The sequence below is a fragment of the Onychostruthus taczanowskii genome, unplaced genomic scaffold (genome assembly GCF_017590055.1).
Source record: "Onychostruthus taczanowskii isolate IOZ18803 unplaced genomic scaffold, ASM1759005v1 scaffold8, whole genome shotgun sequence".
Classification (NCBI taxonomy): domain Eukaryota; kingdom Metazoa; phylum Chordata; class Aves; order Passeriformes; family Passeridae; genus Onychostruthus; species Onychostruthus taczanowskii.
The window spans coordinates 13,977,116-14,121,294 of NW_024505892.1; the positions used below are offsets into that span (position 1 = coordinate 13,977,116).

Below are 144,179 nucleotides of genomic sequence, written 5' to 3' on the forward strand. Positions count from 1 at the left end.
GTGGTAGGTTAATTCCTACATGTGAAGACCAGTTAAAGGAAAAAATTGCCTAGTGTTTTTTAAAGAACCCTTAAATGAACACTGTAAATGTATATAATCATTTTCTTTGATAATAATCCGAAGCATTGGCTCAGTTATGCATGCCTTTCTTTTTTTTTTTTCCTGGGCAGCATGCAATGGGATGTTGGGGTGGCTAACCATGGAATGATACTAATGGCTTTCTTTTTTTCTCTTCACATCCCATTCTTTTCCATACCTTTTTATCCATATTGTCCCTTTTTTTTTCTCTGTTTTATTTTTATATGATTTTGACACCCTTCCATTCTACAGTGTGACCAAGATCAGTGCATTCAGAGCACTAAATTCGTTTTGCAGGCTGCTGCCACCCCCCTCCTACAGAGCGAGCCAAGCATAACTAGTGAAGAGCTCCCTTTACCGGGAAAGACTTCTCTCAGTGGGCCTTGTGCAACTCTGACTCTAGGGCAACCAACACCACCATCTTCTATGCCTAATCTCACATCAGATTCAGGTTTGACAGACATCATACCATTAAAAGAGGAGCACGAAGGCCATCAGTTCCTCACTCCTGAAGAAGCTCCGTCGCCCCCCGGGATGCTGCCGAGCGGGAGCCCTATTGCACACAGCCGCACCATGCACGTCCTGAGCCTAGCCAGCCAGGACTCCTTGCATGAAGACTCGGTGCGCGGCCTCGTGAAGCTTAGCTCGGTTTGAACAGCTGTTCTGAACATCACACCACGCCCTGGTGTCTATACAGATCTGTGCTCGGCAGGAATGACGCTGCAGTACCACTGTAAGGCTTTGTAACATGCCTGTAATGGAAACTTTATCACTTAATGGAGTCTACTAAAAGGACAAGTTATTTTTTTCAATGGAGCTATGGCAGTTTTTTGACCAGGTTGTTAACGGTTGTGCTTTGATGGTGACTGCATTTTATTTTTAAATAAAACCAGAAAAGGTCAATAATCTCATTTCCTGAAGCTGGGGTACAGCAAGTTGGAAGCCAGCCTGTACCAAACACCATGTACAGTACAAAAGAGAGAGATTCTTGGATGTAAGTGTCATGCTCTGTGTTCTATGCTCTTGTAATACACACTTGTTACGGCTTACCACACCTGTGGCCAGAATGATCTGCACTTACGTGTTATGCTACCAATATTTGAGATAGAAAATTGCCATTCCATTTGTTAATACAAAACAAAACAAAAGACTGCAGATGTGGATTTGCATGCCACGCTACAGTATGTGTTACAGTGGTGTTGGTATTAAGAGAAAGTGCTGCTTTTTTATTTGTGACTTTCAAAGTGCTGTTTCGTTTAAAGACAGTACAGCAAACAAATTAATGGACTATATTTTTTGAATTTATTAAATTTTATTTTAAATTAATCAGTGGTGCCTAGAAGATGATGAATTACTGATTTGATCATGTTGCATATCATTTAACCTTATGTTTAAGTGTTTAAGTGAGGTATTGTGTTGTGCCATACCACAAGATCCTTCCACTCCCTAATGTGATACAATTACCTGTGGACCTCCAATAAAATGACATCCTCTATTCCATTGATGTGTACAGTTATCCTTGCTCAGTTTTCATGGGGCAAAGTGGGGAAAATCATGACTTGTTGAGATAATTTGTAAAGATTTTACTGGAATATGTGTACATGATAAAACTAGAGCTATGGAGGAATAGCTGGTTACAATTAGAATTGCTTCACCATTTTTTATGGTTTTGTTTGAGCTGTGTATTTGTTCCCATAGGAGGTCTTCATTTGGAACCATTAGAATTAACCTCTGCTTGCACTGTAATTCAGTGTGGCTGAAAGGTGAGGAGCTTAAGATTCAAGACTAAGAGCTTCGTGAAGTAATCTTAAATCAATAATAATCTGTTGCTCTTTCCCAGCCGTTGTTCATCATTTGTATTTGTCCTTTGAATGGAAATTTTGATTTCATGGAATTCTTCTCTGCTTTTTGTTTGCTTGTTTCAGTAAAGCACAACTAAAAGATTAAAGAGAATTTTATAAGTATTTTTTGTGACAGCTGAAGAGAACCTTAGTTAAACTGAAAAACTGTAATAGTTTTAATACTGTATTTACCTGCTTTTCAGGGTGTGGAGCCTGGATTCTTCTTTTCCTAGGACAAATTGCATACAGAATGGGCTTTATCTGATGTTTCTATGGCGTGGAAGGATTTACCAGTTAAGAAGTGTAACAGTTCTGTGTTGTTGACCGTGGTCATTCACTGACTCCCAGCTAAAAAATCTTTGTTCTTTTAACTTTTGTTGTTGAAATTGAGAACAATCAGTCTGCAGAAAAGCATACACCCATGCTATTGAAGATTCAGACAAAATACTGACAAAATCCCTATTCCTGTAGCTTTCATGAGCAGTGTGTTTCTAAAACTGACAATTGTTACCTTGGGCCTAATTCAGTGTGTAGAACATAGCAGTACTTTCTGTCTGTAAGTGCCACAATGGGTCCACCAAAGAACCTCAGGCAGACAAATCTGTCCTAGTTATTTGAGCCATTGAAGAAGCTCTGGCAAACAAGTCTGTCCCAGCTATTGTCAACCACCTTCCCCATATTTTCCAGAAGCTGGGACAGTCTGGAGTTCTTTCTACCAGCCAGAGTGTAGTGACAGACATGTCCCAGTTGGCTGGTCTTCCAGTAAGCCATGAGTTTCAGCACTTCTGTGTCTGCTCTTGAAGGAGTCAGTCATGCTCATCTTGATTTCACCTTTCCCTGGCATGGCTTCTTGGGTGTGAAGCCATGAACATCTGCATTAAAGCAAACAGCGGATTGAGGGCTGGAGATGCTGGTCTGGTAGACCTGGGTAAAGAATCCCAGCTTTGAGTTCGTAGACTAGTACTTGATGAATCATTCTCTTTTCTAATAGGTGTCTGTGGGTAGTTAACTGTGGATGCATTACTCATTACTTAGAAGGGCAAGTCAAATATTTTTAATGTGGTATCAAAACTTTCCATTTGTACAAGTCATGATGAGGATGATTATTTTAAGGAAATTGTTCTTTTTATGTTTCCCTGAAATAGCAAATGGATTTTATATTTCCAAGAATACCAGCTTCGTGACAACATTTGTATGTCACTGCCACTAGGGAGTAGTGAAGAAGGCTCTGTGCACAATGAAATTAGTGTCAGTTTTAACATGAAAGAGAAGGGAGGGGGAGAGGATCAGAGCCTTTATGCTGTTTGTCTTGTGCTCGTGCTTTTCACCATCATTTTTTGAACCTTCTGTTTTGTTTACACGGGAAGTGTAAGAATTACGAAACATGGTGGAAACAGATGTGCTGCTTCAAACGTACTTGTTCAGGTGGTTTCTTTTAGTTTTTAAGATGACACTCCTTTTTTCTAAACATGCTGCCTATGTTTTTAAATTTGGCTTTTGAGAATATACTGAATACTTTGAATTCCTTTATACACTTATGCCAGCCCTATTTTAAGTCTTTTCCTCCCTGTCTGTTTTAACTGGGGACATCTTGAACCTCCCAGACATGCCTGCCTTGCGAGGACATCTGCTGGAAGGCTTCGGAACTAAGTGCTAACCCATCCGGATCGGTAATTGCAGCCTTTGACTGACAGCAGTCGGTGGTTCAGCAGCAGGTTGATCACAAAGGTACCTCTGACAGGGCTTCTAGATGCTTCCCCTCACCTCCATCACACCTTTCTTCAGTTCTGGGCACTCCCTTCGTTGGAACTTGTGTCTGTATCTGGAATGAGTCAGCAAAGTAAACTATTCATCAGCTTCTCTACAGATTTGATTGTTGATATTTTATTTTGAAGTATGATTACAGAGCATGCACACTGAGGATCCAAAATTATAATCCTTGTGAGTACTGCACAGGGTTTTTTCTATTTTTATTTTCTCTGACAGTATACTACTATTAAATAGCTCTTTCCATGTTGATTTATAAATCTAGAATAAAACTTGGTATTTTCAGAAGAGTACATTTTTTTTTCTTAAAAGCCTGAAATCTTTGAATGTGTAAAAACTGGTTAGTCTATCTGATTTTAAATATTTATTCTGCTTTGGTTTTTTAATAATATTTTCCCCTTCTAGTTGTCTGTAAAATCTTCGTTGTAGAATGAAATACAGTGCTTCATTAATTTTTTTAAGGTTCTTTATTTTTTATGATTTCTCAAAGATATTTCTATCTTAAAGTGAGTTTTGTATTCATAGCAGTTAAAGAGTAACGTAATAAATGTCCAAGTGTTGCTGTATTTTCCTCTTATAGTACATCTTTGGTAACTTTTCATCCCTTCCTGTGAACTCGTGGTACAGGTAGATGTATTTCTGCATTCCTTAAAAACAATCTTATAGATGGAAGATTAGCTGTTTTGCAGTTTTGTGCATCCTAGACCATGTTCCCAGGAGATCTCATAAACCCAAAGATATAAGACACGGGTGAGACAAATTAATGAGACATGTCTTAGAAATGTGATGACCAACTTGTGGTAGTGGAGATTTTTTCCCTCTTTTTCAGTCTATTCAGTGATTATAACAGTTCACAGTAACTAAATGGTTGCTAACATTCAAAATCCTAAACAAAGGGGCTTCACTGGAGAGCCAACAAAACTGAGTTTCTATTTGTCTTTTAGATCCCAAATTCAATACAATTTGAAAAACAACTCAGCAGTGTTGTAGAGAGATGTAGTCCTTACTTTAGTTATATTCTGGTTTCTATGTGGGAACTGTCATGTATTTGTTTACTTATTCCTTCTCTCCCTTCCCCTCCTTATCAGCAGTGGTACTCTGAAGCTGCACATGCTGTGTTTGACCACGGGCCATTCTGAGTCTTGGTATTAAAAGCCAGTTGCTGCCCAAATGATCCTGTTTTAGGGACTGACATGAGATGAATTAGTATACTTCAACACAATTTCAAATACTCCTAGGCCCAAAATATGAATGAAATGTGTTTTAGACAGTTGTGTGTGGATTTAGCTCACTTAAATTAGAGCTGTCCTAGTTTTCAGGATTCATCTGGCTCAGGGCTCCCTGATTTTGGTTGCCTGCCTGAAAGACGTTGCAGTTTGACATCTGAGTGCACTGCCTGGGCTACCAAAAGGCTCATGAGATTAAGTGAGCTATTTAAACCTGTGGATATCTAGATTAATGATGAGTCATTGCAGCAATTCAGTCCTATCACCAGAAGGCAGCTGGCTGTTGATATTCAGCTCTACAATTTGAAAGTTCACCACAAACAGGACAAGTTGGGGAGAACAAGTTTTGGATGTTCTAAGGAGATTAGATAGGAGTTTGTTTCTAAGGTAGGTCAGAGAGGACAGGAATAAGAAGATGAAAGGGAGAAAGAGTGAAAGCAGAACAGAGATTATCAGGTGACATGGAGGAAAAGAAGAATTACCTGTAAGCTGTGGAGGGCAAGGCAGGGGGTAGAAACAAAAAAGCCTCATGGGAAAGGAAATGAGGACAGCTGTCAGTATTGATCAAACAATATTTTTTAAAATCCAAAACAACAATTACTCACTGGTATTCTTTTTTTTGAGAAATTTCTTAAAAGTCAATTCTAGAAAAAAAATAAGGTCAGATTTTGAGAGAAAGTGATTGCAGGAAGATGGTAAGGAAAATGTGAGAAGTTAGTTTGCCCTCAAGCTCTTCTCCCTTAACATCTTTTTCTATTTCTGTTTTGAAAACACATCTGTAAATATAAAAACAGGCGAAGTCTTGCCTCCTTAGGGGTTGACAGGAATATGAGGACATCAACTATGATAAAAATGGGAATTGCTTTAGCATTTTGAATTTCCATACTGTTAATCATTTGAGCATTCTGTATTTCCACACCACAAGTGCCATTGCCTTGGAAAAATGAATGTTGTAGTATGGTTTAGTGTTTCTTGGTGATGCCTTAATTAAATTTGCCCATCCTTTAGTGAAGTGTTTTCCTCAGCAGTAGTCTCACCAATTTAACATGGAGCCTGGAATTCAGTCAGAGTTTCTGTGACTATTGTGCAAATTTGAATTAAGACTACAGGCTAGGTAAAGTTTGTGGTTTGAAAACTGGAAATATCTGTCCCACAGAGATGTATTTACTTTGCAATATATAACAAAGTCAGTTCCACTGGCAACAGAATGTTAATGACAGTTATCTTTATGTTCTTTCCAGCTTTAGCTACGTTGCCACTTCTGAAAACCTGGAAAATCAGAACCAAGTTTAATCCAATTATAATTAAAACCTCAAACCCAAAGCTGATAAAGCTGCTGGAACTTATCTGTGTGTGTTTAGGTGTAGTTACAGAACAGACATGAGGGGACCACCTTAAACAAACTTGGCTGAATGATCTGTGATGGAGGAGAACTCTTGTAGTAGAGTTCTACAAGAACAAGAGTTCTTGTAGAACTCTTTCTTTAGCTCCTCTTAAAAGCACCATCTGCAACTGAGAAAAGCAGGCTCTAAAGTGTCTCACTTTGGGTTTGTGCTCTGTAGTCTGTCCATGACAATCTGCAGGGATCCAAGTGCCCTGGGCACTGCAACTCCGAGGTGGAAATGAGCTGGACTCCGTAAAGGCTGTACTTGCTCGGGAATGAGCTTTGGAGAGCAGGGAGAGCTTTAGCCAAGGCGGTGGCACTGCGGTTGCAGCCGAAATATGTGAGCCATTCCTGTCATGTGCTGTCAGTAGGCATGAGGGCTTTGGTAGCAAAGGTGTTAAAAGTTCTGCCACCTGCTTCCTGAGTCTTCTGTCAGGAGAGAGAGTGCTGGTGCAGATGGGTTCACCCAGGAAAGTTAATTTCTCTATTTCATGTTCTTCATAGTAGCTAGTTTGAGGCTATGCTTTGGATTTGTGCTGGAAGCAGTTGATAAATCAAGGATGTCATGGTTTTGCAGGCAAACTACAACTTCATTGCAATAAACAGAAAAATGATTACAGGATTTCTGATGTGTCTGCCCTGCTACCTGCTTTGTGGTAGTGGAGCCGTTGATGGTGGCTATTGGCTGGAATGGGAAGGACACAGCTAGATAAACTTCCTTTTTTTACTGAAATGTTAAGTTTCCTTCTATGTAGGTCACAGAAAATTAAAAGCATGCTCTGTAGTGCTGACCAGTTAATTTTCTAGCATGCAGAAGATACCTAATATTTTTATGTACCTTAGTTTTCTTCCTAAATGGAAAGGAAAAATAGAGTTCAAAAAAGTTTTCCACAGGTTCTGGAGACTAGAATTGAAGACTCTTTTGGAACACAAATGGTGTTTGATTTTTAAATAAAGTCTTTAGTGTTTATTTTATTACATATATGAAATGGAAATAGTAACAAATCATCTCAAAGTTCTTCTGTTGTTTTTGTATTCACAGTGTCATAAAATGGTTTGGAAGGGATGTTAAAGATCATCCAGTTCCAGCCCCTCTGCCGTGAGCAGGTACACGCTTTTGCCACAGTTAGACATGAAGAAGAAAACAAAGTTAAATGCATTATTCCATAATTACATGTGTAGCAGCTGTTTCTAATACTCTTGTCTTCCTCTTGAATATTTTTTCTCTCATATGAAAGATTTAAAATCTTCTTTCATCTGTAAATGAATGTTCTGTAACACATTGTACCTTGTTTTTTTAATTATTTAATAAACTTCTGATAGGATAAGTCAGGACTACTAAAACAGTTTACACAAATTGGGGGGGGAAATCAAAATGCTATTTTTTATTACTTCTGTCTCAAGACTTCACAATAGCAATGGATTAATGCAGTTGATATGACATGACTTGGTCTGGATTCCACATATTGACCCATACACACAGGAAACCATAGTGAAAAAAACCCTAAAAAATTTGCATTGACAGCCTAGAATGTTATGGAAAAGGAATATCTTGCTGAGGAGGGAGCAAGAAGACTTAATCAGAATATTCTGGTTATAAATGTCTGGGACTGAATTTGTTCTGGCCTTTGGTTGAGTATGTATCCACATAAGTATTTCAATGTATTTTGGAAATCTGTTTTCTTGTTACCTCTGCTTAGCACTTAAGACTCATTCCATGGAGCAGTCTTGTGAAACAGTCTAGGTTTCTTTTAAATAGAAAATTAACCAGAAGGTAAGTTCCAGCAGCAGACCTAATACAATGCAAATGCTCACAGGACCAGACTGGAGCTGGTCCAGAGTTTCTGTCCTCAAAAGAAGTAGTGTGGACATGAGGTGAACAGCACCAAACGTCTTGCTGCAGAAATCTATGCATATTAAACTCACTGCTTGTGAAAGTACATATAACCATAGATTGGTTTTCCAACTGACTTGTATTGTTTCTCTGGTTCATACTGCTGAAGTTGTGTTTTCTTAGCTAAAAAAAAAAAAAAAAAAAAAAAAACTTAAAGCAAAATTCCAAGGACTTAGTATCTGTCAAAATTAGCTTTTATGAATTCATAGGTTGTTTTTCTTTAAAGTATAAAAAGTAATACTTACATGACCAATGTGCCCAAAACATGCTCCTGGAAATTTGTCAAATGCAAGACTAACACATGCATTTCAAGGATGAGCTTTCAGTAGCACCATATTCCTCTGTAAGGAATATTCCTCTGCCTATTCACTCTGACAACTTGTTGTCTAGAAATCTTGTGGCCTCTTTTCTGGTCCCTATCAGTTGGGTTAGTTGGTGAGCCTTAGCATGAATTTTTATAAGGAGACGGCTTCTGCTTTGTTTTAATTTATGCAAGTCTATTTGAAGTGTTTAAAGTATGAAGTATTTCAACTATTTATGTTGTTGCTGAATTATGGCAAGTTTTTTGTCTCTGCTCAATAGGCAGTTGCTCTGATCTTACATCCTCGACATAGTAATTAGTGATCCTTATGCCTAAGGAATGGATTCATATTTTAAGACTGATGGTTGCATATTTTCTTCCTACATGCCTCTGCTGGCTGTAATGACAGTAGCATCCTACAGAATTTTACTGACACATACGTCAAGGGTAATTAAGGAGCACTGATTAGATTACACACCTAAAAAGTATTTAAGAAATGCATTTCTCCCACTGACTGTAAGGAAGGAATGTTGAGTTGCATTAGAGAAATCAGAAACATGGTGTAGCATGTCGGCTTTTATCTGGTCTCATTCAAGCAGTATCACATTCACACAAACCTGTATTTGTGGTCACTCTACAGTTTGTGGAAAAGCAACATGAGTGTGAAGAGGTCACCTTAAAGTCTTTAATTCAGTGTCTTTCCACCATGGTGCACAGCAACGAGGTGTTAGTAGTACAGTTTAATGACAGATGCATTGCCTTTTCATTAAAGGAAAATGAGTGGGGAATGCTGTGTGCAGCATTCACAGGGACTGTTGCACACAGTCCCTGTGAGTCACAGGGACTGTGTGCAAATCAAGAGCACATACAAGCCTAACATTTTCAACTGGTCAGTACTTTTGTCTTAGTCTAGAAACTAGCTCTTGACCCAGCATGCTGTTGATGTTACCTGTGCTTGAACATCCGCATTGAAGCCGTTTGTTCATACTGAGAGTTCTGTATCAAAGCACTGATTACTGTAAGTCTCAAAATACATCAATTTCTTGATTTTTCTTCAAGCTACCTTTTGCTTATTTCTCAATTTAAAAAAAAAAAAAAAATGGAAAAAAATGCTTTACAAAATGTTCCCCAGGGTTATAATTAGGCAGTTTTATATAACCACAATGATTGAGCTAACGTGAATTAAAGGACATGCAGTGTGACATGATTAGTTATTAAGATTAATTTTAAAATTTGTAAGTAATTTAGAAATATAACCACGTGCGTGTCTTTGTGTGAGATCACAATTTTGGATATTTGTCTTGAGAGAGGTGGTGAGTTTAGGTAAGTGGAATTTCCAAAAAAAAAAAAAATACAGCTCAGAGGCCAAAATTTATGACTTCGTTTGGGCAGTCCCACATTTGTATTTATTTTGGTTTTATCATTTCAGGAGTTACATACATGGCAAATACTGTGTTCATGTAACAATATTCTTGACATGCAGACTCTTGTAATTAAATGAGCCATATTTTATGAGCAAGATAAATTAAAAGACCATTGTACTATTCTTGAGTGTAGAAAGTCTGTTTGATTTTACTTTTTTTTAACCACAGCTTTCTAATACTCTTTTCTATTATATTTGATATCATATAGCCTGTATCAAAAATCAAACAAATATCCAGGTTTGTTGTGTCAGTAAGGTGTTTAGCTGATTTCACAGAGCCTGGTGTTTTCCCAAGACATTATGATCATGTAGATCTGAGGTGCTTTTTCTCTCCTCACAGATTTAGGCAGTGTTCTGCTTTACTTAGTGTTCAATGTTGAAACTTTTTCTAATAGATAATGCAATTGCCTACAGTTCTGCCCCTATCAAGGAGCAGGAAATCTTTCCAGGCTTTTTTTTCTGCTACTTGAGTTTCATACTTACCTGTACACTTTCTCCTGCTCGTCCTTATTCTAGGTTTCTAGATGTTCTTCTGTCCTGCTCTGCTTTTCTGATTTGGTTCTAGAACAAGATGTTTTACTAGGAAATTTAATCTAATGAAACATTTAGCTGTGTTTCTCTTTTGATTTCAAGTTGCACCTCTTTCAAGGAGGGATCAGCTATAAAGAGAGTTTCAAATATTCAGTTCTTAGATTGGAAGCTGGTGAGGTCTGTAGCCTTCCACTGGGTCTCAGGTGTCATGTCTTCTGTTTGAGACAGGACTTCATGTCTGGGTGGAGTCCCCACTTGTGTTGGTCTTTTTTAGTCTCCTCAGTGAATATAGGAATTTACAGGTATAACAAAGATGCAGTTATATTTATGATCAAGTGAGTGGATAAATTGAAACTTGTTCTGGTGATGTATGACCCGAAAAAGTTTTCCTCATGGTTATATGATTTTCAAGGACTAGGGAATAACACAATTGTATTGGGTTTATCAATTAAATATATTTCAAAAGCCAACAAAAAGGCACGTCCAATTAACATGGGAAAAGAGCTCCTCTGCACTCTGCACATGGGATTTTTAAAGGAGGCCTTTTTTTCTGGCCACACTCACCTTTGTTACTTACACTTAACTGTCAGTTGTCATCACTACTCATGTTTGTGTTTGCATTTGCTTTCTAAATTCAGAACACACCAATTTTGATTCTGAGCTAGGTGATGGAAGAATATATTGCCTCACTCTTTCCGTTTTAAGGGTATTGGTTTCCTGCCTAAGACTCATATTTTCTATGATTCTCTTGCCACAGCAGCATGACCATCTCCCACAGCCTTGTAATGTTCATATATGTATAGATATAAATAGATACAGATATAGATGTAGATTATATACACACACACACACACACACACACACGCATGCTGCCTGTATTGCTCCAGGGGTTTGTTGTGCTCTGGCTGCCATGCTCTGTGTTGGCTTTTGCTGAGCTGCGCAGGGATGCTGCCAGTCCTTTGTCCTGCCTCAGGCTCCCTCGGGCAGCCCTCAGCACACTGACAGAAGCCCATCTCCACCCACCACACAACAGCTTGCTGTCATCCTTCTCTGGCAGCTCCAAGGGGTTTAGGAGGATCCACACCCTCAAGCTCAGGCTGAGTGCTTGAGTCTGTTTTTCCTTAGAGAACCCTTCTAAACAGTCTGCTCAGTTTTGCTCTATGCTTTGGCTTTCTTTACAAGCAAGTCCACTGTAGCATGGACTTTTATCCACACACATGTAATGCTGAACCTGATTTTGTTTTCCTGTTCAAAGAATATAAGCCATAGAGTAGAGTTTTTTTCAGTATACTTCTGCAGCTCCCCTGTGTTTCTGAGTTTTATCTAAAGTAATTCTTTGAGCTCATTTGGAAGTCTGCTAAAAGCTTCAAGATAGCAGATTACTTTGTGTAAGTGGCTTGGTGGACAACTCAACCAGTAAATTATTTAGTGCCTATCTTTCCAGAAGGGCTGAAGCTAGGTTATGTGTTCTATAATTCAGAAAATACTTAACACTTGAGTGAACAGGCACATACAAAAACAAACATGACTCACCCAGTATTAAAGTAAATCTGTTGCTTTCAGGTGTAATTTTTTGTCCTTCATCATTGTTCAGTGTTCCTCATTCCACATTAAATAAAGTAAGGGTTGTAGGATTATGGACCCAGATCTAGTTGGTAACAGAAACAGCAACAACCCTGTTTAATTGTAGCATTTCAAACCTACAGGATTATAAAAACTGACATTGTTTGTTCTTTTTTCTTCCAGAATAACTGCTTGTTTTGGTGCAGTTGGGTTCTGTGATGTGCTATTTCAGTCCTCCAGAAAATTTACTACTTCTTTTCCTGTGAAAATGCATGTTGCAGAAGGGATCTGTGCTGTAGACAAATGTGTTATCTGATCATCTTAATATGCATCTCTTCCATTAGTGTACTGAAGTATAATTCATAGCTGCTGTTTTCTTAAAAAGGAAAGTTTCCATACAATAATTGTGCCCACTTAATATGGGAAGATTGTTGTGTAGTTTTTAGTAGTGAAACTGTAGAATTGTAGTGAAACTGAAGAAAAACCATTGTGAAATGTGCCTTCACATACAACACCTGTGCAAAACTGTGGTCTCTATGTCTTTATGTTGTGATGACCTTGTTCTTGAAATGGGAGTTTAATTTGGAATTAATATATTTATCAATCAAAGAAAAATAATTGCTTTTTTCAGGATTTGATGTAGACAAAATTAGCAAAATGGTGTGAATAGGTAAGAGTTTTGTAATAATTCCCATGAGGAAAAAAAGGACCCCGCTTCCCCAATTTTGTCTGCAGTAAGGTCATCTGAAAGTCTTTTCCTACCTACCTGTAATGCTGCAAAATTGGCTAAGCAATTGATGGTTTTACCCATTGCATGAAACAGGAGTTGGAAGGTAACACACATGGTATTGTACAAAACTTCATCATCCAGTGGTTTGATCAGCCAAGATTTAAATAAGATTAACAAGTAGGAAAAAAATCCCTTTTCATTTGATCTCTTTATTGCATTATCCACCAAGCTTTGAGTCACCATTGCCTCAGGCTAATGTTTTAAAAGAACAATTAAGTAAAGAGGTTTGCATCGATGCAGGGCTCAATTTCTAAATTATAGAGTCAGCGGTGCTCTGCAGTGATGAGAGTTAGATGTGTATGTGACCTAGCAAACTGATTACATTTCTGTTATCCTCTCTTGTTTGCTGCTTTAATGTTGCCTTCAGTAAATTCTGGGATTTGGAGTTTTTATTTGTCTCTTATAATTTCCAAGAAAGTAAGAAGCTTTTGTGTCTTTCAGGAAATTAGCTGGGGATTTTTTTCTGCTTGAAGCCTCCCATTCTTAAAATTGGTGTCATTTGTTCTAATTTAACCCATGGTCTAGGCTCTGGGAATGGAAAGTTTAGCTCTACAAGGAAGTGAAATACGGATTTTAAGGGGTTTTTTTGTTCCCTACTCCCGTTTTCACTGTGAGGAAACTAAATTAGAAGTGTGTGGCCCAATCAAATCATTAAACAGATGTTAGTACTGCAGTAGGTTATATCTCCCAGAAAACAAAATCTATGGGTTGAGTGTTAAACCCCAGATTAAATTCAGGAAATAGTTATTGAGAAGGAGTATTGCTGGAAGGGACCCTGAAAGCTTCTAGTCCATCCTTGTGTCCCAAGACATACAAATGTCTCAGTCCTCAGTTTCAAGCCTGAACTGTTTGTGGTTATATCATGTTTAATGAGGGAGGCTCTCCAGGCTCTCACCTTCTGTTGTTTCAGCAGTCTGAATTCATTAGACATGTTTTCTTAAGGTCTCAATTAAATCTTAAATTGTATTTCCTATGAGTTTAGATTCAATCTCCCACAAGGTGGCTGGTTCCTATTATCCCTCATCATGGCTGTTGGGGGCATGTTGGGCAGGCAGCACTTTTCTTGGCACTGGCACCTGAGCTCTCCTTGAGCAAAGGTGCCACTGGTTTGCTCTGGTGAGGTTCCAGCTCTCTGACCATGCTCATTCCCCTTCTCCCACCTCTCACTAGACCAGCAGCAATCCCATGAAAAGCCAAATCTGAGACTCTGAGCCGCAGATCTTTACTGAAGAGCTGCTACCCAGCCAGCTCTACTTGCCTGAGCCATGTCTGCACTGTTTCCATAGGATACTTGGGGCTGTTTTGTAAAAACAAGTAACTGTTTAGGGAGGCTTCATTAATCCTGCTTGTAAAGGTCTTCAATGGACATCTTGCTGGATTTGATTTTATTTTGTTGGGGTTTTTTTCCTAAGATACAATAAAAGTGATGAAAATCTGAGCAAGTACTTAGATCCTATTATCTTACTGAAAGCACAGGGAGGATAATGGAGATTTTAAATAACTTCATTTCAGTGGATGCATTGTGACAGTCTGATGCCATTTCATTCAAAATTCCTCATACAACTGGTATAATTCTTTTGAAAGAAAACTTGTCTTCATAATACCATTCTGATACAGTTTGGGTACAACAGAGATCATTCAGAAATTGAGGTCTGTTGGGAGATGGATGGGGAAGGAAGAGGAGAGAAGGAAAGGGATGAAGTAAAGAGAAAGCATGTAGTTCTACAGGCATGAACTATGGTTTAAGTAAGAAGGTTATCTGTATGTAGTTCTGCACTTTAGGATGTGTTGTGCTGAAATCATTTGGATATATGAAGTCTGTACTTTGCTTTTACATGCAAGTTCTGCTTGCTCAGCACAGAGTAAACAAATTTTATGCTCCAGCAGCTGCCTCCTGATTGCTTTGTGGAAAGGACCTTAAAAGCAGCAAATCCCCTGCTCTCACCCCAGAGAAAATAGTATAAATAGCAAATACCTAACCAAATGGAACATAATGTGTAGTTTCAAGCCACCTACCATTTGCAAGGCATTTGTGGATTTGCAGTGTTCATTTAGTCCCTCAGGCTGCCTTCTCACTCATGGGGAGCACCAGTGCTCCCCAGTAATACTGCAGTAAGTGCTGAGTCCCCTTGTTCTGGTGTGAAATATCCTGGGGCTCAGCTGCCCCAGCAGAAGTCTGAGCATGCAGACTGGTCAGTTCAGGGGTCCTTAGCTCCCTTGTCTCACATGCTTGAAATGCAGCCTGTTTGTATGAGATATTTATTGCTGTATTTATTTATCAGAGAACTTGAACTAAGCAGCATTGCTGATATTCTCTGGTGAGGGGCTGTGTCGGGCCAGAAGGGTGCTACTGTTCACTGGCAGGCAGAATGTGTCTCGTGCTGTGGTTCATGCAGTGCCCTAAGAGTGTTCAGAGGATTTGAAAGGGAGCTCTAAGGAGCAGGTGAGAGGTGTGTAGGCAAGGAACTTTGGGTACATGTACCTCCTGCCCTAAACAGGCAACTACACTTCCAACAGTTCAGCCTTTTCCAAAGCAACTTCAATTATTACTTACAAACAACTTGGTGAGATAGCTGTAGAGGAAGAGAGAAGTATGAAAGACCTGCATTCCTCAAATGCATGTCAGCTTCTGGTTCAGCTCAGCCCTCAGCAGAAAACTTCTGAAAAACTTCAGGCAGAGGTGAAGAACAGTTCTCAGAAATCCTGTAAAAACATCAGTGGCCTGGAAATAGCAGAGCCCTGAACTGGCCACTTTGCTGAAGTTATCACTTCCACAGGGAATCGGAAACAAACAAAAAAAAAAAGTAGGAAACACAAAATTATAGTAGTCATTGCGATGAAAATTTGATGCTTCACAAGCACTCAAACCTCATGATCTTTCCAAGTAGTTCTTTGTTGAGATGAAAACCTTCTTTTGAATACAAGGCACACAGAGGGGTGGCGGGTGGCTTGTAAGACTGGGAACGTTGAAGGCTCATCTGCACAGTAATCACAGGCTAATTAATCTTGGTGTTCAGTCAGCAGAGCCAGTCATCTGGAGCAAGTGTGCCATGCAGATCTACGCTTCATGACTGAGCTGTGGGACTCAGGAAGCTGGATGGCTGACTTGCTTTGTGTGATCTCAAGCAAGTTGTTTATTGTCATCATGTTTGCTGTACCAAATGTTCCACAAACTGGTTGAGTTCATTTTGGGAACTAATGTTGTGTTACAATACAAAGATGCCGTTCCCAGGCAGAAAAGGAATTTCTCATAATCCTCTGTTTCCTCATATGTAAAATGTGGTTTCTTGCTCCCTCCCTCCACTCCAGAGAGAAATTGTATTTACTTAAATTTGCTTACTTCAATGAAATCCTGTACCAGTGATTTTGAACTTGAGAATTCTGGAGTTCAAGTTTATCATATTCTGCAGTCTCCAGGTGCTTCAGGTTGCTGGAGTAATATGTGCTATAGTGTGATGTGCTTTAAGTGTATGTTACAGCACGTTATAGACTTGTCAGGGATCAAATATTTTTCACACAGATCTTTACTACATAAATTTACTACTTGCATAGTGTACCTACACCTAAGCATGTTATAATAGCTGTATTTGTGTGTAGATAAAAATGTTCTGATATTGATAATCATGGCAGGTTACAATCAGCAAAGAGGAAAATCACTCCCCTTCCTGAGTTATCATCAGGCATTAAACTGCCTCCATTCAGGGATGCTTTGTTCTGTAAGGAGAGAAAATGTGACAATGTTGCACTTCAATTGAAGTTTATTATTATATAGTTACTAATAATAAAGTAAGTACTATACTGTTAATAAGTATATAATGCAAAGTGGCATTATATTTCTTAAGTGGAACATGTTTCCTATGTTATGCTGCTGAACTAAAGCTTGTGGTAACTTTGACCATGTGTTAGATGCTCTACAGGGGTCTGAAACGGTGCTTTCCAAAGTCTGATTCTCAGACTACCTGCAATTTTTGAACTTCCTGTTAGTAGTCCATTAAAAAATGAGCAGTTCTTCTTTGCTGCTGCTGTTGCTGCTGTACTAGGCTTAACAGAAGCTGAAATTTATAATTTGGTTTTTAATTTGTTGCCTCAGTAAGAAAGAAATGGTTGTTATTGCCATAAAGATGTTATCAGTCACTAGCAGAAGGAAGAGCAGTCGTTTTCAGTCTAGGAACTGAACTGAGAACCTCTGGCTCTGCCAGACTTTTCCAGACAATGTTTCTGCAATGTCTGCCAAGCCACGTGATTCTGTACTGAGCTGAAACCTTTTCCTGCTCTTCCAGAATCTGTGTGGACAGATTGCAGGCCAGGTTCAGAAGATCTTAGCGCAGCTTTGTTTGCTTCCTTGTAAATCTGTCCTTCAGATTTCCGGGAGTTGCACAGGAGTTCAGATGTGCCAGGGTGTTGAAATGCCAAGTCGTGTCTTTCCTCCCCCAGCTGTCTCTCCAAGGCATCACAGAAGCACTTTCCTGAGGCAGAGTGCTGCCACCTTCCAGATCCTGGAACAGTTTTTTTGGAGTCCTTATTTATGGATCCTACACACTGGTCACAGGTGGGATGGTACAGCTCTGGGGGGAGACTGCACAAAAATTACTTTACTCTTTGTGCTGCCCCAACCAGTGACAGCTGTGAGCTCTCCTGATGCTCTGAGTAGCAGGGTCCTACAAATTGCTGCAGCTCAGGCTTATCTGATAATATCTGAAGGAATCCAGTGCAGCAGAAAAGAGCTGGCAGAGTGTGAGGATCCACACTTCCTCATCCAAGAAAAACACAGTGCAGATGCTGCACAGACATGGTGCCACTGGAGATTTGCTCTCCAGTGTGGAGACCTTGCAATGACATCAGCCTTAGAGGCTTTTAGTGCTGCCAGGGTAGTTCAAAGCAGTGACTGCAAGCCAAAATCTAGGCCAGTCCCTTTTTAAGCATATGGAGTTGGCAGAGAGGAGGAAATATTCTGATTTCTTATATTTGGGCTGTGGCCTGGGTGAGGCTGCCTCATTGTTGGCAGAGATCAAGTGTATCTTGATCAATGTCTGGCAGACGTGTGCTGAGACTTGAGAAGCAGGGATGAAATGGTGGTGTCCAAATTCTAGGGCTGTCCTTACTGGATGCAAAATAGGAAAAGGAAGACAAATTGCAACTTCTTTCTCTTGCAGTCTAGCACTACCCCAACATGGACAGCAAGTTTTCAAGTATCCCATTAACTCTGACCCCTTCCTTACCTTTGTGGTTATCCAGAGCTGAACATGTGCCTGTGCTGTAGCTACCCTTGTTATCAATTAGCCCTCTCAATCCTCATTATTATTTCATAGGAGTGTGTAAGCCAGTATTTTCTGTGATCTGCATTTCGACGCAGTGCATGGGTCTGTATCCATAGCACAATCTTATTTCTACACCTTCTTTTGTCCTGTCAACCCATACTTCAAGATGATTCAGATACAGTCATGTTGGCTAAAATTATACGCCTTTGAAGGGTAAGATATATGTTATTTTCAGCCTATCATTAAATCATACTGGAATTTGAATGGCTATTTTCCACATTGTGGCTGGGTTTGTTTCTTTGTTTCTTTGTTTGTTGGGGTGTGATTTTTTTACTTGGTTGGGGTTTTCTGATTGTTTGGGTTCTTTTGATAAGGCAGTAGATTGCAAGGAGAGGAGAGGGTTTGATTTCAGTCAGCCAAAGGCAGTGATACGTGCCACAGCAGACACAAGGGAATGAGGACCAGCTGTATCTGCTTGGCTTGTGGCTGCTCTCCCAGTGCCCAAATGAACAAGAAAAGATACCAACAGCCCAGTGGATTTTTGTTCATTCTGAAGCATTTGCTCTGTGAAAATTATCTTACTGAAATGAATAGCTTCTTTCTTACTGAAAAGTCTAGAAAACTGTGAAGAACCTATATAAGTTAAATTCACCTCAGCAAACTTTAGGAAAATAATAGTTTTTATTGCTCCTTTTCACTAGCACTAATGTAAAAGTAAAAGCTGTTCTGTAGAAAACTTTTTGGCTAATATCACAGTTTTGTTCCCTAAAAATCCACTAGTAGAGCAAATCTGTTCAACATGAAATTAATTTTAGTATTTTTTTCTTTTTATTTAATTCCCTGGGAGCAGAAGGGGTGGCATCTGTAGTGTCCTAATAAATCCTTTAGATTAATTCAGTCAGGACTGGTTTCACATGAAAAGGTTCCTGGAGCTCGTTGGTTTCTTTATTTCCTTATTATTCGGGATTCTTTTAATCATTTAGAGATGTCTTTGTACAATTAATAGAATAGAAAGTCAGAGCAAGTTTCAGAACTACGTGTTACTTCAAGTTGTAAATTTTAAATTTGCCTCTTCTTTAGGCTTAATTGCACATATAACATAGAACCAGAACAGCTGGCAGGTCACTGGTCTGTTTAGTCCACTCACATTTGATTGCAATGGCCAGAAGGAAGATGCACCATGTCCTGTCATGAGCAGTGAGGAAATAGTCTCTCAGAAGAAGAGCAGGCCCAAGATATGAAACCCGGTGACTTTTAGCCATTTCCTAACATCTAGGATGGTTCTTTTCTTGTTTAAAAAGACAAATATAAAAAGGTGGATTTGTGTATCCCTAGAAATTTTCATTGTTTTTTATTCCCACTAAGATCTTGGAATTTGCGATACAAGTGGTAGTAGCTTTCCCAGCTTAATCATTACATGTTTCCTCCCAAAATTAATTTTTCAAACACTTTTTCTTACTTTTGATCCCCATATTAGATATTATGTTGTTGTTTGGTTTGTTTTCTCCTTTGCCTTCTGAGGCAAAGCAAAGAGTTGCATTGCTTGTCTATGGTACGAGATCATCAGTGAATTTGTGTTTGCTGCGATTTGCTTGCATGTAGAGACAGATGCAGGGCCAGTTCTGGAGAGCAGCACTCCTTGCACTCCTCTTCACAGCAAAGCTCAGGACGCCCTGGGCTGTCTCCAGAAGGTGCTTTCTCCAGAACCTTCCTCCAGTTGAATCACTGGAGCTGAGCTGGGGTGATTCCTTTTGTGCAGCTGCCTGGCAGTACAAGTACTGTGGAGCTTTGACCATCCAGTGTGCACATTTAAAAGTGTACTATATTTAAATGTAGCAATGTACAAAGCCCTCTTCAACAAGGGCTGAGGGCATATACCTTAATGTCTCCATAGGGCACCTTTCAGCTAAACAGGGACAGATGGCTTTCTGCATGGCACTTTCACAGGGCCTGCATGGGAAAGCTGCAGTGTTAATTAGGGTCTACAAACAGTGCAAATGTCATCTTGACTTCTGGCCCTCTGATATTTGTGCCGTGGTGGCAACATCCGGTATCTGTCACCCAAGCCCTGTGCTCAGCCTCTGATGTGTTATTTGCTCTTAGAGTACACTTCTATACATCCACAAGGGTTCTGGTACTGTAGCTCAATTTTAGAGAGCTTGAATTGTGCCCATGCTTTTTCTTTCCTCTCCTCTGATGCCTGTTTTTAGCAAAATAAGACCTTGTGATCAGGAGGGCAGGAAAGGCTGACCGCCAGTGCTGGGAGGCTGTGGGAGAAATCCTCAGGCTTTCCTCCCAGGGCAGCAGAGGCTGGGGCAAGGAGGGTTTGGTTGCCTTGTGCTTGCTTGTGTTGTTGATTTCTCAAAACAATTTTTAAAAATCAAAGAAATTGCCTGAATCATTGTTTTCATAGCCTTTGTGCATGACACTTGCCAGCTTTTTTGCATAACATTTTTTAAAAAGGGGTGCATTCTGCTGCCTGCTGCACAGATATCCAGCTGGAGTAATTCCATCACTATCCAATGAACCAAACAGTTTTGTTTGAACAAGTAATTTTCTTGGTGAATAGAAGCAGAATAAATGAGTGTTCCAAATGTATTCTCAGCAGAGGCCAGTGGTTTAGGTTGTGTACAGCACTAACCATGCAATTCAACAACTTTTTCCCGAGTTAGAGGATTTGAGGTTTCAATTGAGTGTCTGTGGAGGAGGTGTTCCCTTAGCAAAGCTCAAACCCATGTGCTCTGAAACAGCTTTACTTTTCCCAAGACTCATTTGTGACCTTTTTTCCCTACCATTTTGCCAGGTTCAGTAAGGTGTGCCTGAGGAGTTGTTCCAAACTCCCTGTGAGTTCTTATAAAAGACAGTAAAAAAGCCATGCTTATTTATTTAATGGTGAAAGTCTTGGATTCCACCTTCTCTAGGTGACAAGCTGTAGATGCTGAAAAGGGTTGAGTCTTTTCAGGGTGTATTTGCAAGGCACAACTTCAGATTGACAAAGTAGGATCATTAGTATATCCCATTTTCATTTTATTTTTGAGCCTGGAGTTTAATTTTCCTTTCTGCCAAACTTTGTGCTGTTATCTCCTGCTGCAGTTCCTGCCTTCCCAAATGTTAAACTCTATTAAGTAACTAGCACTTCAGAGCCAACCTGAGTCTTAACAGATTGCAAACCCACTGTGTAGCAGAATGTCCTTCCACATGAGGCTGGACAACATTCATATTACAGGTTGCAGGTTCTTTCACATAATTATCCATGTACTTGATATGAGTATATGAATTTATGGGGGAGTATACAGTATAATTTGTCATATAAAATTACTGGGGTTTAATGCACATAACCTATTACTGTGGATGCAGTATTGATTAAATCCCTTTACTGCAGTATAGCCTCTGTGAAGAACAGCTTACCCAAACCCTGCTTCTGAAACAGACAGAGAGTTATCTCTTCATGTGACTTATTAGTCAAAGCAGCACACTTTGGCTTTTCTTCACCAAGGCATGAGATCTGAAACATTACCTGGGTCCAGATCATTCCTTCCGCAACAAGAGGCCTGGGGGAAGCTGAGGGACACAATCTCTGTCAGCAGACTGCACCACAGTCCCTCACTGAGGCAGGAACTGATGTACCATAGGAGCCTCCCCAAGGGGTGGCAAAACCTGGGACCTTACAAGACCTAGTAGAGGATTCTATGCTTCTGTGTAGGAGCATTCCCCCATGGCAACTCCCTGAGCTGCAGCTGCCTTGGGATATTTATCCATCAGTATTGGGCTGTTTCTGTTGCCTGAGGTGCTGCTTCAGGCCCTGTGGCTGTCACATCTGAGCACTTGGCCATGTCCTGCACCTGCCCAGGATATGTGCTCATAGCACCCTGCACCTTAGCCATGCTCCTGCCTGTGGCCTGGGCTGAGGTGAGGGTGGTTGGGCTCTTCCATAACCTCCCTTCAAGTCCTGGACATGGACTGCTTGTGCTTTTGGTTCTACACCAGCACAGCCATACTCAGCTGGTAGAGACCAGGTGTGCAAAGGTAGTGGGCACCTGCTACCTGCTTCAGCAGTCTTTGTAGGAGTGCTGGCACTTAATTAAGACTGGTGCCTAAATTATTTTGAAGACTTGCTGTGAAGCATTTGAGTAGGCTGTGTTGCAGCAGGGAGTTGAAGTGTGCCTTCCAAGGCCAATGGCTTACTCATTCTGACCTCTTCTGGAGAGGAAAAAGGAAGTCAAGTCTTCTGTTCCTGGCACAGTCCAATTGCATTTCCTCCCCAGAGCAAGCCCCCAGCACAGTCCTTGCCTGGTGGATGGAGGCCCATCATTGCACCTGCCTACGGATCATGCCCTGCAAGCGTGGGATCTGTGGGGTGCACACATGCCCAAGTTTCCTCCTTGCTGGGCACTTCAATGCTGCATCCTTGCAAGAGCAGTAGGAATTACAAAGCAGCCAGCCAGCTGGTGCCCTGGCAAGTATTCAAGCTTTGCTGAGAGCAGCTACATTGGCCAGAACTGCACAGCTCCCTCTTCTGCCTTCATCCTGGCTAGATAAATGTAGAAAGACACCTCTCAGTTAAAGAGCATTCCAACATCTTCCCTGGTGCTTTGAAATATTTTCCTATCTCTTTTATCTATTAATATTGGCAAGTGCCTGTGTTGGCAGCTTTCCGGCTTTTGTCAGAAGCCATCGGATTGCTCTGTTAAGCTTCAGCTCCTGAAGCCAAATGGTAAATGACAACCCCTAGCTGGAGGGGTTTTTTATGGCTGAGAAAGAAATGCTTCCATATCAGAATTTTAAAATCTAGAAATTGGGGGGGGGAAGAGAAGTGACTATTCATTGTTGCTAATAATAACAAAAACATGATGTTACGCTGCTAGTCGCACTGTGTGTGAGACATGTGGCAGTGAATAACCCTTACCAAAGGTCACAGAAATTTAAAATTTTGCTAGGAGGAAATTCTCCAGGAAACAATACACTGACACAAATCTTCATGGTGTATTGCTTCAGCCATTTGGGCAGCAGTGCTTGCCTCTCATGCAGTAGGTTTGTTGGTGTAATAGCTGGTATCTACAAGGTTCCTCGCTGTTAGCAAGGACGTGTGGGTACTTTCCAAGGCAGAGCAATTCCCTTCCTTCAAATGCCTCTCTGTGTCCAAGGCTTGGCCTGTTAGTCCTACATTTCTGTGCTCTGTTTCCAAGGGGAATGTGGCAGCCAGCCCTCATCTCTGAGCAGAGGGGATCACGCTGTCGGTAAGCAGAGGTAAGCCATGGTTTCCTTTGTCAGAAGGACAGAGAATAGCTCGTTGTACAACGTTATAGCAGCTGCCGGGATCCGTGCTGGCAGAGCTCAGGAGCATGGCTCTCAGAGGCGAAAGATTAGCAGCCGCACACCTCCAGTCACAGGATGACTCTGCCCCTTGCCCTTTGCCCTGTCCCCGGCTGCGGGCCGGCTGTCCCAGGGAGAGCGCTGGTGCCTCTGCTCTCCGGAACAGCCCCAGTTTGTTTCCTGGGAGAGCCGTCCCGCCCGGGCAAATGCAGCTGCCTCGTCCTTTGCCAGGGAGGGAACTAGGGACAGAGAGGTTAAATGACTAAGCAAGGCCAAACAATGAGTCAATACCAGCAGCCGAGCTGGAGCTCACGAGTCCTTGGCTTGTGCTGCCGTGTTTTCTCTGCCGCTGGAGGAGACGGGAAGCCGGGAGGCGGGCGGCGGGGAGAGAGGCAGCCTGAGGAGGGCAGAATAAATACTCGCTTGTGCGCGGGCGAACACAACTCCTCTGTGTGCTCCTGTGTGCCGAGAAGGAGTCCAGTGTGTGCTCCTGCCATAAACTGGAGAGCCAGATCCTCTCCTGCACTGCAGCTGCTTTGTGCTGCCCGGAGGAGCGTGGCCCCAAGGCTGGCACGGCTGGGCAGGAGGGGACACCTCCGGCTGTGCCATGACAGCTTTCCCTGGGGCTGCCGGAGGGATCCTGCCTTGGAAAGGAGGATTTGTGCGCACCTGCAGGGGGCTGGCAGGGTGCTCCTCTAGCCTCCATAATTTGGGGAATTTTGGGGAACCTACAAAACACCAAGATCCACTTGACATCCAAGTTCTGGGAAGTGTCCTTGGCCACCACTTGTAGCATGGCAAGCAGAGAAAAATGTGTTATAGTGTTGGCTCATTAGATGGAAATAGCTTTTCTGAAAGCATTGCATACTTTTGATCAATATAATTAATGTTATGAATCCAGATGGTTCAAATTATGAATCTGGATGGTTTCATGCTGGATTTCAGTCCTGACTGGAACATTCACAAATGAAATCTATCCTCTCCTTGAGGGAGTTGCTCATGGAAAGAACAATAAACCTTAAAATGCAGTGAGTGGCAATATTAGAAATAGTTTCCTTACAGTGTCGTTTAATGTACATATAAAATTTAAAAACTTAACTGCTTTACAATTTTAATTTAGGCCTTATATAAATCTAGTGAACTTAACAGAGGATATTATGATGCTTGAATTAAATAAAGCTAGATTTGTTGCATTCCTGGTCCTGCCAATATGAGGTGACTAAAAGGTCACCTTCAATGACCTCCTGCCTTTTTATTCCAAGATGCTTTTGACTGTTTCCTGGCTTTGTTTTGCAGAAGCATCCAGCTCTGTCACTGAGCTGACAGTCACTGAGAGTGTCATGCTATATTTATTCTTTATGCAATATTTGTGTCAAAAAGCCTCTGTCTAAACAGACTCAATGTCAGTAAGAGATGACCCTGGAACAAATGGTCTGAAGTCCCAGAAAGCTGATCTTTTCCCAAAAGTGACTAATGTGAGGCAAATGGAAAATATGGTTCTGAAAATGTTGTCTGGTCCAGCTGTGTGCATGTGATTAAAAACATCAATTGCTAGAGTTCTAGTCCAAATAAATTATGACACATTTTGATTAAACAAAACCAGGAAACTTATAATTTTTAGGACACATTTAATTGTGCCAGTATGTATTATCTCATATACTGATACTTTTAGTATCTATTTCAAGGGACTCCAATGTAGAGACAATATATACTCTAACTTTTATCCCAAATTGCTTTTGTTTCCTTGCATCCAAGATGGAAATTCTTGTCCCCCCTGGCAATCCTTCTGAAGATCACATACAGCTGGTTTTCCAGTAAGTCAGCTGCTTTTCTCCAGCTGGCCTCTGTGCAACTGGATAGGTTTTTTCAGGCCTTGTATAGATCTATCTGGAGTGTTTTCACTGCAATCTGTACTCTACCTAATAATGGAAAAAAAATTTAAGTGTGTAACAGAGTATAAAATCTGAGGAAATCTGAGAACTCAAAAGAGAAAAATTCAAGATGAAAAAAGTCATGTCATTTCAAACACAAACCATAATCACCAGAACAGCTTAATCCAAAGAAATTCCCATCAGAATCAGCATGGGGTGTATGACTTTGGAAAGAGCTGAAAAAATGCTTCCTGGCACCATTCTTCTTAGGGCTTAGAATATCTATGAATCTGATTCTAGTATCTTAAATAAACAAACAAACAAAAATGTCATCTCAGTTCAACAGTTGAAAAGGAAATCTAACTCTTAAGGTGTATGGTCCATTTACATATCAATAATAATAATCATCTGCTTCTAATAATGAATTTAGTAATTACAGCCAAACTCTAGTGGACATAGAATTCTGGCAAGAATTACTTCAGAGGAGATATGGCACTTCTTTTAAAAGTAACACAAAGTGGAATGTTGAAAGTACATTTTCAAGATGTTGGACTGCTTTAACTACTCTGATCTGTTGAAATTTGGGCAGGTGGCTTGACAGGGAATTCTGCATGGCATGCAAGAATGCCTTCTAGTTACAATGTAATGTGGCAAGATAAAAATTTGGATTTAAGAACTAGTTTTCAGGAAATTCAGTCTCCAGTGAGCAGCTTGGGACACAGGGCAGAAGGGCACAGGAACTGTGTGAGATGATGCATGTTAATACCCACAGTGTGGGGATTTTAGACAGGAGCAGCAGTGGGACAGCAAAGAGGATTGTTCCTGGATTCAGCATGAAGTGGTTTCACAACGTTCCTAACAAAACAGGAGGAGTGACTTCAGTACAGCAGCCCTTGCTTCTGCACCAATTTGTTTGGGGAAAGGGTGAGCCAGTGCAAGGGAACATCCTCCGCTCTGCCGCGGGATGGCAAAATTCAAACTGCCTCAGACTGAATCCATCTGTCACCACAGCATGTTTTGCCCTCTCTGTAGCAATGTGGTGATAACAGTTCCTGATCCCTCTGGCATGTCGCCCTAAGGCAGACAAGGAGATTAACCTAAATTTAGCATGATATTGTTCAAAAAATAACCCTGTCTCTCAATTCTTTTTCCTTAACTAAGCAGTGCCATTCTGGTGAGTGGAGAAGGTAGGAAAGGGAAATGCCTTTTTTGCAGGATAGAGGATTCTTAATTGCAGGATACCATCCATCTTCTCAGGATGCATCTGACACTGAATTTCCTCCAGAGGCTTGTGAAAAAGAAATATTTTATCAAACATCCTGAATTTCACTGCTGTTTGGGTCTAATTATGCCATTTTCTAGTTGGGAGGATTCTGAGATACTTAAGTATGCTAAGATACTGTGAAGTACTTTGAAGGTCTTTTTGTAAATTATTTTGTAATTATGCATAAATCCAATCTGAAGCAGATGGATACAGATAAACCAGTGAAGGTTGATTAAAGGTATGTAGGTCATTAGAGTGAAATTCAGGATTTGTGTTGGTTTATGTTCTTACTGCCTCTGCAGGATGCAACCTTGATAGCTGCTACATGATCTAACAGAAAAAAAATGTTGCGTCTTGCCCAAGGATATGAGTTAAATCTTTTTTGTTGTAAATCTAGTTACAATCTAAATTATATAAATTCATATTTTATATAATAGTTTCTGCTTCCTCCGAAGTATTTGTGACAGGCATCACAGCAGCTATCAAGGGCTAGCTTTTCCAAGATTTCTATGCTCTGAGTACAAGATTCATCTGAAAAAATTCTCATTTATTGCCTGCATATGAGCTTGTGTTTGTTCAGAGATTTTATGTGCTGTGAAAAGCAGCCAGATATTCCACACAGGCAACTTATACAGAGCCAGTTCTGGGTTTCCTTGTGTTTACTGGGTCATTTTCTTCAGCAGGTCTTTCTGTAGGGGTGAGAGTACAAGGAACTTGGAGAAAAAAATAGTGGACAGCCAACATTGTTTTGAGGATGAAGTTCAGCACTAGCAGGGGTACGGGGCACCAGCCCTGTGCATTTGCCTTGCTCCAGTATAGGCTGCTTCTCAGAGACACCATCGTGTCACTCACTGTGTTTTCAAGCTCTTCCTGAAGCTCTTATCACATGGTCCTTATTTATGGTTATTGCATCAGTACAGCGTGAACAGGCTCTATTTGCTGATGGGTGGAGGACTGGTTTGGCAGAGCAGCGTGATTCACTTTGTGAAGAAATTTGCCCGGCAGGTCATTAAAGCACACACACACAAACAGAGGAGCCGTGTCTGGGGAGGATGTGTAAATAAGGAGTAGCAGAGGGGATTAAACACCTGCTGACCCATCAGGTTTAAAGAGCTGGGAAAAGGAAGTTGCCTATAATCCAGAGCAAAGCACGTGATGAAATAGCAGCAAACTCATGGTTTAGGAATCCCTGAGTGGATAATTCAGTCTTTTCAGGCTGCAGTGATGAATCACTGAGTGTTTCTCTGGGTGTGAGCCCTCAGGTGAGGAGATGCTGGCCACACTGGAAGTGACCTCAACAACAAGCTTGCTGGCACAGATCAGGGGCTGTTCTAAAGCAGAAAGGCAGTGGGCCAGCAACACACAGCATACAGCTGGAGTTTAATTGTTAGGTTAGGATTAAATAATGATTTGTGAAGATTTAAGCGCACAACTTCATTACATGTCTGAGGCCAGATAGGTGCATCTAGCTCAACAAATTATAATTATACATGCTACCTTCAAAAGAAAAGTAATCTGAGCTGCAGTGAAATGAAGTTATAAAGGCAGTAGAGACTGGGAAAAAATGTGAGGTTTTTCTCTCTTCTTTGTCACTGCAAAGCACTGATGGACAGACATTCAGATTCTGGGTTTGGAGATCAAGTGTAATGTTGTTGTAGACCCAACAAAATCAGTTAAAATACCTTAAGCATGGATTCAGTCATATTTCTGTGATCACAGAATGATATATCCATCTTAAAATATAGTATTTGAACAAAATGCTTAAGTAATCTTAATACACTCAAGAGTTTTGAAAGAGCATACGAAGTTTTGGCCAGGTAAGCTTGAGTAGCTGTGTGTACATACTCAATGGCTCACTGTGATATTTCTGGGATATTCTGTAAAATACGTTATCTTGTCATGCTGTAAGTACCTTCAAAAATAAGTTATCAAAAAAGCAAAGAACTAGAGACAAGCTAGCACAGCAAGCAAAACTACCTGTCCCTGCATAAACTGTGCTTCTGTGGTCCAGGAGAACAGACAGACAGACAGACACCGCTGTAATTGTAGTGAGGGCCAGCACCTTGCAGACATCAACACTGCTGGAAATGAGGGTTTGGATGTCACGAGTTACCATGACCTCATTGCTCACAGAAGTTTGCTGTCTGGGCAGACCTGCTGTTGCTGCAGCAAGCCAGCTCTCCCCCCGGAGAGGAGTGGGTGAGGAGGGCAATGAGGGGGAACTGCATTGAAATTTGGCAAGTCAGGAAATATAAGACATTCCTCTTCACCTTCCTGATTGCCATGTAGGAGAATACATGGACAGCAACAACTCAGTTCTGCAGCCTTCTCCAAATCTGGTGAGTTTAAGGAGCAATCAATTTAAATTTCATAAAAGGACAGCTCTGCCTGTTGGCAGGCAACAACTGCCTGCTCATTGTACTGAGTCACGCTCCCTTCCTCGAAAAGAGGTTAATCTGTCTGCCCAGCCACAGCTCTGACTCGTGGCTCAGCATAAGTCTTGATCCGAAGCCTGTCCACGGTCAGTAAAGGGGTGTCTGTCAGCTTTGGTGAGACTAAGACTCTGGGAGGATTCCCAGTATCGAGATAAATCTGTGCAAGGGCTCTTTGGCTACAAAAGGAATGCATAATGTCTAGTTTTAAGAAGGAACACAAAGAGTGTAGACTTGAGCAGTGTAGTGTTTGAGCAGTGTCAGTGCCAGTAGGTTGCTGAATGGAGTTAATTCAGGAACTCCTTTGCTCACCAGGCTGTAAAGTCTCCATTAAAGAACAAAAACAAACAAACCAACTAACAAACACTTCAGCTTTATTTATGCTGTTATGAAAAGCTGAAAAATGAGAGAAAAAAAGAAGCTGTTTACAATTCCCTGAAATTTGAGACAATGCAAAAAGTTTTATTTTGTCTTGATTTGCTATTTAAGTGCTAAAAGAAATTTCCTATAGTCAAAAATACTTCTGTTTTTATATATCCAAATGTACACATTCCATCAGCTGAGGCAAAGCCAACAGGGTTTGGAACATGGCAGAAAGTTTTAATAATGAATGATTAGCATTTATCTCACAAATAATATTACTTTGTTTCAGTCTGGCATAGGACAAAAAAGTATCTGAGTTTCAAAAGCCTCCTCAAGAAATCATTACCATAAACTTAAAAACACCCATTGCACTTGAGAACAGGGAAAATGGAAATTGGCATGCTGTGCTGACTGTGCCCTCCTGTAATTCTCCCCCTTAGAGATGGCTCCAGATAAAAAGCTGCTGCCTCCCATGCCAGCACCTGCCAACAGCATTTCAAGTGTCAAGAGAGGAGCAGATGTGGTCTGGGGGCATCATCTTTTGTGGGGAAAAATTATCTGCCATGATTCCAAAGAACTGGCTGGAAGGGTGGAGCTTATAGAGAGTCCTTAGTGAGATAGCTGCAGCTTGGTGGCTAAACCACTCTCTAACCTGTTAGCAGTTTTAATTTAAATATGGTCACTTTTACAGTATTTTTCTCCCACCTACAAGTTCCACAGTCCCTGAGAATATGAAACTTTTTCTTTGGGAAATACATTAATCCAATATTATAATAAAATATCACATGATTAATACTGTGCATTAGGTTTTGTTTACTTCACAGACTTGGTTAATGAGATCAAAACCAAGAACTTTTATTCAGAGATAGAGTCCATCCACCTACATTTTAATTAATTAAAAAACAGACATCCCATTTCTCTTCACCTGGGCCATTGACCTCTGCTCCTAAATGTCTTGCTCTGGCTATAGGATGGCACAGAACAGTTTGTGGGATCAGCTCCTCCACCAATAAAACCACTAATGTCACTGAAAGGACTTTGTGGACTAGATTTTTTACTCCCTACACAGGGTCTATACTTCTAGGCCACGCTTGTCCACAGCCTTTTTCCTTCTTTTGTATTCATGTGTTATGACTTGCAATTTGATTTTTACTGTAGCAGATAATTTCCTACTTTAATAGCATTGAACTTTTGCCTATTTGATCAGCAGAGGTACTGGAATCAGGAGAATTCTGCCAGCTCTTCCACATACTTCCCATGCAACCTTGTGTACCAGGCACTTGGGCTGGGTAGTGTCATCCTTACTCACATGAGCAGACTGCTCTGGCTACAACACATGAGTGAGCAATCACCAACCTGAGCAAAGGTTACAAAATCTGGTACATAACTTCTCTGCACCTGGGTTAACTACTAGGAAACATTCTTATCTCATTTTCTTAATGAGCAGTGCAAGCTAAAGTACCTTAGCTTGAGAAGAAAGATACTGCAGAAGGGTAGTAGAATGACAGGATCAAACTATTAAGTTCCCCGTCTTATGTTGTGATATTCAGTAGCTTTGATAATACTCTCTCTGAAATCCCAAACAGGAGACTTCCTCCCAGGTGTGAAATATTCTGGGTCAAAGCCCAATTATTGTCTCTGAGCTGTGCTCCCACCTGGCCTCCTGCAGAACATCTCTCTCAGAACAAGCATCATGATCATATTTAAATATTTAATCTTCTTTGAAATATATTACTGAAAAACTTGACCGAAATACATTCAGAAAATATCTGTTTCTGACATAAATTATGAGTTTTCCTGATGGAGGTTTGTTTGTTTGTTGGTTTCCCTTTGACAGAAAAAATGTCCATGTTGTCTCTCCCAGATGAGGAAAACAGGTCATGTTGAAAAAGTGGGTAACATGCTGTTAGCACCCCCACCCCCGAACAAACCAATGACAAATGCTACTTGAAGCAGGTTTAACATATCTAAGAGATTAGGATCAGTCTTTGTCTCTACCCTAGATAGCTTGCTTTTAAATGTGACCTCCTTTCCTTGCCTAGACAGATGCTCTTTGTCTGCTGGGACCTCTCCCTGTAAAGCCATCCTGACAGCTACTTCGCTTCCCAGTGTCTCCCGAAGGGCCAAGGCTCTTCCAAGTGGTTTCCTCCTACTGAAAAGACTATAATTAGCTGCTTCCTCCATTTCCCTCTGTTTAAAATTGGCGTTATCCAGCCTTTCTTCCTATCTTCTGAAGCCTCATCCCCCATCCTGTCCTGCTTTTGGACACATGTAAAAGGAAATGCTATGCTATGGGAGTGTAAGCACATTGTTTAATAAAGACAAAATACAAAATTTTATGGTAAAGAATCAACATTTTCTTCCTTTCCCATTGGACTGTGGCTTATCTGTATCCCAAAATAGATACTACCTCCTTCTTTCTGAGCTATGACTTCCTCCACATTTATGCTAAATATTGTTATTACCCTGTTTATCTCAGTAGCCCAAATATTAAGATTTCCTTTATTGCTCCAGTATATTTTCCCCCTATATAAGTAGCTGCATAATAAGCTTTCCTGTCCATTTCTGTCAGTGGAATAGCTTTTGAAAATGTAAATCCAGCAACAGTACTCAGATTCAAAAACTTCAGCTGAGAATGTATTTTGAAAGAATGTTATGAGGAAATTCTTGGTTTATAAAGAATTTGAAGCTGAGAAGTCTCCAAAATCTTATGAGCAGAGACTTTTCTTACAAAAAAAAAGTCAGATTTCACAGTTCATTTAACAGAATTTAGTGTTGATATTTTTAAACTTCTCCTAAAAAAAATCCCCAAAACAAAGAAAAAAACCGAACCCCCAAAACCTCAGAATCTTAGCATCTTCTAAAAATTGGCTCTGCAAATTTAAGGAACTTGTCTTTTAGTTAAAAAAAAATTATGTGTCAGCTTTTCAGATTTTTCCTACTCAATTATGCAGGTCTCAGATCACCAAAGAAATGACTGAAAAGCTATTTTAAGTTATTTCATGTGCTAGTTTATCCAAGCCAAGCTTTGTAATAAAAATGTGACAATTAGCATTCCTTTGTAATTTAATACAAATTTATTCCTTTTTAATTTATTATAAATTTATTCCTTTTAAATTCATGTCAAAGGAGGATTACTTTACAAAATAGTATTCTAGCTTTTTGCATAGGCTTTGGCAAGTACACTCTTATCTACTGAACTATATGTGTTTGAAAATAGATATACAGTACTTCAAACAGCAGTTCTGAATTATTGTGGAAGCATAGATGTTAGCATGTATTTCTTTTTGGCTTTCTAGCCTAGGACATTTTGTAGGACACATATTCACTTTGCCAATTAAAGTTCTTGTGTCAGTCTCAGTCTTGAGAAGCCCGAAATCCTGTTGTTCATTTCCATACTTTGTTCCTGTCAGTTGTATCCTTCAGTTCATAAATCTAAAGTCTAAGTTGCTGAATCCAGAATCTCCACCCAGTCCAAAAGGCTTCTGCATGTCTTTGCACACCATAACTTTCAAGACAATTACCCTATCAAGACCTATAGAATAAGCACCCAGTTAGGTTTTGTGTTTCAAACTACTCAGACGACATACTAGACAAAACTCACTTATTCCTTCACCACTAAACATAAACTCTGATTCCACCTCTTCAGCTACGGTCTCTATTAGTTAGCATTATCTAGAGGAATTTCTGGTAGTCAGAATGCAGTAGGTTGAACATGGAAACATCTAAAATGTGAGCAATTTCACCCAAACTCTCTCAAAACTCTAACACTACTGAAGAAGTGTATCCTACTCCTTGTCTAAACTCAAGCTTATTGCTGGGTTTTCCTGGTGAGGATCTCTGCTATCATAGGCTGTGTACGCTGGTATAAGCCAGTAAAGTTAAGTGTATGGCCTAGGAAATCCAGTGTGCCTGGGGATGTTCCCAGGCCAAAATAGAGACAGAGAGAAACCTCATGGTTTACCAATGTCAGTGACTGCCTTTAGCCTACCAATACAGTCACAGAAGACTGGAAAACCTCAGGAGTACTGCAGGCACTTGGTTCTGCTGTGCTGGCATTAGCACAGGAATCTTCTGCATGGACAGATGCTCAGAGCAACAGCAGTGTGCCACTTCCAGAGATTTTGTGCCCATGTTTTATCAGAAAGGAGAATCAGTACCTGTCGCTGGGAGCATTTATGCTGAAGTCATATGCTGGAGCCCCACAAGCTGTTCTGCCATGAGGATTACACTGTAAAACAAGGGGCTCTCATCTTGCTTGACAAATAAGATGCTCATTTGATTTAAACAGAAATATGTTGTGACGTCCTTTATCAGTGGAGACAATTTTCTGCTTGAGAAAAAGAATGGCCAAATAATGATACAAAAACAGAAAGCTGTCAGATAAAAGCTATTACACATTCAGCTTTTATTTAAAATTACCTTTGGCCCCTAGAACAGCCAGGGCACTTCCCCACACACTTCTGCCACTGTTGGCAGAGAATGAACCTTAGAGAGAGCAAAGTACAGCAGCAGCAGTGGCAGCATCATCCCTGCCAGGCCCCAGCTCTCTGCTGATTCAGGTTGTCACTGGGCCAAAAGGGACTTTCATTGCACAGCAATTCATCTACCAATGCTTTAAAACAAGACTGCAGCCCCTTTCCTCATTTGACTGCCTCACTGAAAGGCCACAGCAAAATCTGCTGGTTTAACTTCTCCTATGGATTGTAACATTCCAATTATTTTGACATTGTGAAATCTGGACTTTGCTAATCAGGTAGAGAAATAATAAATGCTATGAGGTTACTCTGAACGGTCTGTTGGCATTCATGTCCCAGGAGACAAGTGGTTGGAGTAACAACTATCAGGCTCAGTTATACTGGAGAGACACTTGAAGAAAAAACTGCCAGTTAATGGGGATACCTGAAGGAAGGTTGGTGTCAGAGGAACTCAGCAGAAAACAACCTGAAATGTCCCTTCTCACATGCTCTGTAATTAAACATAAGAGGAATCAAGAATTTCCTTCAGAAAAAAAACACTCCTAAGGGAGACTCAACAACTTACATAAAAACAAATGAGAGAAAATTACTCAGAATACAAAATCCAAGGCTGTAACACAGCCAGAGGCATTTGGCTGAGGACAGCGAGCCAGCAGCAATTGCTGCAGGGGACACCACTGTAGATTTGGCTGCAGAGATGTTTCCAGGCAGTCAGCCCACATGAATGGAATAATGGCATCTACGTGGCTGAGAGATATCCCTGCTGGATCAGATCAGGATATTCTGATGGCTGAGTTAAAGGAACAGTCCTTTTTGTTTGAAAGGAGCATATCTGGCTATCTCATTGGGCATAGGATACTCGAGAATAGGTTTGCCTGTGTCAGGGAACACCTCTTAGCTCCAGGTGAACAGCCTTTTTGCAGAAGTTCCACCTTGCCCGTCCCCATCCTTCCCCAAATCATGTGACTGAGAGGCTGGAGAGTTTAAGTCTCTAAGTCATCTGTCCTTGAGGAGAAGTCTGCAGTTAGAACTGCTTTTGTGCAAGGAAGCTGCTGAGCAGCTGTAGCCTGAAGAAAGAAAAAAAAAAAAACCAAACCAGCCAACAAATTTTTGTTGCCAGTTGGGGTCAAAGCAGAAGCTCAGCAGGGTTTGTTTGGGGATTGCTAGGGAAAACAATGAAGAGGTTAGCAATGAGAGAAGTGGCCTCTTCAAAAGTGAGTTTCTGTGGACTGGGGAAAACTTCTTGGCAGGTCAGGAGCCACCTGTGGGGACCAGGATGAGGTAAGGCCCAGATTTTTCTCTGGGTTGCAACTGCCTCCTTGGTGGTGGTCTGCAGTGCCCAGGGCTCACTTCTCTGCAGAGATGCTGTGGGTCTGAAAAGGTGCTAGCAAACTCTGCAATTTCATTGTCATTCAAAATCCTAGGGAAATCTCTGGATCTGATGTGGAATTCAATCTTTGAATTTGCCATGCAAGACAAAGAAGGAGATGGTTAGGAAACCTGACGGACAGGTCAACTATTTAGAAATGTGGGGAAAATGTTCAGTGTGAGTACAGTCCTTCACAGGGAGGGCCATGATTGTAGACTGGGTGGCCAGAGGTTGCCACCAGTCCTATCTCAACAGATGCAGGGTGAATCCTGCATTGTTTATAGTGGAAAACAAAGCTTGGAAATAGAAGATTCACAAAGGACAACTAAAAATATTTGGTTTTATGACTCACTGCAGTGCTTAAGGGGTTTTATGTTTGTTTGGGTTTTTTTAAATGTCACATTTCCTCTTCCATTTGTTATCATAACTTTAAGGAGTCTCTTTTCACTTTAACTAATTTAATTTTGTGACATTTTCTGTAGCAGCAATTTTTATATTCTTCTAAACACCTTGGACCAATGTAGCAATGACAGGAAACACCATCAACCTCCTGATAAAGAACAACTTTTGGGTAAACACACCACCAGAGACAAACTGAATGATGTGATATGCTGAAAAAACCTGCAGGTTGGGTTCAAGAAAATGAGAAAAGGTACTTCATCATATAGCAGGTCTTGTCCTCAGCATCTCTTAGGTAAGCTCACTGCAGTAATTTCTAAATGTCAGCTGTTACTTTGATAGCATAATGCTTTTTTATTTGTTCAGTGACTGTTTTTGATGTCAAGAGCAGCTGTGTTCAGTCTTCTTTATTTAAGAAAAAAAATAGAGTAGAGGTTAGCATCTGAAAAAATTGGCTTTGTGTGACTAACCACAAACAGGACACATGACTGAGTGGTGCTGCGTTTGCTGTGTCCCCTTCAGTTTGAACAGTTTGAACAAATAAACTTAAAGTGAACAGTTTGAACAAGTAAACTTAAAGGGGAACTCTCCGTTTACAGAATGTGTTTAGAGCTCCTCATCAAAGCAAGCTCCAAATTTTGCCCTCTATCAAAAAAAAAAAAAAAGAAAGAAAGAAAGAAAGAATATCTGTACTCTGGAAAAGGGAGAAGCAGAATTTGCTCCTCTCTGTCTTCTCTCTTTAACCTCAGTGTAAGAGTCAGATTTCCAGAAAAGATTTGTAGGGTTTTTGACATCTGCCTTTCCTGGGTAGCTAGAGCTATCCCTAGGGCTGCTTCTGATAATCTGAAGAAAAGAAGTGGCAGCTAGTATGAACATCTCACATGCAGAAAGAAGTGAAGCACTTAAATCCCTAAGGTATCATTTTAATTTTAACACTGGTAATAAATGCTTGAGTAGACTCATTGGTCTTGCTAGTAATACTGGATTTTTAAAAGAGGTTAGAATACTTAATTCTGTAAAGTATCTTGGAACTTCCAACTGTTTCATACTCCTACTAGTCAATTATGTTGTACCCTGCAACCAAAGAAAAATGCTTTTCTTCAAAACCTGAGGCAGTGTTATAAAAAACCCCATAGATACTTGGAATTTTCTGACCTGCCCACAGTCACATAATTTGCTTAGCAGCAATGCAAGATATGCAGCCTACAAAGACTCTTTTGTAGCCATCATGTAGCCATAGGCTTTTCCTTTTTCTTCTCTTGTGTATTATTATCTCTGTACTGGGATAGCATGGTCTTTATTGGCTACAATGCACAGAAACAAATCATAAGGGTGTAAGGGACCTAAAGAGTCCAAGATCCTCCCTCAAGACAGGATAAACTTATAAAGGTCTACATTTAGTTACAGTACAATGCAATTCATGAAAGCTTCTACTTTCTCCCTTTATTTTATCCCCTCTTGGCCTTGTCTGGGCTAAAAGACAGGTTATGCACTGGAGATCTAACATGGGTTGACACAAGTGAGAAATACATAAGCACTAGAAAGAGGTTTCATAGCTCTTTCTCTAGCTGCAGGACACCCTAACCCTACTAGAGAGAACGGCTAGTGGAAATTAATACTGCTTTGCATTTGCTTTGAAGCATTTCTCATCACCTTGACCTTAAAGTGATCATTAAAGGTGGGTTTATGAATGCAGGGAGACCTGCTGATCAGCAGCTTCTTCCTGTGGAATAATTTCACTGACAATTATTTCTAAAGGGATCAGTGGCTCAAAATATTATTTGAGGGTTAAAGGATGCTAAAACCTGATTTAGTCTTTTGGTGATCTCATAATACAAATGCTACAGTACTGAATTCCTTGTGTATGGAAATAGAGCTAACAAGAGACCCTGAAATTCCCAAAATTTCCATGATGAAAACAGAAAAAATGTGACAGAGTAATAAACTGTTAGAAATGGAAAATTACAAACTATTTGAAAAGTCAGAAATGTATTGCCCCAAAACATCTGTCTGTGTCATGGGGAAAAATTGTGAGTGAGTGCTGTGCACACTGGGGAGCGAAGAGTAAACCAGGGATACAATACATTTGAAATCCGTGCTGGTCAGGTGAAATGCTAATTCTTGTTTTTATAAAGAGAGCGCACAAATTAGTTTATTTACATTTAAAAGCATATACTCATGACAGAACATTTATCCACAAGGTCTGCAACGTTGCTTGCTCACTGTCACAATGCAGAGCAAAGCATGCCTTACAAAGGTTTGATACTGACTGTCCTTTGATTTTAAATATAAATGCCCATAGATATACGCCCATAGATTTGACCCTACTTTCATTAAGCTGCCTCAAAAAACTGCAGCCTGGTGCTGCACTGGCAGACTCATAGTGTGCCACTGCTCCCCTCCAAAGAAACTCAGACCAGCACAGAAGGGCTCTGACCACATTTGTCCTTCTGTAGCCTTCTGTAGCTTTCTTCTCGGTGAGCTACTCAGTGAGAACAAACAGCTGGGCCTCCATCTAAACATGCCAGCAGAGAATAGTCATTTACATCTTCAGCACAATCATCTATCTTGTGTGTTGGAAAACAATTTGTGTGCCACCTTAAGAAGCAAAAGCTTATTAAAGTTAACCTCATCATTTATTTACTTGCACATTGAGGTGAATACATAGTGGATCACTCCTGTTGCTTTGCTTCTTGAAACTGCAGTGCCCTGAGATGTGAGGGACAGCAGCTGGCACAGCCCTTCCACCTCAACAGGAAAAATGGAAATAAGCCACAGGCAGACAGCACTCCAGACGGAACGGGTCAGTAGTGGTAAGAATCAATAGTGCTAATGGTGTGTCACTTTTACTAAAGCTAGCAAGAAGAAAATGGAAACATCCCTTTTAAAATATACTTTTTACTAAACTGTATTCTATTTTTCAGGAAATCTGAGTTCAAAACCTATTGATCCCAGCAGCCCTTGCATTGAAACACAAATGAACATAGAGTATGAACAAAAGATCTAAATGCAAACCTTCTAAAGTGCATGACATATATGCAGGTACAAGTATCCCATCTCAGATGTAAATATCTGTAATACCAAATAGTGTACAGCTCAGAAGGAAATGCAAAAAAGTAAGAATTTTATTAGTGTTAGGTGTTTTAAGAATCACCTTGCACAAGAAAGCATGATTTTTGTATAATTTCTTTCAAAACTTACACTGCTAAAAATTACATACATCTATCACTGATTATTCTGCTGAAAGGTGAGAAAAAGAATACCAGAATTGTTCAAAACATTGGTTATATTTAAGGAAAAAAGGGAGAAAAAACCTGGTCGCCCCACTCTTATTCAAAGAAAGAATAGCTCATCATGACTAAGCAAGCTCCAAACTGTTGCAGCCATGGTGCTCATCCATAAGGATCTGCACTAGGTATTTAATCCATACATCTCCCTCTCCCTTGAGTGTGGTCAAAGCAGCACCAAAACATGACCTTTGCAATCAACTTCAAAAAGAAAAAAAAAAAAAGATAAAAACTGCTTTCAAAATATTGACCATGTCTGAAAGCGCATTGCAACAACATCTTGTCTCTGGAACACCCACCCTTTCTTTCTCTCTCTCTCTCTTCTTTTTCTTTTTCTTTTTCTTTTTCTTTTTCTTTTTCTTTTTCTTTTTCAAGTAGCTGAGTAGCTTTTCCACATCTTCTGTGAACGAAGCTGTTTTTATGGATTTTTAACAGAAAATTTAATCCAGGGAGTCCACCATGACTTCAAACTGTTAGCTTCACAAAGATGTGCTAAAAACACCCCAACACTCTGAGAGCAAAGATTCTGGCATAGCGTGGCATTGCACTTTTCCCACAGTGTTAAGAAAGCAGCATATTCATACACAGCACAAAACCAGTCTTGGCTGCATGTTTATTAGAAATGTAACTATATAAAAATAGAACTTACCTTGAAAACGGACCACATTACATGCCACAGTTCAGATAACAATGTATTGGATTATCAACTCTAAGATAAAATCCTTACTTCACCATCAAATGCATGAAGAACAGTTTTTCTCAGAACTGCTTATTCAGAGAGAAATTCAGAGACTGAAAACTCACAGGAATTTGGGTGCAATTTTGGGTGCAATTTTCTAAAGCAGCTTTTCCAGGAAAGTCTGAAACTAAAATCCAACAGTATTTCAGGACTGGCTGCTTACTGTTTTGATAGTGATCTTCCAGCACCAGGTGCAGAGTAAGATTGGAAAGCATGTCTGTAATCTCTTGAGCATCATTTCAAACTGCCACGCACAGTTCTGGGTAAATGAGAGGTAAAATCGTGCTTTCCTGCAAATGCCATATGATTCAAGATTTCATGTACTTTGTGTCCAAAAGCTCCCAACATAAAACAAAGGGAAACATTAGCATTTTTTCTCCTCAGAATGCATTTTGTTAAATGTATTTTTCAGATACATTTGCAAGTGATGCCACTGGACATTGCTGAACAGAGCAATGCACAAATGGGATTCAGCAGCTGCTCCCTTCCTGCTCTGTGCAGATAACAGTAGGTTTCATGCATGTGGCAGCTTCTATCATTTTCTGTCCAAATCTGGGGGAGGGAAGGATACAGAAGATAGGAGGAAGCAATATTTTATATTGCTATCTGGCAAACTTCTCAAAAACATTGAAGAAATGGTGTTAACACAATTCTGAAAGAGAAACTGCCGCTCAGCTGAGAGGAAATAAGACACCCAAAGAACCTCCTGGGGAGAAGTGGGTGAAGGTGTGTGGATATGACTTCTGAAGATGAGAAATACAGTACTTCTCTTTTTGATTCATAAACCAAATAAATTTTATTTTGAGGCTTTGAAAATGTGAAAAATCTCTACCCCTTCTTAAAACAAGAGGTGTGTATCAGGTGACTAAGATAAACATGATAATTAAAAGGAATAAAAAATAGTTGGAATGTTCTTGTAATTGCTCCCTAGTCTTTGTTAGGCTTTCTGATTAATGAATGTAGTTAGAAACCTTGAGCTAAAAGCATTTAGTGTGGAACTGATGTTATCGTGCACACCACATTGTTAGGCTTTCAACCAAGAAAAACATTAAATCATTTCTTACTTGATAAAACACCTTTGAAAATAAAGACCTAGGACAATATAATCTCTGTATGCCTCCTGCAAAGACTTCCCAAAACCATGTACTTGATGGCCTGCTCCACAATCTTTGCAAAGTTGTTGCCACTAGTGATAGTTGTTGCTGGAAATGCCTCCTGAGCTGAGGTAAACACCTCAGGGCCACCTCAATCACCCCGGTACTGCTAGGGGCACGGGCTCCCAGCAGGGACAAATCCAAGGCGCACCACCTCAAGGAGCTCCAGAGGACAGTAACTTATAAACACAAAACATTGTTCTTTCTCCAGATGGGTTTCAGTGTGAAGGTTATCTGAAGAACACTGTTTCTTTATCATTCCTCACCAAGTTTGCATAAATCAGAACATACAAGGTCACTGCCTTCCGGTGAGCTTGAAGCTGCAGGCAGGCCTTGCTCAGCAGAGAACACATTCAGCACATGTTCTCCATGTCCCTTCTCAGAGTCCATCTTTCATTTTAAAAATCTGCATAGCGCTGTTGGCAGGAGCTTTTCATTTGATGAGGCTCTGCAGAAGATCACTTCTCCATGAACTCTGAGTTCCTGGGAACCACTGCAGACCAGCTAGCTGCAGAAATAAACACCTAGTAGAAATCTGTAGAGAGAAGTTACTTATATGCTGGGTAAGAGATTTTCTTCTGTTACTGATTGTTTTTTTTTTTTCTGAGGTGGAGATATTTATTATAGCATACATTGGGGCTTTAGTACAAAGTGAATAATTAGTCAACTGTGTTTGAAAGCTGATAAGCTCCACACAGAGCACTACACTTCAAAACTACCAAAATGCTCAGATATGTAAACAACCCCACTGAAGCCACTGAGATTTCTTTTATGTCTAATGCTAAGCAAACATCCAGTCCTAATTAACTAGGACACAGCTTGGTAGCAGAAAAGTAACTAATTTCAGAAGTCTGGGAAATTTTAGGTGGTTTCATTAGCAATTTGTTGGTATTTGGCTCTCTGTGTTAAGAAATAATAAAGCTTACTGCTAAGAAGGGATAGGTTTACTTGCAATCCAAAGTGATTCCTGAAAATATGTTCATTGAAATAAGAATTAACAGCAATTAATTGCAAATAGTATTGAAAAAATCCCATTAATTTTTTTTTCCTCAGAATATTCTCTCACACTGAGAGAAATGGTAATATTTCCTTCATCCCTCAAACTTGTCAAGTAAGACATTTTCAGGAGTACCTCACAGTGGAAAACTGTCGAGGCTTTAAACACACAGAGAGGCTGAACAAATCATGACTGTGCTCTTCATTCCCCAGATGGCAAGCAGAGCTCTGCTAAAGCACGCTGGGTAGCAGCTGCACATTAAACTTTTCTGGCACTTGCGCTGACCACAGGTAAAGAATGACACAGACTCAAGGTTATGCTAAAACCACAAGTTTATTATATTTCACATACCAAAGCAGTATCTGGAGAAAGGACAGAGGGTGCTTCACAGTCAGCTGGGGATCCCTAAAGGAGACAGTGCTGGGTCCCTGGGTTTCATACCTCTCCCCTTTTTATAAGATGTTCACTAAAGGGCTGGATCAAAACCTGCCATGTTGGAAAGATTGTTGCTGAGAAAGTGGAAGCGCAGGAATGAAGCCATCTTCAGGAGTTTTGCTTGTAAGATAGATGAGTTGCCAGTATACTGGTGGACCACATGGGAAAACTGATGCTAAATACAATACTTCAGCTTAAAGGTGGTGTCCTACAACATCACTTGTGAGCCACACAGAAAGGTTTCACTTCAGGTACTTCCATAAGGAAGTTGGAAATGCTGTATTTAATGGAATTCTGAAAAAGCTAAAACCAGAACCGAATGAGTTTGGAAATGTCTGAAGTTAATCAGTTCAATCACTCAAAAAGTGGTGGCAAATGAACAGCCAGGCCAGTTTTCTCTTATTTCCTCATCCTCACTTTCCATGGAAACTATTTCACAGGTCCAACTAGGAAATTTTTTTCCAATGTAAAAATTCCAACCCAACCTGTGAACGTATTTTTCTCTTTTAACAAAGCTCTCCTGAGAAACTCTAACAATAGCAGGAAAAAAGCTTGTAATTCTATGGGCAAGGCAATATAGATGTAGAGTTCTATGCAGTTTCCCTACAGCCTACCTGCCTCCTAGGGCTCTCTCTGGCGTCCCTGATGATTACACCGTGTATTTCCTTCTACAGAAAGGAAGTCTCCTGATTCCAGGCCAACCACTATAAATATACCAACAAGAAGCTGCACTTTTTGGATGCTGCAGTACCTTGCACGATCACTGTCACCGTATTTTCCAATTCCCTTTGCTTTAGCCTCCCATCTCATCTCTCCTGCAGGCTGGAAGTCAGGTGGGGTCGCAGGTAGTTTTTGTGAGACGGTCACAGAGTGCCCGGCAGGAACGCTACCGACCTTGAGCAGCTAGCACTTGGTGCCTTTCACTGCTGCTGCTACCTGCTGTGCACCAAGGCCTGGCTGAAACAGGTCAGGGACGACGTACCCCGCCCTGGCAGCCGTGGATGGAGCCTGGCCGAGGAAAAAATTGCTTTCCTTGCTGTATGGTTGCTTTGAAATTTCCGTTCAAAGGCACCCGAGAGGCACATAACGCCTTCCTGCGGGCTATCTCCCCCACGCGAGCGAATCTGAGGCCAAACCCTGGCTACAAAGGAAACCCCCTGAGGGCATGGCGGGTGGGGGAGGGCCGCCCGCCCGCCCCCACTGCCCCCGGGACCGGCCGGGGCGGCTCCCCCGGGGATCGCCGCAGCGCAGCGAGTGCCTCCCTCCCCCGGGCCCTGCCGGAAAGGCCGCGGACAAACAGCCCCGCCAGTGGCCCCGGGTGCTGAGCCGAGCCCAGCCGAGCGGGCGGAAAGGGCGGCCGAAGCGGGGGCATCGCGGCGCGGCCACATCAGCCCCCGCCTGCCCAGCGCCGGCGCTTGGCTGCTGAGCCGCGCAGCAGCCCCCAGGAGGCGGCGGCGGCCGGGGACGCTGAGGAGGAGCCGCCTGCGCGGCCCAGCGGCGGCGGCAGGCGGGCCGGACGCACCGACCGAACGACCCACCGAGCAGCCGCGGCACGGAGAGAGGGAGGGAGGGCAGAGCGGCAGCGCAGCCCGCGCCGGCAGCGCCATGGCCACCAAGGTGAGCAGCGCCCGGGGGTCGGGAGGCGGCGCCGGGGCGCCCTCTGCGCCAGCGGGCCCGGCTGGGCGGGCGGGGGTCCCGGGCGGACGGGCTGCGTGCCGGGGGTCGGCGGAGCCGGTGCCTCCCCGGCCCCTGCCCCCGCCGCGGGAGGGACGGAGGGAGCGCCGCGCTCGGGCCTCGGCGCCACTGCCCGGCCCCTGCTCGGGGCTCGGCGGCTCCGGGGCGGGGGAAAGTTGTTTTTCTGCTGTGCTTGTGCCCCTCCGTTCCCTCTCCTCGGCGGAACGACCGTAGGGCCGAAGAGCCGCCGGAGGCCGAGGGTGCTGCTCCCGCAGCCCGGGCGCCCCTTGTCCCGCTTCCACCGAGCCCGGGAGCGGCGGGGCGCTGGGAGAGGCCTTGGCCACCGGCGGGCCCAGCTGCCCCGGCCCGCTCGCCCCCCGGCGCGTCAGGGCAGCTGATGCTGACCCCCGCCGTGGCATCCGGGGGTGGCTGTGCCGTGTCTCTGGTGGGAGCCCAGAGTCCGCACTGCGCGACCTGCTAATAGTGAGCTGTGATTTCACACGCGAAAAAAAAATAAATTAAAAAAAATCAAACCCAACGACAACAACAAAAAAAGAAAGGAAGTTAAATTGTTTTGTTCAGTTCTTCAACAGTATCTGCTGCTAATGCAACTGTCAAAATTAGCCCATCCTGTCTGAAAGTGGCCTCTTTCTAAATAAACAATATTTGTTTACTATATTGGTTGATGAAAGCATCTCTGCTTGTGTAGGTGTGAGTTAGCATGCACCAGCAACTCATCTGTGACTTGTCTAAGTATCTCAGGAATACTTTTTTGGTATTTGAAGTATTACTTTGAGTCACCTGATTCCATTAGGTTGGCCAGCCAGTTTAAAAAACTTCCTTTTACTGAGGCGGTTCTCTCTCAGCGCTGAAGAAACTCCACATCTTGAATGTGTCAGATGTATAAGTGGCTGTCTCTGTAACCATGTAAGCCGATGGTGGCTCATGTTTGGATAAACTTTTTCCAAAACACCAAAAACTTGATTTTAGGTTTCAAAATCATTCAGGCAGTTTAAAATACAGTGAATATAGTCAATATAGTGAAATTTATGTTTCTGTTGAGCTTTTAGAATATTGTTGATCGACTTGGTTTTTTTACATTGGTGGGTTCCAGTAATTCATGGGATGTGTGCGTGAATATTTTTTACTCAATCTAACGATTGTAGGTAGCAAGAGAATTACTTCTGGTGTGTATATACTACATAATACTCAGTATGTGAGGCAGATACCGTGCTAAACCAGTGTATTATTTCTCAGCTCACTTTGAGGTGCAGTGTCCTCATGGGATCCTGTGTTCTGTACCTAACACACGATCCATTTTATTCATACATTTGGAAACTTTCACGTTGCTGTTCTTTAAATATTTTTTGGAAACATTATGGCCCCAGACGGAAGGGCGTATAATTTCTGACTTCCTAATCCAGACTGGCTTAAAATCAGGTGGTGCAATTTTTTTCATTCTAAACATTGCAAGATATGGTAATGTACTTTGACTTGAAGGCTAAAATTGGTAAGTGGTAGTCAGGAAAGAGTTGGTATTTTATTGCTATTAGTTTGTTATTCTGGTAACTCTGAGCAGCACTGAAGAGAAGCTTACTTTATTTTCTGTGAGCTCTACCCAGGAGATGGGTCCCTCTCTGCAAACCGCCCTGTTTTGGATTTTATTTTGTTCACGTTGTGCAAACGTCAGCTATAGTAAAGGATATATTGTCTTTTTGAGCAGTGTAAGGGAGTAACTGGCTGAAAAAACAGTTTTTAGGAGCTCAGCCAACTAACCAGTCACCATTTCTTTTGGAAAGTAAATTTTGTTTTTTAAATTGTAAACAAATTTCTCACCTTCTGCTTGTGCTCCTTTACAAATTGCCTCTTTTTAAAAGAAATATGCAAGGTGTATTTGTATTTTATGTGAAATGTTACCAAAACTAAACTGTAAGTAGTTGTCTGGAGTATGAATTTTTTTAACTTTAATGGTGTCAAATCCTATATAGATGATAAGGATGACAGTCTGGCCTGGCCTGGCCTGTGCTGCACAGGCTATTCGCACTTCCTGAATGGATTCCTGTTTAAACTAGAATATACTTTCCAAGGAAGGCTGGGGACAAATTCAGTCTTGGTTTGAATGCTTTCAATGATGGAAAATCCAGTCTGTCTTTTCTGTTGTTGTTTTTAAATCATCTCTCTTGCTGTTGATGCTTCTTTCTTTTGAATCTGAACTCGCCCAGCTTCTGTTTTCAGATTTATCATTTTCTCTACAAGATTTACAAATGCTTGAATCAAGGTGTTAGATTTTGTGAGGATGGAGGATGAGATAGGGATTTCTTCCATAGCTAGCTTGTAATCCTTGGCCAGTTTTCTTGCTCCCACTTTGATAAACCACCGCAATTAAATTCCTGGGGTTTTCATGTATGAAGATGTGGTATACATGCTGGCTCTTCTCTGCACCATTCAAAATCAATGCATTTCTTATTGAAGAAATAAAAGCTTTTAGGGGAAAGGACTACTATTTTCATACCAAGAAGCTTTCCTAGCATATTTGTTAGCTGGAAACTTGGTAGGGAGTCTTCTGTTGAAACAGGTGGGCTGGCTGTAGGCCTTAAGCACTCTGGAGGCTGTGTCTGATGTTGTGAGCTAAATTAGCAGTGGCCATTGCTCCTTCTCCTTTCTTGCTCCTCATCCCATGCTGTATGTACATCCCAGGAGCCTACTGCAACACTTGGCAGGCCTGGTTTTAAGATACAGTAAGTTGCTGAAATAGCAAAAATATTCACTGAATGGAAGCAGTGATGTAATTTCTCCAGTTTTAGGGAGTTGCAGTAGTTGAAAGTTTGCTCAGAGCTGATACAGAAGGTTGGGTGGGGTGGTATAGTTGGGAGCAGGAGACTTTCACAGAGAAGGGTGAAAATATAAATGGGAAATAGAGGATCTAAGGCTTCTGGAGGCAGTTCTTCTGTTGCCAAGATTCTTACTGTAGCTTGGCAGTGGATTTTATGGTTTGCTCAAGGTTATGTGCTCTAAAAATGAAACAAATGTTAAACCCTATCAAAATAAGAAAAAAAGAATGTTGTTTAGGAGACTTCTAGAGTTTCACAGTCATTTAACTGAACCTGACTTCAGAGGTAAAGCAATTTCATGTCCACATTTAAGAACAGGTGATTTAAGCTAGATACTCCTATTTTGGATGCTTCCTTCAGAAACAGAATTAACCTTACAAATTCCTTATTTTTAACTGTGTCACAAATGATGTGACACAGAGTGCCTGAGCCTAAAAAATTTTCTAAACTTGGTCACAAGGAAGATGCAGTTTGGTAAATATTTCTGTCATAGTTGCTTACAAAAGCCACAGATGAGATTGTCATTCTGCTATTTGTTCCTTCGTGGTTTCTTTGGCCTTTCCTATTCTTTCCCCAATAGAGTTTGCCAAGTCCCAGCTTTACTCATGTCCTTTCTTTTGTTTTTGAGCTTCATTGAATAGGGAGAGCTAGAAATGTCAGGAAGCAATATGCTGGCTTTTAAACAACATTCTCCCTACCTTAGCCTATTTTAAAACTTATTTATTCTTTTAAAATGTAGGCAAGTCATTTTCTTGAAAAGGCTGGTGTTTTGCCATTTGTTAAGCCCTGATTTCAGAAGGAAGTGAAAGAACAGAATAGGCTATGGGTAAGACAGTTCTTCCAGTTCTTCTGGAACCTGTGCTGATAACATGTGGTGAGTTTTAATTTAGAAGTTGAAACTAGGAGCTGATTTATTGGTGTAACATTGTTGATGTTGGTGACATTGCTTTCCCGAGAGAGGTGTTTCATAAGGCAGTTGCTGACAAGCTTTGTGAAGTTAGGCACCTCTTACTGTCAATACCAACAGGTTTTTTCTTTATAACTTTAGGGTACTTATATCCCACCATTATGTTGTTGATTGTTCAATGGTTTGTGCAGCTTGAGGACTCATTTATCTGGTTCTGTTTTCAGGACTGGGTCCTTTTTTGTGGGAGAAAGTCCTTTGAGATGAAAGCTTAGACTAAATATTCTGTTCTTTAAAGAAGATACAACTTAAGAGTACTTCTAAAACAAGGAAATGCTGTTCAAGGCTTTCTTGTCCATCTAATCATGTTGGATTTTCTCTTTTAATGTCACTGGCTAGGTATAGTTGAATTCAGCATGGTTTTTGTAGTTGTGGTGAAGGAAGGTCATGATTTACATACGAAAATTTCACGTAGGGAAAGGTAACAACACATTAGCCTTAAAGATTATTATCCTTAAGTGTGTATCCTTCCTTTCATCTTTCTTATTCTCTATTACTCTCAGCAGTGTAAGGCTGCCCAAAGAAGTCCCACATTTTCCTTTATACTATCACTTGAGTTGGTTAGAAACAATTCTTTGTTCTGATTTGCATCTGGGAAATGAAGCACCCCTCTGTGCTAAATCCTCCAAAATACCCGGACTTTGTGTTCTGTTAATCTACATTATGCATTGTCCTAACATTGGAAGTAGACTCCTTTAGTAAATCTCATCTTAAGGGAGGATTCTGTTAATAAATCTTAAGACATCTGTGAGTTGGGATGATCCTCTTCTGTGATCATGTCATAATCCATTCAACACGTTCCATTATTTAAATTCAGCAAAAAAAGACATAATACAAAACATGAGATCACAGATGATCTGTGTATGTAGGTTGTGATGGGACAAAATTATTAGGTGAAGTAATGATTTTGATGTTATAGTCTAGTGATGTGAAGTGTTGTTTGGGTCGTTTACGCTAGTATTACGTAGATGTGGGGATACTTCCTAGGGCTTTTTAGATTATTTTGGTTTGGTGGTTTTTTAAGGGGCAACAAGATGACTAGAGAAGGGGAAAATGTTTGGTAGTGCAGATTAACCACAGATTCCTGACCTATTGGAGGGGTGAGATGTTAGCATGAGCATGAACTGATGCAGTTATTTTATGAAGACGCAGGTTTACTGTTCTTTTTTCTTTCTGTCCTGCCTTATGGTCTTTTAAAAGTTCAATGATAAGTGGTTTATGTTACATTGCTGTGCTTACCAGTTCAAGGCTTCTTATTTCTGTGCTGGAAAGCTGGTAAGATTCTGAGTGATGCTGTGCTTGAGTAATGATTCCTCTGACTCAGTTTTTCAAAGTTATTTTGAGCACCTAGGCAGAGTCATCAGAGACTCATTACCAGAGGTCATCATTTAAAAACATGATTACAGCAGCCAAACAGAAGGAAGTCTGATATCAAATGTCATAAGCTACATCTGGTTTATAGATTCAGAGTTTCAGGTTTTCACTCTGGTAGAATTTCTCTGTCTGTTGGTGTTACTTCAGCAATAAGGCTTTACAGTTAACTGTAGTTTCGTAAGAAGGTTTATTTTACTGCATTCTTTCAAGGTTTTCCTCTGAATTATCTTCCTCCTCAGATTTTCAGGTCTGAGTGTGTGAATATGCAGTAAACCTCTCCTTATTTGATTAGGACATCTGGCAAATTTCAGAGTTTACGGAGATCACCAAGGTAAAAATCATTTGAGAATTTTGCCATTTCAAATATGTGGGTTCCCTCCTGTATTAAATTTACAAGCAATTGTAACATTTATGGTGTTGGAAGCAGTCTTGCAAGACATTTTAAAAGCAGGTAATAGAGAAGACTCTGTAAAATAGTGGGAGTGATTTGTTTCAACCAGCCCTGCAGTAGGACAGATGAGCCTTTAGATATTTAGAATTATTTTAAGTAAATAGCTATTGCAGTGTTCAGCATTTAAAGCTAAACCTCTTCTATTTCAAAGTGTGTTTCACGATTACAATTTCTCCGAATTCACTTTACACTTCTTGGAGGGCTGAAAATCAGAGCTTGTGCTTTTATTTTCTTTAGTTGCATTCCTGCTTTCTCAGCAGTTTGTGATTGGAAAGGAGCTTCCCAAGTAACAGAAAGTTCAAACAACGGAGCAATCTTGTAGTAGTCCAATAAGCAAAAGTCAAGTGCTATGGAAGAGAGAGAAAAAAAATCATATTGCTTACAGGAAAATTTAACTTAAATTTGGAGCGTTATCACTTTCTTTCCCAAACCTTCTTTATCTTTGAGCTTTGTATGAATAAGAAACCTCTGTCAACAACACATATATATATATATATATATATATATAAAAGACATTTAAGACCAGAATCATTTAACTTTTGTCCTCTGTAAGACACAGTAAGGGGAGATGGGCACAAGGAACAGCTCTTCCTGTAGGGAGCTGTCATTATGCAGCCTGGTCCAGCTGTTGTATAGTTGTGAGGAGACATTTGGGACATGGCATGGTATGAAGGGCACATGAGCCATCCTGGGACTGCTGGTAACAGGGTATATGCTCAGAGAAGTATACTGGGTAAAGTCAAACCAGCGACTCAGTGTGTGAACATGTTTTTTGTGGGTAAAGCTCTATTTCCTCTTATATTTTAGAGCAGCTCTTCCCCCAGCTCCTGCCCTTTAAAGGAAGACACTGAACAGTAGGGGTTTCCAATGTGCAAAATAGGTGGCTGGAAGGAGGAGGAGGTGGTGAGAAGATGGGTAGTGCAGCCTGTGGGAGGTCTCTGGGGAATCTTAAGCAAAACAGCTGCTTCTGGGGAGAGGCAGCCATGTCTGGCCCGGGGTTTCTGCAAGTGGGACTTGCCCAGGTGAAATTATTGAGTCCCACTCCTGTAAAAAAGTGGAGACTGGTGAAGAACTGGTTGATGGGTCTTGTTTCTTATGACTTGTCGTTGAGTTACTGACTTCTGCTCTGAGTTGCCATCTGCTCCTCCTTGGCATGGGAACTGTTGTGCTTTTATTTTGTGTATTCATATGATATCTCTGTTTAAACACAGTAGGTCTTGGACTTGCTTTGCTTTTCCCAGCCTTCTGAGACTGCAGTTCTCAATGTTGAGAGCAAAAATTAGTTGTCATCTCAATTCAAGCAAAGTGTTTGCTTTCTGGGTTGATAGAACAAAATGGCTAATTTGCAAGAATGGCTATAAAAAATCTCTTAGAATAGCTTTAGACTGTACCTCCCCTCTGTATGATGAGTTTGGTTTTGGTTTTTTTTCCTTCTATGGTGATTATGTAAGTGGTTTCCAGAAGAAAGACAATTGATAAAAAGCTATTACATTTATTGTTTTTTCTAGTTCTTATTTAAATTCTAGTATTGCTTGAAGAGCTTATACAATTAATCTTTCTGCAGCAGTAAGGTGATACTGATGAGTGCTTCACTTCACCTTATAGCTTCATCAGATTTGAGAGTGAAGCTTAAATGTCTTATTTCCTCGTCTGCATTGGTTCTTTTTTGGGGTGGGGTCAAGGTTTAATTCAGTTACTGAATATTGCAATTACATATGATAATATAATGTAATTAGTGCTTACCTAGTGCCAGCACTCTTCTTTCAGCAGTACTGTAATTTCCTTCCTTAATAGCCCTATATTTTCTTCTGAAAATGATTGCTTGTGGAATACAAAATTAAGCGTCTTCCTTGCTGCAAATAACTAGACCACAGTCTTGGATGTTTGTATGAAAGTTGTTGAATTACAATTTTTTTATCAATAGCTGTCACATTCTGTCAAGCTGCCAATTTTTCTAGTAATTCATAAGGAAGCAGAAGTTCTAACTTTCTTTTCAGACTTTGATGCTTTCTGTCACTGTAAAGGTTGCTGGTACAAGAAAAGTTTGTGAGGTGTTCTGTCAAACTTTCAATGTTGCATGACTTAATCCAGTTCTGTCATTCATTACATCTCTTGGTTTGTTTTTTATTATTCAATGCACCTGTCCAGACATTCTTTTTCTTCTTTTTTTTTAACTCTTTGTCTAAAGTGGGATATGCCTACACTGCTAGTGTGCACATTGCATTAAATTGCAGGTCATTAATGTCCAGTTCAGGCGCTGGGTGTTCTCTGGCCAGGTCTAATGACTGAGCTTTGCTTAATTGAGCTGCCATTTATCATGAAATAAAGTTTGTAATCTTGCAGGGTCTTGTACTTTTCTACACTGCCAATAGAAAAGCCTAAAACAGCTGTAGGCTTGGATACTTTAGAACCCAAAAAATGTGAACCTTTCCCATTTCTAGAGTAAGGAAGCTTCATCTGATAAAATGGTAATGCATTTATGTTGGTGTAACAGTTTCCTCACTTGTGTTCATAAAATAAAAGTAAACATAGACTTTTACAAAATAGTGTTTCTAATAAGAACTGAGATATAACAAAACATTAGTATATTGATTAATGTTGGATACTCAAGTAACAGAGAATTTAGCAGAATTCTATGTGGAGAGCTCATCCTGCTGTGTTTCAGATTCCATCCCAGCTGCTTTCAGTGCATGACATGCTATTTCAGTGCAACATGCTATTCAGCACGTGTTTTCCTATTAATATTTACCAGTATTTGGGACTCCAGAGTCATACAGCTGTTCCATTCTGTATTTTACGGATGAAGTTTATTTGAAACAGCATCGTTTTAACATGTACTTAGTTTGCTTTGCCAGGTATTCATTTGCTTCTAGAATGGCCTGTGCATGTGGTACATTGAGATCCACAATGTGTAATAGTGTGCTGAGTCTGAAAGGGCTTGAAGTTTGCTAGAACCTTAGTGAAACTTTGTGCCTCTCCAATTATTAGGATAATTACTAATTTTTTCTAATCTCTGCTCTCATAGAGGCAGCACTATTGTGTGACTACAAGCTGTCTTAATGAGTAGATCACAATGTGGCAATTTTTCTGGTGAATGCTGCTGGCTTTTTCTGAAGCCTTCACATCTTACTGGCTCTGTTGTTTGGGGACAGAATTAAAGTTTCAGGCAAACATCAGGGGACTTGGAACAGCAGGCTTCTGAAACATGCTATTAAATATTGGTTCAGCAAACAGTTGCAAGTTTTGCAGTTTGATTTCAGAGATACAGTAATGATTAATCTAGGCAGAGATTTTAATCACACTTGAGATAAATGCATCCTGCCTGACATCTGTAAATACAAACCCATGCTTCACTTGCTGCATTTATTACTTGCTGTAGTCATGGTGAAACTGGAATTAGTGTTCTCAAATTCAAAATTGTTGAGTACCCAGTTTATCTGAGGATCTGGGAAAGGTTGGTATTCAGAAGGGAAAACAGGGGGTAGGCTGGGCACTTGGAGCAGTGCAGTAAATTAATTCTGAAAAAAGTCTGGTATCACTGGAGTTCCTCACTCATGGTAGGAGTTTTGTAGTACATTTTTAATTGATGACTAGTTTATAAGTAATGTTTTAAACAAGAAAAAAGCTCAGATGTGATTCAGGGGAGTATCTGAGTCAGTATTTGGAAATATATCTAAATCACATGGGCGTCTTGAATGTATTTCTGCAACTGAATTTCCCTTGCTTCAGTATTGCTTGGGTGCATGGAGATCCTGTTGTTGGGTCTGACAATATCCCATAAATAAGTCAGTATGAACATACCAAAATATAACTAAGCACCTCTTTTAGTAGTGCATGATAGTTATTCTGAAAATATGCTGCTTTTTTAAACCACTGACCTGATTATAGATAATTCTTGAACATTTTTAAGCACTACTACAAATCTGGAAAACATCACAGTTTCTTTTTGCTTTTTTCATGCTCTGTGGTATGGTTATCTACCCACCTGGCTTATAACTGCATGGAAAGAAGCTGTAATTTGTTTTAACATCTTACAATTTTAAGATCTGTTTTACTCTAATACTTTTAAGAGATCTTAGTCATATAACCATTTTAGACCTCATTCTGCATCAATGACTTTTAGTCCCAGATGCTTGAGTTGAACAAGAGGCTTTCTGTGTAGGAATTCACTTGAATGCAAGTTCTTAGTGTGCATTCTGCCTGTAATGCTGGCTAGGAGCTCATTTCACTGGGCTTTGGGGGTGTGGTGATGTTTGCTGACAGGTCGACAGCTGTAAAGAAGCTCATGTTCTGTGAATCAAAAATAAAATATGCACAAAAAATTTGTGGGACTAGCCTGAACTGGGTTCAGGTGGTCTTTCATGACCAAAACATTATTTTCAGCAAGACAGTGAAGTCCTGCATGGTAGATCTAAAGAGTTAATCTGTCCTCAATGAGGAAAGCCCAACTTGCTGAAGTGGCTAGTAAACTGTTGTCTTTATTTCTAAGGAAACATTTCCAAGTCTCTTTAACACTTGAAAACTTTCCTAGACCCTTCTTCCTTACTTCCATTCTAATTCTAGAAGTGCCAGTGATTTAAACCACATGCATGTTGGTGGGAATTGAGTCCTGCCTTCCTGTCCCTTACTCTATAAAGGTTTCAGACTTTGTGTTTTGTACTTTTTGAAAACTCTTCATGTTTTGTTGTCAATTCCAATATCAGATAGACCTTTTAATCCAGTATAAATACTTAATTAAATAACTGACTGAAATATTGCAGGCACATGCAGCTTCTGTCTGCAAGCATATTTTACTAGTGGGCAGAAATTATACAAGTCCTTGTTTCTTTAGATTTTTGTCTGTGTTTAATTTACTTCTAATATGCGTATAGTCAGTACTGTTGACTTCAAATGATTAGCTGCAGGCTAGTGAACTTATTTTAGAGTTGAAAAATTGCCCAGAGAAAGTGAGCCAGTGGGTCAAGAGACATTTTTAACGTGAATTTGTAGAGTAATGTGAGGATCCAGCAGTTAGAGCTGGTGAGGGAAATTGGAGTAATGATACCTGAATATTGTGACCTCTCTTCATCCAGAAGTGGAGTTCTTTACTGAACTTAGTTTTACTTTTTGGATGAGTTTGCTTTAATATGACATTGCTAAAAGCAAAACAAAATCATATTGAAAAGAAATGTAATACTAAAAGGAGGTTTTAATTAAACAAGTGAATTTTATTTTTTGCTTATTGTTTAATAAAATTATAGTATAAAATGTTCCAGTTTCTTCAAGCAAATTTTCTAGGCAAATGTTGCTGAGCACATGCACAAGAAGTGATGCCTAGCACAATACAAACAATATATATTTTCTCCAGTTTCTCTATAGTAGTTAAAAATATAAACATTGGTGTCTCCTTCATAATACATCTTTATCACTTTACTGGCAGTTGCTAGTACAATGGATAATCTCTTGAATTTCTAAGGTACTCTTTCTGTAGAAGACAGTGTCCCTTGTGTCCTCTTATTCTTCTGTTGTCAGTTTTTGGTTTGTTTCTTGTCTCTTAGCAAAGCCTGTGAGAGGAACATGTAGACATTTCTTTACCACAGTCAGGACAGAGAGTAGCTGCTTCTCCAGGCTGAGAGTCATAGCACTTGAGGAGACACTTGATATTTCTGCATAGGCTATCCAAATGCACATTTTGCCTTGCAGTCTGATAGGGCTTGATAGAGGGACTAAAATGAAAAGGCATTTTTTTGTCAAATCATAGCCCCAGATGTTTCCTTCATTAGTAGTATAAATGTTTTTTATATTTTCAAGGCCAGGCTGCATGGGGCTGGTGGAAGGTGTCCCTGCCCATAGCAGGGTTGCTGAAACAAGATGATCTTTAATGTCAGTCTGATCCAAACCATTCTATGATTCTGTGATTCAATGCTGCAGATGATGCAGTGAAAATCTCTTCAGACTTGGGGCACTTAACTTGTGAACGAGCTTAGATTTCAGGCTAAAGGGTAGGGAAATTATTAAATCTACCTAAATGTTAGGCACTGCTGGGAGAAAACTGTCCTTAGTCCTCTGAGGTGGGAAAGACATGAGGGGCTCCTGTCTGTATTCCTGTATTCTTACTGTTTTTCTCAGCGTTTTGGACACAAGCCCTTTTAAACTTCTTTCAGAATTCCCTATAATATCCACAGAGGGACTTAGCATGTGTTTTGATCTGTGGAGAAGTTTTTCAAAGATGCATTGATTAAAACATGGCAACTTAAGTAGTCTGTGAATGGTGACACAAAACAATGGCTAAGCTGTCATTTAGATCCATGCCCACCCTGTGTCTTCCCACAAGCTTCACTGGCACAGTGAAGATAGCAAGGGGTTTAAGGCTTCAGCTGATCACTAGTCAGATGGCTTGCACTAATTCTAAGCAATAAAATACCTACAAACCAGTAATTTTTTACAGACAGTAATCACAGGGCAAATTGCTGAGAAAGATTAGTACAGGAAAGAAAATGCAAAAATAGTTTCGTTTTTTGTGTAGAAGAGTATTGTCACTCATTAGATTAAATGCTTCATTTTGAACCATTCTTTGGGAAGCAATCAAAATATACTGCTACTTCCTGAAGTGATGAATTTGCAGATAGGTTTTTGGCTTTATTATTTTCTTTCTGCTTTCTTAATTTCTCCAATCCTGAGATCCCAACCTGTATCCCAGCTATGCTATTCCTGTTTTGTTCTTTTAGAACTGCCCTTTAGAATGAATATTTTATTTCTAAAAACAGTATATGTGGGAAAAAGTAATTCTGAAAAAAACCCACTAATTTTGAAAAAACCCACATTTTTTGTAGCATAAAGAGACGTTACAAAAAATGTACTAAAACCCAAAAACCAAACCCACATCCAAAAAGCTTTTAGAAGATAACTAATAAAATGTTGTCTGGGAAGAAATAAATGCATTTTCCTCTTCAGTGCTTCCAAGTGTGAGCAACATACTGCTTATCAGTATTTCACAAGCAGCGGATTTCAAAGGCTTACTATACCTACTGAAGAATATTTGTACTAACTGAAGCAGTTTTTGTAACAAGCTGTTCTGAAGTTTATTCATACCAGATGTGTTACTGGAGTTACTTGAGGTGACCAAAAGCCCTTTGTTGTTCATCCCAGCTAAAAGCTTAGGCTGCTGTCCTAGAATAAAAGGTTGTCTTCTCACTGACACGGCCATTTAAAATGTGAGGACTTTGACTTGTTTAGAGCCAATGCTAATGATTAACTTTTCTTCATTAAAGAAAAAAAAATATTTTTGGCATTCTGCCAGGCTTCCCGAATTATGGTTTCTGCTCTTCCAGTGGATGCAGGTTTCAGAGAAACCTGCACTTGTCTGTCTCATATACTTCCCAAAAGAGAAATCCAGAATTTGATTCTCTTTCTGTCAATATGGGAACTGCTTCCAGCAGCATGAGATGTCATCTTGGTGCTGTGATATAGCAGTTGTATTTCTGACCATGGCACCAGGCAATTTAAACCTGTGAATCCCTGTCTCTTGACAGGAGCAGCGCAGGGTGGCTGAAGCTCTTGAGCTGCTGAAGTGCCAACTGTGAAGAGAAATGTGTGCAGTTAGGGAATTTCATGCTATGAGACTTCTATGGATATTTCCTTTGTACTATCTGCCACTGCCAGCTGACCAAGAAAAGCAGTTGTGGTACAAGTTTCCTAGACTGTAACACATGGTTGAAACAGATGAATCTATGGTGTAACACTAGATCTCTTCCTAATACAAATGAAGCCCTGTGTGCAGGGAAAGCATTTTCAAAGGTGTGTCCAATTTTTTAGGGGCTTCTCCAATTTTTGTGCTATAAAGCATACTTTGATGCAGAACTGTTGCATTGCAGTCAGGAAGTCCAGCATTACAAAAACATTTTGCTTCAGAAGTGTGAACTTAAAGAAAAACCAGTAGTCATTCTACGTGGGTCATTGATCATTCACCTCAAGGAAGGCTGAGGCAGGGAAGATGTTGTAAAAGCTGCTCTGAGCACAACTGGTGTGCATTAGCTGTTAGCCTGCCTGCTTATGGCTGGTGAGGAATACACAGGGGCTTTCACTGTCGTTCTCCATGACAGGGCTACCCTGCTGCAGCTGAACTGTAGTGCAGGCAAGTGTGGCCCTGTGCACATCAGGATTGTTCAGTTTTGGGGTAAGGTGCTTTTCCGTCTGAGCCTAGCCTTGAGTGAAATATCTTGGAAAAGGCAGAAAGATTCTTCTCATGAGAAATAGGTGTTTCTGTTGCTTTATCACCTCTTTCAAAGTTCTGGGGGGCATCCAGCAGGAGCCAGTGGATCAGGATGTTTGCACAGATTTTGGATATTCATCTAGTAACTTAGTGAAGCAACAGTGTAACCTTTCACTGGAAATTTAGTTTAATGACTTTTACTAGACAACTTCCTTCCCACTTCATTTATGTTGAAGAGCTTTAACACTGACAGGTAGAGTTGTGTAGTGTTACGTTTGCTTTCAGAAATAAGTTGGCAAATGCTCTTGGTTTTTTGTTGGGGTTTTTTTTCCTTTTGGTCTTTAATATTACGGAAAGAAGAGGGAAGCACTGAACTTGGACAAAAGTAGTGGAGGAAAGTGAAATCTGCTCCAGGCCTTCAGAGGAAAAATATTTCACTAATCTAGATACTGCTTTTCAATGTGGGGAATCTTTTGGTGTTTTAATATTCCTAGGCATGATTGTATCATAATTATAAAAAGACAATAATAATTATTGATTACAGTGCTCAGTGTTGGGAGGCTTCACACTGTAGTAAGTCAGTAAATCTGTAAATTGGGAAACTACAGTCCAGTTCTGTAACTACAGCCAGTAGATCTTGGACTTGTAGACAAAACTGCTGGCTTCCTCTCATTCTAGAGAAACTGCAGTATATGCCAGAGGTGCAGAGATGCTGGGGATCAGAGAACCTTTTCCCTCTTGCCATGTGCTGTGACAGGGTTCTGCTTAATCTGTGCCAGGCTTTCCTCACATGAGGGAGCATAAGGTGAATGTCAGGATGTGTTCCAAACTCCTAGTGGAGATGCTCAGTTGCCACCTGAGCAAAGAGAGGCAGTAGCTTACAGTACAAGATCCAGGCCTGGTCTCTGGTCAGTTAAATCAGTTAAAACTTTTTGGATTAGCAGGGTTTTTTTCTCAAAGGAACTGACAAAACTTCAGAATCCAGAACCATTTGTATCTTGGATCAGAGGTGGTGGTGGGAGAGGGGAGATATACATGCAACCAGTAGATGAAATTAATTTTCTTGCAGCTAATAGCTTTGTTAATGGTTCTTTCTTGTTTTGCATGTTTGCAGTATCCTGTAAATGAAGCAGGGGCCTTTATTCCACTAACAAAATATTTCAATTTTTGAAGTTCCTGTAGTTTTTGGACTGTTTGATCCTTTTGTATATCATCAGAAGTAAATATGAAACACAACAGTTACTTTAAGAATTTTTTGTCTAAGCTGTGTTTTGAAGAAGTTCTCTTTGTGGTGTTCATTAATCTGGACTGATCCAGATTAATGATCGGGAATTCGTCAGATATTCCCATTTTGTGAATATTCAAAGTGTCCCTAAGCTTAGCTCTAATATTCAGTGTGTGTATTGCAGTGCCAAGGAGCTAAAATTCTTTTCCTGTTAAATATTTTTTTCCATGCCCATTTGCAATTTTGCATGAGTTGCAAAGGTAGATAGAACTTTTAAGTTCTATCTGCTACTTGGACACAATATTTATGGTCAGTAAGAAGGAAAAAGCTTCTTGGAAAGTCAAACCATTTGCCATTTTACAGTATTCTGGAACTGATTGTCAGAAATTTAAATAGGTTTGGGGCTGATGTATCTGCCCAGGGAAAGCCTAGAGGGTTTTCCATTGTTAACTATACACTTAATAGTTGGGGCAGAAACATTTAGTCACTTAGTTTTACTTTGGAATTGGTTGAGTTTGTAAACTTAACAGTAGGAGCATAGTATGAAAGCTTACTTGCCAGAAGTTCTTAAGGTCTTCATTTCCAGCCTAGGCAAGTGAGCCTAGAAATGCAGGTGAAATGGATAGTACTGGCAGAAAAAGATGAGGAATGTGTTTGAAATGTTAATATACAGACCAGGTTTCTGATGTACCTCAAATTCTTAATGTTCTGTAATAATCCATTTCTGTAGCATTGCAATTATTTTTACTTGTTTTTAAATTTGTTTTTAAATTTCTGGAAGTGTAGTTAGCAAGGTTTGTTTGTAATTTTTTCCATGTTTTCTACTTTTTCTAACTTTTGAAACAGGCATCCAGAGTAGGTCAATAAGTGGACTTCGGCATTATGACTTTATTAAATTCTATATCTCTCTTGTTTTTTCTTTCTCTACAAGCTGAATAGTTCCATTTTTTTTTTCTGAGTAACTTTAATTTCACTGCTGCATCTGGAGAATCTAGTATTTGCATCTGTTCTTTTATTAGACAGAAATATATTTTATCTTTCCAGTCTGGTCATCAGTGGGGATATTTTGCCAGTTTTTCTGAAGGCTGATAAAATTGGTCTGTTGCCTTTTTTTCTGGTAAACTCTCATCATTCCTGTGAATAGAAGCAAGAACTTAATACTATGGTGTATTACTTGAAAAAGGCTAAGAAGACTTCCTGGTTAAGAAGGCTGCTTTTCCCATGATTCAGATGCCCAGCATCTGAGTGCTGTTAAATTGACTTGCAAAAAGTGTATAAATTTTAGCAACATGCTGGAAAAAGGACATTTTCAACACTTCCATCTGCTACTGCTGAGGGAGCAGCTCTGTAGAGTGGTGCTTTTTACACCCCTGCCTAAAATGTTCTTGTATTTCTAAAGGTGTGCTGCTTCTCTTCAGTTCATTTTTCAGGAAAGTAAAGCAGCTTGTTCTTATATTTCCATGAAGGCCAGATGTGCTGCTGGAAAGAAAGCAGCCAGTGTTATTATTGAACACAGTTTTTGCCTCTTCATCTCTGTTTCGCATGGCATAATCTGAAAGTGCTGAAAGCCTCCATTCTAAGGGAAAGGTTTTCATTCAAGGGAGCATTCAGAGTGCTTAGGACACATGGTTTTCTGCAATGTTGTACTGCTCCAGTGGAGAAGACCAAGTGTTCGATTTGTTGTGCACATGGTTTGGGATTAGATTTGTCAGCTGAACAGCTGAAACGTGTTTTTTTTTTCCTCAGCTCTGTTTTTATTTACACTGAAGTAAAGTATCTTTTGACCAGCCAGAAGTATTTCCACATGTTACTCATGAAATTAAAATGTGAAGGTGGGAAGTTCTGTTTTCCTCGGGTTTTCTGTAAGAAGTTGTGTCTGGGTGTGGATTATAACAACCTGCAGTTTTGCAACAGGCAAGACTCGATAGTGAATGTCTGTCTTTCGGTATTTTTTTTCCCTATCATATAGTTTATTTTCAGCAGAAGTTATTTTATTGTCTCCTTTGACAGAAAATATTACTTTTTGTTATTTTCTTTCCCTCACCCTTCAAGTACAAGAAGGAACTCACTGCTGTACACTGAATGATGTTATTAGTAAAACCAAATGCTTCAAACATTTCTTTATGTAGTGTAATAGCAGAGTCAGTGCACGGCAAAGCCTTTGTGTGTCTAAACACTTAAAAATTAGATTTGTTTTGTTTTTCCCTCCCTCCTCATGCCAGATATAACAAGCCTAGTCTCACTGCTTGTTTCTGTATTTGCATAATTCTTCCCATATAGAGTCTCAAAACATAATTTTACATATTACATTTTACGCACAGCAGTGGTTACTTACATCTGCAGTTACTTGCTTTTCTTTTTCTGAATTGCTTGCTCTGTGAACTACTTCCCTTTACTTAAATTGGAGTTGGAATATGTCTTGTATAAAACAAACAAAAAAAAATTGTTTGCTAAAGTTAGGAACCCTTCCTTCTTCCCCTGGAAAACATTGTACGTACAGTTCTGGACATGACAGAGAACAACCAGTCTTAAATCCTTATGGCAGATTATCTCCAACACACTCCACATGAGATTTTTATCTTTTAAAGTTGTTGTTACTGTTGAGTTTGCAGTTCAAATCTAGGAAATGTTAGCTTCCTATGTGCTGAGTTTCTCTTTGTACATTCAGCCTTACCCCACTTACTATTTCTGTAAGTTAAGGATAATTTGTGCTGATGGTTTCTTAATGAAACCTTCTACAGAAGCTGGAAGCCTCACTGTTACGTTCTTTTCGACCTACAGGCTCGTGTTATGTATGATTTTGCTGCTGAGCCTGGAAACAATGAGCTGACGGTCAGTGAAGGGGAGATCATCACAATCACCAACCCGGTAAGAAAACTGAGATGGAATCTGCTTCAGTGCACTTTCCTGACCTACTTCTATCAGCACTTAGAAGGAAAATGGTGCTGGTGACATCTGAAAGGCCTGGCTATCCTTCCCTGAAGAATTAGCAAAAAAACAGAACACAAAGAATTTTCTGATAATCTTGTGGAAACAAATACAATGTTTTGGAGGATGGGAACTTCTCAAACTGTACCCACACACAAAAGAATGTACTCAGCTTTATTTTCTTCTAAACAGAGCTGAGAGACAAGTAAGAGGAAGGAACTGATGGTGGTGATAGCCTGTACATCTGAATGCCTTGTCTATTTTTGTGTGCCTAATATTGCACATTTTGTGTGTATGTAATCTTTCATGTGCTTGCCACTTGCATTTAAATGGGACATCCAGCTCAATTCTAGGTTTTGAGTTTCTTAATCAATTACTTCAGTATTCCATGTTTGGTAAAGAACTCACGACAAAAATTTATTTATTTTTTACTGAAATTTTGTGTCCTTTCATAATTAAAGAAATACGAACAAGGTATAGGGAAGTAGTGGTGACAATACTATCACAATGCCATCAGGGTGTTGTTAAATGAATAGGGCTTTTCAGCACTGACATTTGATTTATGTCTACATTTTGAATTTCAGTGTCCTATATAATTCTTACCCTTGGTAACAAAGTATCAGTTGATTCTGCTTTGAATTTTGTGTAATGATATGGCTTTGTGAACAGGCTTGCCTGTTGAAACAAATACAAACAAAAACTAACTGATCATGAAGCCAAGGTCTTATTTATCCGTTTGTATAAAACACAAGCATTCTGCAGAATAAACTTAATTCTTTAAAGATCCTAGTCATGTGTAATCCTGATAATTTTTAGTTCCACTGATCTTAAATACTTGAAGCAGATATTTAACAGAGCCAGCACCCTCTTGGATAGTGTGCTGTGCTATGGCAGGGGTAACATTTTGAATGAATTCAGGAGCTTAATGCCATTTCACAAAAGTAAGACTAAATATAAATAAATAGATAACCACTTTGAAGCTAGTTCTCACCGACCAAGACATCTGTGGCTTAAAGCAGTACACTCAAAACCAAGTAAAACTTTGTTTTATGCTGTCCATGGTAAATTGCCACAAAGGCTCTTGATCTTTTTTTTATGATAAGTTTTCATGGCAATAGCTGAAGTCATGCAAGTCCACTGATGATTGCTTTCAAGTGTAGCAGTGCAAATATGACTTCTGGCTCAAGATGTCATTGCTCTTGCAGTTCAACCAAACTGAGTAGAATTTATAATCAGAGATGTCTCATTATTTTTGTGTTCTTGAGTATTAAGCTTTTAGGTATGTAAGAGAAAATAAATGCACGCTGTTATTTCACTAACTGCTTGATCTTTACTGCATAGAATCTTGAATACATAACCAGGCTTCTCCTTATTGGAGTGCCTGTAAAGTGCAGAACTATATGAAATTTTCGAAGTGAAAGAACAAAATTGTGAATAAAAAAATACTTCAATTAAAAAGCAAATTAAGAAAACCTAAAATTTAGTAATCGCTGTCTAGTATATGTGTCTCCAATTTTCATCTGTGAGCTAGCTTGACATGTATCTATGTGTTCCCTAAACAAGTTGATTTAAAACAGAGCTGGCTTATTCTTGATAATGTTTCCTGGAATCAACTTAGCTTAACTACAAATGTCTACAGAGCTTTCGTAGTGTACGTAGAATATGTGTTTAAAAAACCCCAAACAATATCGGGATGTCCCACTGAGATGAGAGCTGAACTGTTGGTAGTTCTTTCTAAACTAATAGCATAAGACTGCTTCTGAAAAGAAATGTGAAGTGGAAAGAATGGGTCCAGATCTTACATGGCATGTGGCTCTTTTAATCTTGAAAATAGCCTTAACATTTCTGTGGGTGATAGCTCTCACTCATCACATGTCTCTGCATCTTCAATAAAGGAGGCAGAGATTTTACAGATATCACCAACAGTTTTATTCTTTGAGTCTTGTTTCTTTATAGTCTGTTGATTAAAATTAATCCATTGAAATGGACATACTAATAGTTGTCTTTATATGCAGTCTGTGGCCAGACAGTTGATTGTGGTTTCATAAATGACCAAAAGTGCTGAAAAATCAATTAATTTTCCCGTTCATGCTTGTTAAAGTCTGAAGTCCAGAATAGCTGTGTAAAATCAGCATGATCTGTGTTGTGTTTAAATGAGTATCTGCTGCTTCAGCAGCTTTGAGAGAGTTTGTTCAGTTTCACAGTCATAGCTGTGTTTTGAACATTGAAAGCAAGACAGTGCTTCCTGCTGAGCATTTGACATTTGACAGCAAGACAATGCTTCCTGCTGAGCTATTTGAAGCATGTTGTGAGATCCATCTAGCAAAATTATTTCTATATTACTTCTTTTAGGATGTTGGTGGAGGCTGGTTAGAAGGAAAAAACAGCCAAGGCGAGAGAGGACTTGTTCCAACAGATTATGTTGAGGTAAGTGACTACACTGCTCAGCACTAAAAGCAGAACTGCTGAAAAGGCCATCCTCTGGTTTGCTGACCAAACTGAAATGCTCAAACAGAAGGCTTGGAATATATAATCTCATTGTAGCAACTGTAGCTCGCTTTGGACCCCAGTGCAAACATGCCATCCAAAGCTCCTGAGCTTCTTAGTGGTTTACCAAGAAATGCAACAGGAAGCTCTCTATAGTAAATGCAGCTGATCTGCAGAACATGAGTTGTTTTGAATCTGCTTTAGTTTTGGAGGTCTCATAATCCAATAATTGGCTGTTTTTTCTGTCTGAAGATAGAAATATGGAAGTGAAATTACTAATGCAAGTTCACACTGGTGTTGCTGTGGCAGACTTGCCTCATGCTCATAAATGTGGAATGGAGCCACATTTCTGGGGCTCAGGATGTGGGGTATCAAATCCAGGGACTATTCTGCTTTTTTTCTTCCTGAGACCCTCTGTTGTCCCTTCAGTGTGTTTTGTTCTGATTGTTGTTTAAAAACCAGTGGTATTGTTTTGGGGGTGGAGTGGGATCACAGTGCAAAGACTGCAATCTCATTCACTCTTGAATGGCCCAGTGTCTGCATGTGTGCAGGTTGCTGTTTAGGTGGGTGAAGACCTTGGCTGTAATTCCTGCAGCCTCTGAAGGCATGTGTCTTCTTCCTTCAGCAGTGCCGTGTTTATTAAAAAAAAAAAAAAAAAAGGGGGAGGAGGGGAAGGGAAAGCAGGACCATGCTGGCTCACATGACCTTGTGTTTTTGCTTCAGTTGGTTAGCTCATGGTCTGGTAGCTTTTGGCTTTCTAAGCTTACTGTCCCAAATCCATCCCCTGAGCACTGAGTTCCCAGTCTCCAGGCACTTACATTAACCACCTTTGATCTCTAAGTAATTTATAGATAGGTGTTCACTGCCCCAAGTCTTTTGTGTTGTAGTTGTAAGGAAACCTAGCTCCATCTGGTGTGGAAGTAAATCCTCCAGAGTATCGTGTCAGTTTCTTGTAAAAAATTCAATTTAATTTGAATTTAAAAAGGTTATATGCAAACATCTTAAGGTCTAGTGATATGAGTGTTAGGGTGATTATATATGATAAAGCATAATTTGGTTAATTGGAGCATGAAAAATCTTTCTCAACCTTTTCCATTTCAGATTATAACCGAAGGTGCAAAAGATGGCATTAGCTGCGGTAACTCATTAGCTGATCAGGCATTTTTTGATTCCCTTTCTTCAAATACAGCTCAGACCAACTCTGCTGCCAAAAGCAGTAATCAGGTATGGCTTGTGATTTTTTGGGCACTGTGGGCATGGAAACTTCTATTGACGTAATTGCTTGCTGTACTTTATTTGTGAACCTTCATGAAAGTACTAATTAATTGTGTTTTCATTAGGGAACACTTTTGTTGAATATTAATGATGTGTGTGACTGCTCAGATACTGTCACTGCTGGAAAATTTAGTAGTCTTAACACTTTCAGAAATGGAGCATTTTTATTCTTTCCAGTCTGCAATGATACAAATCTGTGACTACTTCAGTCTCTGTAAGTGTAAGTGCACTCTTAGCAAACTTTTTTATTTTCAAGCTACTTCTTCTAGTATGCTGACCTTATTAAGGAACCAGAGTTTTCTTTTTTGTTGTCTGATACAATTAGGGGATCTATACATCAGCAGCCAGAGTGAATGGCTATATTTCTTTCTCAGAATTTGAGTAAGACTAGTTTCTTGGATTAAAAAAGACGAAGCAATTTCATGCATTATCAGTGGAGAAGAGGCTGACTTTCGGTTTGCTGCAAGAATATTTTTGTTCCTCTATTCATAACTTTTTGCCTGGTGCACCAGTTCATTAAGCAGCAAATATTTAGTTCCAGGTTAGATATCTGAGGGCATATTATGTTAAACACAAGTGGTTTATTATGGTCTACAGACTGGTGCATGTCCCACGTGTAGAAAGTTAAACATTTTGAAGTCCATAGGTCAACAGAAGAACAAAATCTGCGTTTTTTCCAACAGCAGCATGCAAAGATCTTTTGTGTTAGAAAGTAAATGCTTTACTTATGGTAACAGCTGGGGGGACACACCTGGTTTGTAGATCAGTTAAATATCAGTTATTAGTTTTCTTAATTGCACCACAGGACTTTGACATGAAGTGAGATCTTTTGAAAACTCTACATGGGACATTTTTGTATGACAGTGAATGTAGCTGTTCATTGACTATAGAGTGTTTGATTTGGGCTTTCTTGTAGTCAGCTGGACAATGCCAGGATTGTTATTCTGTGATCGTGTGTCCTCACTAGAGGACTCCAGACCTCACTGTGACTGTCTCAATGTTTATTAGTTAATACATAAGGCTAAATGCAGAACTCATGAAATACCTCATGAGTTTTTAACGTCAGACTTAGCCAAAGGTTTTGATTATAGGTTAGTTTTGCCTCAGTAAAAATTGCAGCAGTTTGAGTGCAGAGTGGGGAAATCTCTTTTCTTCCTTGCTGCCTGTTACCCTTGCCATTTTTTTTCCCGCTGTAGTGTTTCTAGTAAAACTTTGCATCTGAGACGGCTTGAGATATTTGCAGCAGCTACTTGCTGCCAAATCAGAGAGTACTGTTTCTCAGAGGAGAAACATAATTTGATCTAGGAAGAATTACTTACTAATCTAACACACAAAATGTTTTGAATGTGAACAGAGGTATCTGTCAGAGCTTGTTCGGTGCTTAACACATGGTGCTTGTGCTTGGAGAAGAGAAGAAAAAAGGTTGTGTCTGTGCAGAGGGAAAGGTAAAAATAAAGGTGTCTGTTATATTCTAAATAATAGAGAATTACTCTGGCTATCTAGTCTTGGAAGTTGCATTTCTAGAGCAGTGAAAACCTTGAAAATGTGGTCACTTTACGCTGTAGTTTACACAAGATAACAGTGTACTGTCCCTGTAATATATACAGATTGCAGGATTTTTAATAGATTTTGGAAAAGAGTAACTTCACGAAAACAGCTTGTCACATTTGCATCAGTGCCCTACTCTTAGAAGTGTCCTGTTCCTCTCAGTTATCCTTCAAATGCTGTATGAGATAGGTGGAAGGACCACTGTACTGTAGTGCTGTATGGTAAAACTATATTACTGACATGGAGAGGAAGAGAGAGGAGGACAGTGTGCACCTGGATGTAGTCAAGGCCATGCAAGATGCAGGGGAAGCAGATTTCATCAGGCTGGTGTGTTTAGGTCTTCAGTTTTCATGGTTTTTTCCATAGGAGGAACCATTCTGTTGTGTGGTCAGGTTTTTATGTCAAAAGTTATCTTCATTTTCTCAAGTCTTTTTTTCTTTAACTGAGTTCAGTAACTGCTATTTGGTTATATGGATTTTGTAGAAATTTGTAGATCTTGATTTGAAGACTGGTTTCCTCAGCTTCTGACATATATCTGGTAGTTTTTTCTAGTGGCTTATTGCTAATGGGATTTTAATTTGTATACTAAGGAGTATGGAAGCAGTTCTGGCTTCCACTTTTGACTTAGGCCTTTCTCCCAGATTAGAGAGCTCTCTAGTGCAGGCATTTTCTCCTTGCAAAAATTCTGTGGCTAATTGTCTTCTTAATTAAGAAATTCTGTCTGTTCATTTTGTCTGTGTGGTGCAAGACCCTATTTTCTCGCTCGCGGGGAGAAAAAGCAAGCGTTCTTGTGCAGTGTCTTTGATCTGGTGTCTGTGAAGCGCATGCACTGTTCCGGTGTGCATTGATCGTGCAGTGTCAGACAGATTTGACATTGCTGCGCCGGTGTAGAAACACCTGATAGAGAGAAGGATTGCATTGGTTCCAGTAGTACTGCACCAGGAGGTCAGGCTGAGTCACTCATCATACTGACGTGTCTCTTTGAGCCACTTTCAATAAGAATGCAATCTCCTGCTTTGTGGGTATGGCTCTTATTCCTAGATGTCTTACTCTGAATTCAGTTGTGATCACATGTTTTTCAACATGAGTTCGCTGAGGCACTTTGACTTGAGTTCAGATGCACAGCCTGTTCAAAGCTTTAATGACCAGCTAGGTCAATATACAAAGCTTTTGATCTTAAACAAAACTCACATTAGGCTATGGAGAGTTAAGAAAAATGACAAATTACATGTCAATGTAAGGGTAATGGATGCTGGAGGTAGCGCTGTAGTGGAAACCAAAATGTTTATAGACAGATTAATCTAGTAGACTGAGTAAGAAGCAATATTCCTAAATGTTGACATTTGATGGTGTCTATTATATTTTGCAGTAACATGGTGGGGTTGCAATTTTATTACAAGAAGTCTTTATAAAAGCAATTCTAAATGAACAGGATGTTTTAGGATTTTTTGTTACTACTATTGTATTGAAGAAATTGCTTTCTATAAACATTGTCACTCTCATATACACATGGTTGCACAACGCCCCCACTCCCCAATTCAGTAAGTCAGAAGATGTTTTGATTCTTAGAATTCCTTCCATTATTCTAACAGTAAGTAAAAAAATGACCCAAACCAGGTTGTTTTGTAGTCTTTCAGAGCCAAGGTTTATTAAAAATAATAGATCTGGCTGAGTTGAAATGTGGGTGTGGTTCTTTTTCCTTTTCTGTTTTTAGGAGCCCAGTTAAACCACAGTGTTGTGGTTTAAGCCTGGTAGGCAGCTCAACTCACTCAGCAGCTTATTACCCCCTTCAAAGGAGTGGGGGAGAGAACCAAAGGGTGATTATGGGTCAACTCTTGGGTGGAGATAAAGGCAGTATAATAGGTAAAGCAAAAGTTTCACATGCAGGCAAAGCAAAATAAGGAATTCATTCACTCCTTTCCATGGGCAGTCAGGTGTTCAGCCATCTCCAGAAAAGCAGAGTCCCCATCATTCATAACTATTACATAGGAAGACAAATGCCCACTCAAACAACTGTTCTCCTTCTTCCCCCATCCCTTTTTGCTTTCCAGACAAACAAGAGACTTTTGGTTTCCTACTCTGGAAACCATAACTTTCTGGTGTTAAGAAAACATCATTGCCTGAAACACTATTCTGCTCCCTGTCTATTTTCCTGAGAAGGTTTTTGTTGTTATTCAGCAAACAATCTCCTGAAAAGTAACTAAAATGCAATAATTCTTTTCCTTCCTTTTCTTCAGTGAGAAAGACTCAGTAACCACAGCAACAAGTTGATATTGTACCCTCTCTGGGTTTGCCACAGATGTAAAGTGACTGTAGAAAAAGGGCACAGAGATACTTCCTAAGGAGAAGAGAAGAATTCCACCTGACCCTTGGCAGTTCACTCTCTGCAGCTCATTCCTTGCATCAGCAGTGTCCCAGCAATGGCTGCCTTGATAAAGTTTGCAGCTGCTCTTTTAAAGAGCTATCTGAGAAGATGCTGGGGACATTGAAGCAGTCAGAGGAGGCAGTGAGGCTAATTAAAAACAAAATGAGGGAAAAATTTGACTCAAGGTGACTATTTACACACTCAGAAGAAGATAAGCAGATAGGAGAATTTAATGTTGCATCTGTCTGTAACATTCGTGCTTTAATGTCTGAAAAGCTTCTAAGAAATTATTAAAGAAAAAACAATTTAATGAAGCCTTAGTTGCCAAGGATAGAGGCTTGGCTTGGCTTTTTGATGAGTCTCATGCTGTTTTGACTTGGTAGCTCTTGGATATAGAGAGCAGAGGGAATGAGTAATCTCTTCTCTGTCAATGCGCTGTTCCTCTGAGCAGCAATGCAAGGTGCTAATTTCAGTCTGTCATTTGCAACAGCCACTGAGTAAGCACATCAGCACTTATGCTATTTCTGTTGGTTAGAGTTGCATATATCTATATGTATTGTAGACTTTGTTGGTATTGGAATAATAATGGCACTGAAATGAATATAAATTTTGTCAGGTTAAGCCAAATGAACCTAACATAAAGTGAACAAAAAGATCATAATTTTTTATGTAAAATGCATCATGTGTTTTTCTCCTGTAGTATTTTTTTGATGCTGAGTTTATTCCAGAGGCTGTAGCAGTAGAGGATATTCTCTTTCACACTTCTAGGTAGTGCTTTTTATTGCAGTTGATGAAGAGGTTATTATCTTGGTGGCATTTGGAGCCTTCATAATTTAAGTATGTATGGAAATACAATCATTAATGTACAATTCATTCTGAGTTGTCTCCTCCAGCTGGGTTGGTTTGGGGTTTTTTCTGGTGGTCAAGATTAGTGCTTCTCTAGTGAAGGATGTATTTGCATTTATTTTGTTTGTGTTTCAGGTTCAGAGACTGTTGTTTGAACAGCAATGATCTCTCTTCCCCTATACTGAACCACAGCTTGTGGTGTTTTTTCATTTATCTAACCTAAAACACTTTAAAAGTTGTGAACAAGCAGCAGCTCTCTTTTAATGATAGTGTTTATCTGAATTATTCGGACTTTGTTACAACTATATTGGCCCAAGCTAGTTCTTTTTGTTGGGAAGTTAAAACACTCTCTGTACAGTAATTTCCTTAGTGGTCTATAAGCAGACTGTATGTACAACTTGCCATAACGTAGTCCAGCTGTTTACCGCCTATGTAACCTGCAGCCTTGAACATAGCATAGAAATGCTATAAATTTTAGTGTCCTGTGTATTTCTAGTTTGTATGGTTTCTCCTCCCTTCCTTCTAGATCTCAGTATAGCCTTTTTTCTTTCTTTTTTTTCCCCATCTCTGCAGAATAGAAAGCTAGTATTAGAAATGTATAAATGAAAATAAATTGGACTGCTGCCTGTCTGTTTCAGGGTGGAAGTGTATCACAGCTTCATTGACGTAAGAGCTGTAGATGTGGCTTCCCTATATTTAAGATACAAATATAGTTCTTGTACCAATCTGTATGTTGCATTTGTAGAGGAGTTTGTTCCCTTTTCTTGACACTGATTCTCTAATCACTGCCAAGTCTAGTTCTTGATGAAGATGACTGTACAGTTCCTAGTTTGGGATAAAATGAGTATCCTAAGAGTTTGCATTGTTGTGAATTACAGATTTTTCCATTGATTTGTGTTGACCCTAGAGAATCCACATATTTTGTGTCTTCAGCAGAGCAGCAAGGCCTCATGGATAGGTACAGGAAGCATTTAACAGAGACCTGTCATGTGTGTATTGCTTTATCCAGTGGTAAGAGTGAAATCAGTTGGGATAGTTTCTCTCATAGAAGAAAAATGAGATAAATGGATTTGTATGTGTGCAAAACCCTTTCCCTTCCGAAAGCTGACTTTCCAAAAGGGACTTATGTATTGACAGGATGAATAAGTAGTTAGTGAAAACACTTAGTTTGATGTCCAGGAGCTGAGGCAACGCAAGTTACCTGGGGTATAGACATAAGGGATATAGGAATATAGACATAAGTTGTTGAACATGTGTAAGGAGAGCACTAAGGAAGCTGTTCCCAAAATTTTACTTCATATCTTTCATGCTTTTTGCAATGAAGTGCTGGAAAGGCAAATTGTCATTGTTAAATTTGCATACCATAACTCCCACTCCCCCTCCCTGAATTGCTGTGAGCAGCAATAAATGCTGATTGAAGAAAATAAATATAGTGCTTCTATTAAGAGTGCCGTATTCTACTTCTGTGGAAATTCTGACATACATGTTATTAAATTCCTGTAACAGCATTTCTGTTCTCTGATGAATCTGTGTGTGTGCTAAAGGAGAAGTATCATCACAGGAATTGTAACTCGCTTGTACTCGACTAGGTCCAGTTTGTCTTGTTAAACCAGTATGCTAAACTATCATATAAAATATGCAGGTAGGTTCAACAAGGGAGTTACAATTACAGTTGTGACTTCGAGTTTCTGTTACAGATAATGACACTGTAAAATCCTCTGTTGCTGCATGTGATTTGAAAGCAACTCTTTCCCTTCCACCATCTCAGTCACAATACTGCATTCAGACTGGTAACAGGAATTTGTGACCAACTCTCATTTAAGCAAAGTACAAGGCAATGACTTCTCTACAGTACTGGAAACAGTGGCTTGCTTGCTTTGAAACAAATCACATTTACTTATTAAAAAGTAACTATCAATGTGTGACAGTGATTTTATCAATTCCAATACAGAGTTGTGTTGAATTTTTTTTGTGGATGACCCAGTGGAATGCAAAGGTTTAGGCAAGAAGTTGTTAAACTGGTGTAATACTATGATCACCCCTTGCCTTCATCTGCACCCATACCCTCAGGCAAAATATTACTGTTGAAAGAGTTTTCCACAATTTACAGTGTTGGTATGCTTTTTTTCCTTGTCCGATTCACAGAATTGCAGAATGGGTCAGGCTGGAAGGGACCACATCTGGTTTGACCTCCCAACTCGAGCAGGGTCATCCTAGAGCACATGGCACAGCATTGTGTCCAGATGGTTGTTGGTTTCTCCAGTGAGGAAAACTCCACAAGCTCTCTGGGCAACCTGTTCCAGTGCACAGTCACTCACACAGTAAAGAAATTCTTCCTGATGCTCAGGTGGACACTCCTGTGCATCAGTTTCTTCTCACTGCCCCTTGTCCTATTGCCTGGCACCACCAAACAGAACCAGGACCCATCCTCTTGGCACCCTCCCTGCAGATACTTAGACATTGATGAGGTCTCCTCAGTCATCTCTTCTCAAGGTTGAACAGGCCCAGCTCCCTCAGCCTTTCCTCATAAGAGAGATGTTCCGGTCCATTAATCAGCTTTGTAGCCTTCCTTTGGATCTGCTCCAAGAGGCTCCCTGTCTCTCTTTTGCTGAGGACCCCAACACTGGACTCAGCTCTCCAGATGAGGCCTCACCAGGACTGAGCAGCAGGGCAGCATCACCTCCCTCAACCTGCTGGCAGTGCTCTTCCTAATGCACCCAGGATGCCATTGGCCTTCTTGGCCACCAGGACCCACTGCTGGCTCATGGACAGCGTGTTGTCCACCAGGGCCCCCAGGTCCTTCTCTGCAGAGCTGCTTCCCAGCAGGTCAGTCCCCAGCCTGTACTGGTGCCTGAGGTTATTAGCATTTCTGTTAACCTGCAAACTTACAGTGCCATGTGGCACACATGTGTTGCACAGTCCCCTGTACCACAGCAGGGGGCTTACTGCAATATATAGTTTCCTTTCTGAGTTTTTTGTTGTTTTTTTGGGGTTTTTTTGTTTGTTTGTTTTTTTGTTTGTTTGTTTGTTGTTTTTTTGTTCACCAAGCACTTCTTTTAAAGTGGAATCACAGGCATTTGTAATTGAAAGTGATAAACTGAAAATAGCCAGTAATACTCTTCAATACCTCAAAAAAAAAAAAAAGACAACTAAGCAACTAGGGACACCCCTCTCCTCTGTTTCCAAACAAAACTAGAGTGCTTTTCTCAAAAAGGAAGAATAAAACCTTATTTAATCTTTGTAGCTTAATCCTGGGAGGATGTCTAGATGATGCTAAACATCAAAAAGGGTCTTTCTTCTCTTTCTGGCATTGCTGTGATTGCTACTTAGAAAACTGTCTGAAATTTCTCATCTGTGTTTCAATAAGAAACCATTAAGAATTGAAATCAGCTTAAGAGAAAACAAGGATATAAAGAAGTGACTTGATTGCCATTTACATGAGCAGGTGTGAGTAACAAAAACAGAATCCTGAGAAAGCTCCATTGAATAAATTATACAGGGTTTTTAGTGTCTGAAAGTTGAAACTAAGCAAACTTTAATTAAAAAAAATTTCCTGGAAACAGCCAGGGTGACAATAGATGTGTTTTCCCTCCCCTCATCCTATCACTCAAGTCTAAATTACGTATCTTTCTAAAAAAACATTCCATACTTCAAAGATGCACTTTTTGTACTGAACCAGGAGATGATAGACAGAAATCCTGTGCCTGCAATGTGCACAAGCAATGCAGCCCCTACTCCAGTTCGGTTGTGAATAACCTTATAGGTAAGGAAATGGGAATTGAAACAGAAAAGAACAAAATCTAACAGCTCTGCTCATGGTACTATCTCAGTTTGTCCAGTGGTGGTTTAGATTTATTTCCTGCTGAAAACAGGGAGTGTCCAGTGGTTGTGTCTGGGCTTTGTGTTGTTTGTGGGCTGGCAAAGCCCAGCTCTGGTGCAGAGTTATGAGGGGGGCAGTGGGGCTGGTAGTAGAGGTGTTGGACGATGGTTTCCTCAGGAAGGAAGTGAGAAGACAGGAGTGGCTGAGAGACAAATGGGTTCCTAGGACAGCATTACTACAGCTTCCTTGGCAGCTGCTTCTGGAGGTCATGTTGCTTTCAAGTATTTATCTGCAGGAACATTCTAGTATCTAATTCTATAAAGTTGGTTATTCTTTAAAATCTAGCCCATTTCCACATTTGCTTTTCCTATAGGATTTCTTTAAAGATGTTTATGTTGTACTATAGAAAAGAGGGCCTTCCTTCAGAAGTGGAAGAAATGCCCTGGACCACAATGCTAGCGTAATGATCTACCAAGAAGAAAGCTTAGCCATAAAATATTGTGGGTATGGCAGTTGCTTCAGTTACCTGCTGATGTGCACACCTGCTCTAGCTTAAACAGCACAGTGAATGCAGTTCTGTGGTTGCTGCAGAGTAGGCTTTTAGCCCTTCATCTTTCTTCATGGAGAAAAACACTTGATTTTTTAAGTTGTCTGTCTATATACTCAGTTGTTTGGGGTTTTAAGAAATGTATCTATCAGAGACTTTTATCCAAAGAAGTTTAGTGTGGTGTCTGAGTATGCTTAAGGCTTTGTTTCCATGCAGGTATCTAAGGCAGCTATAAAACTGGAGAGGTATGTTCATTCCTGTGAGCTATTCAGCTGAGTCACCTTGACTTTTCTTGTGTTTTCTGCCATTGCTCTGTGCTGTCTGTCTCTTTTAAACCCCTCTTCAAGAGCATAACATTTCTCATTGCAGCTTTGGCTGTCCTGAACTTCCTGTGATCTGATTAGGCTTAAATTTGCTACTCACTGCTTCAGCATGGCTTCTGTCTCTGAGTAGATTTCAGGGTGCATTTCTTGCAGCTGGAGGTCATTATTTTTGATGGCACAGTTCACCTAGGTCTTTCTGGGTACTTAAATTAGTTTTACCATCTGAACATTGTGTTTGTTTTGGCTTTTGTCCTTCAGCAGTAGAATGGATCTATTTGTCCATCAGGGGCATGCATTAATATGATGGAGTCTTCCGGAAACAAATTAGTTGGCCAGGAGATCAAGTAAAGATTTTTAGCCAGGGCAGAGAGACACCTCAGTGCCTTATCTTAGCTTTACTGTCTATAGCTTTGAATTCTCTGGAAAATGGTAAATATGTCACTTCTCCCATTTAATTCATGATTCATTTGGTAAAGATACTGACATTCCACTTCCAAGCTGAGGATTTTTCTGTTGTGGTGGAATCTTTTTCTCATTCAACTATTGTAAGATCTTTAAAAACATACTAGGCTTCTCTCCCTGTCCTCCAGGCCCCACCAGTAATGATCTGTCTCTGCAGTGAGTTTGAATCTGCCCTTAGTGGCATCCTCTTACAACATTCAGTAATGGCTCCCTCTGTTGTCAGTTCCCAACATAGCCCTTTGGTCTTGTTTTTTTCTCTTAGGACCGTAGGAATGAGCAAGTCCCTAGTAGTCTACAAAAGGGTGAATCAGCTTCCTTTTAGGAGTTTACCCTTGAATTTAATCTCAGTGTACTTTTTTGATATTACCGTGGGGAGCAAGGAGATGCAATGTTTCATTTGAAGGCTGATCAATTTCTTAGTTGTGGGGTGTGGCATTTCTTTTTGTGTACATTTGAGGAAGCTTAAATACTTGGATATTAGGTGTGCTGTATCAAATTTTATTGACTAAATATCAGCTTCTTGCAAGGGCTCTTCACCTTTCTTGGGATGATTGAGAGATCAGAGGATTATCAATTTCTGTTATGTAAAACTAAAGCTGTAAAACATGGATTGATGCAAAATACTTGAGGTTTAATTAGGGTTTATTCAACCAGAGCTAGGCCACACAAATGGCTTCTTGTATGAAGATTGTCAGCTGCTGAGATCCACAGAGCTGCTCACTGGGGCTGAGATGACCTTTTTAATAACTGGTATGAATTTAGTTGGTTCTCCATTATGCTCTAGGACCTTGAGGATGGCAGGCCTGATTCCTGAGCCCTTCTCCATGTTTACTGCCACAGTAGTGTGCATGCAGGAATCAATTTCAAGAAAGTTGAGGAGAGTCCTGTAGGTGGTCTTTGAAAGTTGTTACCTATAGATTCCCAAGCCATCTCTTACTCTCTTCACCAGTGCTTCTGAAAGAAATGGGGACCCTTTAGCTGGAAGAAACAGGGGAGAATAGCATATTTTACCCCTTTTATAGCCTATGGGTGATACACCTTGGAGCAAGAGCTTACCGTAACCTCAGCCTTCTTGGACACTTCAGAAGTAAATTTTTCTGATTTGAAGAGTGCTTCTGTGTAGGTACATGGAGATAAGACATCTGGGATATGTATATGTAATATGTAATACATTTCCCTTTGCTGTACAGTATCTATGTATATCAGCATTTGTCTGTGAGTGTGATGATTGCTCTTGACAATCATTCTTTAGTAGTGTCAATATTATTGCCCTCCTCTTTTTTGTGGCAGATTTTAAGGCTTCTTTACTATTTACTCATGCACCAGATTTTATATGAACTACTACAGAAAAGAGGAAAACTTTACTCAGTCTTTTGATGATCGTACCATTTCTGGACTATTATTTGCTAGTGGTCAGCAAAACATATATTGCAGAAGTATTGGTATGTTAATATTATGCAACATAGTCTTTTCTAGGTGCTCCAAGTTATGTTAGAAGCAAGCATGATTTTCCATGTGGTTGGGCCCCGGCCCTGTGTGTTTTCATTTAGCAAGGAGTGAACTCTGGCTAATGCCATCTGTGGTTATTGCTCTTTACATAAACTCATACCAGGTGAAGATAGGTTATACCAGTCTGCTCTCTTCCTATCTTTGTAATTTGCTCGAAGTAGCACTGGTATCAATGTCCAAGACTGGGAGCAATGTCCAAGGCTACTGCTCCCCAGGGAGTAATGTTCTTGCATCAGTTCCATTCTCAAAAAAAGCAAACAAACAAAAACAAACAAAAAACAAACAAACAAACAAAAAAAAAACAAACAAAAAAACCCAAACAAACAAAACACCCCAAACTATCACTATAGAAGTTTTCCTCGTAATCTGTGTCTCTCTCTCAATTCCTAGAGACCCACTGAGATTTCTGAGTCTTGTGAATGGTGATTTTCCTCCCCAGCTTGGGAATTTGGTCTTAATTTCCAGATCCTGTAAGGAGTTGTGAACCTAAATATAGAAAGGTGTTACGTGATAACATAGTTTTTGAGTCTTTGTGATTTAATACTGTCTATGAAATCTGACTGTCAGACAACTTTATTTGAGGAAAAACTGACAGGAGACTTCTTATTCCTAAGTAGAATATCAAAGTTAAAATGGGAGGAGAGAATATTTAGTGGACAAAATTGGGATGTGGAGTAGCTGTACCTTTTTTTTGTGTAAGACAATTATGCAACATTTTTGCAGATAATAATTTAGTTTTTAGTGGGAGTTTCATTAAATTTCCTGTATTGGCAAATATTCTAAGATAACATGTAAATGTTGTAGTCTAATATTAATTAATTTATACAAGGCACTTCTTTTATATGCTTCTTCATGGTAAAAATAAAGAACTAGCACCAGTAGGATTTGAGACTTCTTTTTACAAAACTCAGCTTCTCCCTCTGCTGAACAAGACAAGCCTTCTCAGCTGTGTTTGCTTTCCTTCCTCTTCTCTTTCTTCCTCCTACACTTTGGGTGTGTGGGTTTTGATATGTGTGCAGTTTTTTCTTTCTGCCAGCAAGTCTCTGCACTAAGTGTCTGGAGTAGACTACACTTAACTAGTCAATGCTTTTTCAAAGTGTACTGTTAAAATCAAGGAGCTGAGCAGGATACTAAGCTATTAAGCCAAGATGAACTTGCCAAATGCAGCAGTCAGAGACATGTCTGCTCTGCACTCCTTCACTGAGGTTTCCACCTCCACAACAGCATTGGCAGAAGGGGGTGTGTGAGTGCCTTCACCACAAGCTTATGCTGAGAGAGTAGGTCTACAGGGAGATTCCAGACTGTTCCCTGGCAGATGTCTGTTTTCTTCCCCCATCTTCGCTGTGAGTGAGTTAAGCTCTGACAGGGAAGCTCATCAGGTTAGGATTTAACTCCCTAACTGCCACACCAGTAGTGATGGTGTGGATAGACAATTTATTATTTGCTTTTAGTTAAGCCACTAATCTGAGTTTGATAAAATAAGTATTTACAAAAACATAATTCTTGACTTCTGCGTACTGATTTGAAATGTGTTAATTAGCCCATGGCTTTAGGTAATTAATTGTTCACAAGTACCATACTTACTAAGGTGTCAGTGTAAAATAATTACCATGGGTGAGATTGTTTCCTAATGCTGTTGCAACAAATAATTTAGTTACCCTGAGGAGAAGCACTCTTATTAGTATGTATTGGTGTCACATTGCTGGAAAGCTGATCAGTTCTTCCAAGTGCTTGCTGCATGCAAGAGTTGTGTAGCTGGAAATGCAAGATTTGGCAGCTGCTTCTAAATCAAACAAGTGAAATGCTGAATGCAAACTCAGCCTAGCAGCAGGAGATGAAAGACTTCAAGAAGAAAGTACGTGGTTGTTGGTCATTTCTTCAGCAATTCTTCTTTACTTTTGTCTTCATACAATGTAGGCAAGCATTGCCAATGATCCTTGGTCCAGCTGGAACGTTGGGAAGTCTGGTAACTGGGATAATGGAAATGCTGTTGACAGCTGGGCAACAAAACCTGAAAGTGCACCTGGCCAGAGAAACAGTGCTTCAAATAACTGGGAGGCAGCAGCAGCATTTGGTCATCCACAGGCATATCAAGGACCAGGTGGGCTAATAATGCTTTTTTTTTTCCTTAATAAGTTATAGTAGGTGGACAGTAGAGGTAAGAATTATTTAATCTTTTATAACTATAGACCATGGTTTATTTAAAAAACAAAACCAAACCAGTTTCCTAAAAGCATATTGCCATGTGGGTAAGCTGGACACTAAAATAATAGGGGTTTTAAAAATTAAATATTTTTTTAAAAAAATTGGTTCCACAGTAACAAATGCCTCAAACTTCTATAGCAATCTGACAAACCAAAGTCTTGTGCATACATGATCTATTCTCAGGCATGTTGTCCAGCTTGCATAACTGGAACTTTAAAAATCCTTTGAATTTGTGGTCTCAGGCCTTTGAAGGAATAGTCACTTAAATCCTTAATTTTAAGAAGTGACTGGCTTTTCAGAATGCTTCTCTACCTTTTATAGTAACAGCCTAAATTAAGGGGAGAACCCATAACTGGGGAATGGTAATTTGGAGTCTATGAATATGGAAGACAGTTGAGTTAATCTTAACACACCATCATCTCTTCTTTAATTTTTATTTTCTTTTTTATTTCCCCTCTCCCTGAGTGGATTTCTAGTGCACTGCTTTGCAGGATGTATTTGATGGAGATGGTAATAGAGGAGGAATCTTAAAATAGAAGGCTGAAAGAGATTTTAATATATTTACCTGGTTGATTATTTGTATGTGAGTGCTGAAGTACCTGCTTCTGCTTCTGAAGAGAAGTGATGTAACTTTTTCCTTTCCCTGTCCCCTGATCCCTCCTGTACTTCAGCAGCTGCTGATGACGATGATTGGGATGATGACTGGGATGACCCAAAATCAACTTCGCCATCTTACCTTGGTTACAAGGAGACTGAGGCATCAGAGGCTGGGGGGATCCAGCGTGGAAATTCTCGTGCAGCTGCTATGAAGTTACCACTTAACAAGTAATGGGAAATGCAGGGGAAATGTGTATATATTGAAGAGAATTGGAATTTGTCAAGATGTGTAAATTCAACATCCTTGAAATAAGCAATGTAAATTACAGTTTTGGGGCAGAAGAGAAGGTGGACTTGTAGTTCAGCATACTCCTTAAGCAAGCAGAGGACACAGATCCCTGAAAGCTTGAAAGTGCATGACAAAGCTGTGCAATTTTTGGAGGTGTCATACAAGCAAATGACACTTTCATGTTGCCTGAGCATCAAGTCTTTAAAGTGTAACTGTGTTTGACAGTTTGTTCTTAATGAAAGTCAAAGGTGATGGATGACTTGTCCATACAGTAGAAACTGATCAGAGATGCTGCCCCAGAGTTCTTGAGCAATCTGAGTTTCTAGTGGGGAAAACTTCTGCTGTGTTTGTGCATCATCCCAGTTGATTCTTGAGCCACAGAAAGTTTGATTTTATAGACAAAAATCTTACAGTAGCATCAAGCTTTGTCAGGGTTATACTAGCATTATCTCATGTTACAGCTTAATGTTTATTTATTCTAAGACTGCTGTTACTCTGAGAGCTAGTGTGTGGTAGTCTCTGAATGGATGAAAGCAGAGTGGAAAAGGATTGTAGAATAATGGTTCTTTGGGTATCTAACTAAAATCAACTGTCTCTGCATGACTGGTTAATTTTATTCATCAGTGGGTTTTTATGTCCAGTGTTGCATGGGTACCTGTACATCATTGTTCACTTTGGTAAACTCACAAAAATACCTTTTTAAAGAGATTGTTTTGTCTGTGGAGTAAGTCCTGCTTTGCTGCTCATGTTTCTGCAAGCAGGTTGGCAATACTACAAGGGCTAATTATCTTCTAAATTAGAAAGAGGACCACCATTTGCTTTTTATAAGGCATCTTGTAAGACTTTAGAATATTATAGTGATTGTTTGGCTTTCTTTTAGTTGGTGGATAAATTATTTAAGATAACTCATGTTTAGAAGCACTTGATCGATCTTCTGTTTATCATTCTTTCAGATGATTGAATTCTTGTAATTTGAAATCTCAGGTGCATGAGCATCTGGGTGTGTGTGGTGTTTCCAGAGAGGGTGGGGCTGCAGAGGAGTGATAGATGTTGCTTTGTGTCCTCCTGTTATGTTTAGTATGATGGTCAGCAGAACAGGAATAGCCACTTTGCTCTGCAAGAAGGGGCCTACTACACACAGAAACACACAAGACACACACAAAAAACCTGGATGTCAATAGCCAAGATTCTTCTGCTTTTTTTCCGTGCAAAATGTTGATTGTTACAGTAATTCACATAAACTTTTTTCTATGCTTGAGAAATATTTAGGGTTTTTTTCCTGTAACGGCAGGTAGTTCTGCATATGTCAAAGGAAGGAGAATTAACTTATCACTTCATTATATTGTTAGGTTTCCTGGATTTGCAAAACCTGGAATGGAACAGTATCTGTTGGCAAAGCAGCTAGCAAAACCCAAAGAAAAAATTCCCATAATTGTAAGTTGGGGTCGTGTATAATTATTCTGTGTGGGTGGTATGGAGTTTTTTGGTTTTCTTTTTCTTTTGGTTGGTTGGGTTTTGTTGGTCAGTTGGTTGGGTTTTTATGATCCTCCTCACCTTTCCCTGTTTCTCAACTGAACTTTTATCCTCAAGGTTGCTGTATATATTTGGGTCAGAAGAAACTGATACTGAACATATAATTAGAAATAGAACTGTCATAATAAAAATCATGAGTGTGATGATGATGATGATTATGTTCAGTACTTTTTTACTCATGCTGTATCTGCATTACTTGTGGTGAACATACGCCTTTTTAGGATTGGAATGCAGAGCAAATGCATTACACTGTCTGTTTGTTCTCTAGATAGTTACATGTAAGAGCTACATTTGTAGAGGTTTGCAGTATTCAGTCCTGATAGTCAGGTCATTTTCTGATCTGAAAACCAACTCTTCTGTCTATATGCTGTTCTAGCGAGATGTGGTTGAAATAGCCCTAGAATTCACCATCCCTTTGTTATTTGGGAAAAATTGTAAAATACACAAGATAAAGTCAGCTGTGGTCTTTTGTCCCTGATTGCAAGAAGTGTCTCTGTTTCCAGACTCTCAGCTTCTCACTGAAATCAATGGAAGCACTCAAGTGAAGAGAGAAGATATTTGTCCTCTTGTTTGCAGCTGGTGCAACATGGTGTATTTAAAGATAATATTTGCAATTTCTTACAGATTGGTGATTATGGCCCAATGTGGGTATATCCTACCTCTACATTTGACTGTGTGGTGGCAGATCCCAAGAAAGGTTCTAAAATGTATGGTCTCAAGAGCTACATTGAGTATCAGCTGACCTGCACTGTAAGTGTATCTGAAACAGGGTCTTTTGTCTCACAAATTATTATGTTTGGTGACAGCAAATATGTTTCATTTGTTCATAAATAGAAATTGTGTAAGACTTGGTAAGGGCATTGTAAGACTTGGTAAGAGCATTGTAACAGTAAGTGGTAGTTGTCATATTTTTTTACCCCAAGGATTTGCTTTTTTCTAGAATTTCAAGTTCTGTATTAAGGCTCTAATTCATAAATTTTATTTGCATTCCATGTGGTTGCCATTCTGGTCCTGCTTGTTTCACATGAGTGTGTGTAGATGCCTGTCCAAGTTCAGAGTTGTGTTTCTCTTACAGAACACTAATCGGTCTGTCAACCACAGATACAAGCACTTTGACTGGTTGTATGAGCGGCTCCTGGTTAAATTTGGATTAGCCATTCCAATCCCTTCTCTTCCAGACAAGCAAGTAACAGGTAATTATTCCCAGTTCTGAATTCATGAAATGGGAGATAAGGAAATCAGATTTTCATAAGCTTCAGTTATTTCTTACTGTTTGTTTTTCCCATTATTTTTAAAGCTCAACCTTTCTCCACTCAAAACTTATGATGAGTTGTTATGACTGATTGATAATAACAGATCAATACTAGGAGAACCACTTCAAAACTCAGGTTCAATTATCTAGTGATTTAAAAAAAGGTAATTAAAAGCAAAACAAATTCCCCTAGTTGCTACATGAGATAGTAATTACTGTTGGAGAGAAGAGATGGCTACTTCTATTCTGTATCTGCTGATTGGCTGGGCAAGTGTTTTTGCATGGGGTTTTTTTGAGGGTTGGGGAGGGGCGTGCATTGTGTTTGGTTTTGTTTGGGTTTTTCTCTTTTGCATTTGATTGTACATATGTTAAGTTGTAGGAGCTTTGACACAAGGTTCCCAGAGGAAAGGGACCATCCAACCTGACTGGTTGGGATGGGGATTTTTTGCTTCAAAGTGAAATGTTGCAGCAGTTTCTCCTCTTGCTTGATTTCACACTTGATTTAGAAAGCATCTTTCATCATATAGTGTTCTGCTCTGGTTTGATGTCAGTTCAGCTTGACCAAACTGTCTGAAGCTTGTGGAAGTCTTTTGTTCTCACTTCAAGAAAAGTGGAATTGGGTCCTTTAAATGCACTTAAGTTTAGTCATTGCAACAGAATATGACCATGCTTATGCATTTTCAGTAGTCTCTGACTCCCTTCCTACAAGTATAGGCTAGACTGCCTGTGAAGGAAAGAATGGACACCTGCATAGGAGGAAAATGCATTACTTTAGCCCATTTCCATTTGTATGTTTTCTGGTAAGATTATACAGTGTTTAAGATAAACAGCCAAAACCAAACATACAAGCATCGGCATGTTGCCAACCACGTGGCCGTGGGCATCACTCAAAATGCAGCAGCTCTGCTGTGTTTGAAGAAAGCTGAGCATTGACGAAGTTGCTGGGATAAATGCCGAGCAAACTGAAAAGTGAGGAAGTGACTTCTTTCCCTTAGCCTTGTGTTTAGAATAGACCAGCATTTTTATTAAACATGTGCATGTCTGTTAACAGGAAACCAGAAGACATGCTGGGGTCCCTGGATTTCATTGTAATTATGTCTTAAAAAACCCAAGAGTCTGGCATCACACCTTGGCAAAATCCATTGCCTGTGAATTTCTATCTTCTGGAATCTGTGGAAGAGAATACTTTGTCCCATGCAAAAAAATAATAATTAAAAAAAAAAAAAGCGTGTTTCTTTTTCTGAAACATGAAGAAACTGGAAAAGGGGTGCTTATCTTTCACTGTGATTAGGAGGCTTCTTTCTGAAGACTGTCTACAAAAGCATTTCTGTCAATTTGTCTTGACAGAACAAGACTCCCGACTGACTTTGTCAGGATCCTAGTTTTAATGATATACTGGTGATGATATGCTTAATGATCAGCATGTAACTTCCAGCTGCTGCTGTTCTGCACTCCTTGCAGGAATGCTGTGGAGATTTCTGTATAGATTAAAAATGAAGCAAAGTATTACTGAAGGGTATAGAATATCTTCCATAGTGGTTTTTTTTTGTTTTTTTTTTTTTTTTTTTTGCTAATTTGCAGGAAAAATACCCATACACAAAGTTCATTTTTTGTTAGTTCTGTTATTTACCTGCTAAAATTGCTAGTTTCCATATTTGTAAAAAAACTAAAAACCCAAACCACAAAACCCTCAACTTTGTAGATCTGCTGCCATAGTAACTATGCAGTAGAATTATATTGAAACAGTACCTGCGTTCAAGGCTTGTCATCTGTGCTGCTGTGGAAATCAGGAGAGTTCGGTGCTGGAGAAATCTCTCTTTCCTTAAAATTCCCATTCACTGTATGCTTTAGAAGTCTGATCTCATGCCTTTTTTTTTTTAATTAGAAAGGATTCTCTCAAGAAGACAGTTTCTACTAAAACTAAAAGGTTCTTATGAATACACAGTGATGATGCATTACTGGTTTAAGAAAAAATGGTTACTTATTTAGTTTGTATTAAAAATATCTTAAGTACCAAAAAAAATCAGTTACAGTCTTACATGTATGTAAGACTGTAACTAACCAGTATATAACCTGTATATTCTAACCAGTTTATGATTTATTGATATTTTTTGGGGTTTTTTTCCCCCAGTTTACCTATATGTTTAAAGGAGGCACTGCCTTTTAAAACTGTGATCTGTGTTTGAGTGATTTCAAATATTTTCAAGCAATCCAATTTCAATTTTTTGAGCTGTTTCATTTCAGTGCTTTGTTAGCTTGTACATGGCAACTTGGATTGTAGTTCTTTTTTCTTCAAAGTTTTTGAACCTCATATTCACCAAGACTTTACTAAACTGTTCCAGAAAAATACCTTCATTCCAAGCCTATACCTGGTGTTTCTCTTGGGTCATCTGAATACCTAATTTTCCAATCCACAAGTTTATTAGTTTTTTTCCAAAAAAATGTTTTTGAATTGTGGATGTGTAATTTTAATATTTCCTGGCTATCTTAAAAAGGATGAGAACTCTTGATCAGTAATCAGTATACTGTAATTTAAGGTTCTTTTGATTTTTTAGCATAATGGGCCATTTATTTATGAGTTGGACTCAATGATTCTTGTGAGTCCATTCCAACTCAGGATTCTGTGATTCTTGTAAGTTTTGAGTCGTTAAACTGTTAATAACTCACTAGATGAATTACAGGTTGTTTCAATTTAAATTTTAAAAAAGAAATTTGAAGGTGCTAGCCTGTAAATGTAACAATTATTGTTCAATGTGTGACAGGGCGCTTTGAAGAAGAATTTATCAAAATGCGCATGGAGAGGCTGCAGGCTTGGATGACGAGAATGTGCCGCCATCCTGTTGTCTCAGAAAGTGAAGTTTTCCAGCAATTTCTCAATTTCCGAGATGAGAAGGTAGGAAATGAAATAAAGTTCTCACACAGACTGCAATTGAGGAATTGCTGTCCCCCCACACTTCCCCTTCAAACCAAGAGTTTGGCTCTGTAGCTGCCCCACTGTGGGCAGTAGTGCCAGGCTGGAAACTGCTGGGATTCCTAACTCAGCTGATTGGTCAAAACAAGGCATAAAATTGCTCCAGTTAAATGCTACACACCATTCCCACACAGCTGTGCTCTTCAAAGTAACGTTGTTGCCAGTCTTTCAAGGGCCAGTTTGTATGCTCCAGCAGAGTAGGAAGATATATAAAACTCTTTCGGCTGTTGCCCTGCTCTGTCTCTGCTGGATTTATTAATCTCTGTGATCCTCTGAGTGGTGCTGCTCTGCTAACAAAAGCAACTTCATAGCAGATCTAGGTTGTGCCTGATCCTGTATTATATTTAAAAACAATGCCCTGCCCCATCCCTCAAACCCACAGTTTTTCACTGAAATGGGTTATAATAGCACTATGTTGCAGCCTTACCTGTTATAAGAAGTCATTTTTTATTCACAAACACTTTATTATGCTTTTTTAAAAAAGAGATTTTAATACTTCAGTAAATGATAAATAAAGTAAGTAAACATTTAGTAAATAATGGTTTCTTCATGACTGAGCTCCAGCTCTGTTACTAATTAGGAAATAAACAGAAACACCCTGCTGCTTTCTCCTCAAAATAGTCATACTTCTAAATACACATAGAATTTGCTGAAAAAGTAAATTATCCAGTCTGGTCTTAAAAATTTCCAGGGTTCAAGTCCCCTGTGACTAAGTTCAGAGCTGACCAGTTTTGAGTCAGAGGCTGAACTACCAGCATACTTCTAACCAGAATTATTCTGTGATCCTGTAAGTAGAGGCTTAATAACATAGCAAGTACTCGTCCTGGTGAAATGCTAGTTGGATGGTTAGTGGGGAGTTGTATAATTCTGCCAGCTAGTCAGCACTTTTAGTTTCTTTTGTATAGATGTATGAACAGAACAGATGTCACAACACATAGGGAATTTTTAACCACTAAGAACTTAGTGTGCTAATTGCATAATAGTTGCATGATTTTCTTGAGCAGCTTCTGATACGAGACTTATCCTACGTGTGAAGACAGCTGAATATCAATGTTCTTACACTGCATCTCAGTAATACACAAGAAGGGTCTGTTGACCCCAGAATTTAGATAACAAAGTGCACAAAGGAGGAGGGGAAGAACTTTGGGAAACTATAAAAAGCCTTGGCTTCTCTGAAGATTTCACTTCTTAATGAAGGGTTTCAATTCAGGGGTGGTCTGTTGATTAACAGTTCTCCTAAACATCTAATTCAGTCGTTAAGCACACACCTTTAAAGAAGGATGAGTGGTGGTCAAACTTTGTGTCTCTTTTTTTTTTTTTTTTTTTCCTTCTTTTTAAGGAGTGGAAAACTGGAAAGAGGAAGGCAGAAAAAGATGAAACTGTAGGAGTCATGATATTTTCTACAATGGAACCAGAAGCTCCTGACTTGGACATGGTAGAAATGTAAGGTGATTTTATTTTTTTTTTATGGGCATTCTGCATCTGGGTATACAACAGATGCTGAGATAATCCAAAACTCAGATACTAAATGTGTGTGTATATTCATGGATTTGAAGAGGTATTCATCAAGGCAGAGCTGAAAATTTGTTTAAATAATGAGATTTTCATATCAACCCCTCCAATACTTGGTGGAACTCTATGTGATGTCTTTTTGACCTCAGTGGCTGAGTGCTAATCCTAAAACAAATTATGTAAAACTAGTTGATGGGATAGAGTACTGTCAGATCCTATGGAGTCATGTTTTATATTGCTGGGGAAGTGTGTTTTGATCTTTAATCTTTCAACACTTCCAAAACATGCTAAACTTACCAAGCATCTTAGGATAATTGTAGATGGACCAATAAGCAGAACAATGTTTCTTTAACATAGTAGTATGATTTCAATGTCTGTAATCCATGGAAAGCTATTAAAAATGAAAAGTTATTTAAATTATCAAATTTCATTCTGGAAGTGCAAATGGATATATTTCTTTTATATATGTGTATATTACATACACATGCACTTTTTCATGTATATTCTGTAGGTGATAAACCTTTGAGTTTCACAGAGACTAAAATTACTATGCAACCTTTATTTCTCTCCTTTAGGCTTAATAATTTTTCTTAGAAAATGTAGTATGTATGAAATTCATTTCTTGCTGTTCTGGAACACAGAAACCTGGGTAATGTTTTGTGTGCATTTGTGGATAAACTGGAGAGAAGTGTTTTTGATAGCTAAGCAGTAGTGTATTTACACCCAATACAGGCTTTATGCAAGTGATGCAGTGCATATTGGGTGGATAAAATGGCTGTGTGGTAGCAGTTCTGCACCAGCAGAAAAACATGCACATTTTTAGGTCACTTACACTTCAACCATGGGGATTTCAACCTTGACTACTTCGCTTTAGTAATGTGGTTTCTGTATATCCCAGTGGTGTAAAAGCTGAAGGGCTGACTGAGAGGGAGGATTTTGTACCCAGGGTGCAGGAGAGCGAATGTACTACATACACTTCCCTGGCAGAGAGTGCCCAGCATGTGGTCTGCTAAACAGTTTGTGCCCAAGCAGGGAGGGTACACCAGCCTGAGGAGAATGCTCACCAGGGATATGGGTTCCTGGGCTGGGGCTGGCAGCCTGGAGTAGTGCTGAACTATTTCCAAGCAGTTGCAGGGGTGGCTGTAACATCTCAGATGTCCACATGTTCTAGTGCGTGGGAATGCTGTTAAAAGTGTGTGTGAGTCTTGAAAGCCATTACTCCACTTACAAAGTGGGCAAACCAGCTTGTTCAATAACTGTTTGGTTCTTCAGTGTGAAGATGTTCTTTATTGAACAATTTTGCTACTGTTTTGAGAGTCCTGCACAGGTTCATGAGCATTTTCAGTGATCTTGAGACCACAAAGTATGAGGTTTAGAAAATTTAAGGATGTTTTGCCCCGAGGTAAGAGGAGTAAAGCAAGAGGCTCTTAGAAAGCCTAGGTGCTGTTTTTGTGGAAATAACTATGTGGGTATGGTTTCCAGCTGAGGAAGGAAGTGCTGGTGGGGAATTGGGAATCTCTAGGTTGTTGGGCCACAGCTGGAGCTGCTGCCCTGGCTCTGGGAAGTCACTCAGTGTCCCCTGGCTGTTACAGCTGTCTCATGCAGGCTTTGGCTGAGAGCATTTGTAAGATCAGATGCAGTTTAAATAAATCTCATTGGCAATGATAAAATATACGTTTAGTTTTCTTTTGTAGAGTTCACAAATCACTGCTGTGTATGCAATGCTGTGTTAATGGAAAACTCTGATAGCTGCATGTAATATGAAAGTATGCATATATATTTCCCTAGGAAAGTTGCTATATTACTTTTTATTCACCTATGCTAGACTTCAATCAGAATATCTGACATAGTTATTTTCTTTTTATTTTTTCATTGTTGTATGAATTTCACTACTTCTGTTACACTGTAATAAGAGTGCTAGTCCAGTGCCACATGTCTACGAGTCTAACACAGGAGGAAAAATAGAAAAAATAATGCCTATATCTAAAAAGGGGAATTCTGAATTTAGTGAAATGGCAGAAATTTCAAGGAATGGGTTTATATCTCTGATACTTTTTAAGACAGAGTTGACATTGCTTAACACTTCAGTATTGCATTGAAAGTTAACATTATGCATCTATTTTTTGCTTTTGCTTTTTCAAAATGCCACAGAGAGCAGAAATGTGATGCAGTGGGTAGGTTCACCAAAGCAATGGATGATGGAGTTAAAGAGCTGCTGACAGTGGGACAGGAGCACTGGAAGAGGTGTACAGGGCGTAAGTGTCCTTCTGAACTCAGCACTCATTTCTGTGGTGCTTTTCTCTCTTCTTTTTTTAATGTGTGTAATTCAAGGCACATCTTTAAAAAAATTCCTAAGTTATCATGGGAATTGTTTGGCATTCTGGCTATTTTCAGTCTAAGAGTATAAATGTGCAAGTTTTTTGTTAATATGTTTGATGTGGGGCTTTTTGTTGGGTTGTTTGGGGTTTTTTTCTTTATCTCAGAAATATCTGTTCCCTGCTCATAGGTTTAAAAATACTTAAAGTTAAATAATTCTAGTAATGCAGCTAAAGCCCTTGTTGGACCTGTTCTCATATACTGGTCATTTATTTGAATTTTAGTGACATGGGCAAAATAGACCTGTTTGTTTGATGAAATCATGTTTTCAAATAATTGCATCTTATTAACCCCTTATTTAGGATCCTTGCATGCTAGGAGGAGTGATTTAAAGATGAAATGAGTTTAAGAGAAAAAGAAAAGAAAAACCAACTTGATTCTAACTTAATCTTTAGCCCAATTCTTTTTTTTCCTATCTTGTCTCTTCCTTCCCACAGATATTTAGGGTTGCAGAACTTCACACCAAGTCCCTATGACTCTGCCTGGGCTCTAATTTCCTAGTCCACAGCAGTGTTCAGTGTTTGTGGCCACCACAAGGCAGCTATTGAAAGGAAGCAGGTACTACAGCTGAGGATCATAATAAGAAACACTTCAGGGCAGGCTGTAGTGTCTGGCAACCAAAGACCTATCACATAAATCTCCTTGAATCACCTTAATTTTTTTTTTACTTTCCTTTAAACTCCCACAAAAAAACCCCAAAACCTTGTCTCCAGAACTTGAAGTTCTCTGAGTTATGTTTTTGCCTCTTACTAATCAAACACTACAGCTGAATATTTGGGGCTGACCAGAGAGAATGGGAAGTGTAGAAGCTCCATCTCTCATGGAAGTGATTACATTAGACTTTAGTATCTGTAGGATGTTAACTTTAAATTATTTACATTTCTCAACTTTGAATAAAAGGGTTTCCTTCTACACACCTCTGACCCTCCTGCTGGACAAAAATAGTCTAACACATGACAGAGCTCTAACATGGTACAGATCTTGCTTCACTAGCAAATTATATTGAGGGGAAAGTGGAGAACAGGGGAAGGAATAAGGTTCCTCAGATGAGACTAGACATTGCTTTGCAGTTACAGAAGCAATGATCAAACCAAGGGCTGGCTGTGACTTGTGCTTACACTGGAAATTCAGTATTTTTTTAACTGCCAAAGTCTTCCTGAACTTACAACACTAGTGGCTTTAGATACCAAATGGCACTTCTAATACTTACAACTATTAATTAGCATAGATGCAGCAATACAGTTGTGATTGTGTTCTTTAAAATCTTAAAATTTAGAATTTTAATTTTTTTAAACTTTTTTTAACTTTTCCAGACATTCATACTGAATACAAAAAGAAAAAAGAGACTGGTAAACTGGAACATGCAAAATTTCAGAGGTCTCTTAGGTTTTAAGTTCCCTGTCAGCTCTAGACTTGACTCTTAATTGGAAGTATTTTTGGCACTTCCTGAGCAGTAGTTACATGCCTTCCATTCAGTGAGATTTAAAATAACTGACAGTGGAAACGTCTTAAATACATGTGAAAAGAAACCAGAGATTCTTCACTAAAGCTTCCACTGGAGATTCAGTATCAGTGGAATGGCTGATAACAGAACTCTAGTGCTCTAAATTGTACTCAGAGTGTAAGACAGAGCAGTTATCATAAATAGTCTGACTTCTGGAGAAGAGCTTGATCAAAGATAAGCAATAAAATTAGGCAGTTGGAGTGGGAGGTTGATTTGGGGGTTTTGTGGTAGATTTTTATACCACACAAAGGTGTTCTTCTGTAAAAATCAGATACTGTGGAATGCTAGAACAGCTAAAAACCTTCTATATTGCCTGGGCAGTGTACCCTCTGAATACAAATATTTGATAACAAAACCCATACCTACTTGGGGTTTTTTTCTGCTAGCATAGGCAGCATATAAAAAGTTGCTTTTGCTTTTCAGATTGCTTTTTAGGCCTCTGGAGTGGTGCTGTTCAAAGTGTTAATAATGAATGCACTCATAAATCACAGCTGATTGATGTAATTGTGATGAAGTAATGTATGCATGCATGTTCAATAAATAGATTATAAAAAACCAATTTTATTATTCAGATACTTGTGTAATTTTCATACCTAGGTAATCTTGGTTTCTAGTGACTTTAAATATAAAATTCTTTATTTCAGAAGAGTTTAGGTATTATGGGTCTGTATAATAATCTCCTCTCTTAAAATATTAATGAGACTTATTCTTATTCTTGATGTCACACTTCAGCACTTCCCCCTCTTCCTTCCCCCATGAGGGGGAGAGGAAAAAAAATCTCACTGTATGCATAGGAGGACTGAGCTAGAAATGCAATGAGATTTCATTTTTTTAATAGCATTCACACACTGCTTCCCCAACTGTTTGTACCTTTCAAGAATCCAGATTGCAATTGCTTTATCCAGTTTTAGAACATGTGTAGCAGGGGAGGGGGTAAAGAATAGGATTGTAAATATGTCACTAGAGAAAATGTAATACCTAGTTGGTTTTGACATCTGCTTCATCAAGTTTTGGAAATGCTGCAGATTTAGTCTCACTTACCCATGTTGGTTTTTTGCTTTTGTTTCCCCTCTTTTCCTCATCCTTTTTCCACTTTCAGCATTACCCAAGGAATACCAGAAGATAGGAAAAGCATTGCAGAGCCTGGCACTGGTCTTCAGCACTAGTGGATACCAAGGTACTTCTATAGCTTCATTTGTACTTTGCTTAAAAAGAGGTATTTTAATTACATCATGCTACTTTTTTTTTTTTTCTTTTCTGAAGATCTCGATGCTTTCCTCTTTGAGGGTTCTAGAAAACATTCTAAAACCTTTTTTTTTTTGTATATTATGGGGTTTTTATGTTCTAGTCTGCAATCTTGTCTTCTCTCACTGTATAATCTTGTGGGTTGGTAGTGATGGAAGAGTTTAGTTTGATCTCTCAATATATAATCTGGTCACTGACCTAACTGACCAAACATGCTGTGGCATTTTTGTGATATCAAAGGGAAAGGAGAGAAAAATGGGGCCTTGAAAATAGCTGTCACAGAACTATTATGTGACTTCGTGATATAACAACTCCATACAGTGATGGAAAACTTACTACAATGTTTTATAATCCACTATGTGGGCTGGAGGGTCAGCTACTATAGCCTTTCCTTGTCCTTCACTTTTGCTTCTCCTTCAAGAACCCTAAAAAAGAGCCTGTTGTGTGTAGCTATGGTATTAAGAAAATCCTTTGCTGGGATTTTTCCTCTCCTGAGAAGCTGAGGAGGCTCAGGAGAGAAATGTAAACAATTACTATCTGCTGCTGTGGAATGCAACGGGTGCATCCATGATTGGTCCATGTGGATTGTTTTCCATTGATGACCAATCACAGCCACCTGTGCCAAGGCTGTGAGCAGTCACAGGATTTTTGTTATTCTGTTCTGTTCTGTTCTTGTAGCCTTCTGATCTCTCTGTTCTTTTAGTATAGTCTTAATGTAGCATTTTAATATAATATCTAACATAATAAATCAGCCTTCTGAAATAGAGTCAAGCCTCGTGTCTCCACACACGGAGAGGAATCATCAACAGTTGTGTTAGGTATGAAAGCTGTGGGAGGGAAAAGGAGGGCATCAGTTGCTCAAAGTTTTCCTAAAATGTTATCTTTATACCAAGTTTAAAATATGTTAAGCTCTATTGATGTTTTCCAGACAACTGGAAAATATTTCCTCATATACAGAGTGTGCCTGTTGAATCAGTTTTCCCTGAGATTCTCCTTTCAAAGGTGTTTGAGGTTTTGTTCTTTCTATACTTGATAGCAAAATGACTGTCTTCTAAAACCTTAAATGTTATAGCATAGAAGCTTCCTGAAATGTTTCCTTAGAAGCAATCTTAGAAATTTTAGTTGACCAGTACTTACTCTGGCTACTCATCTATCTCTTGCTTTATAATATTAAAACATTTTGCCCCATAAATGACGTGCTAAAATGCACGTCTGAAACACAGATTCTCTGCTGCTGAAAGTATTGCAAATAGACATTGTCCCCATAGCTTTTTCTCATCTGTGCCCTGTACTTCAACAGGATGACTGCTTAGTTAGAATTGAGCATATAGCATATTGCATAAAAAGTCACTTTTGGATGTGAGAATAAAATAGAGGATTTGCATGGTTATGTATTCTTAGCATGGGTTAGAAAACTGTAAATCCTGCCTGGATAAAACCTGTAGCAAGAAGTCTTGAGAAAACTGAAAATTGCTTGGGCTCTAGCACATTCTTTTGCCAGGGTAAAGGGAATACAGTATGTCATGAAGCTAGGATACAAAATTGCAGATCAGCTTTAGAAAGGAAAGCTTTGATTTGATTTCCAACATCTTTGAATGGTATGAAAAAATTGATCCCATGACAGTTTGGGAATAAAGCAAGCATGTCTGTCTTTGGTTTTTTTCCCAGTCATAGCTGGTTGCACCTGTATCTTGTTGAGAAAAGTCCCCTTCCTACAGATGCCTTTGCCTTGATTCCACATGTTTTGCTCTTTTCAATAACTTGTACTCTTGTATTATTCCCACATTAATAATATATGGGATTCTTTGCTTTTTAATTTGAGTTCCCAGGAAGTGAGAGCAGGTAAGATGCAGATGTGGCTTTAAATGGCTTCATCACTGCTTCTCTCACTCTGTCCTGCCTGCTGCTCATGTATGGATTCACCTGATCATTCCATCAGGAACAGGACTGTGGATTAAGCAGAGTCTCTGAAAAAGACATAAGCACCTGGATTTAAACTGATAGGGCACAGCTTTCCAGATCTCATTATGTAAAAGAGGACAGACACATTGCTTCCAATGGAGTAGTAGCTAGGCTGAGTATGATGTATGATTTTTCTGGACTATCAGTAAGAGGAATGCTTCATTCAGCCATGTTTAAGGACACTCCATTCAGTTTCTGTTGGGAGCTGAATCTCTTCCTCCTTGGGTTTTTTTTTGTTTTGGTTTGGGTTTTTTTTCCTTCTTTTTTTTTTTTCTTTTTTTAATTTGTTTGGGTTGTTTTTTTGGATTTCTTGTAATACTAGTGTTCTGAAAGTTTAAGCATGTAGGCCACTGAAGATTTGCAATGACTGATTTGATTACAGAAGCATTTCTATTTACTAGTAGCTGACTTCTGACATACTGTGTTTACTGTTATTTGGTTCATTTGCATAGTTAGGATGGGATGTATCTGTTGCCCATATCCCTTTCATCAGTGATGCCTGCTTGCTCTGCAAAGCTTTATGTGTAGTGATGTCTTCTGCCTTCTCTTCTAATTTCTAGCCTAAAATATTTAAGATTGCACCAGCTAAGATACACTTGTTAATTTGACTCACTCTAACTCTTTTTCTCGTGCTACAGAATGAGCCTTACCTATTTACTGCCAGCCCCAGTGTGTTAGGGATCTGTCCCCAGTATTTGCAGAGGCAAGGGCACCTTTAAAACTATTAAGGACACACTGAGAGGTTCTGATTTAACTTGGCTATCGGCTTATGAACTGCCCAATTGGTTCCAAGAATCTGCACTTTGCAAACATCATCCTGGTCCAAAAATGTGTATGGGACAGTACCAGAACATGCCTAGAAGTGTCCTGCAGCCTGGCAATGTGTTGCCTATGTTACTGTGCCATAGGATACTCTAAGGTTAACACAGCCTTAAATAGCATGGCTTCTCTTTTGCGGCACCAAATCTGGAGGAGTCTTTCTCCTATATTAAGGAAATGTGAATGACTGGTATGCCATTCAGTCATAGTAAGATCTCCTAATCCTACATCACCCCTCAGGAATTCTGTTAGGCAGTTACACACAAGTTTCAATATCCTGTCAGCTAGCAACAGGCAAATCCTGCTTTACAAGCTGCTTGTGTGCTGGACGTATCAGTTTGAGGTGTACTTATCAAGAGAAGCTTTTCTGCAAGTATTTGCTGCTAGTAAATCAAATTTTGTGATTTTTCTTACTGAATTATATTAAAATGAACTTTGAAAGAAAAGAAAACAAAAATACTTCTTGACAAAAAAAAAAATCATCTGTCCCAGTCAAGACCTGGAGTATTAGTTCCCCCAATGTGTCTGGTGTATTCCTTCTGAAATGATTATCACTGGCATTTACCAAGCAGTTGAACTGCTAAGAGATGTTCTATTAAACATCTCCAAAAGGCTTCTCATAGTTTTACATCTTTCTTCATCTCCTTATGACAGTATGTAGACTGTAAATCAATGAAAATATCTGTTTCTCCTTTCAACCCTGGTTGGGTTGAAATATCTGTGGAATATTACTGCCCATTTTAACTGCTCTTTTTATAGTTACCTTCAGTCAATGCTTTTAGGTCCCCTCTGTTTCTTCTGGGGATATATGTACTAAACACTAACATAATTTTGCTATAAATGTTAGCAACATTTGAGGCTTTCTGCTACTCCATTGATTAAAGGACCCCTGACATCCTCATGTATCCTTGCACTGGGATCCAACTCAGCTTTCACAGACAGGGTTAAGAAGGCAATTCCCAGCTTTGCATTGGTTCAGAAGCTGAGATTCCTGAAAATAAAAGGTGATTGGTTTTGGGAGAGTTTGTCTAGATCCTTTGAAGCTCTGATCTATGGAGGTTCCTTGAGTGAGTACAGAAGGGGAGGATTTTGTTGCTCAACTTAAATATACATACATACTCTTCCTTTTTTTTTTTTTTTTTTTTTTTTTTTTTTTTTTTTTTTTTGGTCAGATACGGAAAGTTACCATATTTCATGGCATTATAAAATGAACAGCAACATCTAGACCAATGTAGGTTCTGACTCTGAAGCCATACCATGTTTTATCCCAAAATCTAGGAGTCAGTTACTTCAAGATTGCTTCTAAGCAGACAAAATAATTCTGAAGTACTGAAAATATTTAAGCCTTAAGCCTGAAATAATAAAATTGAGCACCCTCCAATTTTTTTTATTGTTTTACAAAAAGGTGAAGATATGTTATGAATTGTGTACCTCTTGAGTCTCACACTGGGAATTAGTGTTTGTTTTATTTTTATTTTATCCTAACAGGCCCAAGTAGGAGAAAAATAATGATTTGTTTACCAGTGTTTGTGTTCCTGGACTGATTAGTTCTTAGAATCGGTCACTTTGCCTCACAGCTTTTTATGAAACCAGTCTAATGGAAAGGAAGAATTGATTGATAGAACTGAAGCAACATTCAGTCACTACCTTGTTTCCTTTAGGACATGCTAAAATGAAGGAATCCTATGTAATAGCTATCTAATGTAGATTAGACCATATGTTGTAGTAAAACAAAATACTTTAATGCTCAGATTAATCATTAATGAAATCTGTGGTACTTTTCAATTAAGTCACTAATTAATATAGAATAAAATCAAAAAGTTCATAAAAGACTAACCACTGCCTAATATCAGGACATGTCTGAAAGCATAAGAAAACTCTTTTTTCTTAAACTGAACTTTGATATCTGCAAACTGTACCTTCGCCTTTCTACTCTCTACCTCAATTTGCTTTCTGTACTGTTGACTACGTGCTTTGGACAAGCTAACATGGATGGGAAGGTGAAGTTGCATGAAACATACAAGAATGTAAGGCTTGTTTCCATCTTTGTCCCACGTAGCCTGTCCTATTAGTAACACAGTGTTATGAGTGCTTGTGCTGTTGTCTAGCTTAGGATTTATGGTGATGTCTGTATTGTTAAGCCTAGATTGTAGGGTGCTTTGATCTGTTTCATATGAGGATGAAGGTTAGAAACTCACTCTGAAAACCAGTGATTTTTACAGAGCTTGAAAATATTGTCTAAGAGTTCCCTAAAGGATCAGAAATCTTGTTGTCCAGAAAAAAAGTTACTTGAGCCTCCTTTTGCTTCTCTGACCTTTGAACAGTTATGGTCCAGGACTGTCAGAGAGCTCAGTGCTAGCAGCACATCAGCTTTGTCAGTCCATCTTTTGTAACTCTCCTCATTCTTCCTTCCTTTCCATCCTGGTAGACTTATTTTGTATTTAAACTGCATAAAATTATTAAATGTGGAAGTAAGTAGTGCTAGTACTGTGGTAGAACATTAATTTTCTACAAGACCTTCAATTTTCCTCCTTTAATGTTTTTAAAATTCTTTATTTCTGCTGGTTGTAAAAGGATGGCTAGCCATTTATTATTGTAAATAAGCTATTTTATAAATTTGCCTTGAATCAAGGCAAGTTTCTTGTTGTAATTGACTTACTGTAATTTGAACACTGATGTTTACTTCTAGGAGAATCTGATCTCAATGGAGCAATAACAGAAGCAGGGAAAACTTACGAAGAAATTGCCAGTCTTGTAGCAGATCAGGTAGGAGTATTACAAATGCAGTGGCATAGTGTGTACAAATATATCACTTATTTGGATTACTTCTGACTTTTCTTTTTTCCTCTTTGATTAAAACATAGCTCCTAGTGCTATAGACCAATTAAATTGCTATTAACACTTATAAATGCATTTTCATCTTCTTTTCTACTCTGTGTCAGCTCAGGGGGAATGTGATGAGAGGGCATTTCTGTTGGTCAGAAAGCCCACGTTCTGGTTTCTAAAATACTAGAATGATTGTTTGCTCTTTAAACGTGTTCATCTTGTGATGTCTGTGAACTGTCTTCATACTGATACAAAAGAATGATATTTAATCAAGGACAGTTTCTGACTTCCCTCTGCATTCCCCAAATGTCTATAGGATGCAGATTTTGCTGTTGTTTCATGTGGGGGAATATCTGTGTACTGAACATACTGCATTGCCTTGACATGCAGTTGCCTGCTTCAATAAAAATCTGGCTTAAATAAACATTGATTGGTATTCAAGACATACATTGATGTTTAGCATGTTACGCTTAAAGTCTCCAAAATGCAGAGCCTCTTTATCTCAAGGCTGAGTCTGAAGTTTCTTAAGGCTCCTTTCCATGTTGACAACTGAGGAGATGCACGTGTGCATGTACATATTTGTATATGTCATGAGAGACTGCACTGGAAACTCTTCTTTGGGGAAAAGGCAAAACCCCATCACTTTATGAGCTACTGTTAAATGAAACAAAGAACAGAGGCATCTGCACAATGATGCTCAGTGCCTTGCTCTAAAAAGCTTATATATTATTTTAAATCTTTTTCATATATGAAAAATTTGCATAAACAATATTTTGGTTTGGGTTTTCTTGATTGTTTCCTTCCCTTTTTTCCCCTTTTCCCCTTCTTGGCATCATGCTTTCTTTTCTGTGATGTTAATTTGCCATAGAAATTTTTACTTACGTTATGCTTTGTTTATTAGCCAAAGAAAGATCTTCACTTTTTGATGGAAACAAATCATGAATATAAGGGATTTCTTGGTTGCTTCCCTGACATCATAGCAGCTCATAAGGTATGTGAAGAGCCTTTCTTTTTAAGGGCTGGGCAGTGGGGACAGCAGCAGAAGTGGTGGCATGGTACCCTGCATTTGTGCAGCACCCTGGCCCCTGCTGCTGAAAGACTGGAAGTTTCTGTGAAACTGGTGTGTTGATTTTTAAAATAAGAAGTACTTAGAGGGAAGGAAAACAAGACTTTCTCTCAATAATGTCATGACTTTCTGCTGTAGCAGAGCAGTAGAAGGTTCCTGATTTTCTTCAGGTTGACTTCATGTCCCAGTGGGGTGAATAGTAGTAGTGTAAATTTGTAATATTTGAGCCTTATGTGATAGTTGATAATAAAACCATACAAGTATTGTAGGAAAATACTAAAGTGTACTTGTGTACACTTGTGTGGCTGGCTTGCTGATATGTGATAAATAATCATGCACTGCATAGAAGTTTCTTTAATATGAAAAACCAGAGACCAGAGCTAATCTCTGACATTTCTGAGGGAAAGAAAAAACAAACAAACAAAATACCAGCAACAAAACCCAGCAATTTTGTTCTTTGTAACACAAAAGCCACGGTGTATAGTTTTGGATATTCTGCCTTTTTTTTTTTGGTCATAGAATTTTCCTTATGGTCATGTGTCTGCTGTAATGTATTTAAGGAAACTAAATATTATGAAGTATTAAAACAAGTGCACAAATATGTGGGTTTGGGGTTTTTTTTGATCACTGGAAGTGTTAAATGTATAGAACAAGAACTTAAGAATATACTTCTGAGAGCAACAAAGATAAAAGCATATCAGATTTGTGTATTCTTTCTTCAGGACTTTTACAGTCCCTCATCCCACAGAATCATTGGGGGAAAATACCATAAAAGGAGAAGAAATGTTTTTAAAACTTGAAACATAAGCCTACTGGCAAGAGACATGTAAATAGATTCTCTTGCATGTTGTTTGGCACAAATACCTTGTGTAGGGGAGGCATATCTTTTTATGCTTGTTATTTATGTGACTTGAGGATTTTACTGAATCAATGGCTAGACATTGCATTGAGTTGTAGTCTCTTGAAAAACAGTGTTATGTTGCCTTCTCTTGTAAAATGTGCAAAGAAGGCTCTGCAAGCTTTTGGCTGTCAGTTATGTTGGTCATCTGTAATTTGAAACGTGGTCCATTTGTCCTTTTTGTGTATATCCTTGTGTATTACTGCCTGTACCAAACTCAGTTTGCTTATGATTCTGATCATACCTGTGTTTGAAGTAGCTTTTTGCAAGGACTCTTGGAATCAATAAAGTCAAATAACAGACTTTGGATGAAAATGTGAGAAGGCAGAATCAATCATTTTGTGTACATATGTGTACTGAATGCAAACTCAAAATGTAGCTAGTGGCATTTTAGATTACTGTGAACACCCCTAAGCTGACTACTCTTTTAAGCTTTCTACATTTGGTTTCTGCAGGGAGCAATAGAACGAGTGAAGGAAAGTGACAAGTTAGTTGCAACCAGTAAAATTACGCCACAAGACAAACAGAACATGGTGAAACGTGTGAGCACCATGGCTTATGCACTACAAGGTAAACCAAATTTTGAGCTAAATGGCAGTGTTGTACAACTCTGAAGGACTTCTGTTAAGCAGTATACTTTGAAAGAAAATCTTTTGCTACCAGGAGTAAAACCTGGGCTTGAGTTATTTGTGGGGGCTTTTTTGTGACCTGCTTAGATTTTTCTAAATTGCAGTTATTTTGCCTCTCCCTTTTTTTTTAAAAATCTCACATCGCTATTGCAAAAGACACATATTTTGAAAATGCAATTTAAACACCCCAAAACAACTTCCCCAGACTGATTCTTTGATTTGGAAGTGATAATGTCTCAAATTAAAAGCATGGACTCTGGTGCAAGAAGCAGGTCATCATTAGCAGAAGCGTTTTTCTGACTTTTAGTTTAGTTAGACATAATCCATCTCCCAGATGAGATTCATGTTCTTTTGGATAAGATCTTTATTTCCTGGATGTTTTTGAATTATCTTTTTCCTCTTTAGGTTAGAAGTGTTGTAAATACAAGGTACAGCACACCGCACTAGAAAAACTGGGGAAGTGAGGAGTCAGGGCTCAATCCTGCAGGATATCAAGCCATTAAGTGCATCCTGTTACTGACTTCAATGAGATTACTCATTACTGAGGGGGTTGCACCATTTATAGATGATTTAAAGCCAAGAGTACTCAATACATTATGTGACAAAGTCAGAGTAGCACACAAAATTGATTTTAAAAACAACCAAGAAAACTCATCTCCTTCCTCTTAGTCACAGTGACGCAAGAGGATTGTGTTTTATGTGTGGTAATTGTGGAAGAGACTTCTAGGATGAGTTTTACAATGTAGCATATTTCTTCTCCCTCCATTGATATCCCAAAATATATTTAAGAACTTCTTTGAGCCATAAGCTGTGATCTGAGATGTAGAAATTGATGTAAGGTGTTACAGATTCAGTAATGCTGTTTCTCAGGTATCTATTGAAACAGCGCAAGTCAAGAAGGAGTCACACAATACTGGTTGTATCTTTTTTATTCTTTTTTGTTTAGCTAAGTGTTTACAGCTATGGCTTACAACTTGATATCTATACCCTTAGAAATCTGAATGTCCAAGCCAAAATTCTGTTGGAAACCCTTCAGGAAGGAACAGTTACCTCAGTAGAAGAAAATCCTGCTTGTATTTTGTATCGAATCTTTGTGCACCTGATTATTGTAATACAAGAACCTGGCTTTGTCCAGGAAGTGCCCAGGTTGGTGTGTAATTGACCCCCTGCCAATCTGACACACAGTTCCACTATAACTTGAGTGCTGCAAGCAGAACAGGTTGTGGAAGCATGAGAACAGTCCTCCCCTGCTGGCAGGGCTGGACACTGAGCTTGCTGCAGAGTAACTAACTTGAACTGAGTGAAACTGTTCCTAATTATAAATGCTTCTGTTAAATAATATGTCTCCTGGGTCTGATTGCAGCTGAGATGAATCACTTCCACAGTAACCGGATCTATGACTACAACAGCGTCATTCGTCTCTATCTGGAGCAGCAGGCACAGTTCTATGAAACGGTAAGGGACAGGGCTTAGCACTGTTTGCTTGGCATGTACTGTGCTGCTGCTTTTATAGGAAATACAGGGTTTAATCCATGCTCCCACGGAGCAGACATTTGAAGAATTGTACAAAAAATTGTAAAAGGAATTGTAAAAAACCCTGAGAACTGAAAGAATGAGTTAAAATAATATTTTCCTATAGATACTGTCTTATGTACATGATTGTTAGGATAAACCCAGTAGAACTAAGAACCACTGCTCAGACACCATATTGTTGATAGCTTGACTTTTTTCTTCCCCCCAATGCCTATACTAGGGTTACAAAGAATTTTAGCTCTCCGATGTGTAGTAAGCAAGGCCTGCTCTACTGAACAGAACAATAAAACATTTCAACAAAACTTTCCTCCCATAGGATAGGAGTGAGAAGGGAAGCTTTTGTGATTTAAAGCCTGATGTATACAAGTGTGGGGCAGGAGGGACAGGAACGTTTCAGGTGACATTAGATATTTTAAATCTGAGCACTCTCCCTACCACTGTAGTTCTCATTTAACAGTGTTCTCATGCATGTATCCTTTGTGATTTTTTTAAAAACAAACCAAGAACAAGGTTTCTAAAGTGTTATGCTGGTAAAACATTTGAGTTTGAATGTGCTGCAACCTGACCTCTGTCACTAAAAGGAGTCTCATAAGTAACAGGTGCCCCTTCACAGCCATAGAAGTTGCCAGTGGAGCTTCAGAGGTATCTTTAGTGGGTGACAACTGTAGGTCCCCCATTAGGTCACTTTGCTGACTTTCCTTGACACATCTGGTGGGGTTAGACTTAGCTTGCCCCTTTCCATCATTCAGCCTCTTGTCCAGTCTATTTCAGTCCTTCTGGTTGCAGCCTCACCAGTTTTCTTCTACCAATGCTCTCTCCCCCAGTACATGTTCACATGTGGGGTCGTGGCTACCATGAGAACTGTGGGGAGTGCACAGGAGCTCTGTTCTGGTGTTTCAGCCTTGCTTCAGCAGGGAGGTGAGCTTCCTGGAAAATCTGGCTTTGTTCCTGTAGCTCTCTGGTGCAGTGCAGTGCTAGACAGGCAGAATAACAGCCCTGCCTACAATGCTTTCTCCAACACAACTGTAGCAGTGAAAGTACCAAATTAACAAGGCACAAAGTGTATATATGAGAAGTCTTTATAACGGAATGTTTTGAGAGTACAAAACACAAAACCTGCAGTAATGCCTGCAGTTTTTCATCATATTTCTGCACAGTGTAAAGTGACTACATATTAAAATAAATGCCTTCTGTTTCTTTGTTTCAGATTGCACAGAAGCTGAGGCAGGCACTCAGCCGCTTTCCTGTGATGTAGAGAATAAGGAGTATTCAACAATACAGAACAACTCCAAAGTGCTTTTCTGATGTGGGGGCAATGCTAATGAAAACTTGTTAGCCTTTGCAAAAAAAAATCCCAAAAAACCCCAAACCAACAAAAATCGGTTGTAAAAAAAAGTATTATTTCAAATTTTACTTTATCAGTTTAAATCATAAAATAAGGCTCTCCTGTCTTGAAAGCTCTCCCATTTTTATCATTATTTAAATAAAAACAGCTAGGTAATGCTGTCAGTTATAGAGATCTAAATTATCAAACTGGTATATTGCCATGGACTTCACAAAGACTTGTCTATCAATTGTTGTTCCAAAAACTCTGGATCAACACTAGAGTGGTGCATTTGTAGCTTTTTTTTAAAATGGGAAAGCAGACAAACTTAAGAAAATGACCTAATACTCATTATATTAAGTTGAGCTCTGCAGCAATTCAGTAACCAGGAGGAATTATATTCATGTATGTTTCTGCACATGGTTGTGATAATCTCCTGAATGAATGCTTTGTTCTTAGGTTTTGTTTCCCATATGCAGCCATGGCATTCTGCTCCCAGTATGACTTCTGGTAAATATAAATCATTCTTCCCTCTCTTCTTTTTCCTTCTAACTAAATCTTGTTCTTGTGGCACACCACCTCAGAGCTTATGTCAGGCTCACTTTTTCACTATGCACTGTGTAAGAAGACAAAGTACAAACAAGGAACGAGCCATTCAGGAAAGTGTGAAAAACAGTTTTCCATACCAGCACTTTGACACCCCCAATGTTATGCCATAAGGCACTGGTGTTTCTCAGTGCTGTACAGGGCCAGCTTCCCCTCTGACAGTTTGTAGTGTTTCAGCAGAGGGGACAATGCCACATCTAACCCCAGCTAGTAGACATCCCCAAATTCCAACTAAGCTCAGGTCTTCGTGTAGTAGTATGGTGTGTACTGGTTCAGGTTGACTTTTTGTTACCTTCTAATGCAAACTCAGAGGTGACAAAGGTACTGAATAACATCATTAGTTATTACACAAACTCTGTTCTTTGATCATCATCTTTTATCAAGTGACTCAGTATCCTCTTCCATACTACTGAAATACCATTTGAGGCCTTGGCTTTTCACAGAATCAAACCAAAAAAAGCCACCACCGTGTTCACAATGGGCACCAAGTACAGTAATTCATTTCTTGCCATAGGCAAGCAGGAAAGCCAAAACACAGTTTCTACTAAAATGTGCCTAGAAAATAAATATTTTAGTTTAAAAAAAAACTAAAAAGGCATTTTACCGATAAGCCATTCTAAGTGACGGGTACAGTCTGCCAGTTCAATAGTTGCCTTACTCTGTTTTGCATTGGTGTTACTTTTCTTTGCTAGAAGGAAGATCTGGGTCTGCCTGAATAACCTGAAACCAAACCAAGCCAGACTAGGCCTAAGTCTAGATGCTTCTCATTGTCACAAGTTTTGTTCACCTTTTATAAACCTTGTCTTTTTCTCCTCCCAATTTTAGTTTGCTTCCAAAATTCCATAGTGCAGTGTTGTTTGATACAGCCATTTAAATATGTACAAATTGTAAAGAATGTGTATAAATGTTTTACACCAAATGTACGATCTGCTTGCATGTAGAAGCAGCTTATATAATAAATTGTTACAATGTGTACAGTAAATTCTGAAATCACTTTTTCAAGCCAGCATTTTTTTTAGCATTTGTATATTCACTTTTTGGTAATGAAATCTCTTTGTAACAGACTCTTCATTTGGGAGGGGGAAGGGGTTCTTTTTACCAATCCTTAAATAGCTCCATATGCACTAAGTTGAAAGCTCTTTATCTTGAATAGATTGTTTTGGAATCTTAAGTGTAAGCTCTGCATTTCCAGTGCAGGGAAGCTATGACAGTAGCAACTGTGCCGGTGCAACATTTTGGCAAAAAAAAAAGAAAAAAAGAAAAACTGTTTAAAGATTTCTAGTAAAATGAAGTTAAACTGATAATAAATATTTATGTATATCCACCAGACTATTTTATCTTTTTTTTTTTTTTAAATCATCATGTTGGTTTTTAACAGGGTGAATGCAGTATGAGGCAAATCCTCCCTGTAGCTTTTCACCAGCTTACACACAGGCCAGATGAATGAGGAAGGATCCATGTGTCTTCCAGAAAGCAGGCATCCCAACTGGATGGTATAATAGTGCTAGTGACTGCAAACCAGCAAAGGCTATGCATATGTTGTAAGCTTTCTTTATTCAGGTCAGTCCAGCTCGTGGCTGATGGAACCCTCCTGACTGCAAATAAGTAGTAGAGCACAGTGCTACTGTGTGTTCCTGGCTTTGTGTCAGCATGGTGTTGACCCAGAATAGAAATTTGATTGTCTTTGATATTTGTTTTTTAAATTCGACATGAATAGTGGCATAGTTTAATTGCATGAGTTGGGGGCAAGAGAAATGTGCACACTAAAGATGTAGTCATAAAACAGAAATAGCAAGTTAGTGCAAGGCTTGAGCAGTGCCCTCCTGTGTTTTGTTTGTCATAGCTGAATAAATAGTGTCTGCAGCATCAACAAGCCTTACTACTGTTTCCTGCCTTATGTTTTCCTTCCAGGGAGAGCCAAACACTGGCATTAGCCCAGTGACTTCATAAAAGGCATCAACTGCCCAAGCTGTTGGGTTTAACTTTATACTTTTAATTGCTTATTCCATTACTGCAACTACGTCCATTTTTAAAAAATAAAAATGTAGCTGTACAGAGAGGAAGGATACCTGCATTTCTTGTTTGCAATCCAACATGAGAGTAAACTGCAGCAGCAGACTCTGTTATAGGGAGTGGTTTTGGAGGTGTACTATTGACCGCAATTAGAGAGTTCTTCAATAAGCCCTAAATTTACATGAGTATGGAAATTTTTACACTCCTGAGCAAGTTCCTGTTTTCTGTGACAAGGTAATTGAGAAAGTACTACCATAACATACACTCAACTCTGTAAATCCTAATTAAATAATACATCAATTTTACTGCTTCTGAAATTAGTCTAGTTCAGGCTCTTAGAAGGAATTCAGATTAACAGCCTTGTAAAGAAAATTCTCACAAAGGAAGAGATGCATCTCTCGTGCTGTGGCTGAGTTTGACATACACCAGACACTCTGCCAGTCTGGATTGGCCAAAATTACTCCCTCCACAGCCTCAGGACGTGCAGTCCAGCAGCAAGGAAAGCATGCACCAGGCGAGTGTCCTGCCACTGCTGCTTCTGCCTTTTGTAGGGCTTCCCATGAAAGCAAAAGCGTGTGCACGCACCAGGCAGAGGCCAGTTAATTGGCAAGGGGCAGGGGGTCTTTGGTCAGTGGTTTTTTTCACATACTTTCCTATAACTCTTCTGATAAAATTAATGCTAACATCTAAGTTAATCACTTGAGCAGAAAAAACCCTTTTTTCCTGTCTAAACAACACTAACAAAAAAAACCTTATAGGATTAGAAATATATTGACTGGCTGGTGACCAATCCGCCCATTCTGTTGCGTGGCCGTGTCAGCTACACCCATGCTGTTTTAAAGAACATCTGAGTCACAAACTTGGATTAGCTGTTTTTCCCTTTTTTTTCCCCTCTCCCATGGCTCTTTGCACATGAGTTGTGACTCTGAGATTTTGCAGTATTTTTGGGATACTGAATTTAAACTGGCTTAATTTCCTTGTCTTATAAAGAACGTGTTTGCCTATTTTTAATCTTCTGGGCCTCTTAATCTTTTCTGATTGGTCAGATTTTCTTAAACCATCCTAATTTTTTGTGTTACTTTAGATTCCAGCTAGTATTCTTAATGTCTTCCTTCTGAACTTTCTGAACTCTAGGTTCTTCTCATTTACAGATTTTAAAACTGTTTGCTTCACAATAGGATTTATTAGTTTCTTTGAACTGATCCTGTCTATCTGAAGCCAGCTTTCTTATTTTTACTAAATACTGTTCTTGCCTTATTCTAACCTGTGGCTGTATTCTGTTAAAATACATTTTTGTATGACACAGTTTTCTGTTTGGGCTGAAGCAAGACTGCATGTAATATTTATTATTTTCTGTTAACAACAGACTTCTGCTACCCTTAGTTTTCCTTTTGTACCTACCATCTTCAACAACTATTAATTTTTAAAATACATTTGTTAATAAACTTGTCATAGCACACATTTGGCAATTCAAGGTCACTTTTAATTCATGTTGCCTTCTGTTGCAATTAAATCTCAGTAGATCTAAATCTAAAATTGTTACTCTTCGCTGGTTTTTAGTCTTGTGAAATGTCATTCCCAAAAACCACAAATATTTGATGAACTTTTCTCCTAAAAAGTATGTAATTCTAAAGATGTAATTCAGTTGCTAGCTCCAAGAGGTTTGTTAGAGGTTATCTTTGAAGAACAACAAACAGTAGGATTTTTAAAATAACAGAAAATATAGGAAGATTGTGGGGACTTTTTAAAAAACAGTATTAAGTGGTTTGGTTTCTTTTGAATTGTATTTTAGTTACTTGACCTTAGTTATTGACCTGTCCCTATTAAATTGCTTGTCAGAGCATCCCCCCACACCCACCTGTGTGATTGTGTGATGCCTCAATGACTAATGAGCTTGGTCACTCACAGGAGACACAAAAATAGTGGGACAGCAGACTGAAGTTCATAGAATGAGGATTGTAAAGAACATGCTCTCTTCCGGAATTTTGATTATTTGGAATAATAATTATGTAAAATAATTTGCAAATAATATTGCCATTTCAGACACAGTTCAAGAAACACAACCTCTTTGTAATATTTGTAAATCTAGATAGAAGTTGATCTCTGAATCCTATTAAATGAAAAGATTTCATTATGTTCACTTTTCTGCTTCATATTTTGGAGGAAGAGTATCTCCCTGCTGCCATATGATCCTTGTGCATTTTGTGCTCATCAAGACCTTTCTGGACCCATCAAAATTTTTTGTACTTCTCACATACATTGCACTACATTCACTTTGTTGGCATCTCTGAGCCCCTGTATCTGCTGTAGGGCAGGAGGGGGTCATTGCTGGTATGTTCTTGCCATTGTATAAGAGTGTCAGGAGGGCTTTGGTAAGCACAGCACCCCCTTACAATACTATCAGCACTCACAGCTGTAACTATGAATCTGAAATATCTACTGACTTTTCTTAAAGTCTCTAAAAATATGATAATCCAAACTTTGTGTTTGGTTGGGGTTTTTAAACGTGTCACTATAATGTCCAATGGCAAACTGGAAACAAAACCCAAAATGAGAGAGTGATGCTGTTTATCCAATGTTCATCTATCTATATTTTATTATTTTTAATCAAATTCCAAGCCAGACAAAGAATCTTGTCAAGTTTGGTGTATCCAGTAACTCATCAAGTTAAACTCTTGCAAAAGGAAAAGCTGCCTCAAAAGTAAGGGCTAAACAGGGGTGAGGGTAATTTTTCTAACTGTTGACTAGTTCCTGACTAGCTGAGTTGTATTTTTAAGCTCAGTAAAGATTTTGTTTAAAAATTCAACAGCTGGGAGAGAAGTGAAAACTTAAACATAGCATCTGTTGCAATATAGTCTGAAAATATAAACCAGGCTTCTTGCTGCTGGGATGGATTTGCTGGGCTTGACACACTGCCCCAGAAGATTCCCATCTGACTGCACTCACCAGGACTGCACCGTTCCAGACTGGTTATACCAGCAGAGAGAACTGAGGAACAAGAAAACTCTTCATGTGTCTTCCCGGTTTAAGTAGTGACACTTTTCTACCTGGTTACAAATTGGACCTACTAAACTTAAAGCAAGGACTTTGTTCCAAACCTGGGAAGGAGGTAAGTGTAGAACACTTCTTCCCTACTTTGAGCATGTTTATGCTTGTTTAGCAACAGTAACAACTTGTGCCAGTCTATCTGCTGCTTACAACCACAGTCTTAATGCTTGACAGAAAGGAAACAACATCCAAAAAAGCCTCCCAAACAAATAAATCCACAATGCAACTGTTCATGAAAGTCTTCCAAATATAAACCAAATTCACAATCAGTAAGAGGAGGTTGCTATCCACAGACTGCAATACTACAAGATTAGTCTGCAGGATGGCTGCAGGATTTGGGATCTATTCAAATGTGCTGTAAAATTAGCACTGAAAAAGGACAACTCGCAGGGACTGCAGTGGTTTCACAGGGGATTGAGGGGCTGCTCCTAGAGTAAGGGTGGAGTTCAGGAAAGCTGTTTGTAGGTGCTGTCTGGCACAGCTCCCCTCTGAGCAAGGAGTTCATATTGTAATTATCTAGTGTTAGAATCCAATAAAAATGACTGGTGGTCTTAAGCCATTTTAAAATAGTGAAATAAAACAGCCCTTTCTGAAGGGGATTTTATTGTCACATGGAAAAAAAACCAAAACCCAACCCACAAATAAACACTGTAGTGGGTGTTTGCAAGGGAGCCCGAGCAGACACCTGCAGCTAGGCCCTGGGCTGTTTCTCACTGCTGTGGATGGAGCCAGAGAACAGGAATCAGCTCAGGTCCACTGCTGAACCCTGGCTGTGTCTGAGTGTGTGGGGCACACACGTCTGTTGATGAGCTCTGCAGCATGGAGAAGGACAGGACAGATGTGCACTGTCACTGTCTGGTTCCATCTCAGGCCCAGGATGCAATGACACCTCAGCTGACCCTCTGCAGCCAGCTAAGATCTTACAAAGCAAAGTGGTTCTGCTCTGTGCTTTGCCAAAGAGGCTGTGCTAGATAGCTGCTGGCCTGAGGGCAGAGAGGAGGTGTTGAGTGTGAGTGTAGCTGACATCTGGCATGGCAAGGAAACACTGAGAAATCTGTCTCAGGATACCTTAGATTTTTCTCCTATGGGACTCCAGCCACCACTAAATTCAACTCAATAGCCAGCATTAGGCTGTTAGTTCAAGTGCAGATAAACAAAATGTCATGTAATCAGCTTTATCAACACGTATAGCTGTGCTTCTTCAAGCAGCAGTTTGCTTAAAAGTAGTCATAAAGACTTCTCTGCAATATGTTATATCCTGACTCATCCATTCTGAGCAGCAGCTTCTACAATTAAATAGAGATTAGTAAATCTGACTTCCCAGAGGCATTTTTAAACTCACAGAGCATCTCTGCTTTTTTTCAGGCAGACTATGAACTCTCTGCATCAGTGTTTCCATGTGGAAAGGATCTGCAGTGGTTCTGGCCATTAAATGTAGTTTGCAATAAATCTCCAAGACCTGACAAAGTCTATTTCAAATTTCCGGAATAAGTAAAGAGAGAATTGTGCTGAACTCCCACAAAAATATGCAGGGAATATTATTCAAGATAGCTACTCTGTACTCTCAGCAGAGGACATCTGTCACTGCACCCACCTTTTTAAAAGACACGGGAAGTAATTGCAATAGCTCTAGGTATCAGGGTCACTAATTACAGAATCTAACCATCAGTGGACCAACTGGGCAAAAAGCATCAGAGAATGAAACAGGGGGAGGGACAGAAAAGAGGAAGAGTGATGGGAGGGCAGCAAGAAAGGCATTCCAAAGAGCTACTGATGTAGAGGTAACAACAGCAGCAAACACATTGCACAAGGTGAATTCTAGTGGACAGGGTCTGTGACACAAGAAGGGTTCTTACTCTTGGCTTCAGAGGGGTGACATGAGCTGACTTTCTCCCAAAGCCACAGCTTTGCTGAGCTTTTCCAGCCACACCCACACAAGGTCCTTCCACTACACGGCCCCGCCCCGCCAAATTGCTGATAGTATTTTGGCCTGCCCACCCTCTGTGCTCACCCCTTCCCACGCACAGCAGCATTCCAGGGTCACTGGTACTGCTGGGGTGTCTGTAATAGTGGATGAAAGTGAGAAAATGTCCTAGGAATTGAGCACAGCCTACAGAGAAAGATGGTTTCTCACCTCCCTTTCACCCAGGTAACTTTTGAGAAAAACACACACAGAGACACACACATATTTGGAGTGGAAAAAAAAAAGAATAGTAGTCTCCAAATGAGTTAAAAAAATTATGTTTACTTGCACATACACATAGTCTGTGGATTTAACTGGTGCATTAGGAATAATATAACATACCAAAATGTTTGTTCAAATAACCTGGAACCTTGGTATTCCCTCAGTTCTTCTCTTTTCTGGTCTGTTCCCCTCATTCACACACTGTGCTTTGTCAGGTACCCCTTTACAGCAGCACTGGCAGAGGTATCACCTCATTCTACAGTCCTCCTTTCCTTTCAAGAAAAACATATGCCATTCACTCTGCCTTCACCATAAATGGGGCTGTGAAAGAGTTTGACTCCTTAGCCAGTTTGCTCTATTTTACCGTTTTAGTTTTATTTAGCCTTCTCCAGTTCAACACTGGTGCTATACTGAGGAATTCTGTTAACTACTGTGATTTGAACTAGTTCACATTCATTGTCTTTTCAAACTATTCAGTCTAAGTTACCTTGCCATAAAGCTCCTGAGAAGCAGAGGAACACCTGAGATTTATTGTCCAATGCCATTCAAACTTTACAAAAAGCAGTTGAAAAAAGACCAAACCCCCAGTCTTTCAGGTAAACAATTGTGTTCTCTTCCTTCATAGGAATGTGTTATTACACTGTCTCTTGCTCCCCTTGCTCTTTGGTCTGAAAACTCTGCTAAATCTGAAAATTAATGGACAGGGCTTTCTAAAGCATGGGGAGGCATAACACCACAAAGCATCTGTTTATAAAATGAAATGAGAGAAAGAAGCCTAACTTCATTTTAAAAGCACCACATATGCTGTACTGGAAACAACTCAAATGGAAAAAATGTTGAACATTTGATCATAGAAGAGTGAATCTATGCATGCAAGACATTTTGTGTTCCTTTTAGACAGTGACTGAATGACTCTTTTTGCTATGTGGGTTAACATCTGGCAGACAACCAGTAGTCCATTATCAAAGGCATGAGCTAGAAATTCTATATCTTAAGGTAGATGCAGCAAACAAATCACAAACCTTAAACGTGGGGAATGTTTCCCACTGAATTTTGATGTACCAACTGAGATTCTGGACAGTATTTCAGAATTTTGGAGAAATTAACCTACTCATTCCAGAGATGTAAGGTTTTTCTCAGTAGTTGTAGGATCATTGTACTGGTTGTGAGGTGGCTGATTTGATTGTATTAAAGAGGTGTTCTTCAAGCAGAAAACTATTTTCAACCCTTTTTTTTCATTCAAATACTTAAATCTGAAACTTTAAAATGGACAGGTTATGTCCAACATTCACTTTTGTTCACAAAAGAAAAAAAAAACCAAAAAAAACCCCAAACCACCTTAGGTTTACTTTTACTTCAGCTTTGTGTTTTATATTCAAGGAAAAAAACAGAACTGGAATGTGAGAGAGCTTTAACATATAAGCCTCCACTGGGTTTATATACACATTTCTGTTAACACAGAACATGTGCTCATCTCATTAACAAAATCCTGTTATAAAATACTACAACTGTAAATAGCCAGTACTGGACATAAACTCAGTTAACATGTCCTATTATGTTCAATCAACTCCCATAATGTTTACACACAGAAAATTAATAAAAGATACTCTCCCTTGAATGTCTGATTCCACTGACAGCAAACTAGAGTTCAATAAGCTTTAAAAGAATTAACATCCATTAGTTATGAACAGAACATGGAAATGCCGTTCTCTTTGTTCTCTCTTCCTACCCCCCCATTTCTAAATGTCTCATCTACCTTGTATGCTGCTTTGTTTTTTCAAGTATAGTCTGTGTTACCAAATAGGACAAAATAACTAAAGATTTTATATTAACAGGATTCATTTACAAATTAATAATAGTAAGAGGGATCAAACGTTAACATTTTCCTCAATAAACAGAGTGTACCACCAAATTATCCAGGAACATCTGAAGTCCTGCTGTCACTTGCCTGACTGCATATTGTCCTTTACTTTCCTGATTTTTGTATGATTTGGATACTCTATAAATACAAGGGGGGGGTCTTATTATTTTAAATTATTTCGCTTTCGGATCCATTGTCTCAATCATAATCAGCTTTCTGTTGTGTTCTTGCACTGTCCTCTTTTGTATTCATCTGTTTCTTTCTGTCTAGTTATAACATCCCAACAGACAATGAAACTTAAAGGATTCTGAACAACCATGAAAACTCTGGTTTTCCTTCTTAGAGATATGGAGCATCAACAGAATAGTGAAATTCTTATTTAAGATTGAAGTTAGGAATCACTTTGTTGCAGGCAGTCTCTTCCAGTAATCCAGTGTCACACCATCTGTGACAATGACTGCCACTATGTACTGCTGGAATGCCATAACTAGCAATGTGGGATTGCCCCTTCCTGCAGTTTTCTTCACAGCTGATTCATGGACAAAAGGAAGGTGTTTCTTTTGCCTCATCAAATCTACATCCCTTGGTATGGAGTAACCAATAAACTCTGCTTTCACTGTTGATAAGCAAGAGAGGTGTGCAAAATTTTTGATGATGATGAGGCATGTGCTCACTGAGGAAAAACTGCCAACATACTTGCTGCAGCTCTTCCTGTGCAGATATTAAGCAGCCCACTTTAAATTAAAATTTTCTATTTTATTAAGCATTTTGTTTTTCCTATCAGGAGTTCCAGAAAATGAGGCAAGAAGCAGTGGAAAACTCTGTGGCTTCCTGGTCCTTTTTGAACATAAGAAAAGGATACCTACAACTAATCATAAGCATGCCAGTCTGGAAGAAAGAATAAAAATTTTATCTGGTTGTCTGGTCACTATTACTGCCTAAATAAACGTCATCTGACTAATGCTGCTCTTCTGCACATAGTTTTGGGATGAAGAATGTTAAGCTTTAAAACAGCTGCTGTTACTGAAAATAGTCTCTTAGTAAGAAAAGGCTAGTGCCTGTGAATGCAGTCGATCTGCCTCTCCAGAGAGCCCTCTTTCACTTAGCACACACAGAGTTAAAGTATAGGTGGAAGAGGAGGTGAGAAATTCCACTGACCTCCCAGCAACATAGTTTTTCATTAGCAGCATTTCTAAAACTATTAGCACTCCACCAGAGCATCCCTCAACCACTTCTGCTACACCTCCAGAGCTTGTATTCACAGCCCAATCTTCTGCCAATCTGGAGCTACCGCCTGCAGCCACATAGTCCCTGACTTAAAGCTAGTTTGCTTCCAGTCCAACCACCTTGAGCAGACAGACCTGCTGTTTATTCACTTGAGAATGAAGTTTATTCACCCAAGCAAGGAGCTGCAAGATTTAGGCTACTGATATACTTAAAGTCAGGCATATGTTTAGCTCCTGCTGAACCAGAAGCTCAGGTCTGAGCCCATGCATCCACCCTTCTCTTCCAAATAACTGGTTAAAGAGTAATATGGTACAGACTAATTAGCATTAAAATTTCTTTTTCCTGTTGTAAGGATCACAGACCCAAATGGCAAGGAATAAGGGGAGCTTGTCAGGAAAGGTTGGAAACAGGAGCGGAAATTTGAAAATATTGTCACTAACTGAAGCAAAGAAAATGTCCCTGCATCTCTCCTCTTACACTCATGGCAAGGTCAAACATTCTTTGTCAAAATCTAAACAAAGCATACTAATGTATCCCTCATGTTTCTCATGCTCTTCAGTAATTTTTGAGGAAATGCAGTTGATGTTGGTGAGTAAGAGTGCCCTAGCTCAAACTATATTGGACTGTCTCGGTAACAAAGCACCAGATGTCTTTTGCACAAAAAGGTCTTTACTAGGCCAAGAGAAGTGTAACCAGCTAGAATAGAAATCTCTTCTCTCACTGACAGTGTTAAGAGTTGACATTAAAACCCCACAGTTACTTTCAGAGCAATATTTTGAGCACTTTAGCCTAGAAGTTATAAATGCTTCTCTGTGTCAAAGTCAGCTGTAAATAAAATTCATTCTAATGTTAGCTATAAAGTGTGGAAACACAGTAGAAGTTTTTGCATATTAGCAGCAGTTACTTGTTTTGAATGCTATGTGCAGGAAAAAATATGCTGAGGTATTTCCCTTATTTCTTCTTTACTTGCTAAAGTCAAAAGTTTGTCATAAAAGGCAAAACCCAAACTGTTTTCAATGACCTTGTAAGCACACACATTTCCTGAGGAATTTGTGACCACTGAGGCTATGTGCAAGTGGCCAAAAATTCTGAGGAAATGCCGTCATATATTTAATCTCAGAGCTTCAAAAAGTTACTGAAAAAGCTATTTCAGTAGCATAATATTGGACAAAGAAAAGTATCTTTTGTTTGTTTCTACAGTGTATCACCAAAGCTTTTTGTAGAGCCCCAGACTGCAAGTTCACTCGATAGTACATAAAGACAGACAGGTAATACTACAGGGACACCCATCCTATACCCCGAAGTCCAGGATAAGGGGTTCACACAGCTATTCCAGACAGAGCAGACAGCTAAGCCAAATACTCCTTGCTCTATCCAGCTTTTCTAAACTCTGTCTTGCAACATCCCTGTTGTTCCTCTTCAGATGGTCTTCAGAGAAACAATGTCACCTGCTAAGAGCAGCGTGCAGGACTCTTTTTCAGGGAGGCAGTTATCCAGACCCTGGAAACATCCATTACCAAAAGAACCTAGGAGCAGGAGTCATTATGATGCATTGCAATGCTTCCAAGATAAACAAGGAGTTGGGGAGGAGAAGGGGTTGGAAATTCAAACCAAATGGAGTGACTTTGAAGAAGATAGAAGTATTCAGACATTAGACTGAGTTAACCACTGAGGTAGCAGCTGATTGCTTATTCATAAACACAGTGTGGACATTGTCCTCAACACAATTTATACCACAGGTGAGTTAACAGGAACTGAACTTGATTTAGTAGCTGAAGGCTGTGTCCTTCTACCTTGGAGGCTGCCCCTAACATACCACTGCTGTTTGAGCTGCATGTCACATAGTTCCACAGCCAGCAGACATCATCAGACCTCCAGGATCCCTCCCCTTCTGATACACAGGGAAAAGGGCTTTCCTGCCCCTATGAAGACAGGAGCTGGAAAAGGGGCTGGAAAGAGAAAAGGTAAGCAAAGGGACACTGCTGCAGACAAGAAATATTCCACCCTCCAAAACAGTCTGACTATTCTGTACATGCTGAATAGCAGAGAGAGCCCACCCACCTGCTGCTTCTCCCAGCTGAAGGCTGCAGGGGCAGCAGCAGATCTCCCACTTTTTAGCTGTGGGAATATTCAGAAAGCAATGCAAAATATCTGTGACTGCTCAAAGGTAGAAAGAGTGATAAAGAAGGAAAGATGGGTGAAGAGGGGCAAAGAAGCCAGGATGATGAAATTGGCAAGGCAGGAGATTAAAAGGAAGGAAAACTCCAAAGAGAAAGGAGGATGAAATGAAAAATTGCTGAGGAGGTTGTGAGGGTGTATGGCCTGGGTGAAAACAAGTGCTGTGCAAGAAGGAATGAGTTCACCTGAGAGACTCCTCAAATGATTGCAGGAATTAATGCTTCCATGATACTCACATACATAAGGTCCAGAGCAAGACAGCTCAACTCCAAATGTCTGCTAAAATATGATCTGTCAATCTCAACAACCTCCCTCAAAAATGGATTTCCATGCACTGAAACACAGACAGTCTGGTGAGATGAAAAGATCTTATCAAAAGAACACTTCTGCACACATTCCCAATATACCGAGGAAGGTTCCTATATGAAGGTTCCCTAAGTTTGGATGTCATTCTTTGTGAAGGAGCTTTGTAAAATGAATGGTTTTATTTACTGCTACTCTTCACCATATTCTGATTGTTACTTCCTCAGGCTTGTATTTCTAATACAAAGCCTAATTAACTGACTGACTGATTTTTGAGTGGATGTACTGCAACTGGAACACACTGAAGAGATCTCTTTGTAAGAGCTTAGAACAGACTCAATCAGAGAGCCACCTGTGAAGCAGTGTTTTGTCATACACACTTCATCTGAGTTTTTCTCTCATGTCCTTATCTCATCACAATGATTTGAGGTGCTAAAATATACTATTCCAGGTGCACCAATCCTTTCTTCTAAAGTATTTTACCCAACAAATCTGACAGTAACCTCTTTATTAACAGTCCTAAATTGTGTGTTCTTGGAAATTGCAGTGAAAAGAACTAACGACAAAAATTACTAAGGAGTTAAAACACAGGCAAGAGAGGGACATACACACATCCTCCCAGTGAGAGCTTGTTCTCATGATGGAATTTAAAGGGGAATATGAAGAATAATTCCTCAAAGGCCAACACACACACATCCTCCCAGTGAGAGCTTTAAAGGGGAATATGAAGAATAATTCCTCAAAGGCCAACATACACACACACACACACACAAACAAAAAGGAAGAGTATGGAGTTTTTGCTGCTATTTTTAAACACAAAAATGTATGATCCAGGGCAACTTTTTAAGGTAATGTGATACAACTCTCTTGGGCAGCTCTGATTAAGTGATACTTTTAAGTATTTCATCTCAAATGAGCACTTTTCTCTAGAGAAAGAGTGAAAGATGTCAATGACATAAACTATTTGTGGTCTGCCATTCACAGTGGATAGCTGTTAGAAAGGCATCCCTTTTCTGTTTAAAATTGAGCATGGTTAATCTATGTTCCTACATCCTCTAAAACTCCCAAACTTTGAGCTATATACTCTCTTGCATTTTTCATCCTGGTCACTTAATTTCTACAGTATCTGGGTCATTTATTTTGCTTTACCCAGTACTTTTCATCTCACCCTACATACTAGAATCAAAGTTTAGGATTGGGGCGAGGAGGAAGCCCCATGCAAACACCAGTAGCACTTTCCACATCAGACCCTTTCAAAATGCTTTTTTTAAGGAGGCACCATAAACAAACATAAAGTCAATCTCCTGTCGGAATTACTGCTGGTTATAAAATAAATAAACCAGATGTGTGTGATAGAAAGACAGTACCTGCTTTTCAGTTTTTTTCCATCACGTTGAAAGAAGGCAGGGACTGTGATATTCCACCTGGCAGCGCACAGCCACGACCGACCTTCTGAACTTAAACGTGAGACAACAATAACATACGGCAGTTTGGGCACTTTGAATTTCTCACTTTTTTCTACATCTTAATTCAAGTTGTAATTCGTGATGTTAAAAAAACAGAATTCTGCGTGTTTTACCCGTGTATGAATAGGACTACACTTTCTGCTTGAGCTTACAGAGAAGTTTTCTCTCAACCGAACACACTGGCGTACCTGTGCCTGCCTCCTCAATCCACTCCTTCTCGGTTCCGGGGAAAAAACCAGCACTCACCCTGCACAGGCTCACCAGGGAACAGTGATGGGAACCCTGCAACACCAGAACACGTGCACTGTGCCTTTGCCCGAAACTCTTTATATCGCGGGACAGCAGTCGGAAAGCAGCCCCGAGGGGAGCTGCCTGCCAGCGGGGAGCGGCGCCGGGATCGCGGGCGGCCGCTCCCGCAGGAAGCGGGAGGAGCGCGCTTCTCCCCGGGCAGCAGCCGCGCCGGCCGAGGGAACAACTCCGGCGCCTCAAGGCGCTGCCGGGGCGGCCGCGCTCCCGGCGGCTCGACGGCGACCTTCGCCACCCGCGGGGGTGGGGAGCGGCACGGCCGGGCCGGGGCGAGCAGGGCCGGGAGCAGCTGGGTCGGGAGCGGCCCGGGCCCACAGCGCCCCGCCGGGCTCGGCAGCGCGGCCGCCGCTCCTCCCCTCACCCGCGGGCAGGGCGGGTGGCAGCGCCCCGCCGGCGGCTGTTACCTGTGCCGGAGGAGGAGGAGCCGGAGCCAGAGGGACAAAGTTAACTGGAAAGTTTGCCGTGGGTGGGAAGAGAAAGGCGGAGAGCAAAGGGAAAGGTCGCTCCCGCCCCGCCGGCCGCAGCCGGGGCTCCCCGAGGAGGCGGCCTCAGCGACGGGTCCGCCCGCGGGGGCCGCTCCGCTTCCTTCGCCCGGCGCTGGGCGCCCCCGCCGCGGAGGCACTCGGAGGCCTGCTGAGGTGACCGGCGAGCGGCAGCGGGGCACGGCCGCCCTCCTGGCTCGCCTCCCCGGGAGAAGCGGCCAGGACCGGGGACGGGCGCCCGGAGAGGCTCCCGCGGGGCTGCCGGCGGCCCCCGAGCGCCGCGCCGTGCGCCCGACGAGACGGCGGCTCCTTCGCCAGCCCTTCCACCGGGACCCCTGCGCTCTCCTCCCCGCGGCCGGCGGCTCCCATGGCTCTGAGCAAAGGGCTGCGGCTGCTCTGGAAGCAGGAGCCGGGGCCGAGCGCCCTGCTGGAGGCGCGCGGCCGCCAGGACTGCCTGTTGCTGGAGGCCGGCACCGTGGCGGCGCTCAGTAAGTGCGGGCGGGGGCGGCCCGTGGGTGCCCGTGGGAGCGCGGAGCTGGCGTGCCCGCGGGTGCGCGCCTCGGCCTGTGCAGGGACGCTGGGGTGCGACGGCGGCTGGCGGTGCCCGGGAGCACTGGGGCACTTTCCTCCGTGTCACGGAGAGAGGAAGGGGAGCGCGCACACCCACCTCCAGTGGGATGCTGGCTGCGGAGAGCGTCTCGCCTCACTTAACCCCGACCTCCAGCACGGCTCTCCAGGCATGGCCACTTGCTGGCGCATTTGGGTGACCCCCGGTACGTGCCGTGCATGGAGGGCTGCCCAGCATCTCCCGATCCGTGTTCCATTGCTGCTCTGGGTGTCTTTAGCCTCCTCACCAGCAGCCGGGGTAGAAGAAGCAGGAGAGGTCACTCGGCTAGGTCCCGGCACAGGGCACCTTTAGTATACAAACTTATCCCCTACAGCCTTGGCTGCAGAGGAGGGCCCAAATCAGGTCCGCTGCCTCTTGAGGAAGTTTCTACTCCGCTACATCAGGTGCTAACCACCAGTGAAGACAGCCAGCTCACAACAGAGATGTTTTGGGATGACTGACTTGAGATTTGTCTCCCATAAAAAACTCCTGGCTTCTTGCAGTGCTGCCCCTGTGGTTTGAACGGTGTTTGGTTACTTGAGTGTCTGGCTCTTACTGGAGGAGTCTCATAAACGTTCTCAGGGTTGTCTCACCTTGTGCTTTTGGTACTTGTTAGACCTGAATTAATGCAATGCTGATGTCGCTAACTGTTGTGATATGGCACAAAATGATGACACAGACACTGCTGCTCTCGAGGGGAACAAAAAGGAAGAAGAAGAAAAACTTTATTTTCTGACTCCAACATTTATAGTTTTCCAAAGGTGACAGTGGATTGGAGGGGGACAGTGCCACCTCTCCAATGCCACTGGACAGACCAAGGGTCCATCAATTCTCTCCACCTCCATGAAAGAATGCAAAACATAGGTTATTTACAGAACTGTGTGTGAGAAAGTTTGTTGAAAGAATGCAAACATCAGAAGGCTTAACAAAGTCTTATAAAATCAGGGCGACAGCTAACGTTGAGGCAGACACAGAAAAATGAGGTGACTGCGAATGCAAGGGGCAAAAAGCAATGTAGGAGAACACATGCTTGTGCTGTGTTCTTAAATTGTTTTCTGCATAATACCTGTGCCTGCAATCATGCTGCTGTTCACAGCATTGTAGGCGTCCGTGTTCAAGCAGCTCAAACTGTTGTAGGAAGATCTATGATTTGCACAATGTCAGTCACAATGTCATTCAGGATCTGGGTCCACTGAATCTTCCACAATGCACACTGGCAGGACATGCAGACTAAAATTCTTGATTTTTAGGTCTTGGGGACTTGAGGAATTATGAAAGCCAGAAAGATCATCAAGGGGTAGCTGATTTTCTCAAGAGTAGTTCTGATAGTGTGAAAATTTTGACCAGTCATGGAAAAGATGTTATTGGCACACTGTAGGGATTTTTGTTTGTTTATTATGTTTTATTAGAGTTCCATATTATGCAATATGTTGGGGGTTCCGTTTCTTGTGAAATTCTTTGGTAATAGTGGACATAACTGTGTTACATTTTTCTAGAGAGGGGTTTTTCTGTCAGTTTTCAGTGAACTGGCAGTGAAAAGTCAGTTAGTACTGAGCAGCACTTTACTCACTTTCCCTGAAACCCTAAAACCTGTTGACATGAAAACTTTATATTAAATATTAATGGAGTTTGGTCTGTATTTTGTTATTCTGATAAAAATCTGAAGCAGCTCCACTTCCTAAAGCCAATGTGCATGAATAAAATTGAGAGTTCAGTATTCACCTAGCCAGCACTGAGCCACCTGTATGATCAGTGGTTGGAAAGACTTGATATCTCACTAATTAAAGGAAGCATCAACATAGAGTTGTTTTTTCTCCCCCAGTGTTTCCATCCCCCATCTGAATTGCTATGCCTGAAATGATTTAGTGGCTGGAAAGTTGCCCAGCTGAAAAGGGCACCTGGTGGTGCTGCTCAGCATCCATCTGAACATGATCCAGCAGTGTGCCCAGGTGAACAAAGAGGCCAGTGGCATTCTGGTCTATCTCAAAATAGGAGCGTGTCCAGAGAAGGACAATGGAACCAGAATGGAAGGATCTGGAGCACAAGTCCTGTGAGGAGCAGGTGAGGGAGCTGGGGTTGTTCAGCCTGGAGAAAAGGAGGTTAGGGGAGACCTTATCCCTCTTTACAACTGCCTGAAAGGAGGGTGTAGCCAGGTGAGGGTTGGCCTCTTCTCCCTGGTAACAAGTGACAGGACAATGGGACATAACCTCAACTTGCACCAGGGGAGGTTTAGATTTGATAGTAGGAGAAATTTCTTCATGGAAAGGGTGGTCAGGTATACGGAAACAGGCTGCCCAGAGAAGTGGTGGAACTACTATGCCTGGAAGTGATCCAAAACTGTGTGGATGTGGAAGCTGGGAAACATGGTTTAAATGATGAACACAGTGGTACTAGTTGGGCTCAATGATCTTAGACACCTTTTCTAATCTTAATGAGTTCATGATTCTATGATTATAGAATTTATACAGTCTCTCTTAAAATGTGTTAGAGGAATTCTAACAGTAGTGATTTGTGTATTGTAAAAAGCCTGTTTGCCATGTCTTTTGGAAGTTATGTCTTGAGATAACTGCAATCTGTCTGTGTTGGCATTCAGCCCACTCCATGGTAATAACTTTGTCATTTTATTTCATTTGATTCCTCTATTTCTTCCTGGGTTGGTTCCTGAATTGTAGGAAAAGCTAGTTTGTCAAGTGGAGCCTGTTTAGATAACTTCTTCTGTTTATGCAGCAGAGGACCAGAAAAGGAGGGAAAAAAAGTAGTACGTATTGTGCTGGTGAATTTAGAAGAATTGTGAAGAGGAAGCTTCACAGCAGGGTGGTAACAAAAACAACATTAATTCTGTTTTGTTTGACTTGCCTTTAGGTTGTTACTAACCATAGAACATGACAGTGGGAGGTTAACATAAACTTTGTATATGTGTGGTTTCAGACATGCTAGTTCTAGGATTGTGTTAGTTTTGGCCTCTCTGTCTAGTTTTCTAAAATAAAGTTCTTTAAAAATTACATACCTGTGGTGAGAAGGAGTTTTGCAACTGTGTCTTATGCAAACCTCTACACTAAATAAAAGCAGATTGATATATACCTGGAGCACTTAAGTTGTACAGCAATTTATGTAGTTTTGCAATTGCACCCTCCTGTAAACAGAGAGGAATAATCATAGATGGACAGTGAAGGCCTGAGAAGAAATTTTAGTCGTTGTTCTTTTCTTCCCATAATTAGCAAGTACCTCTGCCCTTGAACAGGCATGACATCTGCACTTGCTTAAAGTTTAATTGCTTCTATAATAATTTTGTGCTAGAAGAAATTTAAATGTTGAATTTAACCTAGTTCAAGTGGCAGAAGGGAGTGAGAATTATCCTCGAATTAGTGTTACAAAAAAAGAAATCTGAAAAACCACACACTTGTACAGAATCAATAAGGCTATAAAGCTCTGGCAAACTCCTCATTAAAATAAACACTTTCAAATGTGTAAGCTAGCAATTTGATGCTGTCTTGTGAATGGATGACTTAATGTTTTTTCCTCTCTTGATATCTTATAAAGATAATGATGACAATTTTAGTCACAAATTGATTATGTTTCATAATTTCCTTACTGCATACAGAGATTTAATACCTGAAAAATATTTGCATCCTTGATATCCTTTGCATCCTTTCCAGTAGTGGAAAAGTATTGTAAAGATCTCTAATTGCCTGAATGTCAGCAATTTATAAAATGAGAATACTTGTCCTGTAATGGAAACCTAAACTAAAAAACTTTTGAAAAAATCAAGAAATCAGAAATCACTGCAGGAAACCTAGTTGCATATCCCTAAACCTCTTAATCTGTATAGTGATGTGATATCAACAGAGCAGTTTTCTGTTCTACCTTAAGTTAAATAGCATTTCTGAGGGTGGGAGTTTGTTTTCCTTCTCTCATGATGTCACTGTAGGGTGGAGGGTAAAATTCACTGCTTTGAATTGAATGACACATTTTGCTTCAAGCTTTTTATTTTTTCCCCTGTCCACTGGCAGTCCTAAAGCTTTAGTCATCTCCAGAAGGATGGGTGACATCCTGAAACAATTCTTCCAGGAATTCTCTGAACTAGAAGATCAATATATTCTGTGGAAGAAACCTAAAGTCATGAAGGATGAAGAAAAATTGTCATTGATTTAGAAATTTTTGCTTAATACAACAGGGAGTATAGATAGAGATGCTGTTCCTAGTTTAAACACGTTACAGTTTCAGTGGTTTACAGATGAAGTGAACTGCACAAGGTAGTTCTGGACTGTTGTCAAGGCAGTTGCTAAACTAAACTAAGGCTATAGTGCTGAAAATACGGTGATTTAACTTTTTTATGGCAGGTAGTTTCAGTGAAGAGCTGTCAACAGGAGTGCTCTGCTATTGAATTTCAGCATTTCAGCATAATAATATATTTTCTCAAGGGCAGAGCCAAAGGCTGCACAGTTTTTTTGGTTTTTTTTTTTGCAAGCTCTTTGATTCTGCAGCTGGTTTTATAAAGGATGTTACATCACCTGTTACGTTAAATCCTAAATGACCATGGTGTCTGGAAAGTACAGAAGTTCAAAGCTGATACAGTGTGTATTTTTGCCAATATGTCTGAGGTTATTCCTGACTTTTACCCACAGATTTGGAAAGTTAGCCTTTACTAGAGACAAACTTATATAGAGTTAAGGTGTGTGTATGCTCTGTGGAGGAGCTCTGTGCCTCCTCTGCAGCTTCAGTTGCAGGTGTGTGTGTGGTTCTCTGATGCAGCAGAGTGAAATCAGGCTAAAGTCTTGCAAAACCAGGAAGTAGCAGTTATTTACCTGTCCACATTTTCCTTCTTTTGTGCAGAAGGCAGTTTGTGTGCTGTATGTACATTAACAGTTTACAATTAGCTTTGGTTTTGTATTTATGTGAACAACTGAGTGGTGTGTGGAAATCAAGCACCAATGCTTGTGTAAGTACTGTGAATGTATTTCTAAGCACTCTATCCAAAACAGTGAGCCCTCCACCATGGCTCATTTCTACTCCTACACCAGAATATTCATACAGCTAGCACAAACTTCTGTGAGGTTTTCTGTAGTTTAGTGTGTTCAGACTTTTCCATTTGTGGAAGCAGTCTGTGGAGCAGGTCTCCTGTCTTCCTTGGTTATGCTGGCACTGGGCACTTGCAAGCTATGGTTTCTCAGGCTAAACATCACTGCTTTAGATTATAGGAAAAAGTGTGTGTTGCAATTCTTTCACTACTGTCAAAATGCAAACAGAGAAGAAGGAAGATGTGTTCGTGTAAGTGTAGAGTGTTGATTACAAGACTTGTTTTCTATGCTAGGAGACAAGTAGTGGTTGTGAGGGATTAATTCTTTGTAGTGGTTATGTCTGTAGTGTCTGCTGCAAGTTTCTATGTAAATATGAGTCAGCTATGGCAGAAACCACATAAAGATAATGGCCAAGCTTTCGAGAAGTCACTTGGTGACTACCCTTTTATTTTCTTGACTGCCTGCAGCAGAATGCAGCTGACCAGTAGAAACCTGATGGTTTCATTAATCCATTATTTGATTGTGAGTTGATATATTCATATATGCACATGCAAGTATGCAAACATTCTCTCTCACTAGGAGGAGATTGTTCTCAATCTAATATAGAAAACCAGGCAACTGACCTTTCCAAAATGCCAATTTTCTGGTTTGTTTGTTGTGTTTTCAACCAGAAACTTATCTTATTAGAAAATTGGTGAATTACATTGCTTAATGTTTTAAGTGTTTGGATTCTCTTAACTGTTGCTCTAACCACAAACTTCTTCCCAACTCTGTACTGCTTGGCCTATATGGTGTTTCTGAATACAGTCTGACTTTCATAATGCCTGTCTAGCTCAGATTGAATGTGAAAATGAATATTTTAGAGGTGAAAGATATTGAAAATACAATAAAGTACTTTAAATGCGTCTGCAGATGACTGAAAACACAATTTGGAGGTAATTGTCTAAACCTGTATAGTACCAGATACTGGACTTATTTCTAGGTAAGATGCTTATGGTAATGTATATGTAGCAGTTTTGGTATGAAATTTTGGTTTGATTATAGTTTTTCCCTGTTTCTGGGGAAAGTTCACACCTCTTTCCCCCAAATGCTAAATGACACAAATAAAGTCATCCCATGACACCAACCCTATGTTTCTTAAAGTACTTAGAAATATGCTTCAGATTACATTTTTATAGCAGTACCTACAGCCAAGCAGGTGACTATTTCCAGAATCAGGCTGAAAAATCACAAGGGAGAAACAGAATCCATAACCCAGTCTCAGACTATCTTTTTCCCCACGAACTTTTCCTTAATTTTTATCTTGAAGTTGCAGGTATTACTGTGTCTGTCCTTAGTGTTGGACTTGGAATTTTGGTACTTTTCTCTACCCTCTTACTCCAGTCACTGACCTTTCTGGAGTCGATATGCTTGAGAGTTGTGCTGATTCTTGCTGAAGTCTAGGGGTTCAGCCCTAAGGAGGGGTGGAATGAAGGAAACTGCATATGTTTGGCCAGTTCCTGCTAGCTGGTAATTTGAAATTGCAGCTTTTACAAACAGGAAGTCACAGTTGGTCAGGCATATGGTATAATGTAGTTTTATGTCATTTCATGGTGTGGGGTTTTTTGGCTCTGAAGTATTTTATGCATGGAAAAGGTCACTTTTAATTGATTTTATTGCAGCTTGGTTTCATTGAATTATTGCATGCCTCTTGTTTTACAAGGGTTAAAGTGTTTCATAGAAATATTTCCCTTTAACTCTCTTTATCCAACAAAGTAGCACATAAGTTTTTTTCTCTGTGTAGCCATACTCTTTCTGATTCTGACTCATGTCCTAGCATTCCTTGAATGCTCTAGGAGATGTTTTAGGTTTTGATGTCAGTTATTTGAGATTTCAATGAGATTTTGAGAATTATAAATACTTCTTTTTAATAACAGGATATGAACCTGGCTCAAGCCCTCTCAATAGTGTCCTTTGTGCAACACCAAAGAGTTTACCAGGACAGGAGACTTCAAACTCCATTGGTATCTTTAACAAAGGGAATTTACACACACCACCCCCCCAAATGTGGTCCGTAGACATTAAAATGTTCTGGCCTCTCTCTTTGCATGACCCACAGCTGTGTCTGGCGTGTTCCTTTCCTGCTCCTTCCTGCTCCTTGCTCCCAGGCAGCTCTGCTGGTGCTGCTGTCCCGGCTGATGCTGCTCTCCAGGCGCAGGTTCTGACACGTGGCCTGCCCAGAACGGCGGTGTTCCTGTACCAGGACTGCGGAATCACAGCTGTTTGGCTGCGTGTTTGGAGGAGTGCTGTGCCGGGAGCTGATGGGTGTGTGATGCCACTGGCTTGACCTGGGAAACTCCAATGGGTTCCATACATGCCAGTGGCAGGTACTTCTTGCCAGTGGTGGAATGAGCTATGTGTTGCCTAATTCTATGCTGAAATAAATTCCATTCTTTTGGACTGTGCTCTTACCAGACACTTTTAACAGCCAACTTTCCAACTTGTAATTCTATTTTGAAGAGCATCGCCATGCTTTTGAAGTGACTTTTGAAATGCTTTCAGGTTGTGCCTGACCTGCAGCTTTATGAGCTCTCGCATCTGTCTCAGATCTGAATCTCTTGGTGTTTCCCTTGTTTTAGATTTCTTCTTAAAGCTGAAATATTTGGAGTAAGAAGTTTGGTTTTGGTTTTCCCTTTTTATTTTAAAGTAGCCCAGTTATTTCAATGTAGACAGCTTTTAAAGGAGGGAACAGATTTAAGAAAAAATTGTCAGTATATTGTTGGCACTCTTTTCTGCTTAATAAAGATGCCATGGAAAGTGAAACATCACCTTTTTTAACCTGCTTTTTTTAATACATAAGAAAGCCTAGACAGGGAGGTTTTTTCAAAGATGGAAACATTGTTAAAGTCTATCTAAACTGGTTTTGTGAAATTGCTTTTTTAAAAGTGCCTGAGAACTGAGCTTGCAGAGTCTCAACCCTTCAAATGTGCCATTACTGAGTATTTAAATCATTATTGTCCAAAGATTTATGTTCCCCAATAAAGATCACTTTATCCTCTGTCTGCTGCTTATGCTTCGCTTCACTGGTGTGTGTGATATCAACGTTTTGCTAGTTTCTCCTGATTTACTCAGTGTTCTAAGAAAGTAGAGTAAGTAAGGTGTGAAACTATGGTAGTAAAAACACAATTAAGAAAGAATTAAACAAGTCTTCTTTATTTGTCACAAGTGCAAAAATTGAGATAAACATGTTTTAATTACTCTTGGGGGTTGCCCCTCTGATGGAATTTTGCAAGAAGAATTGTCCTTCATTTCACTTCAAAGTGTCAGCAATATATGGGATATTTATTTGTTTTCAGTGTTTCTCACTGAGCTTTTTGCCTCGTGACATTTATGAAGAGAAGTCTCTGTCTTTGCTCTTCTATCATCCATTGCAAGCAGTTCAGTTTGTCCTTTTTATACCCGGAGGTTTCAGGTTTTAACTGCTGAAGTTAATTAGGAGCATAAGATTGCATATTATTAGCAAATCCCTGAAAGTACTATGTTGCTGTTTATCTGTAGTTCAAGAAGTAAAAGGACATTTGAGGGTTACAGTATGTTTTCCTCATTTGGGAGATTAACCTTACTCCTTATTGGGAAATATATACAAAATGCAGACTTACTCATTCAGGAAGTATGCTGATTTTATGCTAAAGTAGCCAGTGACAAGCTTGATCTGTGGTCTGGCTTAATATCTAGATGTTCAGTATGTGCCCATTGAATTTGCTTGTTGCAGAAATGCACAAATATAACTCGAGCATCTGATCCTTTATTTATTTAATTAACTAATTCTTACTTCACTAAAATATGTGTAATTCCTCTTGAAATCAACATCTGGTGTTGTGTCTACATCAAATCATGTTATCTTGCATAAAAAAATTCCAGTTCTGTCTGGAATTAGACTGAGAGTGTGGAAGTATAAACTCTCTCTTTTTGTACATCAAGACATATCAATATATTATCATCAAGATATTATATTTTAGCTTATGGCAAGACTTGATTGTTGTTCTTATTTTAGAACAGTGTAAATTTTACATGTGCTCATGTATTTCTTTATCTGACTGATGTGCCATCTGTTCCGTAGAATAAAATTGTTACTAATGATCAGGTTGATTTGAAAATAAAGTGAGTACTCTTTTTTCTTCTAGGGTGGTGTGTGGAGATGTGCTTTTCTGTCCCATCATATTTTAATCTCTATGGTTTTACAGGATTTTAACCCTACCTTTGCACTGTACTCTCGTTGACTGAAAAAAATCAACCTAGGTAGCATTGGTTCCTATACAATAGGAATAATAGCAACCTGAAAATTTATTTAAGACTGGATAACTAATGTCCTGCATTTCTCTTTGTTCCTTAGCTCCAGAAGAAAAGGATGCAATTAAGGGACAGTATGAAAAGCTCATGGATGCTTACGGCTGCTTAGGAGAGCTTCAGCTTAAATGTGGTAAGTCACCATCTGTATGACTGAGATTATAAAATGCCCAGACAATGCTAAATGACAATAAGTGGTCTAATTTCTTAAACTGTGAAAGCTAGTTGCACTTCCTCATGTACAGTCTGGAAAATATCTGTTTCTTTCTCTATTTTGGGCCAAAACCATATCACTGAATGATGGATGGATTTTTTCTTAATTTGTTTTGTCTGACATTCTTAGCTGCCTGGAGATAATTGCCATTCTTCTTTCCCTACCACATTTGTCCAAAGCAAGCTATGATTGCTTAATTCTTCTCTTCTTTAAGAATCATGTTTAGACACTGATTGTCATGGTCATCTGAGAGTACAGTACTGCAGATTGCTATAATGCCTAATTGCCTTTAATCATTCATATGGATAAGGATTTGCAGAAGAAGGCCTCTGGCTTTAATTAGTATAGTAAGGAATGTTTATTGTCATTGCTGTAAATTTTAGTGCCATTTGGGAATCTTGATTTAGCAAAGGACTTATTACACTGCCTGCAGGAATGTTAATGGAAATAACATGTTTTAAGAAGAGAACTGCAGTGATTGATTTGAAGATGATAGGGCCTTACACAGTGCTTAAAAATCGCAGATGATTTAGATGCATCAAAAAGCACTGTACGTGTTGTTCCCGGCTTGGTACAATGAGCCCTAATTTTCACTTGGAGAAATGACAAGACTTTTCCATATAACTTGATGCTTGGTCATGGACTCTACCAAAGGCAGTAGTGGTGTGAGCACTGGTGTATTTAGGCCAGTAGATAAAACCGTGTCATTTTATACCCTGCTTACTATTTTGCAGCCTGAGAAATATGACTTGAAATTGACCTGAAGAGGCAACTGCAATCTGAAGGATTTTTGTGTCATAATTTAAAACTGTAGGTCCATCTAGTCCTTTTTAATGAGTGTGGACTTTTTGTTTGTTTTGTTTCTCATGGAGTTAATTAGACATTTCTCTGGAGATTTATATCAATTTACTAATGTAATTTAAAGTGGAGGAATCGTGATTAGTTTTTCTTGGCACTTGGGTCTGTTTTTCTTCATAGAAGTCTAATGAATCCTCTTGTAGTAATAAAGGAACATAACTATTTAATTCAATCTCTTCAAGCTATAGATAAGGGTAGTTTTTCTATGTGGTGGGAACCAAATATATCCAATTTTTGTCTTCATGTTAAAAGGTGAATGATTTCAAATAGGGTGTGAAATATTCTCAGCCTTACTTTTTCTCATGCCCTTATTTCTTCTCAAACAACATATGCTTAACTTCAGTGCTCTGAAAGTGTAAGGATTTTTCCTTTCTGAGCTTTGTCACTGTACCTGTGCCTTGTTCTAGCATTAGATTACAAGTTCTGGTACAGGACTTGCTTTGGAAGGGATTGTTAAAATTCAGTGAAAAGTCAGAGGGTCTGGCTGTAATGGTAAGTGAAGGTAAGCAAACATTTTCTGCTTCTAAATGTGTTTAAAAAAGCAAAGATACATGTCTGCTATCTCACTATTCAAGATGTAGCCTGTTTTTGTCACAGTCTGATTTAGACTTTCCACCTTACATGTGAGTTTCATCCCTTTAGCTGTTGCTTATGTAAAAGAGTAACACTACAAAGAAGTTGTACTGGGTTTGTATAGCAAGGTTTTGGTAGCAGGAGGGGCTACAGGTATGGCTTCTCTGAAAAGCTGCTGGAAGCTTCCCCTGTGTCCAATGGAGCCAATGCCAGTGGGCTCCAAGACAGAGGTGCTGCTGGTCAAGGCTGAACCCATCAGCAACAGTGGTACTGCCTCTGGGATAACAGATTTAAGAAAGGAGAAAAAACTGTCCAGCTGAAGCTGGAGAAGGGCAGAGGTAGAATATGTGAGAGAAACAGCTCTGCAGACACCAAGGCCAGTGAGGAAGCAGGGGCAGGAGGTGCTCCAGGTGCCTGAACACAGATTCCCCTGCAGCACAGCTGCAGACCATGGGGAAGCAGCTGTGCCTCTGCAGCCCATGGAGGTCCATGGTGTAGCAGAGATCCACCTGCAGCCCATGGAGGACCCCATGCTGGAGCAGGGGCATGCCTGAAGGTGGCTGTGACCCTTTGGGAGGCACACTGTGGAACAAGCTCCTGTGGACCCATGGAGAGAGGAGCCCATGCCTGGAGCAGGTTTGCTGGCCAGATTTGTGACCCTGTGGGGGATCCACCCTGGAGCAGTTTGTTCCAGAAGGCCTGCACCCTGTGTGAGGGACCCACACTGGAGCAGTTTGTGAAGAACTGCAGCCCATGGGATGGAGTCGTGCTGGAGAAGTTCAAGGAGGACTGTCCTCCATGTCTCCATGCTGGAGCAGGGGAAGAGAGTGAGGAGTACTCCCCATGAGGAGAAAGGAGTGGCAGATATAATGTGTGATGAACTGATCACAGTCTCTATTTCTCGTCCCCCTGTACCACTGGAGAAAAGAAAATTTGGAATAAAGTTAAGCCTGGGAAAAAAGGAGATGTGGAGGAAGGTTTTGTGCTCATTGTCCTACTCTGTTTTGATTAGTGATAAATAAAATTAATTTCCCCAAGTTAAGTCTGTTTTGCCCATCACTGCTAAATGATCTCTGCCTGCCCTTAACTTGACCTGTAAGCCTTTAGTTTTATTTTTCCCGCCTACCAGCTGAGGAGGGGAGGGACAGAACAGCTTTGGTGGGCACCTGGCATCCAGCCAGGGTGAGTCAAAGGACCACAGGAATGCAATGTAACTTTTTCCCTTTTTGTATAAGGTATTTTAGCAGCTACTAACAAAGGCATAATTCGCTAGCTCTTCACTGAGCTTCAGTGATCGCATAGACTTTGTTCAGAAGTATCAGCATTTTTTCTTACTACTGGAAACATGCAGACCATAAGTATTAAATTAACTGAGAGTATTTGTGAAAATACATTCCACTGGATATTAAGAGTATATTTGTAGAGCAGAAGGGGAAACTTTTTGCCAAGACATGAAAGATGTCTCTGAACATTTTAATTAATCTGTAAATATCGCTACTTAGAAATCCAAATAAATCACATTGTATGCCTGCCAAAATAGATCATGCTTTTCACAACAAGTAGATGAAATATGTGAAACTGACTCACAAAGTTAATCTTTCCCACTAGTAATAACATTCACTTCTATGTACTTATGTCTGTTAACATGACTCACTAAGTTCTTCTGCTTTCTTATGTGAGATGGATGGCAGCAGAATGAATTGTACAGTGTCTCTGAGATGTACCTCAGCCAAGACTTTGCTGCCAAAGAAGACCTAGCAGTGACAAATACATCTTAAGCAAAGTGTTAAAAGAGCTGGCTTTACAGTGTTTTTTTCAGATACTGTGATGTCAGGAACAGATGCACACATCAGGGGATATTTTAACACCACCACCACATAGGTTGTTTGGTTTAATACAGCTGCTGTATTTGGGGAGGCATTCTGAATTCATGTGAGTGTGTATATACTCTCACTCTTGTACATATATGGTGTATCGTTGGAAGGAAGACATTTCAAAGGCTAAAAGGACAACTAAGTACCTGTCTTCTGTTCTTTTTGCACATATCCTAAAAATGTAGTTGTGTTTAGAAAAAAGAGAGAGAGGAGTACCTTTAAGACTACAATAGTAGTTTGGAAAGTCTTGGCTCTTTTCATAATTCCGCTGTAGATATACTCAGGAATTTTCAGCTAGGTGGTTAGAATGTACTGCTCTGCTGTGTTCTGTTGCTATTTTTGAAGACAGATGAGAGGCAGAATGGTTTTTAGTGGACTACAAAATGGAGTGGAGTATGTGTGAAGTGGAGATGGAAAAGTCTGAGGGAACATAAGGCAATGGCATGACTGTGATGGAATGGAGATAGAGCAAAAATTGGAGAAAATCCATTTTGGAAAGAAAAGGCAGTCTTAAGTGAAATAGTTGCAGTTGAGAAGGACAAAATAAGAATTAAATATTGACTCCTTTTTGCTCTAGCTCAAAATAGGGAATATTGAAATCATCCCCTAAGCTGCAGGGGAAACAATTGCCTTGAGTCATGTAGACAGGCTAAATACAGAAACTGCAGCTTATTATTGTACAGTGTGACATACCAGAACTGCATTTCCTGTTCAACTTGGATAAAGGCAGTTGGTTTCACAAGAGCATTTGAAAAAATGGGTGGAAATTATTATTGTCTTGTTTCTGTGCTAAATATTCTTCATCCTCTGCCTCTCTTGTGCAACCTAATAAAACAGTATTCAGCACATATCACTGTGAGCAAAACATTTCTTACATTTCTTCATAAGTGTTCTTTACAGATTGTTGTAATGATTGATAGCTGTAATAGAGCAAAATAATGATCTTGGTCACAATGCATGAACATTTATACCCATTTATCTGAGATCAAAGTTTGGCCCATAATCTTTGAAATATATATTTTTTTTTTTAGGACTGTATGTGGGTCTTGCTTTTTCATAGATATGTTGCTGTAGAAAGCATGACCAGTAAGGAACACTTCACTTCTTACTCTAAAATGATTTCAGAGATTTCTTTAAAACATTCCAGATTGCATCCCAAGGACAGGAAGGACATTTCTACAGTTGTGACCTTCAGTTGCAGTTTTTACATTCCTAAATCACTTTCATCTATGTGTACAGTTTAGAAAAGCTAGTAAGAATCAGGATTGTACATTAAACTACTTGTGTAAGTTAAAGGAGAAATAAAATTCTTATTTTCAAAGTATGGGTATGGTAAATAGTCTACAGCTGATGTGGGATGTGGTTGGTGATTGGTTGCAAGTGAAATTGACTTGATGATGCAACTGCAATCTGAAGGATTTTCATGTCATAACTTAAAAGTGTAGGCCCATCTAGATGTTGCTGGTAATAAAAGGGAAGACAGGGAAAGCCTTCTCTGTGTGTAGCTGTATAGCTTAGTGGTGAGCAATTTCTTACACCTTAATGGAAACATGACTAAAAGATGAATAGTAGAGCAGTGTTTTGGCAGCATTAATTCTGCTGTGCGAGGTTCTAAAAGGGTGAAAGGTTGACAGGAGCATTACCTCTGTTCAGAACCCCATGGCTACATCTGTGCTGTGAATAAAATGGGCAGGACACAGGCACAGAGCACTGTCAATAGGATATTGTGATTAGCTTGTTCCCTGTGCCAAGAGGGTATGGCCATCAAGCAGGGATCTTCCTCCTGCAGACAGTGCAGTGATAGCCCAGAGCTGGTTCCCAGGAACACTGTCCAAATACCATCTGGAATGAAAGTGATATCAGGGGATGGGGCTTGGGACTTTCTTCCAAGGTACTGAGTCAGAGAGATTTGTTTTAAGCCAGGACTGTGATGTTACAGGGTTTTTGCATTGTCTGTTTTGAAACAAATCCTGAGTGATTTAAGCAAATAAGAGAAGTTAGAGCTGGTCTGAAGGCCACCTCAGCTCACAGAGCAGCCTGGGAGAACCAAGTAGCAAAGCAGGCTAGCTTTAACACACCTTAAATCTCTCTTTTCATCCTTTCTCTCCAGTTTCTGGGCTGTAAGTGTGAGCTCCTTTGCCAGCCTCCCTCTGTTCAAAGGTATTATGAAAAGTGTGTGGTGGCTGCTGTGTAATTTGGAGTACTTAGAGAGATTATTCTGTGTGAATAGAACCGTAGAATGGCTCGAGTCAGAGGAGACCTTTATAGACCATCTACTTCCACTGCCCCTGTCATGGGCAGGGACTTTTACCTCTAGACCAGGTTGCTCGAAGCCCCTTCCAACCTGGCCTGGAACACTTCCCAGAGGTGAGGCACCCACAACTTCCCTGGAAAACCTGTTCCACTGTTTCCACCTTGCTTATATTCAATCCAAATTTTCCCTCTTTCAGTGGAAAACTGTTGCTCCTTGTCCTGTCACTACAAGCCTCTCCATCTTTTGTTATAGGCCCCCCTTCAAGTATTGAAAGGCTGTAATAAGGTTTTCTCCAAGCCTTCTTTTCTCCAGGCTGTACAACCCTGACTCTTTCCTGTGGAGTTACTGCCCAGTGGCAGAAAAGTATCACAGCTTTAGAAAACCAATCTCCTTATACTTCAGAGACAATGCAATACCTTCTCAAGTGTGATTACTTTTTTGGAGCTTTTTAGCTAGTGATTTAAGGGAGTAGAGATGCTGGACCTTGGAGTGTGTAGATGAGCATCCCATTTGGGGGTGAGTGGCTGAGTGGAGAAGGTAGTAAAAAGAGTTTAAAGTCTCTGGTAAGCAAAAGCAAGTTTCTAGTTAAGGCAAATATTCCTATTCAATTCCTTCTTGAACTAGAGGATCATTCTGTTTAGATCCAGTGATTTTCCACTGGTTGCAAGCTCCTCAAAGGACAGAACCACAGGTAACAAGCCCTGTATTATTAAGTTTTTGTTCTCTTTGGCTAATTTAATGTTGACTTTCTCATTTGATCTCTTCTGAGCCATCTAGGAAAGCTTAAGGTCACCAAAGGCATTGAAAGTACTTGTACTCTTTGTCTCAGCATCGCTCACAGGCAGCTCTCCAAGTCCTTCACTGCTGGTTTTTTGTGACTAACAAAGCTGACTGATATTAAGGCATGCTAATAGTGTTTCTATGTATTACTTCCAAAGTCTCGTAAGTGAAGCTTACTTTGAGCTGATCAGTTTTGCATGGTTTCAACTAAGTCACAGAAGCTTTTAGCCATCCTGAGAGGCAGCTAACTCCTCCTAACCCTTTCTGGAGGCTGCAAGGCAGTATTTGGTCTGCTATGAACTCTCATGATAACTGATGTGTCTCCTCCTCTTTATTCTTTATAATTACACAAAGTCCTGTGCAAAGGAGGAATAAACTGTCAGTATTTCTAGCCCTCTGCTGCAATATCACAAGCACAGAAAACATACTTCTTGAAAGCACTCAAGAAGGAGAACACGGCACAGTGTTGTTACAGAAAGAAATGTGATGAACAGAGCTTTTTAGTAAATACCACCTACACTGGCCTTTATACAAAACTGGAGTCAGCAGAACAGAATGAATAAGATTTAATCTCCCACCTTGTCCTGCTATTCCAGTCCCACATGCCTACACAAATATTCTGGCCCTGCTGAAAAACACCGCTAACTCCAGCTTCTGTAGCCAGCCTGTTATCTGAAAGCAAGGACTTTTACTGGTGTTCCAGAAAAATAATAGCTGTTGTGTGAGAGGTGGTGTGCATTTTCAGACAGTGGGTCACCCTGGAGGGTTGAAAAGTGATCCTAAGAAATGTTCCCTTTTGCTGTCTGAAGCCATACTGTCCCAGATTGTCACTGTGCCCTTAGCTAATTAACTTGCTCTTGGCAGGTCAGCTGTTGGTTCTGCTGTGCTAAATTAATAAATCCTGGCTCATTTCCATCTTTTCTTACTAACAGGAGTGACTAGGATGACATTGTTGCCATTACAGGCCAATTCAAGTGAATCAAGCAGTTTATTTTTAGCATTTCCAGAAAAATTGTTTTACTGTTTCTTAATTATCATTTCAGAGAGAATGAGCAGAGGTTCTGTGTGTGAGAGATCTAATTACAGTTAGGTTCTTAAGCTCCAAATTTTGCTTTTAGTTTTGGGACCCTAAAGTTCAGCTGCTTCGTGATTTCACAATTATGGCAGCTGTAATAGTTTTAGTGGTAACTGAGGTTGTCATTGAATCATGTACATGCTTTAGTGATAGAAAAAGGAAAATCTCAAGAATTGGTAATACTGAAATTTTACGAATGTCTGAACATGCCGAGCTTCAGCTGAAGCTGGTAAAGAATCTGAATGCTGTATGTTCTGTAGGGTGGTGAAATTGATTTTTTGAGCATTGTTCCAGTGGTAAGCACTTTGCTCTTCATAAAGTCAGTGGGGAAAGCTCATCCTAGTGCAACAAAGGATGTCGATGGATAAGTGTTATGGAATATTGTGCAATTGCAGCCACTTATCTGCAGTTAAGAGGAATTCAGAAATGTGAAGAACGTGGCCTGCATGCCTGTTTTTCCTGTTTGTTCTTTTGTGAAGCAAAGACGCTGGCCTCTGCTGGAGCCCTGTCGGCATTGCATGTGACAGGACTGATGAGTAGCCGAGTCCACCTGGATGGAAATAACCCGTTTGTAACTGTCTGTCTCTTTCTAGGTAACACTCGGCTGCACTTTCTGGTCCTGGTGACAGGCTGTACGTCGGTGGGCAAAATCCTGGATGCTGAAGTTTACAAAATTACTGCAACAGATTTCTGTCCTCTCCAGGAAGAAACTAAGGAAGACGAGCGCGTTACTGCCTTGAAGAAAATACTGAACTCTGGGATGTTCTATTTCTCCTGGCCTAATGCAGGCTCAAACTTTGACCTGACTGTGCGGGCTCAGAAGCAGGGTGATAACAGCTATGAATCTGGTAACTCGTTCTTCTGGTTAGTACTGCATGTTATACCCTGGTCTTCTGTTGTCCCCACCTGTGTCTCATTGGTCAGACATTCTCAGAGGGAAATGAACATGTGCATTTCAAGTCCATCTCCTCTCATTTCATTGACATGTCCTTTTACAGCGCAGGTGGCTTTAATGAATTCATGGTAATTTGTGTTTAATTAAAATTAATCTGATAGTGAAGTGCAATTATAAAATGACATTTGAGGCTTCATATTCATATTGCTCATACTGCAGAAACATCTCTCTATATGTCATGAATAGTTTCCCCTGCACTCCTTTTTAATAATTTTCTTTAAAGTTATCTAATGGAAACCTGCATTTGAACCGTTCCTAAATCCCATCGTTTGCACTGAAGTGTCTGTTATTGTTTAAAAGTATATGTTTAAAGTCTGTAGTTTATTGGTTCAGTAATGTGCACTAGTTTTTATGTTGAAAACATCAATATTAATATGTTTACAGCTCAGTGCAAACATAAGTTGCACAAAAGAAAACTCCCACCATACACTGCTCTGTGCTTTTTACTTTCTTGTGCTTATAAAGCAACAAAAAATTATCTCGTATTGTGGTAAGTATTGGTTGAGGGGAAAGGAGAAAACACAATGCTGGGTGGATGTAATTCAGTTTGTTTGCTTTGCAAGTTTTGGCATAATACTTGCATTTCTATACCCTTCCCCACCCCTGCCTCCTTCATTTTAAACAAGAAGTCACACAGCAGGCATAGCTGTTCTGGAAATAAATGAGGGTTTGATGTAGGTGGAAAATAACTGGCAGGGTTAAATGTGAATGTACTGCTAGAATGTGCAGTAAGGCTTGTGGCCCAAAGTAGGTGAATATTAAATAAGCAAAAAAGTTCATAATGGGTCATAAATTAACATGAGAGAGCAGTTCAGTTAGGCTAAATAATCTTTCCAGCTATGATGTGATTTTGACTGATGATATCTAGTGGGTTGACTTTAAAACTGAAGAAAGATAGGTAATAAATACTTGTTTTCAACTGTGCTAATGATGCATCACTCTCCAAAAGCTCACCAAGCATTGTCAAGTCAGACAAATGGCAGAAATTAGTTGTACTCCAATGATGACACTGCTAAGATGTCAATATCCCATAATAAAGAACATTTAAAACAACTCTTTTTCCCTCTACTGTCTTTTGACACTTTCTTCTTGAAAGATATTTGCTGCTTCTAGAAGTAAATTGTGAAGAGTTTGTATTCTCCAGTGAATTGTAGAACAGGGAAAAGTGGTGAAAACATCACATTAAGGGCAAAAAGATGCTCCAAAAAAATTATCTTGAGGTATTTAGGTGATATGGGAAATTTCAGACAAAAAATAGATGCTTGAGGAAAGTAAACAATGAGATAAATAGTTATACAATGAAGAGTGTAAGATGACCTTAGTTATAAGCAACACAAACTGCCTGTTTAATGAGCTGCAACAACAACAAAAAATTCTACTGGCATTTGCCTGAGTGAGGACTTCCTATGCGAGTAGAACTGGGAGAAAGAGGTGGAACAGATATCAAAAACTGAGCTTAAAAAGAGCTAAATTGAGCTAAAAAAAGAGCTGCTTTTCCATTACGTATTTAGATTTAAAATGTAACAATGCCTTGCACCTTTTTTTGGTAAATGCTTTACTCTAAAAGAACAATTCTTCAAGGGTTTCACTCTCTTTTACAGATTCTCTATTGAGCAATGCATGGTCATAAAAGATATTTTCCTGGCCATCCTATGTGACTAAAGGCACATTTTGAAACATGAATTAAAGAAAAACATCATAATAGAGGAGACTAGCATAATTGTTAACTAGACATGATAGGTTTCTTGAGTTGTTGATCTTGAAGGTTAGAACGGATGTTCCTCTTCATTTTAGTAGTACTTTTTGCAATATCTTCAGTGACTTACAGATCCAGTTTCTGCTTGGAATTTTTTTCTGAAAATCCTGGTGGATTTTGAACCAGTTCTTCATCATGTAGTGAATGCTAAGGTCCAGGCAGTACTCTTCCAAAAAAAGTAATTAGCTTGACATCATTATAATTTATGAAAAGATTACTAAATATAAATTTCTGGAGCTGAAAGAGGTGACACTTGCGTCTGAATTTATAAGACAGGTACAAGATATAAAGAGAGCACCTTGGCGGTAGCTGTGTGGTTAAAATTTGCCATATTCAGTTCACTGTCGTAGTTCACAAGGGTTTCTTCCTGAATGTTTCCTGGGTTTGGGTAGAGATAAGGTACAGCAGAAAAGGGGTCATAAAACATTAACTGATTAAATTAGTGTTTGTTGTCAGGTGGCACCCATGCCCATCTGTTTGTTTTACTCAGTAATTTGTGTATGTTGAACCTTTCAGGAACCAGCTATTGCATGTGCCCTTCAAACACTACCAGGTGAACTGCTCCGACTGGCTGCTGAAAGTGGTCTGTGGGGTCGTGGACATTCACACTGTTTATGCTTCCCACAAGAAGGCAAAAGCCTGCCTCATCTCTCGCATCAGCTGCGAGCGAGCTGGCGTCCGCTTCCACGTCCGAGGGGTCAATGATGATGGACATGTGTCTAACTTTGTTGAGACTGAGCAGGTAAGTGCATGTATCCAATGGCTTTGCATCATTTAGTTCACTTGTGTTTAATTGGGGCAGAATTTTCAACGAGAATTAAAGGAACTCAGCAAGATTTTTTTCAAGAATATTTAAAATGTTATTGCATGGCAGATCTGTTTGTTCTTGTCCATTAAGCATTTCTTTGCAATCTGCTCTTTGTTTCTGGCTTTTCCATTCACACTGTTTTCACTTTTCATTTTTTTCCTGAGTGTGAAAGTCTGGCCATTTGATACTGTAGTGAAATGTAGACAAGAGTTTTTAAACCATTCAGGAAGGTGTCTAGCAAAGGTGCTGGGACCTCATCTTTGACTGGTAAAGTTCACTATCTTTCTCTAGTAAAAAAAGTGTTGAAAAAATAACATCTTCTCAGAGTCAGCTAAATTCCAGTTCAACTAATTTTGGAGGAGACTGCTTTTATATTTCCCATTGGTTTGTGAGGGATTCTCTCCAATGTGAGGTGGTATGACAGTTTTTATACATATGTGGTAAAAGCCTAATTTCCAGCTAATGCTTAGACAAGTTATGTGTGTGAAATGCATTCAGCAGGCTCCCTTGATTGGCACAGCCAAACAAAACAACTGAATCACTTGGTTTTATTGCACATGGTTTAGCTTACTGCCTTGAAAGTCGGTAAAAAGCACTGAACCATGGAGAATCTGAAATCTTCTGTGCCAGCTGGAGTGCTTTCTTACTCAAGTAAAATCACCTTTTCCTTTTTGAACTGATTAGCAGTCAGAACCATCATACAGAAATGGATCACTGCATAAACAGAATAGACAAATGGCTAGCAGTTTTCAACAAAGAACAGGGATTTGCTCCTAGAATTTGGTTGTTTTCAGCATCTTCTGGGCATATCTACAGAGCTGTATATGTGGCTTAGATTGTGTATGTATGTGTCTATATATGTAGGTGCATGTACAATGAAAGTAGATTGCTTATGTGATGCTCATCAGGAGAGCATGAATCACTGAGGACAGCATGGAGATCCTTGAGCTGTGTCATTGGAAGCCTGTGCCTGATGGCTGAGGAAGGCACCCACAAAGGTGCCCACACTTTTGTGGGCTGACGGAATTAGTATTTCCTCACAGTAATGTGTGAATGTAGCAGCTCTCACCCAGTGAGCTCCTTCCTGTTACTCCACTGTATGAGCCAGCCATGCCTTCAGGCAACTGTTTGTCCAAAATCCAGCAATGTTTGGGTACTTTCCACATTTCCTCTAAGATGTTGTCTTCGTAATACAGCTTTAACCTTTACACCTAGTTCTGCCTAAAGATATGTGTAGAGCTAGCTTAGATTTGACAGTGCTCTCATCCTCAGGAGGATGCCTGGAGGAGTTGCAAACTGGTATTCCCCAGCCTGCTGGTGAGGTTTGATTCCCAAGAGGTGCTCAAAGTATGGCCAGTGTTAAACGTGTGACTTTCTGCCCAATGGTCAGAGTTCTCTCTGGGGATGTGAGTGACTTATTGCTCATGTCCCCCCTTTTCCTGGTTTTCCTACATTTTCAGCTAGGCTGACAGCTTGCCACTTAGTGTTCAGGCTCCCACAAATTCTGCTTGTTGAATGTGAAACTTCCCCTGCAGTGCTTGGGTTTCTAATGTCAGCCTCCAAATTCTCCGCTAATAACTCTCTTGTGTGCCACTGCTCCAAACCAGTTGCAAGTGAAGTCTTGGAACATCTACACCTTTCTAGAAAGTCTGTCAGTGCATTGGGAGATACAGCTATGTCTGCTTACTGGAAAGCGGAATTTTCCTCTGGAACCTGGGGACAGAAGAAAGGAGATCTGTCATTTTAAGTGATACCTGGTACATCCTGCTATTTTAGTTGAGTATCTTCTTACGAATATTAGTGCAAAGGACTAATCCTGTTTTTTTACTCAGGATTTGGAGAATGTTCTCTTACTGAAATGCAGGGGAAAGAAAGTGTTGGAAAGGGTTCTCAGCTTTTTTTCAGTGAGTCTCACATTTGTGTCACTAAAATTAGCAGTTGACTTATTATGGGAAATAATTCTGCTATCCTGCTCACTAGGTGGGTCAGAAGTAACTTATTTTATTTTGTTATATTTCTGGAGTACATCGTGTTACAAATTATTAGCGTGAAAAATAAGGTGGCCTTTGCATTTCAGCAGGAAACCTGAGGATTGGCTCCTGGTGAGTGGCAAAACAGTACTTGATTGCTTATGCTTCCCTTAGCTGGGTCTGGGTCAGGCTGTTCGTGGGAATTGCTGTGCTTTGTTCCCATTCAGCCATATGCTGAAGTGGGAAAATTGAAGGCTTTTGAGTGTTTTTTTCAACTGGGTAAGCAAAGGTGCAAGAGTGAAATGGCTTTAGGGTGAAAGGCTTGCGCAGGTTCAAAATTATAACAAGAATTTGCAGTTTAGTGTTGTGTGTTTTTGTTTGGTTTCAAAAACCAAAGAAAAGAAGGAAAAGAAGGTTGCTGTTACTAATGGTGCTAAACACTAGTTTTACCAAGCTGCATATCCTAAGAAAGCAAAGTTGGGCTAACCACTAGGATGCCTGAGATCCAGTTCAAGCTGGCATCCCCTTGCCATTAGGAAGGAAGAGTCCAAGAATAAACTCTCTCCCACTTTCATAGTAAATGACTGACTAATCTCCTGTGAGGTAATATCTTGGCTGAATAACATTTTGTTTCCATTTGCTGGAGCCTGTACAGTATAACGGCATGTTGGCTATGTGCTTTCATGGATAAATAGCACCCCAGGATTCTAAAAACCCAGGACTTTTCCCCTCTTTGTAGGAATTGCTTCTAACATTTTTCTATTTTTAGAAGAGGGAAAAACAATTAATCTTATCTCCAGGCAGCTCTTTTATGCATAGATGGTATGCTTTTGTCTCCCACTGAGTTAGCCTTGTGGCATTTCAGCTCTGCAATGAGTCATTTTTTTGTGGGCTCACTTAACTGCTGTGAGTCAGTGTTTGAGAAGAAGGGGGAAAAAGTAAAATACCTTCACTTTTTCTTTAAAGAAAAGAATAACAACTTATACTATATCTTTAAGCTTTTTCATAATTTGGCTTTTGTCTTTATGAAGAAAGAAAATATTGTAGGAAACACTTAAGGACAAAGAAAACGAAGAGAAAATAAGGCAATCCCTTCAATGTGTACTTTCAGATTTGCTGACAAATATTTTGTAATGGGATGGTAGCCCTTTCTACTTGCAGCGCTTGCAGTATTGCAGTTAATTCTCAAGCAGCTTCGAAATCAGTCTGTTTCTCAGTTGTAGCTTAAATGTTTCCCTTCACCTTTTTTTCCTCCCCTAGTAATCCTTTGAAGTTGAGACTGTGTTGCATTTTTGTAATTCTTTTCTTCTGATAGCTTTGAGGAACTAGAAATGCTTTCTTCATTTAGTCTGTGTGCCTGTTACTGTTTACATTTCAGCTCTTCTCCCGGTTATCCTCCAAAGAGTTATGCTAAAATCTTAGTATGTGGATTACAAGGAACAATTCTAATTAACCAAAGACAAATAAATTGTTTCAGTTTTTTCCCCTTCATGGAATTGTTCAGTAAAGAAAATTGAAACCTTTAGAAAGCATTAAAAGGAAATACCATGAATTTGAATTAACCTTCCCTTTCTTCCAATTTCAGAAAAAATTGTCAGACCTGGATTAAGGAAAGTGATCCCTATTTCACAATACCTTTTAGACTGTGTTGGATAGCTCTCCAGGAGAGGAATGGATGCAATCATGTGGTTGATTTATTTTCTGGATCAAGTTTTAGTATGACTCCAGGCAAAGCAAAAAGGATTATTTTGGCAAATATATCCTTGGGTCCCATGGTTTGAGCTAAAGGCACTCACAGAGAGGTGTGTTTAGGCCATCTGCTGTCCACACTCTTTGTGTGGCAGAGCTGGGCATCCCCCAGTAAGCCATCTGAGTATACATTTCATCAGGGACTCTGTCTTTGTGCATCCCTTGAGTC

General features: G+C 39.8%; 3 protein-coding genes across 10 annotated transcripts in view; all 3 read left to right on the plus strand.

The window, feature by feature from the left end:
- The window catches only part of ZDHHC14 (zinc finger DHHC-type palmitoyltransferase 14), a 92,686-nt gene extending 91,108 nt beyond the window's left edge, over positions 1 to 1,578 (plus strand). For 3 of the 5 annotated variants that reach the window (XM_041423651.1, XM_041423649.1, XM_041423650.1), the window contains one exon: positions 331 to 1,578. In XM_041423651.1, coding sequence (XP_041279585.1) covers positions 331 to 732 — 402 coding nt within the window. In that variant the 3' untranslated portion in view covers positions 733 to 1,578. The remainder of the gene's footprint in view (positions 1 to 330) is intronic. The other 2 variants (XM_041423652.1, XM_041423653.1) reach the window with 1 other exon arrangement.
- A 41,807-nt stretch (positions 1,579 to 43,385) lies between these two features.
- Positions 43,386 to 105,453, plus strand: SNX9 (sorting nexin 9). 3 transcript variants are annotated; one of them, XM_041423647.1, is made up of 18 exons: positions 43,386 to 43,774; positions 61,649 to 61,735; positions 64,148 to 64,222; positions 65,384 to 65,506; positions 78,895 to 79,078; positions 79,857 to 80,007; positions 81,418 to 81,502; positions 82,226 to 82,351; positions 82,677 to 82,794; positions 85,616 to 85,746; positions 87,164 to 87,267; positions 89,488 to 89,591; positions 92,316 to 92,393; positions 97,932 to 98,008; positions 98,970 to 99,059; positions 100,488 to 100,602; positions 102,025 to 102,116; positions 103,402 to 105,453. In XM_041423647.1, the coding sequence occupies exons 1-18, from the start codon at positions 43,763 to 43,765 to the stop codon at positions 103,447 to 103,449; spliced, it is 1,800 nt and encodes a 599-aa protein (XP_041279581.1). In that variant the 5' UTR covers positions 43,386 to 43,762; the 3' UTR covers positions 103,450 to 105,453. The 3 variants fall into 3 exon arrangements, with proteins under 3 accessions (XP_041279581.1, XP_041279579.1, XP_041279582.1); XM_041423645.1 differs by having other exon boundaries at positions 43,393 to 43,774; positions 79,854 to 80,007; XM_041423648.1 differs by lacking the exon at positions 43,386 to 43,774 and adding an exon at positions 49,304 to 49,331 and having other exon boundaries at positions 79,854 to 80,007.
- Positions 105,454 to 119,125: 13,672 nt separating this feature from the next.
- Positions 119,126 to 144,179, plus strand: part of SYNJ2 (synaptojanin 2) — a 67,120-nt gene continuing 42,066 nt past the window's right edge. Inside the window, exons 1-4 of one of the 2 annotated variants that reach the window (XM_041423752.1) lie at positions 119,126 to 119,681; positions 129,191 to 129,277; positions 137,366 to 137,636; positions 140,000 to 140,225. In XM_041423752.1, the coding sequence (XP_041279686.1) occupies positions 119,561 to 119,681; positions 129,191 to 129,277; positions 137,366 to 137,636; positions 140,000 to 140,225 (705 nt within the window). In that variant the 5' untranslated portion in view covers positions 119,126 to 119,560. Of the gene's footprint in view, positions 119,682 to 129,190; positions 129,278 to 137,365; positions 137,637 to 139,999; positions 140,226 to 144,179 lie in introns of those variants that run through there. The other variant, XM_041423753.1, reaches the window with a different exon arrangement.

Bases quoted from the DNA above. Each gene is read 5' to 3' on its own strand.
- SNX9 (XM_041423645.1), top strand. The intron at 64,223-65,383 runs GTAAGTGACTAC...TTTCCATTTCAG, and splicing joins TTCCAACAGATTATGTTGAG to ATTATAACCGAAGGTGCAAA. The intron at 79,079-79,853 runs GTGGGCTAATAA...CCTGTACTTCAG, and splicing joins ACAGGCATATCAAGGACCAG to CAGCTGCTGATGACGATGAT.